The sequence below is a fragment of the Amia ocellicauda genome, chromosome 6 (assembly GCF_036373705.1).
Source record: "Amia ocellicauda isolate fAmiCal2 chromosome 6, fAmiCal2.hap1, whole genome shotgun sequence".
Taxonomy (NCBI): domain Eukaryota; kingdom Metazoa; phylum Chordata; class Actinopteri; order Amiiformes; family Amiidae; genus Amia; species Amia ocellicauda.
The window spans coordinates 49,721,808-49,836,199 of NC_089855.1; the positions used below are offsets into that span (position 1 = coordinate 49,721,808).

General features: G+C 44.2%; 25 non-coding genes across 25 annotated transcripts; 13 read left to right on the top strand and 12 right to left on the bottom strand.

Annotated features, from left to right (window-relative positions):
- Positions 1–10,316: 10,316 nt before the first annotated feature.
- Positions 10,317–10,388, bottom strand: trnaq-cug (transfer RNA glutamine (anticodon CUG)). The gene has a single exon. It is a non-coding gene; the product is annotated as a tRNA-Gln (tRNA).
- A 135-nt stretch (positions 10,389–10,523) lies between these two features.
- trnae-cuc (transfer RNA glutamic acid (anticodon CUC)) lies at positions 10,524–10,595 on the top strand. The gene has a single exon. It is a non-coding gene; the product is annotated as a tRNA-Glu (tRNA).
- Positions 10,596–13,125: 2,530 nt separating this feature from the next.
- On the bottom strand, positions 13,126–13,197 carry trnaq-cug (transfer RNA glutamine (anticodon CUG)). The gene has a single exon. It is a non-coding gene; the product is annotated as a tRNA-Gln (tRNA).
- Positions 13,198–13,332: 135 nt separating this feature from the next.
- Positions 13,333–13,404, top strand: trnae-cuc (transfer RNA glutamic acid (anticodon CUC)). Its single transcript has one exon. It is a non-coding gene; the product is annotated as a tRNA-Glu (tRNA).
- Positions 13,405–31,021: 17,617 nt separating this feature from the next.
- Positions 31,022–31,093, bottom strand: trnaq-cug (transfer RNA glutamine (anticodon CUG)). The gene has a single exon. It is a non-coding gene; the product is annotated as a tRNA-Gln (tRNA).
- Positions 31,094–31,228: 135 nt separating this feature from the next.
- Positions 31,229–31,300, top strand: trnae-cuc (transfer RNA glutamic acid (anticodon CUC)). Its single transcript has one exon. It is a non-coding gene; the product is annotated as a tRNA-Glu (tRNA).
- An 18,940-nt stretch (positions 31,301–50,240) lies between these two features.
- Positions 50,241–50,312, bottom strand: trnaq-cug (transfer RNA glutamine (anticodon CUG)). Its single transcript has one exon. It is a non-coding gene; the product is annotated as a tRNA-Gln (tRNA).
- A 135-nt stretch (positions 50,313–50,447) lies between these two features.
- trnae-cuc (transfer RNA glutamic acid (anticodon CUC)) lies at positions 50,448–50,519 on the top strand. Its single transcript has one exon. It is a non-coding gene; the product is annotated as a tRNA-Glu (tRNA).
- Positions 50,520–52,934: 2,415 nt separating this feature from the next.
- trnaq-cug (transfer RNA glutamine (anticodon CUG)) lies at positions 52,935–53,006 on the bottom strand. Its single transcript has one exon. It is a non-coding gene; the product is annotated as a tRNA-Gln (tRNA).
- Positions 53,007–53,141: 135 nt separating this feature from the next.
- trnae-cuc (transfer RNA glutamic acid (anticodon CUC)) lies at positions 53,142–53,213 on the top strand. Its single transcript has one exon. It is a non-coding gene; the product is annotated as a tRNA-Glu (tRNA).
- A 3,238-nt stretch (positions 53,214–56,451) lies between these two features.
- Positions 56,452–56,523, bottom strand: trnaq-cug (transfer RNA glutamine (anticodon CUG)). The gene has a single exon. It is a non-coding gene; the product is annotated as a tRNA-Gln (tRNA).
- Positions 56,524–56,658: 135 nt separating this feature from the next.
- trnae-cuc (transfer RNA glutamic acid (anticodon CUC)) lies at positions 56,659–56,730 on the top strand. The gene has a single exon. It is a non-coding gene; the product is annotated as a tRNA-Glu (tRNA).
- A 3,248-nt stretch (positions 56,731–59,978) lies between these two features.
- On the bottom strand, positions 59,979–60,050 carry trnaq-cug (transfer RNA glutamine (anticodon CUG)). Its single transcript has one exon. It is a non-coding gene; the product is annotated as a tRNA-Gln (tRNA).
- Positions 60,051–60,185: 135 nt separating this feature from the next.
- trnae-cuc (transfer RNA glutamic acid (anticodon CUC)) lies at positions 60,186–60,257 on the top strand. The gene has a single exon. It is a non-coding gene; the product is annotated as a tRNA-Glu (tRNA).
- Positions 60,258–79,147: 18,890 nt separating this feature from the next.
- On the bottom strand, positions 79,148–79,219 carry trnaq-cug (transfer RNA glutamine (anticodon CUG)). Its single transcript has one exon. It is a non-coding gene; the product is annotated as a tRNA-Gln (tRNA).
- A 135-nt stretch (positions 79,220–79,354) lies between these two features.
- trnae-cuc (transfer RNA glutamic acid (anticodon CUC)) lies at positions 79,355–79,426 on the top strand. The gene has a single exon. It is a non-coding gene; the product is annotated as a tRNA-Glu (tRNA).
- Positions 79,427–82,672: 3,246 nt separating this feature from the next.
- trnaq-cug (transfer RNA glutamine (anticodon CUG)) lies at positions 82,673–82,744 on the bottom strand. Its single transcript has one exon. It is a non-coding gene; the product is annotated as a tRNA-Gln (tRNA).
- Positions 82,745–82,878: 134 nt separating this feature from the next.
- trnae-cuc (transfer RNA glutamic acid (anticodon CUC)) lies at positions 82,879–82,950 on the top strand. The gene has a single exon. It is a non-coding gene; the product is annotated as a tRNA-Glu (tRNA).
- Positions 82,951–86,193: 3,243 nt separating this feature from the next.
- On the bottom strand, positions 86,194–86,265 carry trnaq-cug (transfer RNA glutamine (anticodon CUG)). The gene has a single exon. It is a non-coding gene; the product is annotated as a tRNA-Gln (tRNA).
- A 135-nt stretch (positions 86,266–86,400) lies between these two features.
- On the top strand, positions 86,401–86,472 carry trnae-uuc (transfer RNA glutamic acid (anticodon UUC)). The gene has a single exon. It is a non-coding gene; the product is annotated as a tRNA-Glu (tRNA).
- Positions 86,473–106,247: 19,775 nt separating this feature from the next.
- On the bottom strand, positions 106,248–106,319 carry trnaq-cug (transfer RNA glutamine (anticodon CUG)). Its single transcript has one exon. It is a non-coding gene; the product is annotated as a tRNA-Gln (tRNA).
- A 135-nt stretch (positions 106,320–106,454) lies between these two features.
- Positions 106,455–106,526, top strand: trnae-cuc (transfer RNA glutamic acid (anticodon CUC)). The gene has a single exon. It is a non-coding gene; the product is annotated as a tRNA-Glu (tRNA).
- Positions 106,527–109,760: 3,234 nt separating this feature from the next.
- Positions 109,761–109,832, bottom strand: trnaq-cug (transfer RNA glutamine (anticodon CUG)). The gene has a single exon. It is a non-coding gene; the product is annotated as a tRNA-Gln (tRNA).
- Positions 109,833–109,967: 135 nt separating this feature from the next.
- On the top strand, positions 109,968–110,039 carry trnae-cuc (transfer RNA glutamic acid (anticodon CUC)). The gene has a single exon. It is a non-coding gene; the product is annotated as a tRNA-Glu (tRNA).
- A 3,437-nt stretch (positions 110,040–113,476) lies between these two features.
- Positions 113,477–113,548, top strand: trnae-cuc (transfer RNA glutamic acid (anticodon CUC)). Its single transcript has one exon. It is a non-coding gene; the product is annotated as a tRNA-Glu (tRNA).
- Positions 113,549–114,392: the final 844 nt, after the last annotated feature.

Genomic DNA, 114,392 nt, shown 5'->3' on the forward strand with positions numbered 1-114,392 from the left:
ACCGCTCTTTGGCAGCGGAGTCAACACACCATGAGGGATAGCCCGATGCCTCCTGTTTCCCTTTCAGATGGGTCATAATGTACTCAGCAAAAAGAGTATCAGATTTTTCAGAAAAATGCCAAACCTCATACACCTTACCGACTCTGTAACCTTTCTCCACCGCCTTGTCAAGCTCAATGCTACACCAGACACCCGTCAGCGCTCTCTCGTCATCACTGTGCAGACAAGAGGTATTTTGATTTTCAGTTTCCACACACGTTCTACACAGAGGGAACATCAATTTTCCCGAACACCTGTAAGGCAACACGGGTAGGAACAGCTCACGAGGAGGGTACATGGTGACTTTGATCAAACCAAAGTACTGTCCGATTTCGAGAAAGTCACGATAAACAATGGTTGGATGCCCCACCGGGTACATTTTGGTCTTGTTGACATAAGGGTACAGACTGGTGAAATCATAGTAATCTACTCTCTCACCCTCCTTTACCTCATAATGTAAACAGAGGGCGTTGGTACGACCCCCAAATAACGCATCCCTGGGCTCTAGACGTTCAGGAAAGTCCAAGGTTTCCATAAACCGTTGTACCCCCACATCCTGTTGCTTCAGGGTCGTCCACGCGTGTTCCCAAATCACCAGTACATTCAAACCATAGGTGTTTTTTAAAGTTTCAATTCGTTCCTGGAAATCATAGTACATATCACCGCAGAGTTTTTGTGTTACGGGGTTAAAGGTGTTTGGGTCGAAGCACTGAGGACAGCCATGGTAAATACAACCAGCAAACTCATAAGCGGTACGCCGCCCGGACACGTCGCTAAAACCGTCTAAGTAGTAAGGACCCATTTTGACTTCCCCTTGATTTAAAGCATGTCTGATGAAGATGTTATCCCGGGCACTCAGATATTCCAGCCACTGTATGGAGACAGTCGAAAAGTTCTTTTGTCTAGCACGATAGTTGTCAGAAGTGGTGTCCGCTATAGTGTTTTTCTGCAAGAAATTGGATCGATACATTTTCATGCAGAGAGACGCTATGGTCACACTTTGCAAAGGGTCGAGACCCGACGTGTTGATAACCTCGGTGCGGAAACGCAAACAGGCTTCTATAAGGATCACCACATCATTTTTACAATAAGCGGCCATCTCTTCTCGGAAATCAAAAACACCCCCCTTAACCGTATTGTACCATTTAAAGAATTCCTCCCTCTCATGAGACATCATAGTATCAACCCCATAATAAGAGGCGGGCGGGTAGGACCCTCGATAATTTTGAGTGTCCTTAGTATTAAAAAAATGGCAGAACCAACCTTTCTTCTGAGCCTCAAAACCCAGAGCTTTAGGCAAAGCGCTCAATTTCATGGGGAGGAAATTTAACAAGTCTATGTAACGTTGGTTGAAAGCCTCGTCGGTGAAACACATGATCTTGCTACCCTGAGCTATTATTTTTGGGGTCACCCCATTTTCCACCAGATACTTCATCAATATGTAAGAATCATAACCCTTAGCATTGTGGGCAATAAATGTGTAATTGAGGTATTTTGGACCGCGATACCGCGTAAAGAAATCCCTGACACAACTCTCACCGCTAGCTGACCACTCACAATCCAACATGTCAATACAGTGTATATAATTAGCAACATGGACCCCGTTTTCTTGCCGGCATTCAAAATCAAAAAAGACATACCGGTTGTGCGGCGGCTCCTTTTTAACCGGCTGAATAAAGCACTGGTGTTCAGACCCCGGGGTTAAATCCGCATTACAGATCCTACATCTCGGTTCCAGACATTTGTGTGGTTTAACCTCATGAAAACGGTACTGGAGGCAACACTGCGGGCAATATTTAGTTTGATCACAATAACTCCGTTTTTTAACCCCCTCAGCAGCGGCCCTCTGCACCTTATGTTCGGAAAAACAGAACGCGGAGAGACAAATCCTTAAGCAATCTTTACATCGGATGGTAGGGGCCAAACCCTTACGACATTGCGGATTGAAACAGACGTTACAGTAACCGTCACAGCGGTGCTTAAGCTTATCATTGAAGGCCTTATAACACCAATGACAAACATACGAACAACCCAAAAAAGCCGTCAAACTCTTTATTCCAAAGTAATGACTATCACTTAGGAAGAGAAACAGTGTCTGTGTATGGGTTTCAGGATGTGTCTGAAATTTCACAAATACTTCCTTTACCTCACAACGGTACCACACAACAATTTTTAAAGACAACAACTCCTCAAACATGGCAATGTCTGAAAAGGCAACCATCTGTTGAGAGTTTAAGCCGGCCCTCTGATGAAGCATTAAAGCCTCTTGCATAGCTTGGGGTTCAGGCATGTCGGGGGTGAGTAGTTTTATTAAACTGTAAGCAAAACAGAGCTTATTGTCCCCATTGGAACTCACCACTAATTGCCTGAGCTTGTTCCTAATTATGTCGTTCTTCAAGCATTTCGACAGTCTTCTAAGTGCCCCACCCTCAGGGTTAGGAACCACATTCATTACCAGAGACAGACTTTCATCAGCTAAGATGGATGCGTTACTTTGCAATAACGCTTCGATTTTAGCCAGAAATTCATCAACATCTAAATTATCTCCACTCAGCATTACAGATAGGTTGCTAAACAAATCATCCCCTCTGAGTTCTAACTGTACAACATCTCGAGGTCTGACCCTTTCAGCAACCTGTTCAAGCATGTTTTGCAAGGCCTCGTGTATGTTGACAAATATTTCTGCATAATTGTCACAATTTAAAAGTTCTGCAAAATTAAAACGCTGAATCATTTCAAAATTGTTATAGGCCGGTCTATCTATAATCACGGGATCACTGGTACTTTTGGACACATCATCATTTTGAACAAAGCCTTCAACCCCTACATTCTCACAGAGCATGTCATCCACAGCCTTATCAGTCTCAGAACCCTCCACATTCCGAACACCCCCACCGCTGACATCTACAAAACCCCCTTTTTGAGGAGGCTCATTTAAAGCCTGTAAAAGTCCTTCAAAGATATCCACCCGGTTAATGTCAAGACCCTCCTCTATAGTGACGGCTGCTTCTGCCGCCGTACTGTGTTCTAATTGTCTCAAATCATTTATAATAGGGGCAGAATTTGGTCGGGGTAGCGTCTCCAAAGCCTCCACCATTTCAAACAAATCGGGGTGAACTAGGGGTTGAACCTCTATAAGCGCTACCGTTGGGAGGTGGTTATTTAGATCATTGACCATCTGTAACAGGTCGGGATTCACGGTAAGTCTGGTAATTCACATTCTATCGGTGGTGATTGGGGGTTATTTAAATCATTTATCATTTGTAATAGTTCCTGGTTCATTGGGACATCAGAGGAGTTCACAACAGGGCCGAGGGTGTTCTCTCGGGAAGGTCTTTTTGGGGCCCTAACTTGTTCATAATCCTTTAGTTTGTGAGTTCTTTTACCAAGTCCGGACATTTTTTTTATTTTTTATTTTTCCAACAACCCACAATAGTAAGGCGTTTTGTATCTATTAAAACATTAAATACGGTACAATTCGTTAGTAAGGGTATTAATAAGGGTGTTTTGGCTCTCTATCACAAGGTTTTGCCCCACTAACACAAGTCTTTGATTTAGTAACAAGGTATGTAGCAACTCATGCCGACCTTCAGGAAGTAGCTCCGGGGGATGGTGTCCTGGCTCAGCTGCAAAGGATGGTCGCTCCGGTAAATCTCGGTCGAAGGAGGCAGGGAGCGAGCGTATACTCACGGACGGAGACCAAGAAGGCCTTTGCGGTGACACCCTGGCCAATCGCGGTGTACTGTTCAGCGTTTCTGTAGCCAAGAAACGGGGCTGGGGGGACGATGTTGAAACCAGTCCGTCGTTGGGTGGTGTGTCAACCCTGACTGACGGCGACCCCTGAGGTTGTTGGTTGCCTGTATTTGTTCCGCCCGACAATGCGGCGGGCTGAATCTGGATTGTTGAATTACCCCCAGAAGGCTGTGGCCTGAGTAGATGTTGGGGGGTCTCCAAGACCACCGTGGGGGATCCTCTCGGTGATCTCTCCGGGGAAGATGTTTGATCCCACTTAGACGGGGTAATTGTCCTCAATAGCTCATCCACAGAATGACTATCCCAAGAGTCTTGGGAAGAATAAAAATATACATTACATTTACATCTTTAAACGGCGACAGAAATCAAACTTAAAACAACATGTCCAGGACCTTCAAAACCTTTAGCTTTTTTAGACCTTTGAAAATAGGCTTAGACATTCACTACAACGCCTTATTATTTACAGACAATATATTTATTAGGACTTGATAATAAATGTAAAACAGAGAAGCCTCTGTAAATAAACTGTTTCTTAAATGTAATATTGTTAATAAAACACTTTTTATACACACACACACCACATTTCATTTTTAAACGAACCTTCCAAGTGTAAACGCTTCCTGATCCCGGGACTTCCTGTTTCACAAACGTTTTCACGATCTGTTTAAATATTAAATACAATGAACACCTTCAAGCCTTTTCCTACAGCCACTTTAAAACAGAAGTATAATTGCGGGAGATAAGCCAAACAACTTACTAAAACCTTTCGGACAGCTTTACTTCCTAACCAGACGGTCGGGCAATCGGTCATTTCTAAACACATGCCCCAGAAACAAGCCTAGACCTGTCCGGACTTCTAAAGATCTTTCCCAGAACCCCCAAGACCTACAGGAAATGGGCACCCCTCGCTTAAATATTAGCCCTCAACGGGCAAACAAAACCCTTTTAAAAACATTAAAGTTTGAAAGATCTTACTTACCTCCAAAGAATAATCGTTTCTTATGTTTTTCAGCTGGTTTAGCTTTTTGCACTTCTGTGAAGGTAAGAGACATGTTTAACCTTTAACCACCCCGCTTTATAAAAAGCTTTAACCTCTTACAAGCGGCAGATATATACTCACCGCTATCAGATACAGGGGCTGACGGCCTTTCAGATTCTTGAAAGGTTACGGTTCTCGAAGGTAAAACTAAACAAGCCCTCGCTGTGGAAGGCCTTTCGTTGTCTCGAACCACGTTTCTTAATACTGTTAGAAAGGATATTTTTTTAAATTAACAAGACGGGCCTCAAACATCTTACAGAAACGTTATACAAACAAACAGGGGTTTAGTTCTTACCCGGTCGGCAGACAGCCTGTCTAGGGACAACCACTTCTCTTGGTTGATCCTCGGAGACATTAATCACAGGCCTTTCGATAGTTTCTGTGTAATTAAAGAGACCGCCATTAATATATATTAAAACGTTTTCATAACTCTGAGCCGCTTCAAAACACAACCACACACCCATACATAAGAACCCTTGAGCGCAAACACAAAAATCTTACCGTCGTTGTTCCAGATGATCTCCTCAGCGTTGGGAATTAACTCCTGTTGACTGGCTGAAAAATAATTTTACAGAACCTAAAACAGATGTTATAACCTTATTTACAATACATGCCCACAACCCGCTCTGAGTCAATGAAAATAATCTGAAGACTTACCTAAAAACTCGTTTAAATCGAAGTCGTTGATGTTGTTTCCGGACATTGTTGATCTTTAGGCTTAAATCGAAAGGTCAGTATGAGTCTGTCGAGCTGAAGACCAGACCTTCATACTTATACTGATGGCCGGATGCCGGATCTGCTTGTAAGGCATTGTTCTGGGCTGGCCTTTGTGCCGTCCTGTTACCAATTAACATATCAAAACCAACCAATAAAATGACCCTGCATCAATTTCAAATAGAAACCAAGATGGCGACGATCTCTCTCCTCTCTACTCTAAACTTTTATTAGAACCTTTTGGTCTCTCAAAAAAACATTTTTAAGCATCAAGACCTATAGTCAATAAACACTAAGAATATTTCAGGCCTTTATACGCGCTAAAAAACAACCTGAGCCAAGAAAATAACTATAAAGATCTAAAATAAGTAGCGCTTTTACAGTGATTTTTTTTTTTTTTTTAATAGCGATGCTTTCTTTGGTATTAAACAAGTCACAAACTACTCAGAACAGCGTTTATCCCCACAAAAGAGATATTTGGGTTTATTTTACAAAGCTTATAAATTATATAGTATAAAAGTATTCTGAATGTTTTGAGACCACACGCCATGCCTACGTTTGTCTGAGCCCACCCCCGTCCCCCGTGGTGTGAGTGATTTAGCCTTGAGTGTTGTGATCTATTTAGCATTGAGTGATCAGTTGTTTTTATTTTTTAAATGATTCCTTATCATCAGGGATTGAGCCTGCTAAAATACCTTAAAAACATATCCTTATCTTAAGTCTAACTCTTATGAGCTTTAAGACCCTAGAATGTATTTAAGTAAAACGAATGAACACATTATGTGTGAGATAAAATATAACCACAGCTTTTTTTTTTTTTTTTTTTTTTTTTACAAAAACAATTAACCTATACCCACAAACACCCACACACACACACACCCTCTTTTTTTAAATTTTATTTTTAATTAAATTTGAGGGGAGAGACAGAGCCATATACATTGGGGTTAACATAAGTACCCTATGCAAAACAGGAATTGTTAGGACCTGTGACCATTACAGACAACAGAACTTGTTGATCTTATAAAATGATTGGGCGAGAGAGACAGAGAGAGAGAGACAGACAGAGACAGAGACAGAGACAGTGTGAATATGATAAACGCACTATTCAAAATGGCATTGTTAAGACCTGGGACCATTACAGACAACAGAACTTGTTGATCTTATAAAATGCTTGGGCGAGAGAGACAGAGAGAGAGAGACAGACAGAGACAGAGACAGAGATAGTGTGAATATGATAAACGCACTATTCAAAATGGCATTGTTAAGACCTGGGCCCCTTACATGTATATTTACAAAAGACCCCCAACCACTACAGGAAGAGCCGACCCATTCACACTCTACAGTTGACCAACAAGAACAACAAGAACAACCGGTTATGGGTGGCCTTGTTGATCAGGGTTTTAGGGGTGTACACTTTCTGACGGATATGACGTAGGAATAATTAAGGAAATAACTCTAAAATCACGCCCCCCAATTATGACGTAGGAATATTAATAAGCTTAGGGCATACGTCATAACAAAATAGGCCGCGCCCAAAAAACCCTACTATCTACTCCTGTGTGGTGCATTTTCTCTCTCTCTATCTGTGATTAAATCCTTACTTATATACATATGTCCATGAACGTTTCTGGAGCTCATGTAAATCACATCACATGACGGGCCGTGATCTTTTCGGTCACTTTGAAAGTTTTGCTCATGACAATCCTTTTCTATTGCGGCACGATGGCTGCCACCGAGGAAGGAAAGTCGTCCGCAGTTGGCTGCAAGCTTGCCTGAAGCGCAGGAAAGGACTTACTCGCGACGTGCCACTTAAAGACTGAAGAAGTGGGGGTCGGCCTCACTGAGAGCCCTGAGGATTAGCTCACGTGGTAGAGCGCTCGCTTAGCATTGTAGCATTATGTTGGGTGTATTTGGATAAGAGCATTTGGGCTCTGAGCTGAAGCACTGATCTAAAGAAAACCTCTCCCCCCCAAAGTTATCAGATTCCCTTAGCTCATCAGCTTGGAACTGGTTTGCATCAAAGTGACAGTTTTGGGGAGGATGGCACCAAGAAGAGGCCAAATAGTTTGGAATTCTGCTATGAGATGTCTGGAGAAAGGGGCCTGTAGGTGATAAAAACTCTTTGAAGTGGACAAGAGCCGAAATCCCGACATAGAGCTACGAACCCAGGCCAACCGGCATTTCCAAAAGATGGCATGGATTGACATCAGTCATAAATCAAGCCCCCCTCCAATAGGACACTGGGGGCTGAAACCGAAATCCAATCTCAAAAACTCAAGAACCAATCACCTCTTGATCTGACAGACTATAAGGAACAGCGGACAGTCTTTCTCGCTCTCTCTCACCTGAACCAGTAACTCGCTGCCACAGCTCAACCTGTAGCTCTGTTGCCAGAACCGGAACCAGAAACCAACTAAGTCTTTGCCGGCAACAGAAGAGTTAAACTGGGAGAAGGAGATTGAGCCGTACGAAGAATTCTTTTAAAGGACTTTATTAAATAAAGAACTTTACAGACTGCGCTGCCCGCCTGTGCCCACCTGATCAGTGGAGTTTTACAGCTGGACAATTGACTAAGTCGACTGTATACGAAAGTGTCAGTCATTTAAATAGCTATTTGAGTCTTAAGAAACTTGACCCTTGGAACAAACACGGCCCTGCTTTCCTCAAAGACTTTGTCTTCAAATAAGTACGGTGAGAGACCCTGCTTGCCAAGAAGATTTTGTGCACAACCTTGGAGCCTTCAAACCAGTGGAAAATCTGTTTGGAAACGACTCTACTTTCGCGAAACCCCAACTTCCAGGTGTATCGACTGAGTGGAAGTTCTTGGACAAAGCCGAACCGGACTGCCTTTGTTCCAAACCACACGGACCTCGTGCCGTGTGCTGTTATCTGAGCCCGAAGCCAGAGAGGCCTCTCTGCGACGAAGTTCCGATAAGTTTAACCGTTTGGAGTTCATGATTCATGACATTTGAGAAATCAATTAGAAATGTTAATCTGTGATTCATAACTCTAGAATGTGTAATATCATTTAGTTTTCTTAAATATAAATGTGTGTTGCATTAAACTGTTTTGCTGATAATTTTAGAAATAAAATCTGTCAACGCCGAGAAATATCTTCTCATTCCTGTTTAACTGTTTAGTCTGAAATTGACACAAGTTAATAGACATTAGATTATTGGTGGCCCTGCCTATCCTTAATCATTGAATAATAATCAGTTAAGGGAAATTGTGGTAACAAGTAATGATAGGATCTTTCTCGGCACCTAAACGTGAATGAGACTGATATATATATAACGAGAAGTTACCTGACATAAATACTAACCTGCGTAGTTATTTAATGTCTGACTAATAATACTAACGAGAGACTCACCTTCGTCTTACTAACCGGTATTGTAGTCAATGTGTTTATAACCTTTTTTGTTTAACGATTTGTGTTATCATATGAGATCCCATGGTCTTTGTTTTGGTCACGGAAGTGATTTGTCTTCGATTTGTTGATCTAGAGTTGAATTGTAATTAGTTTTTCCCTTTTGTATAATTAGTGTAGTGCTACATTTAGTCTTTGTTTTGAATACATTTGACAATTTATATCTTTGGAATTGGTGTCTGCGTCCAATTATTACAGAAATTGAGTTCTACAAGATTCCAGGATTCGTGATAAGGTGATACTATAAATTCACTTCTTTAAATGAAATGTATAAGTGTACCTTACGCTACAGCATGCGAGAGGCAGCGGGATCAATGCCCGCATTCTCCAAGGCCTCAGGCGCTCGTGCCCCGGTTTCGGGGGAGAGTGGCTCACTTTTCTTGCCGCAGACACAGGCGCAAGGCATTGCCTGTTTGCCGTAAGGTTATCAGACACAACGCGCCGGCGACGGCTGCAGCATTAGCACGCCGGCTGGCCCTTCCGAAGTTCCCCAAAAACGACCGAGATGCCGCTTCGACGTCGTAACCCCAGGAACGACCGCAAAGGCACTCCAACCCTCAATCTTCCGATCCGAAGTCAGACCGAAGAGACTGTATGATGTTTTAGATTAAAGATAGTATGCAGACCGAGCAAGTTAGATTTATCGGGCTAGCAAACAGCCATTGAGGCACCTGTTCGGGACGTACCCTGTAGAAATTCCTGTCAACGATAAAAGGATCAAACGGTGGAGAAAAAGCCCGCAGGATGTTTGTCAAAACTCTGTTTGTGGACTGAATGGCTTTCCCAGATTGGCAGGGACTGTTTTTGGTATTGACTGAAGGACAGTTGTAAAAGACAACCTCTCACCGGACCTCTGGCATACACCAAAGAAAGCCACCTCACCTCTCCCCCGGATCTCACAAAACACAATCCCCCCCGCCCCCAGGGAAGACAGACCGCAATCGGACTCGGGCTTGCACCTTTTGATTGGATGAACGGCCGCAAACATTCTATGTCATTTTCTTTTAAAGCTTCACTCGTGCTTGTAAAAAACCGAGGTCTCACTGAAAGAATGCCCTGACGTGGTTGCTTCCAAGCTAGCTGGTTTACAAAGTTCCTTTTCGCTTTAACGATGATTTCCAAGAAGGGAAATAATCTATCTGTAATCTGTCAACACAGGCACCTTCTTCTCTATTAAGCCACGCGGTCACCACCAGGAAGATGAACGCACCAGGCCGACCCGGAGTTTTCGCCAATTCGTCTCCAAGCCTCCCAAGAGGGAACATAAACAGGCCTTATTCGCAGACACAGGCCCTCACACAGGGAGACCACCGCTTCACCGCCGCTGCCTCTGCCAAGGGCCCAAGGTCCCACCGAGACTTGAACTCGGATCGCTGGATTCAGAGTCCAGAGTGCTAACCATTACACCATGGAACCAAGCCCGCTGCCCACCTCTTGCCCGTGATGAAGGTTTCTGCTCTACGCACACGTCTCGCTCTGTCGCACGGCCAAGTCCAGAGTGAGCCAAGTTGCGCCCAGAGTGCTGCGTGTGGCGGGTCACTTCCGGAGCCGTCCCTGGTGGTCTAGTGGTCAGGATTCGGCGCTCTCACCGCTGCGGCCCGGCTTCGATTCCCGGTCAGGGAAGGTGGATCTGTTGCTCTTCCCCTAGGACCTGTATGGTGTGTTTTCTCTCTCTCTATCTGTGATTTAATCCTTACTTATATACATATGTCCATGAACGTTTCTGGAGCTCATGTAAATCACATCACACGACGGGCCGTGATCTTTTCGGTCACTTTGAAAGTTTTGCTCATGACAATCCTTTTCTATTGCGGCACGATGGCTGCCACCGAGGAAGGAAAGTCGTCCGCAGTTGGCTGCAAGCTTGCCTGAAGCGCAGGAAAGGACTTACTCGCGACGTGCCACTTAAAGACTGAAGAAGTGGGGGTCGGCCTCACCGAGAGCCCTGAGGATTAGCTCACGTGGTAGAGCGCTCGCTTAGCATTGTAGCGTTATGTTGGGTGTATTTGGATAAGAGCATTTGGGCTCTGAGCTGAAGCACTGATCTAAAGAAAACCTCTCCCCCCCAAAGTTATCAGATTCCCTTAGCTCATCAGCTTGGAAGTGGTTTGCATCAAAGTGACAGTTTTGGGGAGGATGGCACCAAGAAGAGGCCAAATAGTTTGGAATTCTGCTATGAGATGTCTGGAGAAAGGGGCCTGTAGGTGATAAAAACTCTTTGAAGTGGACGAGAGCCGAAATCCCGACATAGAGCTACGAACCCAGGCCAACCGGCATTTCCAAAAGATGGCATGGATTGACATCAGTCATAAATCAAGCCCCCCTCCAATAGGACACTGGGGGCTGAAACCGAAATCCAATCTTAAAAACTCAAGAACCAATCACCTCTTGATCTGACAGACTATAAGGAACAGCGGACAGTCTTTCTCGCTCTCTCTCACCTGAACCAGTAACTCGCTGCCACAGCTCAACCTGTAGCTCTGTTGCCAGAACCGGAACCAGAAACCAACTAAGTCTTTGCCGGCAACAGAAGAGTTAAACTGGGAGAAGGAGATTGAGCTGTACGAAGAATTCTTTTAAAGGACTTTATTAAATAAAGAACTTTACAGACTGCGCTGCCCGCCTGTGCCCACCTGATCAGTGGAGTTTTACAGCTGGACAATTGACTAAGTCGACTGTATACGAAAGTGTCAGTCATTTAAATAGCTATTTGAGTCTTAAGAAACTTGACCCTTGGAACAAACACGGCCCTGCTTTCCTCAAAGACTTTGTCTTCAAATAAGTACGGTGAGAGACCCTGCTTGCCAAGAAGTTTCTGTGCACAACCTTGGAGCCTTCAAACCAGTGGAAAATCTGTTTGGAAACGACTCTACTTTCGCGAAACCCCAACTTCCAGGTGTATCGACTGAGTGGAAGTTCTTGGACAAAGCCGAACCGGACTGCCTTTGTTCCAAACCACACGGACCTCGTGCCGTGTGCTGTTATCTGAGCCCGAAGCCAGAGAGGCCTCTCTGCGACGAAGTTCAGATAAGTTTAACAGTTTGGAGTTCATGATTCATGACATTTGAGAAATCAATTAGAAATGTTAATCTGTGATTTATAACTCTAGAATGTGTAATATCATTTAGTTTTCTTAAATATAAATGTGTGTTGCATTAAACTGTTTTGTTGATAATTTTAGAAATAAAATCTGTCAACGCCGAGAAATATCTTCTCATTCCTGTTTAACTGTTTAGTCTGAAATTGACACAAGTTAATAGACATTAGATTATTGGTGGCCCTGCCTATCCTTAATCATTGAATAATAATCAGTTAAGGGAAATTGTGGTAACAAGTAATGATAGGATCTTTCTCGGCACCTAAACGTGAATGAGACTGATATATATATAACGAGAAGTTACCTGACATAAATACTAACCTGCGTAGTTATTTAATGTCTGACTAATAATACTAACGAGAGACTCACCTTCGTCTTACTAACCGGTATTGTAGTCAATGTGTTTATAACCTTTTTTGTTTAACGATTTGTGTTATCATATGTGATCCCATGGTCTTTGATTTGGTCACGGAAGTGATTTGTCTTCGATTTGTTGATCTAGAGTTGAATTGTAATTCGTTTTTCCCTTTTGTATAATTAGTGTAGTGCTACATTTAGTCTTTGTTTTGAATACATTTGACAATTTATATCTTTGGAATTGGTGTCTGCGTCCAATTATTACAGAAATTGAGTTCTGGGAAGACAGACCGCAATCGGACTCGGGCTTGCACCTTTTGATTGGATGAACGGCCGCAAACATTCTATGTCATTTTCTTTTAAAGCTTCACTCGTGCTTGTAAAAAACCGAGGTCTCACTGAAAGAATGCCCTGACGTGGTTGCTTCCAAGCTAGCTGGTTTACAAAGTTCCTTTTCGCTTTAACGATGATTTCCAAGAAGGGAAATAATCTATCTGTAATCTGTCAACACAGGCACCTTCTTCTCCGTTAAGCCATGCGGTCACCACCAGGAAGATGAACGCACCAGGCCGACCCGGAGTTTTCGCCAATTCGTCTCCAAGCCTCCCAAGAGGGAACATAAACAGGCCTTATTCGCAGACACAGGCCCTCACGCAGGGAGACCACCGCTTCACCGCCGCTGCCCCTGCCAAGGGCCCCAGGTCCCACCGAGACTTGAACTCGGATCGCTGGATTCAGAGTACAGAGTGCTAACCATTACACCATGGAACCAAGCCGGCTGCCCACCGCTTGCCCGTGACGAAGGTTTCTGCTCTACGCACACGTCTCGCTCTGTCGCACGGCCAAGTCCAGAGTGAGCCAAGTTGCGCCCAGAGTGCTGCGTGTGGCGGGTCACTTCCGGAGCCGTCCCTGGTGGTCTAGTGGTCAGGATTCGGCGCTCTCACCGCCGCGGCCAGGGTTCGATTCCCGGTCAGGGAAGGTGGATCTGTTGCTCTTCCCCTGGGACCTGTGAGTAGATAGTAGGGTTTTTTGGGCGCGGCCTATTTTGTTATGACGTATGCCCTAAGCTTATTAATATTCCTACGTCATAATTGGGGGGCGTGATTTTAGAGTTATTTCCTTAATTATTCCTACGTCATATTCGTCAGAAAGTGTACACCCCTAAAACCCTGAACAACAAGGCCACCCATAAAGACCCCCCCCCCCCCTGAAGGCAACGCCCCGAAACTCTCCTCTCTATTTAAGACCCCGCGCTGCTTTTAGGCAATACCTCTTTAATTCTCAGCATCTGAAACATCCCGCTTCTTCAACATGTCCAGCGACATCAACATGAAACCCCGCAAGAAACAATCCCGGGCAAGGGTTCCTGTACTCACCAATTTGAAGATTGAACGCTCCTGGGTGTTGTTCTGGGGGGGTCGACGGGGTTACCGCTTTAAAAGGGATCCCAGCTATGTTGGAGTGGAGCTTTTTGCTTTGGGAGAGAAGGAGGGTACGTTGGAACCTTTTGAGACGGTGATTGAATACTCTTTTGAGGACTGGTTGAAGGTGATGGCATGGAGAGACCTGGGGCTTGTGGATAAGACTCTAGAAGGCTTGCAAGAGGGTCCAAGAGAAGGCGAAACGGAGTCTCCGACTCAGAGTTTTGAAAGGTGTGAATGGGAAAGCTTGCAGAACTACGGTACAGTGGTGAAGAGTCTATCTCTAACTACTGATCGTAAGGTTTTGTTTAGCAGTACCCTGATTACAAACCCTATTGAAGGGGTTGTGGAGGATCCAGAAAAACAGGTTACTGAAATTATGTTTGACGCCGTGGACTGGCCGTTCTTGAAGGAGGTCATAAACTGTATAAATGATGGTTTTGACATCTTGACCAAATGTTCACAACTGGATTCTGTTAGAAGGAGAATATGCTGGATTATGGATTATATATCCCCCTTGAATGACGACGACGATGATAAAACAGACGACCTGTGGGGGGTTGGAGGGGGGTCTGACGGCTCAGGGTCTACTCTCTTCTAAGAGGGCGGTGTGTCGTGACGTAGTGAAGAGATAGGATAAAAGGCGCAACAATTCATTCATGGTTTAAAATTAAAGAGAATGTCTTACCCGAAAGCTGCGGACATCGACAGGCTCTACAGGCCTCTTCAAACCCGGGATCACCCCTGGTTCTATTCCCCAGATTTTGTATACACTCCGGAACCCTCTGACTGCGGTTACCCTCCAAGACCTCAGACCCCGGTCCCTCAGGACGAAACAACATGCGGAGCGATGGATGTCCAAATGAGTCTCGGGGATCCCCAGCCTCTGGAGCTCATGGAGGGCCTCGATTTTGCCGAACTGTCTACCGTCTGTGCGTCTCAGGAGGGGGTCAGTCCAATGGATGTAGAAACACCCCACAAACCACCAGGCGACCCAATGAGCATCGGACGGTCTCGGGGGCGTGATGAAGACGCAGGATTTATGCCCGGGGTAGGTGTCCAAGTAAGCAGAGTGGTTAAAAGCACCCTGGTGTATATTCTGAGTGCTCTCATCGACCGAGCTCTGAAAGAAGTCTGTCGGGGGTGTGAAGTGAATCACCCCAGTCAGTTGAGACACAGTTGTTTGTTTGAACCAGACCGTTACTATTTCCTGTTCTATTTCAACGTGTTTTACAGAAGACTGAACAAACCGTGGCTGAAACCGGCACTAATCAAGGCTCTGTCTTACTCCCACATACATGTCACTGCTGGACAAGTCCAGAAAATCATAGATGAGATTTTGCTGGAGCTGAAAAAGGAGCCGTTTATAATAGAGAAACTTGGGCAGCTGCTCAATGACCTGGATGAGCCAAGTAGAAAAACCGCTGGCAAGCTAAAAGCTTATTTCTTCCGTAAAGAAGTTAAAGCTGGGGGCAGCGACGAAGAATTCGACATCTACGCCACTGATTCAGACTCTGACCTGAACTAAGGGACTTTGAACATGGGGAATGTTCTGGACTGCTGCTGCAACTGGTTCTGTCATCAACACTCTGCAGCTAACCTGAGAGCGCTATTACACCATGTGCTTGACAGAAAAGTAGCCAACGCGAGCCTTTTCTCTACAGATTTAACCATCGATGAGGATCAACTTTCAAACCTGGAAAAGTTAATGGTTGCTGTAACAAAGACCGGGGGGTACGAACACTGGGATGAAGCGCTCAAGGGGGCCAAGAATGATATTAGGCCATTTCATCAACATCTGTATGACCTTTTACTGAGCATGTTTAATACCCCTCTGTTTACTTTTAAAATAGGTCATATTGTTGTTTTATTTACATATGTAACTGAGGTGTGTGCCTACAAGATAAAGAAACAGGTATTTGTTGATATAGATCAAGTAACCAATCATCTGATTTCTTTTTGTCTGGACCGTAGAAAAAATTGTTGTGTATGTTATACTTTTCTCAAATGTCTAAAAAGGGGTATCTGCTCTCCTGAAGTTGAATAAAAAACCTTGTATAAAAACTTTGCGCATAGTGTGGGTCTGTGTGTTTATTTGGCAGAATGACTCGGCAAGCTCCCCAAATGCATGAACTATACTACAACCCAGCCAAGATTGGGGGTTTGGCGGGTAAGAAGGGTTTTCAAAGAGGACTCGCTGAGGCCGGCGTGAAGGTTAATGATGTGGTTGTTTCAGAATGGTTACGGGAACAAGACGCCTATACCTTACATAAACCTCTCAGGATTAACTTTAAAAGAAACCGTGTATATGCAACTGACATAGACTCACAATGGCAAATGGATCTAGTCGATATGTCAAATTTATCAAAACATAACAATGGTCACAAATTTATGTTGATGTGTATCGATGTGTTATCAAAATATGCCTGGGCTCGCATTCTACATAATAAAACAGGTCGGGCGGTGACAAGGGCCTTTGAGGATATATTGTCCCAGGGACGATGTCCTAAAAAACTGCAGACTGATAAAGGAAAAGAGTTTCTCAACAGAGAATTTCAGAATCTACTGAAGAGACACAAAATACATCATTTCACCACCGGTAATGAGCTTAAGGCATCGGTGGTGGAGAGGTTTAACCGCACCATAAAGACCAAAATGTGGAGATATTTTACAGCGGTCAACACGTTCAAGTATTTTGATAAAGTTCAGGATTTTATCGATGCTTACAACCAAGGGTATCACGCCAGTATTAAAATGAAGCCTATAGATGTTGATCAAAGTAATTCTTTTAAGGTCTATAAAAAATTATACGGCCCATTTATTAAGAAGGGGAAAACTACTTATAAGTTCAACATCGGTGATGTGGTTCGCGTTTCAAAGCTAAGGAGTACTTTTGCCAAAGGTTATGAACAAACATTTTCTGACGAATATTTTACAGTTACCGAACAGGTGGCTAGAGACCCCCCCGTGTACCGGTTAAAAGACTATGACGGGGAGGATATAGAAGGAACGTTTTACGAAGCCGAGTTACAAAAAATTATTGTGGGTAAAGACATTGTATACAGAGTTGAAAAGATATTAGCTGAGAAAACCCAGAACCGGAAAAAATATGTGTCGGTGAAATGGCTTGGATGGCCTGAAAAGTTCAATAGTTGGGTCCTGGAACAACAGGTTTGTGATATTCAAGCCTTATAACAACATGCCCGCTGGTGTGATGGGGTCATTACTTTCGATACTCAAGATGGAATCAGGAGGCTTCTACGTGACTCTACCCAGTAACGCCTCTCTCGATATATACCCTAAAAATGAAATATCCAGTTACACGGTACAATTTGGAAAATCTATAGATCTAAGGGGGTCGTGGGAAGTGGGGTTGGCGGAAATACAGTATCCTTACACTTGGGCTGTTTTACAAGATAAGGATGCCACCTTCGCCATTTTTGACGATGTTAAAAAGAGTCAATGGACATTCACGATGCAAGGAGGTTATTATGACAATGTGGATACAATATTAGATGAGATGCATAAACAGTTCTCAGAAGGCACCCCCAACATCAAGCTATATTACAACCCTATTAAAAACAGAGTGTACAAGGTGTCAAAACCTGGTATTAGCATTCAAACCAAAGGACAACTGGGGCGTATATTAGGGTTCTATTCTGACACAGAGAGCAGGTTCTCAGAAGTGGTGGCACCCTTCCCGGCTGACATCAGTGGCGGCTTTTACACTCTTTATGTGTATACGGATATCATAACACACCAGAGGGTCGGGGATAGCTATGTCCCCCTTTTGAGAAATGTACTTATTAAAGGTAAAAGCAATGACATGGTCACAATTACTTATGACAAGCCACACTACGTACCAGTCTCAAAGACCCACTTTGACCATGTTTTCACAGGTGGATGTGACCCTGGGAGATCGGCTCATTAGTCAAAGCAGCAATACTTACCCCTATAGGGCCATGATGGAGTGTATCCTTAATTATAGTGAGGAGACCCTAAGCAAACAGTTCAGCCCCGGCCTTTTCTTCAAAGACACCCCGGAAGCTATGGACGACCAGGATCCAGAGGGACTCAATAAGGGTTTGCAAAAAAGAACGGCCTTTTCAACAGAAGGGAGGACCTTTGAGCTAATGGGACATATTCATGCAGACATATTTTTCCAAGAAAAACTCATGCTCAACGGGGTAGACATTAAAATTAAAATGATCCGTAGTAAAAGTGCTTTTTGTCTGATGACCCCTGATACTGAAAAATATAAACTGACCATATTATCGGCCTCGCTGTTTGTGAAAAAAGTATCCGTCTCCCCGGCGGTTAAACTAGGACATGCGCAGGCTTTAATGACGGCAAACGCCAAGTACCCGATCGAAAGAGTCTATATGAAAGTCCACAGTATCCCCGCAGGGACACGGGTGATGAACCAGGAAAATCTGTTTCTAGGCCAGCTCCCAAAACAGGTTATTATAGGTCTCGTGGATAATGATGCATTTACCGGGGTTTACAACAAGAACCCCTTTAACTTTAAACATTATAACGCGGAATTTATAGCACTGTACGTCGATGGTGTGCAGGTTCCATCCAGACCTTTTCAACCTGACTTTGAAAACGGCAACGCGGTTCGTGAATATTACAGTCTAGTACTGGCTACGGGTCGCCATCTCAAGGATCAACCTCTGCTGATCGATCGCCGGGAATACTGCAGCGGTTACACCCTGTACGGTTTCAACCTGACCCCTGACGAAGAGTGTGGACAACATTTTTCACTGATGAAGACGGGCAATATGCGTTTGGAGATGCGTTTCAAGCAGCCTCTACCACGCACTGTAAATATGGTCGTGTATGCTGTGTTTGACAACATTATTGAGGTGAATCAGAGGAGAAACGTTCTGTATGATTATTATTAAAATGAACACCAGAGAGCTCAACCACATCATGAATGCCCTGGACGGCTCACGGAAAGTGTTTCAAGGAGTCTACGCCTGCGACCAGCTGCCTAAATTTAAGATCAAGAATTTACCTGCAATGTACATAATCAACACACACCCTAAAAATATGCCCGGAGAACATTGGCTGGCTATTTATCTAAGGGAGGACCACCGTCGTGAATTTTTTGATTCCTATGGAAACCCCCCGGATTTCAGACCTTTCCCTCGGAAGATCAATAACTTTCTTCTCAACAACTGTCAAGAAACCATTTACAGCGGTTGTCAAGTAAAAAGTCTACAGACCTTCACTTGTGGTCAACACTGTGTGTTTTTCTTATATCATAGATCTTAAAGAAGGCCATACCCCGATATTATGGCCTTGTACAGTGAGGATTTAGGCCAAAATGATAAAAAAGTGGCAGAGTTTGTCAGGACACTGTGGACCCCCACTTATAACACAATTACTTACGACCCTAGCCAGCCATGTATACAGATGGGGTGTTCTTGTGAGGATTTTAAAAGATGTCATGCGTGTTAAAGTGAAAAAATAATGAAAACAGCCTTTGAATCATTAGTTTTGTTTTTATTCAACACAAATCTTATACAAAGCAGGGTTATGTTATAAATAAATGTACAACATTTGAAAATAAAAATAAAAAATAAAAAAATTGTTTGTCGGTTCCTTATTTACAGGGGAGACAAATAAAAACATGAGATTAATAAGCTTCCCAACGATGGATAGATCCTGAGGAGGGTTGCTCAACACGGTCAGAGTAATGAGATATCGGCGTCAGATCAGTCACCACCTCTTTACACAGACGGATTTTTTGTCGCGTTTCCTGGTTAGGGACTGTTGATTGGGGCATGTTCAGACAGGCCATCGCCTGTAGGAAAGCATTCCAGCCTACAGGTCGGCGACTATCGGGTACCTTATTAGTGCTAGTGACACTCTTCAACAAATCAAACATGTGTGAACCTTTGATCAGTTGTCCTTTAAAAACAAATTCACCCTGTTCATTCCAAGTCGTTACCCGCGGTTTCTGAACCATTTTGTGCAGAATATATTCTGCATGTCTTTTGCTTCTGGCCGGCATGTTTCTCAAAACATCCGTTACAACATCTCCCTCTGAACTCTCAACAGGTTCGGGCACCGCAACATCTTTATCAACCGTACCCCCCGCATCAGTCCCAGAACCATTTTCTTGAGAGGCCATGGTTAAAGTTAAAATGTTTTGATCTTTTTCACCCTGTCTAACCAGACGGAGGTAGCGCTGTAACGTGTTGCTATACATCTGGGCTTTGGAATACTGATTTAAATCGGCCCTGGCCAGTATAGCTTTCATTTCAGAGTCCAGGTTGTTTTCGGCCATTTGTCTAATGGGCTCTGGCCCGACAACATTTTTTCTCAGTTTCTCAAGCTGCTCCTGAGGGATCAAAAACATTTTCTGAGCATATTCCATTATTAACCCACTCTGGAAGCTAGAAGACTGGTTAGGAAAGGCACGGCTATGCTCAACAGCGGTCCTATAAAACCTCCGGTTTGATTAATCTTCTTTCTTTTTCTTTTAATAGAATACTTCTTATTAGCGATGATCTTGATAACCGCTTTTTGTTTTTTGAGTTTAGAATGTTGAGAAGGGGTTAGGGGTATATTACCGCGTAAGATGTTAAAAGCTATTTCACACAGGGTCTCGATCAAATCCGAGGGGGCCCCTGCCAGCACAGCTTTCCTATGGCGCGGGCTCCCCTCAAATAACATTTGCAAAAGCGGCAGATTTCTTTTAATCCGAACAGACATTCTTATTTATTTCCTTTTCTTTAGCACATACACTGCCGGCCAATCGGGCGGGCACAAACCTGTTCTGAGGCGAAAGTCTTCTGGGGTTTGTGCTTTTAAGTCCACAATCAAGTACCCGTAGTGATCTATTTTCCAATGTGTACCCCTTTTTATTGTGATAGATCTGATTTCCGGCTGTAATAATCTCGCGAGGAGGCGCGTCTTTCTCGGTTACAAAACTTTGTACCAGGGTCGTCAGAGACTTGATGTTAATGAGCTTGTTGTTACAATGGTTCAGAGTGAAACCCTTAACTTTCATACAGGTCTTACCCGCAGCCGTTCTGTATGCGTAAGTCTTAGGACCCCCTGAAACAAACTCCACTATGTGGTCCTGAGGATCTAGCTCGCTCGTTAACTCCCCAAGGTAGTCCCCGAGGGGAGGGACCCAATCCCCTGGCCTGGTGACAAAGATTACAGAGTCAGTATCATGATAGAGCGTGCGTTCCTGCAGCTGATCCATTAAGTTGTACAGATCAAGCCGGGCGTAAGCCGTGGTAAAAACCGCTATGAAAACATTAACGTTTCCCTGTTTGGTGGGGAAATCTTTAGGGGCCCTCCACTGGACCTGTGCCACGTGGTCATTTAAGAATTGAAAGTGTGATACTGCATGTTGTTTGGAAAAGATAAATTCTATAAACTGTTCAGGGGTTTTAATCAAGGTTGTGTTTAGACGGTTATTTCTTTCCCCAAACTTACCCCACAGACTGTTTAAAATCAGTTTGGACATTTGTCTCTTGGCGGGGTTTACAGTTATGTTCCCCGGCTCTAGACGGATCCCTTCCTTTTCAAAATATTGCTGAACGTACCGCTCTTTGGCAGCGGAGTCAACACACCATGAGGGATAGCCCGATGCCTCCTGTTTCCCTTTCAGATGGGTCATAATGTACTCAGCAAAAAGAGTATCAGATTTTTCAGAAAAATGCCAAACCTCATACACCTTACCGACTCTGTAACCTTTCTCCACCGCCTTGTCAAGCTCAATGCTACACCAGACACCCGTCAGCGCTCTCTCGTCATCACTGTGCAGACAAGAGGTATTTTGATTTTCAGTTTCCACACACGTTCTACACAGAGGGAACATCAATTTTCCCGAACACCTGTAAGGCAACACGGGTAGGAACAGCTCACGAGGAGGGTACATGGTGACTTTGATCAAACCAAAGTACTGTCCGATTTCGAGAAAGTCACGATAAACAATGGTTGGATGCCCCACCGGGTACATTTTGGTCTTGTTGACATAAGGGTACAGACTGGTGAAATCATAGTAATCTACTCTCTCACCCTCCTTTACCTCATAATGTAAACAGAGGGCGTTGGTACGACCCCCAAATAACGCATCCCTGGGCTCTAGACGTTCAGGAAAGTCCAAGGTTTCCATAAACCGTTGTACCCCCACATCCTGTTGCTTCAGGGTCGTCCACGCGTGTTCCCAAATCACCAGTACATTCAAACCATAGGTGTTTTTTAAAGTTTCAATTCGTTCCTGGAAATCATAGTACATATCACCGCAGAGTTTTTGTGTTACGGGGTTAAAGGTGTTTGGGTCGAAGCACTGAGGACAGCCATGGTAAATACAACCAGCAAACTCATAAGCGGTACGCCGCCCGGACACGTCGCTAAAACCGTCTAAGTAGTAAGGACCCATTTTGACTTCCCCTTGATTTAAAGCATGTCTGATGAAGATGTTATCCCGGGCACTCAGATATTCCAGCCACTGTATGGAGACAGTCGAAAAGTTCTTTTGTCTAGCACGATAGTTGTCAGAAGTGGTGTCCGCTATAGTGTTTTTCTGCAAGAAATTGGATCGATACATTTTCATGCAGAGAGACGCTATGGTCACACTTTGCAAAGGGTCGAGACCCGACGTGTTGATAACCTCGGTGCGGAAACGCAAACAGGCTTCTATAAGGATCACCACATCATTTTTACAATAAGCGGCCATCTCTTCTCGGAAATCAAAAACACCCCCCTTAACCGTATTGTACCATTTAAAGAATTCCTCCCTCTCATGAGACATCATAGTATCAACCCCATAATAAGAGGCGGGCGGGTAGGACCCTCGATAATTTTGAGTGTCCTTAGTATTAAAAAAATGGCAGAACCAACCTTTCTTCTGAGCCTCAAAACCCAGAGCTTTAGGCAAAGCGCTCAATTTCATGGGGAGGAAATTTAACAAGTCTATGTAACGTTGGTTGAAAGCCTCGTCGGTGAAACACATGATCTTGCTACCCTGAGCTATTATTTTTGGGGTCACCCCATTTTCCACCAGATACTTCATCAATATGTAAGAATCATAACCCTTAGCATTGTGGGCAATAAATGTGTAATTGAGGTATTTTGGACCGCGATACCGCGTAAAGAAATCCCTGACACAACTCTCACCGCTAGCTGACCACTCACAATCCAACATGTCAATACAGTGTATATAATTAGCAACATGGACCCCGTTTTCTTGCCGGCATTCAAAATCAAAAAAGACATACCGGTTGTGCGGCGGCTCCTTTTTAACCGGCTGAATAAAGCACTGGTGTTCAGACCCCGGGGTTAAATCCGCATTACAGATCCTACATCTCGGTTCCAGACATTTGTGTGGTTTAACCTCATGAAAACGGTACTGGAGGCAACACTGCGGGCAATATTTAGTTTGATCACAATAACTCCGTTTTTTAACCCCCTCAGCAGCGGCCCTCTGCACCTTATGTTCGGAAAAACAGAACGCGGAGAGACAAATCCTTAAGCAATCTTTACATCGGATGGTAGGGGCCAAACCCTTACGACATTGCGGATTGAAACAGACGTTACAGTAACCGTCACAGCGGTGCTTAAGCTTATCATTGAAGGCCTTATAACACCAATGACAAACATACGAACAACCCAAAAAAGCCGTCAAACTCTTTATTCCAAAGTAATGACTATCACTTAGGAAGAGAAACAGTGTCTGTGTATGGGTTTCAGGATGTGTCTGAAATTTCACAAATACTTCCTTTACCTCACAACGGTACCACACAACAATTTTTAAAGACAACAACTCCTCAAACATGGCAATGTCTGAAAAGGCAACCATCTGTTGAGAGTTTAAGCCGGCCCTCTGATGAAGCATTAAAGCCTCTTGCATAGCTTGGGGTTCAGGCATGTCGGGGGTGAGTAGTTTTATTAAACTGTAAGCAAAACAGAGCTTATTGTCCCCATTGGAACTCACCACTAATTGCCTGAGCTTGTTCCTAATTATGTCGTTCTTCAAGCATTTCGACAGTCTTCTAAGCGCCCCACCCTCAGGGTTAGGAACCACATTCATTACCAGAGACAGACTTTCATCAGCTAAGATGGATGCGTTACTTTGCAATAACGCTTCGATTTTAGCCAGAAATTCATCAACATCTAAATTATCTCCACTCAGCATTACAGATAGGTTGCTAAACAAATCATCCCCTCTGAGTTCTAACTGTACAACATCTCGAGGTCTGACCCTTTCAGCAACCTGTTCAAGCATGTTTTGCAAGGCCTCGTGTATGTTGACAAATATTTCTGCATAATTGTCACAATTTAAAAGTTCTGCAAAATTAAAACGCTGAATCATTTCAAAATTGTTATAGGCCAGTCTATCTATAATCACGGGATCACTGGTACTTTTGGACACATCATCATTTTGAACAAAGCCTTCAACCCCTACATTCTCACAGAGCATGTCATCCACAGCCTTATCAGTCTCAGAACCCTCCACATTCCGAACACCCCCACCGCTGACATCTACAAAACCCCCTTTTTGAGGAGGCTCATTTAAAGCCTGTAAAAGTCCTTCAAAGATATCCACCCGGTTAATGTCAAGACCCTCCTCTATAGTGACGGCTGCTTCTGCCGCCGTACTGTGTTCTAATTGTCTCAAATCATTTATAATAGGGGCAGAATTTGGTCGGGGTAGCGTCTCCAAAGCCTCCACCATTTCAAACAAATCGGGGTGAACTAGGGGTTGAACCTCTATAAGCGCTACCGTTGGGAGGTGGTTATTTAGATCATTGACCATCTGTAACAGGTCGGGGTTCACGGTAAGTCTGGTAATTCACATTCTATCGGTGGTGATTGGGGGTTATTTAAATCATTTATCATTTGTAATAGTTCCTGGTTCATTGGGACATCAGAGGAGTTCACAACAGGGCCGAGGGTGTTCTCTCGGGAAGGTCTTTTTGGGGCCCTAACTTGTTCATAATCCTTTAGTTTGTGAGTTCTTTTACCAAGTCCGGACATTTTTTTTATTTTTTATTTTTCCAACAACCCACAATAGTAAGGCGTTTTGTATCTATTAAAACATTAAATACGGTACAATTCGTTAGTAAGGGTATTAATAAGGGTGTTTTGGCTCTCTATCACAAGGTTTTGCCCCACTAACACAAGTCTTTGATTTAGTAACAAGGTATGTAGCAACTCATGCCGACCTTCAGGAAGTAGCTCCGGGGGATGGTGTCCTGGCTCAGCTGCAAAGGATGGTCGCTCCGGTAAATCTCGGTCGAAGGAGGCAGGGAGCGAGCGTATACTCACGGACGGAGACCAAGAAGGCCTTTGCGGTGACACCCTGGCCAATCGCGGTGTACTGTTCAGCGTTTCTGTAGCCAAGAAACGGGGCTGGGGGGACGATGTTGAAACCAGTCCGTCGTTGGGTGGTGTGTCAACCCTGACTGACGGCGACCCCTGAGGTTGTTGGTTGCCTGTATTTGTTCCACCCGACAATGCGGCGGGCTGAATCTGGATTGTTGAATTACCCCCAGAAGGCTGTGGCCTGAGTAGATGTTGGGGGGTCTCCAAGACCACCGTGGGGGATCCTCTCGGTGATCTCTCCGGGGAAGATGTTTGATCCCACTTAGACGGGGTAATTGTCCTCAATAGCTCATCCACAGAATGACTATCCCAAGAGTCTTGGGAAGAATAAAAATATACATTACATTTACATCTTTAAACGGCGACAGAAATCAAACTTAAAACAACATGTCCAGGACCTTCAAAACCTTTAGCTTTTTTAGACCTTTGAAAATAGGCTTAGACATTCACTACAACGCCTTATTATTTACAGACAATATATTTATTAGGACTTGATAATAAATGTAAAACAGAGAAGCCTCTGTAAATAAACTGTTTCTTAAATGTAATATTGTTAATAAAACACTTTTTATACACACACACACCACATTTCATTTTTAAACGAACCTTCCAAGTGTAAACGCTTCCTGATCCCGGGACTTCCTGTTTCACAAACGTTTTCACGATCTGTTTAAATATTAAATACAATGAACACCTTCAAGCCTTTTCCTACAGCCACTTTAAAACAGAAGTATAATTGCGGGAGATAAGCCAAACAACTTACTAAAACCTTTCGGACAGCTTTACTTCCTAACCAGACGGTCGGGCAATCGGTCATTTCTAAACACATGCCCCAGAAACAAGCCTAGACCTGTCCGGACTTCTAAAGATCTTTCCCAGAACCCCCAAGACCTACAGGAAATGGGCACCCCTCGCTTAAATATTAGCCCTCAACGGGCAAACAAAACCCTTTTAAAAACATTAAAGTTTGAAAGATCTTACTTACCTCCAAAGAATAATCGTTTCTTATGTTTTTCAGCTGGTTTAGCTTTTTGCACTTCTGTGAAGGTAAGAGACATGTTTAACCTTTAACCACCCCGCTTTATAAAAAGCTTTAACCTCTTACAAGCGGCAGATATATACTCACCGCTATCAGATACAGGGGCTGACGGCCTTTCAGATTCTTGAAAGGTTACGGTTCTCGAAGGTAAAACTAAACAAGCCCTCGCTGTGGAAGGCCTTTCGTTGTCTCGAACCACGTTTCTTAATACTGTTAGAAAGGATATTTTTTTAAATTAACAAGACGGGCCTCAAACATCTTACAGAAACGTTATACAAACAAACAGGGGTTTAGTTCTTACCCGGTCGGCAGACAGCCTGTCTAGGGACAACCACTTCTCTTGGTTGATCCTCGGAGACATTAATCACAGGCCTTTCGATAGTTTCTGTGTAATTAAAGAGACCGCCATTAATATATATTAAAACGTTTTCATAACTCTAATGAGCCGCTTCAAAACACAACCACACACCCATACATAAGAACCCTTGAGCGCAAACACAAAAATCTTACCGTCGTTGTTCCAGATGATCTCCTCAGCGTTGGGAATTAACTCCTGTTGACTGGCTGAAAAATAATTTTACAGAACTTAAAACAGATGTTATAACCTTATTTACAATACATGCCCACAACCCGCTCTGAGTCAATGAAAATAATCTGAAGACTTACCTAAAAACTCGTTTAAATCGAAGTCGTTGATGTTGTTTCCGGACATTGTTGATCTTTAGGCTTAAATCGAAAGGTCAGTATGAGTCTGTCGAGCTGAAGACCAGACCTTCATACTTATACTGATGGCCGGATGCCGGATCTGCTTGTAAGGCATTGTTCTGGGCTGGCCTTTGTGCCGTCCTGTTACCAATTAACATATCAAAACCAACCAATAAAATGACCCTGCATCAATTTCAAATAGAAACCAAGATGGCGACGATCTCTCTCCTCTCTACTCTAAACTTTTATTAGAACCTTTTGGTCTCTCAAAAAAACATTTTTAAGCATCAAGACCTATAGTCAATAAACACTAAGAATATTTCAGGCCTTTATACGCGCTAAAAAACAACCTGAGCCAAGAAAATAACTATAAAGATCTAAAATAAGTAGCGCTTTTACAGTGATTTTTTTTTTTTTTTTAATAGCGATGCTTTCTTTGGTATTAAACAAGTCACAAACTACTCAGAACAGCGTTTATCCCCACAAAAGAGATATTTGGGTTTATTTTACAAAGCTTATAAATTATATAGTATAAAAGTATTCTGAATGTTTTGAGACCACACGCCATGCCTACGTTTGTCTGAGCCCACCCCCGTCCCCCGTGGTGTGAGTGATTTAGCCTTGAGTGTTGTGATCTATTTAGCATTGAGTGATCAGTTGTTTTTATTTTTTAAATGATTCCTTATCATCAGGGATTGAGCCTGCTAAAATACCTTAAAAACATATCCTTATCTTAAGTCTAACTCTTATGAGCTTTAAGACCCTAGAATGTATTTAAGTAAAACGAATGAACACATTATGTGTGAGATAAAATATAACCACAGCTTTTTTTTTTTTTTTTTTTTTTTTTACAAAAACAATTAACCTATACCCACAAACACCCACACACACACACACCCTCTTTTTTTAAATTTTATTTTTAATTAAATTTGAGGGGAGAGACAGAGCCATATACATTGGGGTTAACATAAGTACCCTATGCAAAACAGGAATTGTTAGGACCTGTGACCATTACAGACAACAGAACTTGTTGATCTTATAAAATGATTGGGCGAGAGAGACAGAGAGAGAGAGACAGACAGAGACAGAGACAGAGACAGTGTGAATATGATAAACGCACTATTCAAAATGGCATTGTTAAGACCTGGGACCATTACAGACAACAGAACTTGTTGATCTTATAAAATGCTTGGGCGAGAGAGACAGAGAGAGAGAGACAGACAGAGACAGAGACAGAGATAGTGTGAATATGATAAACGCACTATTCAAAATGGCATTGTTAAGACCTGGGCCCCTTACATGTATATTTACAAAAGACCCCCAACCACTACAGGAAGAGCCGACCCATTCACACTCTACAGTTGACCAACAAGAACAACAAGAACAACCGGTTATGGGTGGCCTTGTTGATCAGGGTTTTAGGGGTGTACACTTTCTGACGGATATGACGTAGGAATAATTAAGGAAATAACTCTAAAATCACGCCCCCCAATTATGACGTAGGAATATTAATAAGCTTAGGGCATACGTCATAACAAAATAGGCCGCGCCCAAAAAACCCTACTATCTACTCCTGTGTGGTGCATTTTCTCTCTCTCTATCTGTGATTAAATCCTTACTTATATACATATGTCCATGAACGTTTCTGGAGCTCATGTAAATCTCATCACATGACGGGCCGTGATCTTTTCGGTCACTTTGAAAGTTTTGCTCATGACAATCCTTTTCTATTGCGGCACGATGGCTGCCACCGAGGAAGGAAAGTCGTCCGCAGTTGGCTGCAAGCTTGCCTGAAGCGCAGGAAAGGACTTACTCGCGACGTGCCACTTAAAGACTGAAGAAGTGGGGGTCGGCCTCACTGAGAGCCCTGAGGATTAGCTCACGTGGTAGAGCGCTCGCTTAGCATTGTAGCATTATGTTGGGTGTATTTGGATAAGAGCATTTGGGCTCTGAGCTGAAGCACTGATCTAAAGAAAACCTCTCCCCCCCAAAGTTATCAGATTCCCTTAGCTCATCAGCTTGGAACTGGTTTGCATCAAAGTGACAGTTTTGGGGAGGATGGCACCAAGAAGAGGCCAAATAGTTTGGAATTCTGCTATGAGATGTCTGGAGAAAGGGGCCTGTAGGTGATAAAAACTCTTTGAAGTGGACAAGAGCCGAAATCCCGACATAGAGCTACGAACCCAGGCCAACCGGCATTTCCAAAAGATGGCATGGATTGACATCAGTCATAAATCAAGCCCCCCTCCAATAGGACACTGGGGGCTGAAACCGAAATCCAATCTCAAAAACTCAAGAACCAATCACCTCTTGATCTGACAGACTATAAGGAACAGCGGACAGTCTTTCTCGCTCTCTCTCACCTGAACCAGTAACTCGCTGCCACAGCTCAACCTGTAGCTCTGTTGCCAGAACCGGAACCAGAAACCAACTAAGTCTTTGCCGGCAACAGAAGAGTTAAACTGGGAGAAGGAGATTGAGCCGTACGAAGAATTCTTTTAAAGGACTTTATTAAATAAAGAACTTTACAGACTGCGCTGCCCGCCTGTGCCCACCTGATCAGTGGAGTTTTACAGCTGGACAATTGACTAAGTCGACTGTATACGAAAGTGTCAGTCATTTAAATAGCTATTTGAGTCTTAAGAAACTTGACCCTTGGAACAAACACGGCCCTGCTTTCCTCAAAGACTTTGTCTTCAAATAAGTACGGTGAGAGACCCTGCTTGCCAAGAAGATTTTGTGCACAACCTTGGAGCCTTCAAACCAGTGGAAAATCTGTTTGGAAACGACTCTACTTTCGCGAAACCCCAACTTCCAGGTGTATCGACTGAGTGGAAGTTCTTGGACAAAGCCGAACCGGACTGCCTTTGTTCCAAACCACACGGACCTCGTGCCGTGTGCTGTTATCTGAGCCCGAAGCCAGAGAGGCCTCTCTGCGACGAAGTTCCGATAAGTTTAACCGTTTGGAGTTCATGATTCATGACATTTGAGAAATCAATTAGAAATGTTAATCTGTGATTCATAACTCTAGAATGTGTAATATCATTTAGTTTTCTTAAATATAAATGTGTGTTGCATTAAACTGTTTTGCTGATAATTTTAGAAATAAAATCTGTCAACGCCGAGAAATATCTTCTCATTCCTGTTTAACTGTTTAGTCTGAAATTGACACAAGTTAATAGACATTAGATTATTGGTGGCCCTGCCTATCCTTAATCATTGAATAATAATCAGTTAAGGGAAATTGTGGTAACAAGTAATGATAGGATCTTTCTCGGCACCTAAACGTGAATGAGACTGATATATATATAACGAGAAGTTACCTGACATAAATACTAACCTGCGTAGTTATTTAATGTCTGACTAATAATACTAACGAGAGACTCACCTTCGTCTTACTAACCGGTATTGTAGTCAATGTGTTTATAACCTTTTTTGTTTAACGATTTGTGTTATCATATGAGATCCCATGGTCTTTGTTTTGGTCACGGAAGTGATTTGTCTTCGATTTGTTGATCTAGAGTTGAATTGTAATTAGTTTTTCCCTTTTGTATAATTAGTGTAGTGCTACATTTAGTCTTTGTTTTGAATACATTTGACAATTTATATCTTTGGAATTGGTGTCTGCGTCCAATTATTACAGAAATTGAGTTCTGGGAAGACAGACCGCAATCGGACTCGGGCTTGCACCTTTTGATTGGATGAACGGCCGCAAACATTCTATGTCATTTTCTTTTAAAGCTTCACTCGTGCTTGTAAAAAACCGAGGTCTCACTGAAAGAATGCCCTGACGTGGTTGCTTCCAAGCTAGCTGGTTTACAAAGTTCCTTTTCGCTTTAACGATGATTTCCAAGAAGGGAAATAATCTATCTGTAATCTGTCAACACAGGCACCTTCTTCTCCATTAAGCCATGCGGTCACCACCAGGAAGATGAACGCACCAGGCCGACCCGGAGTTTTCGCCAATTCGTCTCCAAGCCTCCCAAGAGGGAACATAAACAGGCCTTATTCGCAGACACAGGCCCTCACGCAGGGAGACCACCGCTTCACCGCCGCTGCCCCTGCCAAGGGCCCCAGGTCCCACCGCGACTTGAACTCGGATCGCTGGATTCAGAGTCCAGAGTGCTAACCATTACACCATGGAACCAAGCCGGCTGCCCACCGCTTGCCCGTGACGAAGGTTTCTGCTCTACGCACACGTCTCGCTCTGTCGCACGGCCAAGTCCAGAGTGAGCCAAGTTGCGCCCAGAGTGCTGCGTGTGGCGGGTCACTTCCGGAGCCGTCCCTGGTGGTCTAGTGGTCAGGATTCGGCGCTCTCACTGCCGCGGCCAGGGTTCGATTCCCGGTCAGGGAAGGTGGATCTGTTGCTCTTCCCCTGGGACCTGTGAGTAGATAATAGGGTTTTTTGGGCGCGGCCTATTTTGTTATGACGTATGCCCTAAGCTTATTAATATTCCTACGTCATAATTGGGGGGCGTGATTTTAGAGTTATTTCCTTAATTATTCCTACGTCATATTCGTCAGAAAGTGTACACCCCTAAAACCCTGAACAACAAGGCCACCCATAAAGACCCCCCCCCCCCCTGAAGGCAACGCCCCGAAACTCTCCTCTCTATTTAAGACCCCGCGCTGCTTTTAGGCAATACCTCTTTAATTCTCAGCATCTGAAACATCCCGCTTCTTCAACATGTCCAGCGACATCAACATGAAACCCCGCAAGAAACAATCCCGGGCAAGGGTTCCTGTACTCACCAATTTGAAGATTGAACGCTCCTGGGTGTTGTTCTGGGGGGGTCGACGGGGTTACCGCTTTAAAAGGGATCCCAGCTATGTTGGAGTGGAGCTTTTTGCTTTGGGAGAGAAGGAGGGTACGTTGGAACCTTTTGAGACGGTGATTGAATACTCTTTTGAGGACTGGTTGAAGGTGATGGCATGGAGAGACCTGGGGCTTGTGGATAAGACTCTAGAAGGCTTGCAAGAGGGTCCAAGAGAAGGCGAAACGGAGTCTCCGACTCAGAGTTTTGAAAGGTGTGAATGGGAAAGCTTGCAGAACTACGGTACAGTGGTGAAGAGTCTATCTCTAACTACTGATCGTAAGGTTTTGTTTAGCAGTACCCTGATTACAAACCCTATTGAAGGGGTTGTGGAGGATCCAGAAAAACAGGTTACTGAAATTATGTTTGACGCCGTGGACTGGCCGTTCTTGAAGGAGGTCATAAACTGTATAAATGATGGTTTTGACATCTTGACCAAATGTTCACAACTGGATTCTGTTAGAAGGAGAATATGCTGGATTATGGATTATATATCCCCCTTGAATGACGACGACGATGATAAAACAGACGACCTGTGGGGGGTTGGAGGGGGGTCTGACGGCTCAGGGTCTACTCTCTTCTAAGAGGGCGGTGTGTCGTGACGTAGTGAAGAGATAGGATAAAAGGCGCAACAATTCATTCATGGTTTAAAATTAAAGAGAATGTCTTACCCGAAAGCTGCGGACATCGACAGGCTCTACAGGCCTCTTCAAACCCGGGATCACCCCTGGTTCTATTCCCCAGATTTTGTATACACTCCGGAACCCTCTGACTGCGGTTACCCTCCAAGACCTCAGACCCCGGTCCCTCAGGACGAAACAACATGCGGAGCGATGGATGTCCAAATGAGTCTCGGGGATCCCCAGCCTCTGGAGCTCATGGAGGGCCTCGATTTTGCCGAACTGTCTACCGTCTGTGCGTCTCAGGAGGGGGTCAGTCCAATGGATGTAGAAACACCCCACAAACCACCAGGCGACCCAATGAGCATCGGACGGTCTCGGGGGCGTGATGAAGACGCAGGATTTATGCCCGGGGTAGGTGTCCAAGTAAGCAGAGTGGTTAAAAGCACCCTGGTGTATATTCTGAGTGCTCTCATCGACCGAGCTCTGAAAGAAGTCTGTCGGGGGTGTGAAGTGAATCACCCCAGTCAGTTGAGACACAGTTGTTTGTTTGAACCAGACCGTTACTATTTCCTGTTCTATTTCAACGTGTTTTACAGAAGACTGAACAAACCGTGGCTGAAACCGGCACTAATCAAGGCTCTGTCTTACTCCCACATACATGTCACTGCTGGACAAGTCCAGAAAATCATAGATGAGATTTTGCTGGAGCTGAAAAAGGAGCCGTTTATAATAGAGAAACTTGGGCAGCTGCTCAATGACCTGGATGAGCCAAGTAGAAAAACCGCTGGCAAGCTAAAAGCTTATTTCTTCCGTAAAGAAGTTAAAGCTGGGGGCAGCGACGAAGAATTCGACATCTACGCCACTGATTCAGACTCTGACCTGAACTAAGGGACTTTGAACATGGGGAATGTTCTGGACTGCTGCTGCAACTGGTTCTGTCATCAACACTCTGCAGCTAACCTGAGAGCGCTATTACACCATGTGCTTGACAGAAAAGTAGCCAACGCGAGCCTTTTCTCTACAGATTTAACCATCGATGAGGATCAACTTTCAAACCTGGAAAAGTTAATGGTTGCTGTAACAAAGACCGGGGGGTACGAACACTGGGATGAAGCGCTCAAGGGGGCCAAGAATGATATTAGGCCATTTCATCAACATCTGTATGACCTTTTACTGAGCATGTTTAATACCCCTCTGTTTACTTTTAAAATAGGTCATATTGTTGTTTTATTTACATATGTAACTGAGGTGTGTGCCTACAAGATAAAGAAACAGGTATTTGTTGATATAGATCAAGTAACCAATCATCTGATTTCTTTTTGTCTGGACCGTAGAAAAAATTGTTGTGTATGTTATACTTTTCTCAAATGTCTAAAAAGGGGTATCTGCTCTCCTGAAGTTGAATAAAAAACCTTGTATAAAAACTTTGCGCATAGTGTGGGTCTGTGTGTTTATTTGGCAGAATGACTCGGCAAGCTCCCCAAATGCATGAACTATACTACAACCCAGCCAAGATTGGGGGTTTGGCGGGTAAGAAGGGTTTTCAAAGAGGACTCGCTGAGGCCGGCGTGAAGGTTAATGATGTGGTTGTTTCAGAATGGTTACGGGAACAAGACGCCTATACCTTACATAAACCTCTCAGGATTAACTTTAAAAGAAACCGTGTATATGCAACTGACATAGACTCACAATGGCAAATGGATCTAGTCGATATGTCAAATTTATCAAAACATAACAATGGTCACAAATTTATGTTGATGTGTATCGATGTGTTATCAAAATATGCCTGGGCTCGCATTCTACATAATAAAACAGGTCGGGCGGTGACAAGGGCCTTTGAGGATATATTGTCCCAGGGACGATGTCCTAAAAAACTGCAGACTGATAAAGGAAAAGAGTTTCTCAACAGAGAATTTCAGAATCTACTGAAGAGACACAAAATACATCATTTCACCACCGGTAATGAGCTTAAGGCATCGGTGGTGGAGAGGTTTAACCGCACCATAAAGACCAAAATGTGGAGATATTTTACAGCGGTCAACACGTTCAAGTATTTTGATAAAGTTCAGGATTTTATCGATGCTTACAACCAAGGGTATCACGCCAGTATTAAAATGAAGCCTATAGATGTTGATCAAAGTAATTCTTTTAAGGTCTATAAAAAATTATACGGCCCATTTATTAAGAAGGGGAAAACTACTTATAAGTTCAACATCGGTGATGTGGTTCGCGTTTCAAAGCTAAGGAGTACTTTTGCCAAAGGTTATGAACAAACATTTTCTGACGAATATTTTACAGTTACCGAACAGGTGGCTAGAGACCCCCCCGTGTACCGGTTAAAAGACTATGACGGGGAGGATATAGAAGGAACGTTTTACGAAGCCGAGTTACAAAAAATTATTGTGGGTAAAGACATTGTATACAGAGTTGAAAAGATATTAGCTGAGAAAACCCAGAACCGGAAAAAATATGTGTCGGTGAAATGGCTTGGATGGCCTGAAAAGTTCAATAGTTGGGTCCTGGAACAACAGGTTTGTGATATTCAAGCCTTATAACAACATGCCCGCTGGTGTGATGGGGTCATTACTTTCGATACTCAAGATGGAATCAGGAGGCTTCTACGTGACTCTACCCAGTAACGCCTCTCTCGATATATACCCTAAAAATGAAATATCCAGTTATACGGTACAATTTGGAAAATCTATAGATCTAAGGGGGTCGTGGGAAGTGGGGTTGGCGGAAATACAGTATCCTTACACTTGGGCTGTTTTACAAGATAAGGATGCCACCTTCGCCATTTTTGACGATGTTAAAAAGAGTCAATGGACATTCACGATGCAAGGAGGTTATTATGACAATGTGGATACAATATTAGATGAGATGCATAAACAGTTCTCAGAAGGCACCCCCAACATCAAGCTATATTACAACCCTATTAAAAACAGAGTGTACAAGGTGTCAAAACCTGGTATTAGCATTCAAACCAAAGGACAACTGGGGCGTATATTAGGGTTCTATTCTGACACAGAGAGCAGGTTCTCAGAAGTGGTGGCACCCTTCCCGGCTGACATCAGTGGCGGCTTTTACACTCTTTATGTGTATACGGATATCATAACACACCAGAGGGTCGGGGATAGCTATGTCCCCCTTTTGAGAAATGTACTTATTAAAGGTAAAAGCAATGACATGGTCACAATTACTTATGACAAGCCACACTACGTACCAGTCTCAAAGACCCACTTTGACCATGTTTTCACAGGTGGATGTGACCCTGGGAGATCGGCTCATTAGTCAAAGCAGCAATACTTACCCCTATAGGGCCATGATGGAGTGTATCCTTAATTATAGTGAGGAGACCCTAAGCAAACAGTTCAGCCCCGGCCTTTTCTTCAAAGACACCCCGGAAGCTATGGACGACCAGGATCCAGAGGGACTCAATAAGGGTTTGCAAAAAAGAACGGCCTTTTCAACAGAAGGGAGGACCTTTGAGCTAATGGGACATATTCATGCAGACATATTTTTCCAAGAAAAACTCATGCTCAACCGGGTAGACATTAAAATTAAAATGATCCGTAGTAAAAGTGCTTTTTGTCTGATGACCCCTGATACTGAAAAATATAAACTGACCATATTATCGGCCTCGCTGTTTGTGAAAAAAGTATCCGTCTCCCCGGCGGTTAAACTAGGACATGCGCAGGCTTTAATGACGGCAAACGCCAAGTACCCGATCGAAAGAGTCTAAATGAAAGTCCACAGTATCCCCGCAGGGACACGAGTGATGAACCAGGAAAATCTGTTTCTAGGCCAGCTCCCAAAACAGGTTATTATAGGTCTCGTGGATAATGATGCATTTACCGGGGTTTACAACAAGAACCCCTTTAACTTTAAACATTATAACGCGGAATTTATAGCACTGTACGTCGATGGTGTGCAGGTTCCATCCAGACCTTTTCAACCTGACTTTGAAAACGGCAACGCGGTTCGTGAATATTACAGTCTAGTACTGGCTACGGGTCGCCATCTCAAGGATCAACCTCTGCTGATCGATCGCCGGGAATACTGCAGCGGTTACACCCTGTACGGTTTCAACCTGACCCCTGACGAAGAGTGTGGACAACATTTTTCACTGATGAAGACGGGCAATATGCGTTTGGAGATGCGTTTCAAGCAGCCTCTACCACGCACTTTAAATATGGTCGTGTATGCTGTGTTTGACAACATTATTGAGGTGAATCAGAGGAGAAACGTTCTGTATGATTATTATTAAAATGAACACCAGAGAGCTCAACCACATCATGAATGCCCTGGACGGCTCACGGAAAGTGTTTCAAGGAGTCTACGCCTGCGACCAGCTGCCTAAATTTAAGATCAAGAATTTACCTGCAATGTACATAATCAACACACACCCTAAAAATATGCCCGGAGAACATTGGCTGGCTATTTATCTAAGGGAGGACCACCGTCGTGAATTTTTTGATTCCTATGGAAACCCCCCGGATTTCAGACCTTTCCCTCGGAAGATCAATAACTTTCTTCTCAACAACTGTCAAGAAACCATTTACAGCGGTTGTCAAGTAAAAAGTCTACAGACCTTCACTTGTGGTCAACACTGTGTGTTTTTCTTATATCATAGATCTTAAAGAAGGCCATACCCCGATATTATGGCCTTGTACAGTGAGGATTTAGGCCAAAATGATAAAAAAGTGGCAGAGTTTGTCAGGACACTGTGGACCCCCCCTTATAACACAATTACTTACGACCCTAGCCAGCCATGTATACAGATGGGGTGTTCTTGTGAGGATTTTAAAAGATGTCATGCGTGTTAAAGTGAAAAAATAATGAAAACAGCCTTTGAATCATTAGTTTTGTTTTTATTCAACACAAATCTTATACAAAGCAGGGTTATGTTATAAATAAATGTACAACATTTGAAAATAAAAATAAAAAATAAAAAAATTGTTTGTCGGTTCCTTATTTACAGGGGAGACAAATAAAAACATGAGATTAATAAGCTTCCCAACGATGGATAGATCCTGAGGAGGGTTGCTCAACACGGTCAGAGTAATGAGATATCGGCGTCAGATCAGTCACCACCTCTTTACACAGACGGATTTTTTGTCGCGTTTCCTGGTTAGGGACTGTTGATTGGGGCATGTTCAGACAGGCCATCGCCTGTAGGAAAGCATTCCAGCCTACAGGTCGGCGACTATCGGGTACCTTATTAGTGCTAGTGACACTCTTCAACAAATCAAACATGTGTGAACCTTTGATCAGTTGTCCTTTAAAAACAAATTCACCCTGTTCATTCCAAGTCGTTACCCGCGGTTTCTGAACCATTTTGTGCAGAATATATTCTGCATGTCTTTTGCTTCTGGCCGGCATGTTTCTCAAAACATCCGTTACAACATCTCCCTCTGAACTCTCAACAGGTTCGGGCACCGCAACATCTTTATCAACCGTACCCCCCGCATCAGTCCCAGAACCATTTTCTTGAGAGGCCATGGTTAAAGTTAAAATGTTTTGATCTTTTTCACCCTGTCTAACCAGACGGAGGTAGCGCTGTAACGTGTTGCTATACATCTGGGCTTTGGAATACTGATTTAAATCGGCCCTGGCCAGTATAGCTTTCATTTCAGAGTCCAGGTTGTTTTCGGCCATTTGTCTAATGGGCTCTGGCCCGACAACATTTTTTCTCAGTTTCTCAAGCTGCTCCTGAGGGATCAAAAACATTTTCTGAGCATATTCCATTATTAACCCACTCTGGAAGCTAGAAGACTGGTTAGGAAAGGCACGGCTATGCTCAACAGCGGTCCTATAAAACCTCCGGTTTGATTAATCTTCTTTCTTTTTCTTTTAATAGAATACTTCTTATTAGCGATGATCTTGATAACCGCTTTTTGTTTTTTGAGTTTAGAATGTTGAGAAGGGGTTAGGGGTATATTACCGCGTAAGATGTTAAAAGCTATTTCACACAGGGTCTCGATCAAATCCGAGGGGGCCCCTGCCAGCACAGCTTTCCTATGGCGCGGGCTCCCCTCAAATAACATTTGCAAAAGCGGCAGATTTCTTTTAATCCGAACAGACATTCTTATTTATTTCCTTTTCTTTAGCACATACACTGCCGGCCAATCGGGCGGGCACAAACCTGTTCTGAGGCGAAAGTCTTCTGGGGTTTGTGCTTTTAAGTCCACAATCAAGTACCCGTAGGGTTTTTTGGTGGCATCCTCAAATGCCTCCAAAAAGAATTTGGTCTGGTTAGGGTACATTTGACGAGCCAAGACGGTGACCTGTAGTTTATCTCTGGGGTTTTTAAAAAGAATTATATAATTGGCATTTAAATTAATAGTGCGGCTTTTTTTACCTTGAAAAAATAGATTTTGAACTAAATAAATAATACTTAAATTCCTATGATGAGTGTACTTTGTGAAAGCTTTTTCCACTTCACTGTTGTCACCGGCCTGCTCCATCAGGTCATCAAGGATCACTAGATTAGTTTGTCCGGGCGGGAACAGGTCATCGTCACACAACGAGGCGGGGAGACCTTGCACAAATTTCAGATTATTTTTTTTTGATGCCAAATCATCGTAGAGAGGTTGCCAGCAAGAGTAACACCACACTATGTTGTCAAGAGCTTGGGACACGGTTGCGTCCACATCTTCTATGATGTTCTTTATAAGATAGCTCTTACTCGAATTGGAGGGACCGGCTATAATACAGGAGAAAGGGTGTTGAAGTCTGTTATCAAAACCACTGCTAATATCCATAAGGCAGAGTGGTATAATCAGTCTTCAACACTCTTTTATTGTACACCACCCTGAACCGTTTGTTTAGTGATCTATTTTCCAATGTGTACCCCTTTTTATTGTGATAGATCTGATTTCCGGCTGTAATAATCTCGCGAGGAGGCGCGTCTTTCTCGGTTACAAAACTTTGTACCAGGGTCGTCAGAGACTTGATGTTAATGAGCTTGTTGTTACAATGGTTCAGAGTGAAACCCTTAACTTTCATACAGGTCTTACCCGCAGCCGTTCTGTATGCGTAAGTCTTAGGACCCCCTGAAACAAACTCCACTATGTGGTCCTGAGGATCTAGCTCGCTCGTTAACTCCCCAAGGTAGTCCCCGAGGGGAGGGACCCAATCCCCTGGCCTGGTGACAAAGATTACAGAGTCAGTATCATGATAGAGCGTGCGTTCCTGCAGCTGATCCATTAAGTTGTACAGATCAAGCCGGGCGTAAGCCGTGGTAAAAACCGCTATGAAAACATTAACGTTTCCCTGTTTGGTGGGGAAATCTTTAGGGGCCCTCCACTGGACCTGTGCCACGTGGTCATTTAAGAATTGAAAGTGTGATACTGCATGTTGTTTGGAAAAGATAAATTCTATAAACTGTTCAGGGGTTTTAATCAAGGTTGTGTTTAGACGGTTATTTCTTTCCCCAAACTTACCCCACAGACTGTTTAAAATCAGTTTGGACATTTGTCTCTTGGCGGGGTTTACAGTTATGTTCCCCGGCTCTAGACGGATCCCTTCCTTTTCAAAATATTGCTGAACGTACCGCTCTTTGGCAGCGGAGTCAACACACCATGAGGGATAGCCCGATGCCTCCTGTTTCCCTTTCAGATGGGTCATAATGTACTCAGCAAAAAGAGTATCAGATTTTTCAGAAAAATGCCAAACCTCATACACCTTACCGACTCTGTAACCTTTCTCCACCGCCTTGTCAAGCTCAATGCTACACCAGACACCCGTCAGCGCTCTCTCGTCATCACTGTGCAGACAAGAGGTATTTTGATTTTCAGTTTCCACACACGTTCTACACAGAGGGAACATCAATTTTCCCGAACACCTGTAAGGCAACACGGGTAGGAACAGCTCACGAGGAGGGTACATGGTGACTTTGATCAAACCAAAGTACTGTCCGATTTCGAGAAAGTCACGATAAACAATGGTTGGATGCCCCACCGGGTACATTTTGGTCTTGTTGACATAAGGGTACAGACTGGTGAAATCATAGTAATCTACTCTCTCACCCTCCTTTACCTCATAATGTAAACAGAGGGCGTTGGTACGACCCCCAAATAACGCATCCCTGGGCTCTAGACGTTCAGGAAAGTCCAAGGTTTCCATAAGCCGTTGTACCCCCACATCCTGTTGCTTCAGGGTCGTCCACGCGTGTTCCCAAATCACCAGTACATTCAAACCATAGGTGTTTTTTAAAGTTTCAATTCGTTCCTGGAAATCATAGTACATATCACCGCAGAGTTTTTGTGTTACGGGGTTAAAGGTGTTTGGGTCGAAGCACTGAGGACAGCCATGGTAAATACAACCAGCAAACTCATAAGCGGTACGCCGCCCGGACACGTCGCTAAAACCGTCTAAGTAGTAAGGACCCATTTTGACTTCCCCTTGATTTAAAGCATGTCTGATGAAGATGTTATCCCGGGCACTCAGATATTCCAGCCACTGTATGGAGACAGTCGAAAAGTTCTTTTGTCTAGCACGATAGTTGTCCGAAGTGGTGTCCGCTATAGTGTTTTTCTGCAAGAAATTGGATCGATACATTTTCATGCAGAGAGACGCTATGGTCACACTTTGCAAAGGGTCGAGACCCGACGTGTTGATAACCTCGGTGCGGAAACGCAAACAGGCTTCTATAAGGATCACCACATCATTTTTACAATAAGCGGCCATCTCTTCTCGGAAATCAAAAACACCCCCCTTAACCGTATTGTACCATTTAAAGAATTCCTCCCTCTCATGAGACATCATAGTATCAACCCCATAATAAGAGGCGGGCGGGTAGGACCCTCGATAATTTTGAGTGTCCTTAGTATTAAAAAAATGGCAGAACCAACCTTTCTTCTGAGCCTCAAAACCCAGAGCTTTAGGCAAAGCGCTCAATTTCATGGGGAGGAAATTTAACAAGTCTATGTAACGTTGGTTGAAAGCCTCGTCGGTGAAACACATGATCTTGCTACCCTGAGCTATTATTTTTGGGGTCACCCCATTTTCCACCAGATACTTCATCAATATGTAAGAATCATAACCCTTAGCATTGTGGGCAATAAATGTGTAATTGAGGTATTTTGGACCGCGATACCGCGTAAAGAAATCCCTGACACAACTCTCACCGCTAGCTGACCACTCACAATCCAACATGTCAATACAGTGTATATAATTAGCAACATGGACCCCGTTTTCTTGCCGGCATTCAAAATCAAAAAAGACATACCGGTTGTGCGGCGGCTCCTTTTTAACCGGCTGAATAAAGCACTGGTGTTCAGACCCCGGGGTTAAATCCGCATTACAGATCCTACATCTCGGTTCCAGACATTTGTGTGGTTTTACCTCATGAAAACGGTACTGGAGGCAACACTGCGGGCAATATTTAGTTTGATCACAATAACTCCGTTTTTTAACCCCCTCAGCAGCGGCCCTCTGCACCTTATGTTCGGAAAAACAGAACGCGGAGAGACAAATCCTTAAGCAATCTTTACATCGGATGGTAGGGGCCAAACCCTTACGACATTGCGGATTGAAACAGACGTTACAGTAACCGTCACAGCGGTGCTTAAGCTTATCATTGAAGGCCTTATAACACCAATGACAAACATACGAACAACCCAAAAAAGCCGTCAAACTCTTTATTCCAAAGTAATGACTATCACTTAGGAAGAGAAACAGTGTCTGTGTATGGGTTTCAGGATGTGTCTGAAATTTCACAAATACTTCCTTTACCTCACAACGGTACCACACAACAATTTTTAAAGACAACAACTCCTCAAACATGGCAATGTCTGAAAAGGCAACCATCTGTTGAGAGTTTAAGCCGGCCCTCTGATGAAGCATTAAAGCCTCTTGCATAGCTTGGGGTTCAGGCATGTCGGGGGTGAGTAGTTTTATTAAACTGTAAGCAAAACAGAGCTTATTGTCCCCATTGGAACTCACCACTAATTGCCTGAGCTTGTTCCTAATTATGTCGTTCTTCAAGCATTTCGACAGTCTTCTAAGCGCCCCACCCTCAGGGTTAGGAACCACATTCATTACCAGAGACAGACTTTCATCAGCTAAGATGGATGCGTTACTTTGCAATAACGCTTCGATTTTAGCCAGAAATTCATCAACATCTAAATTATCTCCACTCAGCATTACAGATAGGTTGCTAAACAAATCATCCCCTCTGAGTTCTAACTGTACAACATCTCGAGGTCTGACCCTTTCAGCAACCTGTTCAAGCATGTTTTGCAAGGCCTCGTGTATGTTGACAAATATTTCTGCATAATTGTCACAATTTAAAAGTTCTGCAAAATTAAAACGCTGAATCATTTCAAAATTGTTATAGGCCGGTCTATCTATAATCACGGGATCACTGGTACTTTTGGACACATCATCATTTTGAACAAAGCCTTCAACCCCTACATTCTCACAGAGCATGTCATCCACAGCCTTATCAGTCTCAGAACCCTCCACATTCCGAACACCCCCACCGCTGACATCTACAAAACCCCCTTTTTGAGGAGGCTCATTTAAAGCCTGTAAAAGTCCTTCAAAGATATCCACCCGGTTAATGTCAAGACCCTCCTCTATAGTGACGGCTGCTTCTGCCGCCGTACTGTGTTCTAATTGTCTCAAATCATTTATAATAGGGGCAGAATTTGGTCGGGGTAGCGTCTCCAAAGCCTCCACCATTTCAAACAAATCGGGGTGAACTAGGGGTTGAACCTCTATAAGCGCTACCGTTGGGAGGTGGTTATTTAGATCATTGACCATCTGTAACAGGTCGGGGTTCACGGTAAGTCTGGTAATTCACATTCTATCGGTGGTGATTGGGGGTTATTTAAATCATTTATCATTTGTAATAGTTCCTGGTTCATTGGGACATCAGAGGAGTTCACAACAGGGCCGAGGGTGTTCTCTCGGGAAGGTCTTTTTGGGGCCCTAACTTGTTCATAATCCTTTAGTTTGTGAGTTCTTTTACCAAGTCCGGACATTTTTTTTATTTTTTATTTTTCCAACAACCCACAATAGTAAGGCGTTTTGTATCTATTAAAACATTAAATACGGTACAATTCGTTAGTAAGGGTATTAATAAGGGTGTTTTGGCTCTCTATCACAAGGTTTTGCCCCACTAACACAAGTCTTTGATTTAGTAACAAGGTATGTAGCAACTCATGCCGACCTTCAGGAAGTAGCTCCGGGGGATGGTGTCCTGGCTCAGCTGCAAAGGATGGTCGCTCCGGTAAATCTCGGTCGAAGGAGGCAGGGAGCGAGCGTATACTCACGGACGGAGACCAAGAAGGCCTTTGCGGTGACACCCTGGCCAATCGCGGTGTACTGTTCAGCGTTTCTGTAGCCAAGAAACGGGGCTGGGGGGACGATGTTGAAACCAGTCCGTCGTTGGGTGGTGTGTCAACCCTGACTGATGGCGACCCCTGAGGTTGTTGGTTGCCTGTATTTGTTCCGCCCGACAATGCGGCGGGCTGAATCTGGATTGTTGAATTACCCCCAGAAGGCTGTGGCCTGAGTAGATGTTGGGGGGTCTCCAAGACCACCGTGGGGGATCCTCTCGGTGATCTCTCCGGGGAAGATGTTTGATCCCACTTAGACGGGGTAATTGTCCTCAATAGCTCATCCACAGAATGACTATCCCAAGAGTCTTGGGAAGAATAAAAATATACATTACATTTACATCTTTAAACGGCGACAGAAATCAAACTTAAAACAACATGCCCAGGACCTTCAAAACCTTTAGCTTTTTTAGACCTTTGAAAATAGGCTTAGACATTCACTACAACGCCTTATTATTTACAGACAATATATTTATTAGGACTTGATAATAAATGTAAAACAGAGAAGCCTCTGTAAATAAACTGTTTCTTAAATGTAATATTGTTAATAAAACACTTTTTATACACACACACACCACATTTCATTTTTAAACGAACCTTCCAAGTGTAAACGCTTCCTGATCCCGGGACTTCCTGTTTCACAAACGTTTTCACGATCTGTTTAAATATTAAATACAATGAACACCTTCAAGCCTTTTCCTACAGCCACTTTAAAACAGAAGTATAATTGCGGGAGATAAGCCAAACAACTTACTAAAACCTTTCGGACAGCTTTACTTCCTAACCAGACGGTCGGGCAATCGGTCATTTCTAAACACATGCCCCAGAAACAAGCCTAGACCTGTCCGGACTTCTAAAGATCTTTCCCAGAACCCCCAAGACCTACAGGAAATGGGCACCCCTCGCTTAAATATTAGCCCTCAACGGGCAAACAAAACCCTTTTAAAAACATTAAAGTTTGAAAGATCTTACTTACCTCCAAAGAATAATCGTTTCTTATGTTTTTCAGCTGGTTTAGCTTTTTGCACTTCTGTGAAGGTAAGAGACATGTTTAACCTTTAACCACCCCGCTTTATAAAAAGCTTTAACCTCTTACAAGCGGCAGATATATACTCACCGCTATCAGATACAGGGGCTGACGGCCTTTCAGATTCTTGAAAGGTTACGGTTCTCGAAGGTAAAACTAAACAAGCCCTCGATGTGGAAGGCCTTTCGTTGTCTCGAACCACGTTTCTTAATACTGTTAGAAAGGATATTTTTTTAAATTAACAAAACGGGCCTCAAACATCTTACAGAAACGTTATACAAACAAACAGGGGTTTAGTTCTTACCCGGTCGGCAGACAGCCTGTCTAGGGACAACCACTTCTCTTGGTTGATCCTCGGAGACATTAATCACAGGCCTTTCGATAGTTTCTGTGTAATTAAAGAGACCGCCATTAATATATATTAAAACGTTTTCATAACTCTAATGAGCCGCTTCAAAACACAACCACACACCCATACATAAGAACCCTTGAGCGCAAACACAAAAATCTTACCGTCGTTGTTCCAGATGATCTCCTCAGCGTTGGGAATTAACTCCTGTTGACTGGCTGAAAAATAATTTTACAGAACTTAAAACAGATGTTATAACCTTATTTACAATACATGCCCACAACCCGCTCTGAGTCAATGAAAATAATCTGAAGACTTACCTAAAAACTCGTTTAAATCGAAGTCGTTGATGTTGTTTCCGGACATTGTTGATCTTTAGGCTTAAATCGAAAGGTCAGTATGAGTCTGTCGAGCTGAAGACCAGACCTTCATACTTATACTGATGGCCGGATGCCGGATCTGCTTGTAAGGCATTGTTCTGGGCTGGCCTTTGTGCCGTCCTGTTACCAATTAACATATCAAAACCAACCAATAAAATGACCCTGCATCAATTTCAAATAGAAACCAAGATGGCGACGATCTCTCTCCTCTCTACTCTAAACTTTTATTAGAACCTTTTGGTCTCTCAAAAAAACATTTTTAAGCATCAAGACCTATAGTCAATAAACACTAAGAATATTTCAGGCCTTTATACGCGCTAAAAAACAACCTGAGCCAAGAAAATAACTATAAAGATCTAAAATAAGTAGCGCTTTTACAGTGATTTTTTTTTTTTTTTTAATAGCGATGCTTTCTTTGGTATTAAACAAGTCACAAACTACTCAGAACAGCGTTTATCCCCACAAAAGAGATATTTGGGTTTATTTTACAAAGCTTATAAATTATATAGTTTAAAAGTATTCTGAATGTTTTGAGACCACACGCCATGCCTACGTTTGTCTGAGCCCACCCCCGTCCCCCGTGGTGTGAGTGATTTAGCCTTGAGTGTTGTGATCTATTTAGCATTGAGTGATCAGTTGTTTTTATTTTTTAAATGATTCCTTATCATCAGGGATTGAGCCTGCTAAAATACCTTAAAAACATATCCTTATCTTAAGTCTAACTCTTATGAGCTTTAAGACCCTAGAATGTATTTAAGTAAAACGAATGAACACATTATGTGTGAGATAAAATATAACCACAGCTTTTTTTTTTTTTTTTTTTTTTTACAAAAACAATTAACCTATACCGACAAACACCCACACACACACACACCCTCTTTTTTTAAATTTTATTTTTAATTAAATTTGAGGGGAGAGACAGAGCCATATACATTGGGGTTAACATAAGTACCCTATGCAAAACAGGAATTGTTAGGACCTGTGACCATTACAGACAACAGAACTTGTTGATCTTATAAAATGATTGGGCGAGAGAGAGAGAGATATAGAGACAGACAGAGACAGAGCCAGTGTGAATATGATAAACGCACTATTCAAAATGGCATTGTTAAGACCTGGGACCATTACAGACAACAGAACTTGTTGATCTTATAAAATGCTTGGGCGAGAGAGACAGAGAGAGAGAGACAGACAGAGACAGAGACAGAGACAGTGTGAATATGATAAACGCACTATTCAAAATGGCATTGTTAAGACCTGGGCCCCTTACATGTATATTTAAAAAAGACCCCCAACCACTACAGGAAGAGCCGACCCATTCACACTCTACAGTTGACCAACAAGAACAACAAGAACAACCGGTTATGGGTGGCCTTGTTGTTCAGGGTTTTAGGGGTGTACACTTTCTGACGGATATGACGTAGGAATAATTAAGGAAATAACTCTAAAATCACGCCCCCCAATTATGACGTAGGAATATTAATAAGCTTAGGGCATACGTCATAACAAAATAGGCCGCGCCCAAAAAACCCTACTATCTACTCCTGTGTGGTGCATTTTCTCTCTCTCTATCTGTGATTAAATCCTTACTTATATACATATGTCCAAGAACGTTTCTAAAGCTCATGTAAATCACATCACACGACGGGCCATCATCTTTTCGGTCACTTTGAAAGTTTTGCTCATGACAATCCTTTTCTATTGCGGCACGATGGCTGCCACCGAGGAAGGAAAGTCGTCCGCAGTTGGCTGCAAGCTTGCCTGAAGCGCAGGAAAGGACTTACTCGCGACGTGCCACTTAAAGACTGAAGAAGTGGGGGTCGGCCTCACCGAGAGCCCTGAGGATTATCTCACGTGGTAGAGCGCTCGCTTAGCATTGTAGTGTTATGTTGGGTGTATATGGATAAGAGCATTTGGGCTCTGAGCTGATGCACTGATCTAAAGAAAACCTCTCCCCCCCAAAGTTATCAGATTCCCTTAGCTCATCAGCTTGGAACTGGTTTGCATCAAAGTGACAGTTTTGGGGAGGATGGCACCAAGAAGAGGCCACATAGTTTGGAATTCTGCTATGAGATGTCTGGAGAAAGGGGCCTGTAGGTGATAAAAACTCTTTGAAGTGGACGAGAGCCAAAATCCCGACATAGAGCTATGAACCCAGGCCAACCGGCATTTCCAAAAGATGGCATGGATTGACATCAGTCATAAATCAAGCCCCCCTCCAATAGGACACTGGGGGCTGAAACCGAAATCCAATCTCAAAAACTCAAGAACCAATCACCTCTTGATCTGACAGACTATAAGGAACAGCGGGCAGTCTTTCTCGCTCTCTCTCACCTGAACCAGTAACTCGCTGCCACAGCTCAACCTGTAGCTCTGTTGCCAGAACCGGAACCAGAAACCAACTAAGTCTTTGCCGGCAACAGAAGAGTTAAACTGGGAGAAGGAGATTGAGCCGTACGAAGAATTCTTTTAAAGGACTTTATTAAATAAAGAACTTTACAGACTGCGCTGCCCGCCTGTGCCCACCTGATCAGTGGAGTTTTACAGCTGGACAATTGACTAAGTCGACTGTATACGAAAGTGTCAGTCATTTAAATAGCTATTTGAGTCTTAAGAAACTTGACCCTTGGAACAAACACGGCCCTGCTTTCCTCAAAGACTTTGTCTTCAAATAAGTACGGTGAGAGACCCTGCTTGCCAAGAAGATTTTGTGCACAACCTTGGAGCCTTCAAACCAGTGGAAAATCTGTTTGGAAACGACTCTACTTTCGCGAAACCCCAACTTCCAGGTGTATCGACTGAGTGGAAGTTCTTGGACAAAGCCGAACCGGACTGCCTTTGTTCCAAACCACACGGACCTCGTGCCGTGTGCTGTTATCTGAGCCCGAAGCCAGAGAGGCCTCTCTGCGACGAAGTTCAGATAAGTTTAACAGTTTGGAGTTCATGATTCATGACATTTGAGAAATCAATTAGAAATGTTAATCTGTGATTCATAACTCTAGAATGTGTAATATCATTTAGTTTTCTTAAATATAAATGTGTGTTGCATTAAACTGTTTTGTTGATAATTTTAGAAATAAAATCTGTCAACGCCGAGAAATATCTTCTCATTCCTGTTTAACTGTTTAGTCTGAAATTGACACAAGTTAATAGACATTAGATTATTGGTGGCCCTGCCTATCCTTTATCATTGAATAATAATCAGTTAAGGGAAATTGTGGTAACAAGTAATGATAGGATCTTTCTCGGCACCTAAACGTGAATGAGACTGATATATATATATAACGTGAAGTTACCTGACATAAATACTAACCTGCGTAGTTATTTAATGTCTGACTAATAATACTAACGAGAGACTCACCTTCGTCTTACTAACCGGTATTGTAGTCAATGTGTTTATAACCTTTTTTGTTTAACGATTTGTGTTATCATATGTGATCCCATGGTCTTTGATTTTGTCACGGAAGTGATTTGTCTTCGATTTGTTGATCTAGAGTTGAATTGTAATTAGTTTTTCCCTTTTGTATAATTAGTGTAGTGCTACATTTAGTCTTTGTTTTGAATACATTTGACAATTTATATCTTTGGAATTGGTGTCTGCGTCCAATTATTACAGAAATTGAGTTCTACAAGATTCCAGGATTCGTGATAAGGTGATACTATGAATTCACTTCTTTAATTGAAATGTATAAGTGTACCTTACGCTACAGCATGCGAGAGGCAGCGGGATCGATGCCCGCATTCTCCAAGGCCTCAGGCGCTCGTGCCCCGGTATCGGGGGAGAGTCGCTCACTTTTCTTGCCGCAGACACAGGCGCAAGGCATTGCCTGTTTGCCGTAAGGTTATCAGACACAACGCGCCGGCGACGGCTGCAGCATTAGCACGCCGGCTGGCCCTTCCGAAGTTCCCCAAAAACGACCGAGATGCCGCTTCGACGTCGTAACCCCAGGAACGACCGCAAAGGCACTCCAACCCTCAATCTTCCGATCCGAAGTCAGACCGAAGAGACTGTATGATGTTTTAGATTAAAGATAGTATGCAGACCGAGCAAGTTAGATTTATCGAGCTAGCAAACAGCAATTGAGGCACCTGTTCGGGACGTACCCTGTTGAAATTCCTGTCAACGATAAAAGGATCAAACGGTGGAGAAAAAGCCCGCAGGATGTTTGTCAAAACTCTGTTTGTGGACTGAATGGCTTTCCCAGATTGGCAGGGACTGTTTTTGGTATTGACTGAGGGACAGTTGTAAAAGACAACCTCTCACCAGACCTCAGGCATACACCAAAGAAAGCCACCTCACCTCTCCCCCGGATCTCACAAAACACAATCCCCCCCGCCCCCAGGGAAGACAGACCGCAATCGGACTCGGGCTTGATTGGATGAACGGCCGCAAACATTCTATGTCATTTTCTTTTAAAGCTTCACTCGTGCTTGTAAAAAACCGAGGTCTCACTGAAAGAATGCCCTGACGTGGTTGCTTCCAAGCTAGCTGGTTTACAAAGTTCCTTTTCGCTTTAACGATGATTTCCAAGAAGGGAAATAATCTATCTGTAATCTGTCAACACAGGCACCTTCTTCTCCGTTAAGCCACGCGGTCACCACCAGGAAGGTTAACGCACCAGGCCGACCCGGAGTTTTCGCCAATTCGTCTCCAAGCCTCCCAAGAGGGAACATAAACAGGCCTTATTCGCAGACACAGGCCCTCACGCAGGGAGACCACCGCTTCACCGCCGCTGCCCCTGCCAAGGGCCCCAGGTCCCACCGAGACTTGAACTCGGATCGCTGGATTCAGAGTCCAGAGTGCTAACCATTACACCATGGAACCAAGCCCGCTGCCCACCTCTTGCCCGTGACAAAAGTTTCTGCTCTACGCACACGTCTCGCTCTGTCGCACGGCCAAGTCCAGAGTGAGCCAAGTTGCACCCAGAGTGCTGCGTGTGGCGGGTCACTTCCGGAGCCGTCCCTGGTGGTCTAGTGGTCAGGATTCGGCGCTCTCACCGCCGCGGCCCGGGTTCGATTCCCGGTCAGGGAAGGTGGATTTGTTGCTCTTCCCCTAGGACCTGTGTGGTGCATTTTCTCTCTCTCCATCTGTGATTAAATCCTTACTTATATACATATGTCCATGAACGTTTCTGGAGCTCATTGTACATCACATCACACGACGGCCCGTGATCTTTTCGGTCACTTTGAAAGTTTTGCTCATGACAATCCTTTTCTATTGCGGCACGATGGCTGCCACCGAGGAAGGAAAGTCGTCCGCAGTTGCCTGCAAGCTTGCCTGAAGCGCAGGAAAGGACTTACTCGCGACGTGCCACTTAAAGACTGAAGAAGTGGGGGTCGGCCTCACCGAGAGCCCTGAGGATTAGCTCACGTGGTAGAGCGCTCGCTTAGCATTATAGCGTTATGTTGGGTGTATTTGGATAAGAGCATTTGGGCTCTGAGCTGAAGCACTGATCTAAAGAAAACCTCTCCCCCCCGAAGTTATCAGATTCCCTTAGCTCATCAGCTTGGAAGTGGTTTGCATCAAAGTGACAGTTTTGGGGAGGATGGAACCAAGAAGAGGCCAAATAGTTTGGAATTCTGCTATGAGATGTCTGGAGAAAGGGGCCTGTAGGTGATAAAAACTCTTTGAAGTGGACGAGAGCCGAAATCCCGACATAGAGCTACGAACCCAGGCCAACCGGCATTTCCAAAAGATGGCATGGATTGACATCAGTCATAAATCAAGCCCCCCTCCAATAGGACACTGGGGGCTGAAACCGAAATCCAATCTCAAAAACTCAAGAACCAATCACCTCTTGATCTGACAGACTATAAGGAACAGCGGACAGTCTTTCTCGCTCTCTCTCACCTGAACCAGTAACTCGCTGCCACAGCTCAACCTGTAGCTCTGTTGCCAGAACCGGAACCAGAAACCAACTAAGTCTTTGCCGGCAACAGAAGAGTTAAACTGGGAGAAGGAGATTGAGCCGTACGAAGAATTCTTTTAAAGGACTTTATTAAATAAAGAACTTTACAGACTGCGCTGCCCGCCTGTGCCCACCTGATCAGTGGAGTTTTACAGCTGGACAATTGACTAAGTCGACTGTATACGAAAGTGTCAGTCATTTAAATAGCTATTTGAGTCTTAAGAAACTTGACCCTTGGAACAAACACGGCCCTGCTTTCCTCAAAGACTTTGTCTCCAAATAAGTATGGTGAGAGACCCTGCTTGCCAAGAAGATTTTGTGCACAACCTTGGAGCCTTCAAACCAGTGGAAAATCTGTTTGGAAACGACTCTACTTTCGCGAAACCCCAACTTCCAGGTGTATCGACTGAGTGGAAGTTCTTGGACAAAGCCGAACCGGACTGCCTTTGTTCCAAACCACACGGACCTCGTGCCGTGTGCTGTTATCTGAGCCCGAAGCCAGAGAGGCCTCTCTGCGACGAAGTTCAGATAAGTTTAACAGTTTGGAGTTCATGATTCATGACATTTGAGAAATCAATTAGAAATGTTAATCTGTGATTCATAACTCTAGAATGTGTAATATCATTTAGTTTTCTTAAATATAAATGTGTGTTGCATTAAACTGTTTTGTTGATAATTTTAGAAATAAAATCTGTCAACGCCGAGAAATATCTTCTCATTCCTGTTTAACTGTTTAGTCTGAAATTGACACAAGTTAATAGACATTAGATTATTGGTGGCCCTGCCTATCCTTAATCATTGAATAATAATCAGTTAAGGGAAATGTGGTAACAAGTAATGATAGGATCTTTCTCGGCACCTAAACGTGAATGAGACTGATATATATATTTTACGAGAAGTTACCTGACATAAATACTAACCTGCGTAGTTATTTAATGTCTGACTAATAATACTAACGAGAGACTCACCTTCGTCTTACTAACCGGTATTGTAGTCAATGTGTTTATAACCTTTTTTGTTTAACGATTTGTGTTATCATATGTGATCCCATGGTCTTTGATTTGGTCACGGAAGTGATTTGTCTTCGATTTGTTGATCTAGAGTTGAATTGTAATTAGTTTTTCCCTTTTGTATAATTAGTGTAGTGCTACATTTAGTCTTTGTTTTGAATACATTTGACAATTTATATCTTTGGAATTGGTGTCTGCGTCCAATTATTACAGAAATTGAGTTCTACAAGATTCCAGGATTCGTGATAAGGTGATACTATAAATTCACTTCTTTAATTGAAATGTATAAGTGTACCTTACGCTACAGCATGCGAGAGGCAGCGGGATCGATGCCTGCATTCTCCAAGGCCTCAGGCGCTCGTGCCCCGGTTTCGGGGGAGAGTCGCTCACTTTTCTTGCCGCAGACACAGGCGCAAGGCATTGCCTGTTTGCCGTAAGGTTATCAGACACAACGCGCCGGCGACGGCTGCAGCATTAGCACGCCGGCTGGCCCTTCCGAAGTTCACTGCTGCCCCTGCCAAGGGCCCCAGGTCCCACCGAGACTTGAACTCGGATCGCTGGATTCAGAGTCCAGTGTGCTAACCATTACACCATGGAACCAAGCCCACTGCCCACATCTTGCCCGTGACGAAGGTTTCTGCTCTACGCACACGTCTCGCTCTGTCGCACGGCCAAGTCCAGAGTGAGCCAAGTTGCGCCCAGAGTGCTGCGTGTGGCGGGTCACTTCCGGAGCCGTCCCTGGTGGTCTAGTGGTCAGGATTCGGCGCTCTCACCGCCACGGCCCGGGTTCGATTCCCGGTCAGGGAAGGTGGATCTGTTGCTCTTCCCCTAGGACCTGTATGGTGCATTTTTTCTCTCTCTCTATCTGTGATTAAATCCTTACTTATATACATATGTCCATGAACGTTTCTGGAGCTCATGTAAATCACATCACACGACGGGCCGTGATCTTTTCGGTCACTTTGTAAGTTTTGCTCATGACAATCCTTTTCTATTGCGGCACGATGGCTGCCACCGAGGAAGGAAAGTCGTCCGCAGTTGGCTGCAAGCTTGCCTGAAGCACAGGAAAGGACTTACTCGCGACGTGCCACTTAAAGACTGAAGAAGTGGGGGTCGGCCTCACCGAGAGCCCTGAGGATTAGCTCACGTGGTAGAGCGCTCGCTTAGCATTGTAGCGTTATGTTGGGTGTATTTGGATAAGAGCATTTGGGTTCTGAGCTGAAGCACTGATCTAAAGAAAACCTCTCCCCCCCAAAGTTATCAGATTCCCTTAGCTCATCAGCTTGGAACTGGTTTGCATCAAAGTGACAGTTTTGGGGAGGATGGCACCAAGAAGAGGCCAAATAGTTTGGAATTCTGCTATGAGATGTCTGGAGAAAGGGGCCTGTAGGTGATAAAAACTCTTTGAAGTGGACGAGAGCCGAAATCCCGACATAGAGCTACGAACCCAGGCCAACCGGCATTTCCAAAAGATGGCATGGATTGACATCAGTCATAAATCAAGCCCCCCTCCAATAGGACACTGGGGGCTGAAACCGAAATCCAATCTCAAAAACTCAAGAACCAATCACCTCTTGATCTGACAGACTATAAGGAACAGCGGACAGTCTTTCTCGCTCTCTCTCACCTGAACCAGTAACTCGCTGCCACAGCTCAACCTGTAGCTCTGTTGCCAGAACCGGAACCAGAAACCAACTAAGTCTTTGCCGGCAACAGAAGAGTTAAACTGGGAGAAGGAGATTGAGCCGTACGAAGAATTCTTTTAAAGGACTTTATTAAATAAAGAACTTTACAGACTGCGCTGCCCGCCTGTGCCCACCTGATCAGTGGAGTTTTACAGCTGGACAATTGACTAAGTCGACTGTATACAAAAATGTCAGTCATTTAAATAGCTATTTGAGTCTTAAGAAACTTGACCCTTGGAACAAACACGGCCCTGCTTTCCTCAAAGACTTTGTCTCCAAATAAGTACGGTGAGAGACCCTGCTTGCCAAGAAGATTTTGTGCACAACCTTGGAGCCTTCAAACCAGTGGAAAATCTGTTTGGAAACGACTCTACTTTCGCGAAACCCCAACTTCCAGGTGTATCGACTGAGTGGAAGTTCTTGGACAAAGCCGAACCGGACTGCCTTTGTTCCAAACCACACGGACCTCGTGCCGTGTGCTGTTATCTGAGCCCGAAGCCACAGAGGCCTCTCTGCGACGAAGTTCAGATAAGTTTAACAGTTTGGAGTTCATGATTCATGACATTTGAGAAATCAATTAGAAATGTTAATCTGTGATTCATAACTCTAGAATGTGTAATATCATTTAGTTTTCTTAAATATAAATGTGTGTTGCATTAAACTGTTTTGTTGATAATTTTAGAAATAAAATCTGTCAACGCCGAGAAATATCTTCTCATTCCTGTTTAACTGTTTAGTCTGAAATTGACACAAGTTAATAGACATTAGATTATTGGTGGCCCTGCCTATCCTTAATCATTGAATAATAATCAGTTAAGGGAAATTGTGGTAACAAGTAATGATAGGATCTTTCTCGGCACCTAAACGTGAATGAGACTGATATATATATATAACGAGAAGTTACCTGACATAAATACTAACCTGCGTAGTTATTTAATGTCTGACTAATAATACTAACGAGAGACTCACCTTCGTCTTACTAACCGGTATTGTAGTCAATGTGTTTATAACCTTTTTTGTTTAACGATTTGTGTTATCATATGTGATCCCAAGGTCTTTGATTTGGTCACGGAAGTGATTTGTCATCGATTTGTTGATCTAGAGTTGAATTGTAATTAATTTCCCTTTTGTATAATTAGTGTAGTGCTACATTTAGTCTTTGTTTTGAATACATTTGACAATTTATATCTTTGGAATTGGTGTCTGCGTCCAATTATTACAGAAATTGAGTTCTACAAGATTCCAGGATTCGTGATAAGGTGATACTATGAATTCACGTCTTTAATTGAAATGTATAAGTGTACCTTACGCTACAGCATGCGAGAGGCAGCGGGATCGATGCCCGCATTCTCCAAGGCCTCAGGCGCTCGTGCCCCGGTTTCGGGGGAGAGTCGCTCACTTTTCTTGCCGCAGACACAGGCGCAAGGCATTGCCTGTTTGCCGTAAGGTTATCAGACACAACGCGCCGGCGACGGCTGCAGCATTAGCACGCCGGCTGGCCCTTCCGAAGTTCCCCAAAAACAACCGAGATGCCGCTTCGACGTCGTAACCCCAGGAACGACCGCAAAGGCACTCCAACCCTCAATCTTCCGATCCGAAGTCAGACCGAAGAGACTGTATGATGTTTTAGATTAAAGATAGTATGCAGACCGAGCAAGTTAGATTTATCGAGCTAGCAAACAGCCATTGAGGCACCTGTTCGGGACGTACCCTGTAGAAATTCCTGTCAACGATAAAAGGATCAAACGGTGGAGAAAAAGCCCGCAGGATGTTTGTCAAAACTCTGTTTGTGGACTGAATGGCTTTCCCAGATTGGCAGGGACTGTTTTTGGTATTGACTGAGGGACAGTTGTAAAAGACAACCTCTCACCGGACCTCTGGCATACACCAAAGAAAGCCACCTCACCTCTCCCCCGGATCTCACAAAACACAATCCCCCCCGCCCCCAAGGAAGACAGACCGCAATCGGACTCGGGCTTGCACCTTTTGATTGGATGAACGGCCGCAAACATTCTATGTCATTTTCTTTAAAAGCTTCACTCGTGCTTGTAAGAAACCGAGGTCTCACTGAAAGAATGCCCTGACGTGGTTGCTTCCAAGCTAGCTGGTTTACAAAGTCCCTTCACGCTTTAAGGGAAATAGGGGAATAATCTATCTGTAATCTGTCAACACAGGCACCTTCTTCTCCGTTAAGCCACGCGGTCACCACCAGGAAGGTGAACGCACCAGGCCGACCCGGAGTTTTCGCCAATTCGTCTCCAAGCCTCCCAAGAGGGAACATAAACAGGCCTTATTCGCAGACACAGGCCCTCACGCAGGGAGACCACCGCTTCACTGCTGCTGCCCCTGCCAAGGGCCCCAGGTCCCACCGAGACTTAAACTCGGATCGCTGGATTCAGAGTCCAGAGTGCTAACCATTACACCATGGAACCAAGCCCGCAGCCCTACTCTTGCCCGTGACGAAGGTTTCTTCTCTACGCACACGTCTCGCTCTGTCGCACGGCCAATTCCAGAGTGAGCCAAGTTGTGCCCAGAGTGCTGCGTGTGGCGGGTCACTTCCGGAGCCGTCCCTGGTGGTCTAGTGGTCAGGATTCGGCGCTCTCACCGCCGCGGCCTGGGTTCGATTCCCGGTCAGGGAAAGTGGATGTGTTGCTCTTCCCCTAGGACCTGTATGGTGCATTTTTTCTCTCTCTCTATCTGTGATTAAATCCTTACTTATATACATATGTCCATGAACGTTTCTGGAGCTCATGTAAATCACATCACACGACGGGCCGTGATCTTTTCGGTCACTTTGAAAGTTTTGCTCATGACATTCCTTTTCTATTGTGGCACGATGGCTGCCACCGAGGAAGGAAAGTCGTCCGCAGTTGGCTTCAAGCTTGCCTGAAGCGCAGGAAAGGACTTACTCGCGACGTGCCACTTAAAGACTGAAGAAGTGGGGGTCGGCCTCACCGAGAGCCCTGAGGATTAGCTCACGTGGTAGAGCGCTCGCTTAGCATTGTAGCGTTATGTTGGGTGTATTTGGATAAGAGCATTTGGGCTCTGAGCTGAAGCACTGATCTAAAGAAAACCTCTCCCCCCCAAAGTTATCAGATTCCCTTAGCTCATCAGCTTCGAACTGGTTTGCATCAAAGTGACAGTTTTGGTGAGGATGGCACCAAGAAGAGGCCAAATAGTTTGGAATTCTGCTATGAGATGTCTGGAGAAAGGGGCCTGTAGGTGATAAAAACTCTTTGAAGTGGACGAGAGCCGAAATCCCGACATAGAGCTACGAACCCAGGCCAACCGGCATTTCCAAAAGATGGCATGGATTGACATCAGTCATAAATCAAGCCCCCCTCCAATAGGACACTGGGGGCTGAAACCGAAATCCAATCTCAAAAACTCAAGAACCAATCACCTCTTGATCTGACAGACTATAAGGAACAGCGGACAGTCTTTCTCGCTCTCTCTCACCTGAACCAGTAACTCGCTGCCACAGCTCAACCTGTAGCTCTGTTGCCAGAACCGGAACCAGAAACCAACTAAGTCTTTGCCGGCAACAGAAGAGTTAAACTGGGAGAAGGAGATTGAGCCGTACGAAGAATTCTTTTAAAGGACTTTATTAAATAAAGAACTTTACAGACTGCGCTGCCCGCCTGTGCCCACCTGATCAGTGGAGTTTTACAGCTGGACAATTGACTAAGTCGACTGTATACGAAAGTGTCAGTCATTTAAATAGCTATTTGAGTCTTAAGAAACTTGACCCTTGGAACAAACACGGCCCTGCTTTCCTCAAATACTTTGTCTTCAAATAAGTACGGTGAGAGACCCTGCTTGCCAAGAAGATTTTGTGCACAACCTTGGAGCCTTCAAACCAGTGGAAAATCTGTTTGGAAACGACTCTACTTTCGCGAAACCCCAACTTCCAGGTGTATCGACTGAGTGGAAGTTCTTGGACAAAGCCGAACCGGACTGCCTTTGTTCCAAACCACACGGACCTCGTGCCGTGTGCTGTTATCTGAGCCCGAAGCCAGAGAGGCCTCTCTGCGACGAAGTTCAGATAAGTTTAACCGTTTGGAGTTCATGATTCATGACATTTGAGAAATCAATTAGAAATGTTAATCTGTGATTCATAACTCTAGAATGTGTAATATCATTTAGTTTTCTTAAATATAAATGTGTGTTGCATTAAACTGTTTTGTTGATCATTTTAGAAATAAAATCTGTCAACGCCGAGAAATATCTTCTCATTCCTGTTTAACTGTTTAGTCTGAAATTGACACAAGTTAATAGACATTAGATTATTGGTGGCCCTGCCTATCCTTAATCATTGAATAATAATCATTTAAGGGAAATTGTGGTAACAAGTAATGATAGGATCTTTCTCGGCACCTAAACGTGAATGAGACTGATATATATATATAACGAGAAGTTACCTGACATAAATACTAACCTGCGTAGTTATTTAATGTCTGACTAATAATACTAACGAGAGACTCACCTTCGTCTTACTAACCGGTATTGTAGTCAATGTGTTTATAACCTTTCTTGTTTAACGATTTGTGTTATCATATGTGATCCCATGGTCTTTGTTTTGGTCACGGAAGTGATTTGTCTTCGATTTGTTGATCTAGAGTTGAATTGTAATTAGTTTTTCCCTTTTGTATAATTAGTGTAGTGCTACATTTAGTCTTTGTTTTGAATACATTTGACAATTTATATCTTTGGAATTGGTGTCTGCGTCCAATTATTACAGAAATTGAGTTCTACAAGATTCCAGGATTCGTGATAAGGTGATACTATAAATTCACTTCTTTAATTGAAATGTATAAGTGTACCTTACGCTACAGCATGCGAGAGGCAGCGGGATCGATGCCCGCATTCTCCAAGGCCTCAGGCGCTCGTGCCCCGGTTGCGGGGGAGAGTCGCTCACTTTTCTTGCCGCAGACACAGGCGCAAGGCATTGCCTGTTTGCCGTAAGGTTATCAGACACAACGCGCCGGCGACGGCTGCAGCATTAGCACGCCGGCTGGCCCTTCCGAAGTTCCCCAAAAACGACCGAGATGCCGCTTCGACGTCGTAACCCCAGGAACGACCGCAAAGGCACTCCAACCCTCAATCTTCCGATCCGAAGTCAGACCGAAGAGACTGTATGATGTTTTAGATTAAAGATAGTATGCAGACCAAGCAAGTTAGATTTATCGAGCTAGCAAACAGCCATTGAGGCACCTGTTCGGGACGTACCCTGTAGAAATTCCTGTCAACGATAAAAGGATCAAACGGTGGAGAAAAAGCCCGCAGGATGTTTGTCAAAACTCTGTTTGTGGACTGAATGGCTTTCCCAGATTGGCAGGGACTGTTTTTGGTATTGACTGAGGGACAGTTGTAAAAGACAACCTCTCACCGGACCTCTGGCATACACCAAAGAAAGCCACCTCACCTCTCCCCCGGATCTCACAAAACACAATCCCCCCCGCCCCCAGGGAAGACAGACCGCAATCGGACTCGGGCTTGCACCTTTTGATTGGATGAACGGCCGCAAACATTCTATGTCATTTTCTTTTAAAGCTTCATTCGTGCTTGTAAAAAACCGAGGTCTCACTGAAAGAATGCCCTGACGTGGTTGCTTCCAAGCTAGCTGGTTTACAAAGTTCCTTTTCGCTTTAACGATGATTTCCAAGAAGGGAAATAATCTATCTGTAATCTGTCAACACAGGCACCTTCTTCTCCGTTAAGCCACGCGGTCACCACCAGGAAGATGAACGCACCAGGCCGACCCGGAGTTTTCGCCAATTCGTCTCCAAGCCTCCCAAGAGGGAACATAAACAGGCCTTATTCGCAGACACAGGCCCTCACGCAGGGAGACCACCGCTTCACCGCCGCTGCCCCTGCCAAGGGCCCCAGGTCCCACCGAGACTTGAACTCGGATCGCTGGATTCAGAGTCCAGAGTGCTAACCATTACACCATGGAACCAAGCCCGCTGCCCACCTCTTGCCCGTGACAAAAGTTTCTGCTCTACGCACACGTCTCGCTCTGTCGCACGGCCAAGTCCAGAGTGAGCCAAGTTGCACCCAGAGTGCTGCGTGTGGCGGGTCACTTCCGGAGCCGTCCCTGGTGGTCTAGTGGTCAGGATTCGGCGCTCTCACCGCCGCGGCCCGGGTTCGATTCCCGGTCAGGGGAGGTGGATTTGTTGCTCTTCCCCTAGGACCTGTGAGTAGATAGTAGGGTTTTTTGGGCGCGGCCTATTTTGTTATGACGTATGCCCTAAGGGTCTACTCTCTTCTAAGAGGGCGGTGTGTCGTGACGTAGTGAAGAGATAGGATAAAAGGCACAACAATTCATTCATGGTTTAAAATTTAAGAGAATGTCTTACCCGAAAGCTGCGGACGTCGACAGGCTCTACAGGCCTCTTCAAACCCGGGATCACCCCTGGTTCTATTCCCCAGATTTTGTATACACTCCGGAACCCTCTGACTGCGGTTACCCTCCAAGACCTCAGACCCCGGTCCCTCAGGACGAAACAACATGCGGAGCGATGGATGTCCAAATGAGTCTCGGGGATCCCCAGCCTCTGGAGCTCATGGAGGGCCTCGATTTTGCCGAACTGTCTACCGTCTGTGCGTCTCAGGAGGGGGTCAGTCCAATGGATGTAGAAACACCCCACAAACCACCAGGCGACCCAATGAGCATCGGACGGTCTCGGGGGCGTGATGAAGACGCAGGATTTATGCCCGGGGTAGGTGTCCAAGTAAGCAGAGTGGTTAAAAGCACCCTGGTGTATATTCTGAGTGCTCTCATCGACCGAGCTCTGAAAGAAGTCTGTCGGGGGTGTGAAGTGAATCACCCCAGTCAGTTGAGACACAGTTGTTTGTTTGAACCAGACCGTTACTATTTCCTGTTCTATTTCAACGTGTTTTACAGAAGACTGAACAAACCGTGGCTGAAACCGGCACTAATCAAGGCTCTGTCTTACTCCCACATACATGTCACTGCTGGACAAGTCCAGAAAATCATAGATGAGATTTTGCTGGAGCTGAAAAAGGAGCCGTTTATAATAGAGAAACTTGGGCAGCTGCTCAATGACCTGGATGAGCCAAGTAGAAAAACCGCTGGCAAGCTAAAAGCTTATTTCTTCCGTAAAGAAGTTAAAGCTGGGGGCAGCGACGAAGAATTCGACATCTACGCCACTGATTCAGACTCTGACCTGAACTAAGGGACTTTGAACATGGGGAATGTTCTGGACTGCTGCTGCAACTGGTTCTGTCATCAACACTCTGCAGCTAACCTGAGAGCGCTATTACACCATGTGCTTGACAGAAAAGTAGCCAACGCGAGCCTTTTCTCTACAGATTTAACCATCGATGAGGATCAACTTTCAAACCTGGAAAAGTTAATGGTTGCTGTAACAAAGACCGGGGGGTACGAACACTGGGATGAAGCGCTCAAGGGGGCCAAGAATGATATTAGGCCATTTCATCAACATCTGTATGACCTTTTACTGAGCATGTTTAATACCCCTCTGTTTACTTTTAAAATAGGTCATATTGTTGTTTTATTTACATATGTAACTGAGGTGTGTGCCTACAAGATAAAGAAACAGGTATTTGTTGATATAGATCAAGTAACCAATCATCTGATTTCTTTTTGTCTGGACCGTAGAAAAAATTGTTGTGTATGTTATACTTTTCTCAAATGTCTAAAAAGGGGTATCTGCTCTCCTGAAGTTGAATAAAAAACCTTGTATAAAAACTTTGCGCATAGTGTGGGTCTGTGTGTTTATTTGGCAGAATGACTCGGCAAGCTCCCCAAATGCATGAACTATACTACAACCCAGCCAAGATTGGGGGTTTGGCGGGTAAGAAGGGTTTTCAAAGAGGACTCGCTGAGGCCGGCGTGAAGGTTAATGATGTGGTTGTTTCAGAATGGTTACGGGAACAAGACGCCTATACCTTACATAAACCTCTCAGGATTAACTTTAAAAGAAACCGTGTATATGCAACTGACATAGACTCACAATGGCAAATGGATCTAGTCGATATGTCAAATTTATCATAACATAACAATGGTCACAAATTTATGTTGATGTGTATCGATGTGTTATCAAAATATGCCTGGGCTCGCATTCTACATAACAAAACAGGTCGGGCGGTGACAAGGGCCTTTGAGGATATATTGTCCCAGGGACGATGTCCTAAAAAACTGCAGACTGATAAAGGAAAAGAGTTTCTCAACAGAGAATTTCAGAATCTACTGAAGAGACACAAAATACATCATTTCACCACCGGTAATGAGCTTAAGGCATCGGTGGTGGAGAGGTTTAACCGCACCATAAAGACCAAAATGTGGAGATATTTTACAGCGGTCAACACGTTCAAGTATTTTGATAAAGTTCAGGATTTTATCGATGCTTACAACCAAGGGTATCACGCCAGTATTAAAATGAAGCCTATAGATGTTGATCAAAGTAATTCTTTTAAGGTCTATAAAAAATTATACGGCCCATTTATTAAGAAGGGGAAAACTACTTATAAGTTCAACATCGGTGATGTGGTTCGCATTTCAAAGCTAAGGAGTACTTTTGCCAAAGGTTATGAACAAACATTTTCTGACGAATATTTTACAGTTACCGAACAGGTGGCTAGAGACCCCCCCGTGTACCCGTTAAAAGACTATGACGGGGAGGATATAGAAGGAACGTTTTATGAAGCCGAGTTACAAAAAATTATTGTGGGTAAAGACATTGTATACAGAGTTGAAAAGATATTAGCTGAGAAAACCCAGAACCGGAAAAAATATGTGTTGGTGAAATGGCTTGGATGGCCTGAAAAGTTCAATAGTTGGGTCCCGGAACAACAGGTTTGTGATATTCAAGCCTTATAACAACATGCCCGCTGGTGTGATGGGGTCATTACTTTCGATACTCAAGATGGAATCAGGAGGCTTCTACGTGACTCTACCCAGTAACGCCTCTCTCGATATATACCCTAAAAATGAAATATCCAGTTACACGGTACAATTTGGAAAATCTATAGATCTAAGGGGGTCGTGGAAAGTGGGGTTGGCGGAAATACAGTATCCTTACACTTGGGCTGTTTTACAAGATAAGGATGCCACCTTCGCCATTTTTGACGATGTTAAAAAGAGTCAATGGACATTCACGATGCAAGGAGGTTATTATGACAATGTGGATACAATATTAGATGAGATGCATAAACAGTTCTCAGAAGGCACCCCCAACATCAAGCTATATTACAACCCTATTAAAAACAGAGTGTACAAGGTGTCAAAACCTGGTATTAGCATTCAAACCAAAGGACAACTGGGGCGTATATTAGGGTTCTATTCTGACACAGAGAGCAGGTTCTCAGAAGTGGTGGCACCCTTCCCGGCTGACATCAGTGGCGGCTTTTACACTCTTTATGTGTATACGGATATCATAACACACCAGAGGGTCGGGGATAGCTATGTCCCCCTTTTGAGAAATGTACTTATTAAAGGTAAAAGCAATGACATGGTCACAATTACTTATGACAAGCCACACTACGTACCAGTCTCAAAGACCCACTTTGACAACATCACGATCGAAGTAAAATCGGATCAGAATATCAACGTACCCTTCCGCTTCGGTAAAGTTATTGTCAAACTACATTTTCGACCCCTGAAACAGTGTGTACATTATTAAAATGGCTACCTCGAGGGGTTATGTAGATCCTAGCGCCTATGTGGATTATTACAAGATGCAAGCCGTGAACGGCTTGCCCGGTTTTGTAGGAGCCCCCACAATGTATGGAGCCGGTCTAGGAGGACTCTTTCGTGGTCTCTTTAGAATGGCCGTACCCCTGCTTAAGAGAGGCTCTGCTATAGCCAGACCCCACTTGAAATCAGCGGCTAAAAATATTGTTAGTGACGTGTTCACCAATGTTATGAACCGGGCAGCTAGCCATGAGCAGCAGGAGGGTTCGGGTCTCATGGTAATGGCGAGGAGGGGGGGTAAAAGAAGAAACAGTATGTGTCCACCAGGGCGACGAAGATCCGTGGCTAACAAAAAACGAAGAAGCTCTCATTCTCCAACATATCGTGGAAACACTCGGAGAAGGAAGCAGCACAAGAAAAAACCTGCAAAAAGAAAGTCTCAAAGAAAGACAAATAGAGCCTCAGGATACATCTTTTAAAAATGTCTTTTGTCCACAGTCTATCGGAAGAATGCGTCAAATCAGAACTGGATCTGTTTACAGTTCCATACACTCAAACGAGTATAGATAAGAGCATATATGTAGAGATACCCCCTCTTTCCGCAATTTCAGATACGGCCCCTCTGGAGTTTTTTATTGCTGGCAATGGCGAGGATTATATTGATTTGAATAACACATTTATTTTAATGAACTGTAAAGTGACTGATGAGGATGGCGATGCAATCGAGAAGACGGCCAACGCTGGGGTCATCAATTACCCGGTGGCCACCATGTTTTCACAGGTGGATGTGACCCTGGGAGATCGGCTCATTAGTCAAAGCAGCAATACTTACCCCTATAGGGCCATGATGGAGTGTATCCTTAATTATAGTGAGGAGACCCTAAGCAAACAGTTCAGCCCCGGCCTTTTCTTCAAAGACACCCCGGAAGCTATGGACGACCAGGATCCAGAGGGACTCAATAAGGGTTTGCAAAAAAGAACGGCCTTTTCAACAGAAGGGAGGACCTTTGAGCTAATGGGACATATTCATGCAGACATATTTTTCCAAGAAAAACTCATGCTCAACGGGGTAGACATTAAAATTAAAATGATCCGTAGTAAAAGTGCTTTTTGTCTGATGACCCCTGATACTGAAAAATATAAACTGACCATATTATCGGCCTCGCTGTTTGTGAAAAAAGTATCCGTCTCCCCGGCGGTTAAACTAGGACATGCGCAGGCTTTAATGACGGCAAACGCCAAGTACCCGATCGAAAGAGTCTATATGAAAGTCCACAGTATCCCCGCAGGGACACGGGTGATGAACCAGGAAAATCTGTTTCTAGGCCAGCTCCCAAAACAGGTTATTATAGGTCTCGTGGATAATGATGCATTTACCGGGGTTTACAACAAGAACCCCTTTAACTTTAAACATTATAACGCGGAATTTATAGCACTGTACGTCGATGGTGTGCAGGTTCCATCCAGACCTTTTCAACCTGACTTTGAAAACGGCAACGCGGTTCGTGAATATTACAGTCTAGTACTGGCTACGGGTCGCCATCTCAAGGATCAACCTCTGCTGATCGATCGCCGGGAATACTGCAGCGGTTACACCCTGTACGGTTTCAACCTGACCCCTGACGAAGAGTGTGGACAACATTTTTCACTGATGAAGACGGGCAATATGCGTTTGGAGATGCGTTTCAAGCAGCCTCTACCACGCACTGTAAATATGGTCGTGTATGCTGTGTTTGACAACATTATTGAGGTGAATCAGAGGAGAAACGTTCTGTATGATTATTATTAAAATGAACACCAGAGAGCTCAACCACATCATGAATGCCCTGGACGGCTCACGGAAAGTGTTTCAAGGAGTCTACGCCTGCGACCAGCTGCCTAAATTTAAGATCAAGAATTTACCTGCAATGTACATAATCAACACACACCCTAAAAATATGCCCGGAGAACATTGGCTGGCTATTTATCTAAGGGAGGACCGCCGTGGGGAATTTTTTGATTCCTATGGAAACCCCCCGGATTTCAGACCTTTCCCTCGGAAGATCAATAACTTTCTGCTCAACAACTGTCAAGAAACCATTTACAGCGGTCGTCAAGTACAAAGTCTTCAGACCTTCACTTGTGGTCAACACTGTGTGTTTTTCTTATATCATAGATCTAAAGGAAGGTCATACCCCGATATTATGTCCTTGTACAGTGAGGATTTAGGCCAAAATGATAAAAAAGTGGCAGAGTTTGTCAGGACACTGTGGACCCCCCCTTATAACACAATTACTTACGACCCTAGCCAGCCATGTATACAGATGGGGTGTTCTTGTGAGGATTTTAAAAGATGTCATGCGTGTTAAAGTGAAAAAATAATGAAAACAGCCTTTGAATCATTAGTTTTGTTTTTATTCAACACAAATCTTATACAAAGCAGGGTTATGTTATAAATAAATGTACAACATTTGAAAATAAAAATAAAAAATAAAAAAATTGTTTGTCGGTTCCTTATTTACAGGGGAGACAAATAAAAACATGAGATTAATAAGCTTCCCAACGATGGATAGATCCTGAGGAGGGTTGCTCAACACGGTCAGAGTAATGAGATATCGGCGTCAGATCAGTCACCACCTCTTTACACAGACGGATTTTTTGTCGCGTTTCCTGGTTAGGGACTGTTGATTGGGGCATGTTCAGACAGGCCATCGCCTGTAGGAAAGCATTCCAGCCTACAGGTCGGCGACTATCGGGTACCTTATTAGTGCTAGTGACACTCTTCAACAAATCAAACATGTGTGAACCTTTGATCAGTTGTCCTTTAAAAACAAATTCACCCTGTTCATTCCAAGTCGTTACCCGCGGTTTCTGAACCATTTTGTGCAGAATATATTCTGCATGTCTTTTGCTTCTGGCCGGCATGTTTCTCAAAACATCCGTTACAACATCTCCCTCTGAACTCTCAACAGGTTCGGGCACCGCAACATCTTTATCAACCGTACCCCCCGCATCAGTCCCAGAACCATTTTCTTGAGAGGCCATGGTTAAAGTTAAAATGTTTTGATCTTTTTCACCCTGTCTAACCAGACGGAGGTAGCGCTGTAACGTGTTGCTATACATCTGGGCTTTGGAATACTGATTTAAATCGGCCCTGGCCAGTATAGCTTTCATTTCAGAGTCCAGGTTGTTTTCGGCCGTTTGTCTAATGGGCTCTGGCCCGACAACATTTTTTCTCAGTTTCTCAAGCTGCTCCTGAGGGATCAAAAACATTTTCTGAGCATATTCCATTATTAACCCACTCTGGAAGCTAGAAGACTGGTTAGGAAAGGCACGGCTATGCTCAACAGCGGTCCTATAAAACCTCCGGTTTGATTAATCTTCTTTCTTTTTCTTTTAATAGAATACTTCTTATTAGCGATGATCTTGATAACCGCTTTTTGTTTTTTGAGTTTAGAATGTTGAGAAGGGGTTAGGGGTATATTACCGCGTAAGATGTTAAAAGCTATTTCACACAGGGTCTCGATCAAATCCGAGGGGGCCCCTGCCAGCACAGCTTTCCTATGGTGCGGGCTCCCCTCAAATAACATTTGCAAAAGCGGCAGATTTCTTTTAATCCGAACAGACATTCTTATTTATTTCCTTTTCTTTAGCACATACACTGCCGGCCAATCGGGCGGGCACAAACCTGTTCTGAGGCGAAAGTCTTCTGGGGTTTGTGCTTTTAAGTCCACAATCAAGTACCCGTAGGGTTTTTTGGTGGCATCCTCAAATGCCTCCAAAAAGAATTTGGTCTGGTTAGGGTACATTTGACGAGCCAAGACGGTGACCTGTAGTTTATCTCTGGGGTTTTTAAAAAGAATTATATAATTGGCATTTAAATTAATAGTGCGGCTTTTTTTACCTTGAAAAAATAGATTTTGAACTAAATAAATAATACTTAAATTCCTATGATGAGTGTACTTTGTGAAAGCTTTTTCCACTTCACTGTTGTCACCGGCCTGCTCCATCAGGTCATCAAGGATCACTAGATTAGTTTGTCCGGGCGGGAACAGGTCATCGTCACACAACGAGGCGGGGAGACCTTGCACAAATTTCAGATTATTTTTTTTTGATGCCAAATCATCGTAGAGAGGTTGCCAGCAAGAGTAACACCACACTATGTTGTCAAGAGCTTGGGACACGGTTGCGTCCACATCTTCTATGATGTTCTTTATAAGATAGCTCTTACCCGAATTGGAGGGACCGGCTATAATACAGGAGAAAGGGTGTTGAAGTCTGTTATCAAAACCACTGCTAATATCCATAAGGCAGAGTGGTATAATCAGTCTTCAACACTCTTTTATTGTACACCACCCTGAACCGTTTGTTTAGTGATCTATTTTCCAATGTGTACCCCTTTTTATTGTGATAGATCTGATTTCCGGCTGTAATAATCTCGCGAGGAGGCGCGTCTTTCTCGGTTACAAAACTTTGTACCAGGGTCGTCAGAGACTTGATGTTAATGAGCTTGTTGTTACAATGGTTCAGAGTGAAACCCTTAACTTTCATACAGGTCTTACCCGCAGCCGTTCTGTATGCGTAAGTCTTAGGACCCCCTGAAACAAACTCCACTATGTGGTCCTGAGGATCTAGCTCGCTCGTTAACTCCCCAAGGTAGTCCCCGAGGGGAGGGACCCAATCCCCTGGCCTGGTGACAAAGATTACAGAGTCAGTATCATGATAGAGCGTGCGTTCCTGCAGCTGATCCATTAAGTTGTACAGTTCAAGCCGGGCGTAAGCCGTGGTAAAAACCGCTATGAAAACATTAACGTTTCCCTGTTTGGTGGGGAAATCTTTAGGGGCCCTCCACTGGACCTGTGCCACGTGGTCATTTAAGAATTGAAAGTGTGATACTGCATGTTGTTTGGAAAAGATAAATTCTATAAACTGTTCAGGGGTTTTAATCAAGGTTGTGTTTAGACGGTTATTTCTTTCCCCAAACTTACCCCACAGACTGTTTAAAATCAGTTTGGACATTTGTCTCTTGGCGGGGTTTACAGTTATGTTCCCCGGCTCTAGACGGATCCCTTCCTTTTCAAAATATTGCTGAACGTACCGCTCTTTGGCAGCGGAGTCAACACACCATGAGGGATAGCCCGATGCCTCCTGTTTCCCTTTCAGATGGGTCATAATGTACTCAGCAAAAAGAGTATCAGATTTTTCAGAAAAATGCCAAACCTCATACACCTTACCGACTCTGTAACCTTTCTCCACCGCCTTGTCAAGCTCAATGCTACACCAGACACCCGTCAGCGCTCTCTCGTCATCACTGTGCAGACAAGAGGTATTTTGATTTTCAGTTTCCACACACGTTCTACACAGAGGGAACATCAATTTTCCCGAACACCTGTAAGGCAACACGGGTAGGAACAGCTCACGAGGAGGGTACATGGTGACTTTGATCAAACCAAAGTACTGTCCGATTTCGAGAAAGTCACGATAAACAATGGTTGGATGCCCCACCGGGTACATTTTGGTCTTGTTGACATAAGGGTACAGACTGGTGAAATCATAGTAATCTACTCTCTCACCCTCCTTTACCTCATAATGTAAACAGAGGGCGTTGGTACGACCCCCAAATAACGCATCCCTGGGCTCTAGACGTTCAGGAAAGTCCAAGGTTTCCATAAACCGTTGTACCCCCACATCCTGTTGCTTCAGGGTCGTCCACGCGTGTTCCCAAATCACCAGTACATTCAAACCATAGGTGTTATTTAAAGTTTCAATTCGTTCCTGGAAATCATAGTACATATCACCGCAGAGTTTTTGTGTTACGGGGTTAAAGGTGTTTGGGTCGAAGCACTGAGGACAGCCATGGTAAATACAACCAGCAAACTCATAAGCGGTACGCCGCCCGGACACGTCGCTAAAACCGTCTAAGTAGTAAGGACCCATTTTGACTTCCCCTTGATTTAAAGCATGTCTGATGAAGATGTTATCCCGGGCACTCAGATATTCCAGCCACTGTATGGAGACAGTCGAAAAGTTCTTTTGTCTAGCACGATAGTTGTCAGAAGTGGTGTCCGCTATAGTGTTTTTCTGCAAGAAATTGGATCGATACTTTTTCATGCAGAGAGACGCTATGGTCACACTTTGCAAAGGGTCGAGACCCGACGTGTTGATAACCTCGGTGCGGAAACGCAAACAGGCTTCTTTAAGGATCACCACATCATTTTTACAATAAGCGGCCATCTCTTCTTGGAAATCAAAAACACCCCCCTTAACCGTATTGTACCATTTAAAGAATTCCTCCCTCTCATGAGACATCATAGTATCAACCCCATAATAAGAGGCGGGCGGGTAGGACCCTCGATAATTTTGAGTGTCCTTAGTATTAAAAAAATGGCAGAACCAACCTTTCTTCTGAGCCTCAAAACCCAGAGCTTTAGGCAAAGCGCTCAATTTCATGGGGAGGAAATTTAACGAGTCTATGTAACGTTGGTTGAAAGCCTCGTCGGTGAAACACATGATCTTGCTACCCTGAGCTATTATTTTTGGGGTCACCCCATTTTCCACCAGATACTTCATCAATATGTAAGAATCATAACCCTTAGCATTGTGGGCAATAAATGTGTAATTGAGGTATTTTGGACCGCGATACCGCGTAAAGAAATCCCTGACACAACTCTCACCGCTAGCTGACCACTCACAATCCAACATGTCAATACAGTGTATATAATTAGCAACATGGACCCCGTTTTCTTGCCGGCATTCAAAATCAAAAAAGACATACCGGTTGTGCGGCGGCTCCTTTTTAACCGGCTGAATAAAGCACTGGTGTTCAGACGCCGGGGTTAAATCCGCATTACAGATCCTACATCTCGGTTCCAGACATTTGTGTGGTTTAACCTCATGAAAACGGTACTGGAGGCAACACTGCGGGCAATATTTAGTTTGATCACAATAACTCCGTTTTTTAACCCCCTCAGCAGCGGCCCTCTGCACCTTATGTTCGGAAAAACAGAACGCGGAGAGACAAATCCTTAAGCAATCTTTACATCGGATGGTAGGGGCCAAACCCTTACGACATTGCGGATTGAAACAGACGTTACAGTAACCGTCACAGCGGTGCTTAAGCTTATCATTGAAGGCCTTATAACACCAATGACAAACATACGAACAACCCAAAAAAGCCGTCAAACTCTTTATTCCAAAGTAATGACTATCACTTAGGAAGAGAAACAGTGTCTGTGTATGGGTTTCAGGATGTGTCTGAAATTTCACAAATACTTCCTTTACCTCACAACGGTACCACACAACAATTTTTAAAGACAACAACTCCTCAAACATGGCAATGTCTGAAAAGGCAACCATCTGTTGAGAGTTTAAGCCGGCCCTCTGATGAAGCATTAAAGCCTCTTGCATAGCTTGGGGTTCAGGCATGTCGGGGGTGAGTAGTTTTATTAAACTGTAAGCAAAACAGAGCTTATTGTCCCCATTGGAACTCACCACTAATTGCCTGAGCTTGTTCCTAATTATGTCGTTCTTCAAGCATTTCGACAGTCTTCTAAGCGCCCCACCCTCAGGGTTAGGAACCACATTCATTACCAGAGACAGACTTTCATCAGCTAAGATGGATGCGTTACTTTGCAATAACGCTTCGATTTTAGCCAGAAATTCATCAACATCTAAATTATCTCCACTCAGCATTACAGATAGGTTGCTAAACAAATCATCCCCTCTGAGTTCTAACTGTACAACATCTCGAGGTCTGACCCTTTCAGCAACCTGTTCAAGCATGTTTTGCAAGGCCTCGTGTATGTTGACAAATATTTCTGCATAATTGTCACAATTTAAAAGTTCTGCAAAATTAAAACGCTGAATCATTTCAAAATTGTTATAGGCCGGTCTATCTATAATCACGGGATCACTGGTACTTTTGGACACATCATCATTTTGAACAAAGCCTTCAACCCCTACATTCTCACAGAGCATGTCATCCACAGCCTTATCAGTCTCAGAACCCTCCACATTCCGAACACCCCCACCGCTGACATCTACAAAACCCCCTTTTTGAGGAGGCTCATTTAAAGCCTGTAAAAGTCCTTCAAAGATATCCACCCGGTTAATGTCAAGACCCTCCTCTATAGTGACGGCTGCTTCTGCCGCCGTACTGTGTTCTAATTGTCTCAAATCATTTATAATAGGGGCAGAATTTGGTCGGGGTAGCGTCTCCAAAGCCTCCACCATTTCAAACAAATCGGGGTGAACTAGGGGTTGAACCTCTATAAGCGCTACCGTTGGGAGGTGGTTATTTAGATCATTGACCATCTGTAACAGGTCGGGGTTCACGGTAAGTCTGGTAATTCACATTCTATCGGTGGTGATTGGGGGTTATTTAAATCATTTATCATTTGTAATAGTTCCTGGTTCATTGGGACATCAGAGGAGTTCACAACAGGGCCGAGGGTGTTCTCTCGGGAAGGTCTTTTTGGGGCCCTAACTTGTTCATAATCCTTTAGTTTGTGAGTTCTTTTACCAAGTCCGGACATTTTTTTTATTTTTTATTTTTCCAACAACCCACAATAGTAAGGCGTTTTGTATCTATTAAAACATTAAATACGGTACAATTCGTTAGTAAGGGTATTAATAAGGGTGTTTTGGCTCTCTATCACAAGGTTTTGCCCCACTAACACAAGTCTTTGATTTAGTAACAAGGTATGTAGCAACTCATGCCGACCTTCAGGAAGTAGCTCCGGGGGATGGTGTCCTGGCTCAGCTGCAAAGGATGGTCGCTCCGGTAAATCTCGGTCGAAGGAGGCAGGGAGCGAGCGTATACTCACGGACGGAGACCAAGAAGGCCTTTGCGGTGACACCCTGGCCAATCGCGGTGTACTGTTCAGCGTTTCTGTAGCCAAGAAACGGGGCTGGGGGGACGATGTTGAAACCAGTCCGTCGTTGGGTGGTGTGTCAACCCTGACTGACGGCGACCCCTGAGGTTGTTGGTTGCCTGTATTTGTTCCGCCCGACAATGCGGCGGGCTGAATCTGGATTGTTGAATTACCCCCAGAAGGCTGTGGCCTGAGTAGATGTTGGGGGATCTCCAAGACCACCGTGGGGGATCCTCTCGGTGATCTCTCCGGGGAAGATGTTTGATCCCACTTAGACGGGGTAATTGTCCTCAATAGCTCATCCACAGAATGACTATCCCAAGAGTCTTGGGAAGAATAAAAATATACATTACATTTACATCTTTAAACGGCGACAGAAATCAAACTTAAAACAACATGTCCAGGACCTTCAAAACCTTTAGCTTTTTTAGACCTTTGAAAATAGGCTTAGACATTCACTACAACGCCTTATTATTTACAGACAATATATTTATTAGGACTTGATAATAAATGTAAAACAGAGAAGCCTCTGTAAATAAACTGTTTCTTAAATGTAATATTGTTAATAAAACACTTTTTATACACACACACACCACATTTCATTTTTAAACGAACCTTCCAAGTGTAAACGCTTCCTGATCCCGGGACTTCCTGTTTCACAAACGTTTTCACGATCTGTTTAAATATTAAATACAATGAACACCTTCAAGCCTTTTCCTACAGCCACTTTAAAACAGAAGTATAATTGCGGGAGATAAGCCAAACAACTTACTAAAACCTTTCGGACAGCTTTACTTCCTAACCAGACGGTCGGGCAATCGGTCATTTCTAAACACATGCCCCAGAAACAAGCCTAGACCTGTCCGGACTTCTAAAGATCTTTCCCAGAACCCCCAAGACCTACAGGAAATGGGCACCCCTCGCTTAAATATTAGCCCTCAACGGGCAAACAAAACCCTTTTAAAAACATTAAAGTTTGAAAGATCTTACTTACCTCCAAAGAATATTCGTTTCTTATGTTTTTCAGCTGGTTTAGCTTTTTGCACTTCTGTGAAGGTAAGAGACATGTTTAACCTTTAACCACCCCGCTTTATAAAAAGCTTTAACCTCTTACAAGCGGCAGATATATACTCACCGCTATCAGATACAGGGGCTGACGGCCTTTCAGATTCTTGAAAGGTTACGGTTCTCGAAGGTAAAACTAAACAAGCCCTCGCTGTGGAAGGCCTTTCGTTGTCTCGAACCACGTTTCTTAATACTGTTAGAAAGGATATTTTTTTAAATTAACAAGACGGGCCTCAAACATCTTACAGAAACGTTATACAAACAAACAGGGGTTTAGTTCTTACCCGGTCGGCAGACAGCCTGTCTAGGGACAACCACTTCTCTTGGTTGATCCTCGGAGACATTAATCACAGGCCTTTCGATAGTTTCTGTGTAATTAAAGAGACCGCCATTAATATATATTAAAACGTTTTCATAACTCTAATGAGCCGCTTCAAAACACAACCACACACCCATACATAAGAACCCTTGAGCGCAAACACAAAAATCTTACCGTCGTTGTTCCAGATGATCTCCTCAGCGTTGGGAATTAACTCCTGTTGACTGGCTGAAAAATAATTTTACAGAACTTAAAACAGATGTTATAACCTTATTTACAATACATGCCCACAACCCGCTCTGAGTTAATGAAAATAATCTGAAGACTTACCTAAAAACTCGTTTAAATCGAAGTCGTTGATGTTGTTTCCGGACATTGTTGATCTTTAGGCTTAAATCGAAAGGTCAGTATGAGTCTGTCGAGCTGAAGACCAGACCTTCATACTTATACTGATGGCCGGATGCCGGATCTGCTTGTAAGGCATTGCTCTGGGCTGGCCTTTGTGCCGTCCTGTTACCAATTAACATATCAAAACCAACCAATAAAATGACCCTGCATCAATTTCAAATAGAAACCAAGATGGCGACGATCTCTCTCCTCTCTACTCTAAACTTTTATTAGAACCTTTTGGTCTCTCAAAAAAACATTTTTAAGCATCAAGACCTATAGTCAATAAACACTAAGAATATTTCAGGCCTTTATACGCGCTAAAAAACAACCTGAGCCAAGAAAATAACTATAAAGATCTAAAATAAGTAGCGCTTTTCCAGTGATTTTTTTTTTTTTTTAATAGCGATGCTTTGTTTGGTATTAAACAAGTCACAAACTACTCAGAACAGCGTTTATCCCCACAAAAGAGATATTTGGGTTTATTTTACAAAGCTTATAGATTATATAGTTTAAAAGTATTCTGAATGTTTTGAGACCACACGCCATGCCTACGTTTGTCTGAGCCCACCCCCGTCCCCCGTGGTGTGAGTGATTTAGCCTTGAGTGTTGTGATCTATTTAGCATTGAGTGATCAGTTGTTTTTATTTTTTAAATGATTCCTTATCATCAGGGATTGAGCCTGCTAAAATACCTTAAAAACATATCCTTATCTTAAGTCTAACTCTTATGAGCTTTAAGACCCTAGAATGTATTTAAGTAAAACGAATGAACACATTATGTGTGAGATAAAATATAACCACAGCTTTTTTTTTTTTTTTTTTTTTTTTACAAAAACAATTAACCTATACCGACAAACACCCACACACACACACACTCTCTTTTTTTAAATTTTATTTTTAATTAAATTTGAGGGGAGAGACAGAGCCATATACATTGGGGTTAACATAAGTACCCTATGCAAAACAGGAATTGTTAGGACCTGTGACCATTACAGACAACAGAACTTGTTGATCTTATAAAATGATTGGGCGAGAGAGAGAGATATAGAGACAGACAGAGACAGAGCCAGTGTGAATATGATAAACGCACTATTCAAAATGGCATTGTTAAGACCTGGGACCATTACAGACAACAGAACTTGTTGATCTTATAAAATGCTTGGGCGAGAGAGACAGAGAGAGAGAGACAGACAGAGACAGAGACAGAGACAGTGTGAATATGATAAACGCACTATTCAAAATGGCATTGTTAAGACCTGGGCCCCTTACATGTATATTTAAAAAAGACCCCCAACCACTACAGGAAGACCCGACCCATTCACACTCTACAGTTGACCAACAAGAACAACAAGAACAACCGATTATGGGTGGCCTTGTTGTTCAGGGTTTTAGGGGTGTACACTTTCTGACGGATATGACGTAGGAATAATTAAGGAAATAACTCTAAAATCACGCCCCCCAATAATGACGTAGGAATATTAATAAGCTTAGGGCATACGTCATAACAAAATAGGCCGCGCCCAAAAAACCCTACTATCTACTCCTGTGTGGTGCATTTTCTCTCTCTCTATCTGTGATTAAATCCTTACTTATATACATATGTCCATGAACGTTTCTGGAGCTCATGTACATCACATCACACGACGGGCCGTGATCTTTTCGGTCACTTTGAAAGTTTTGCTCATGACAATCCTTTTCTATTGCGGCACGATGGCTGCCACCGAGGAAGGAAAGTCGTCCGCAGTTGGTTGCAAGCTTGCCTGAAGCGCAGGAAAGGACTTACTCGCGACGTGCCACTTAAAGACTGAAGAAGTGGGGGTCGGCCTCACCGAGAGCCCTGAGGATTAGCTCACGTGGTAGAGCGCTCGCTTAGCATTGTAGCGTTATGTTGGGTGTATTTGGATAAGAGCATTTGGGCTCTGAGCTGAAGCACTGATCTAAAGAAAACCTCTCCCCCCCAAAGTTATCAGATTCCCTTAGCTCATCAGCTTGGAACTGGTTTGCATCAAAGTGACAGTTTTGGGGAGGATGGCACCAAGAAGAGGCCAAATAGTTTGGAATTCTGCTATGAGATGTTTGGAGAAAGGGGCCTGTAGGTGATAAAAACTCTTTGAAGTGGACGAGAGCCGAAATCCCGACATAGAGCTACGAACCCAGGCCAACCGGCATTTCCAAAAGATGGCATGGATTGACATCAGTCATAAATCAAGCCCCCCTCCAATAGGACACTGGGGGCTGAAACCGAAATCCAATCTCAAAAACTCAAGAACCAATCACCTCTTGATCTTACAGACTATAAGGAACAGCGGACAGTGTTTCTCGCTCTCTCTCACCTGAACCAGTAACTCGCTGCCACAGCTCAACCTGTAGCTCTGTAGCCAGAACCGGAACCAGAAACCAACTAAGTCTTTGCCGGCAACAGAAGAGTTAAACTGGGAGAAGGAGATTGAGCCGTACGAAGAATTCTTTTAAAGGACTTTATTAAATAAAGAACTTTACAGACTGCGCTGCCCGCCTGTGCCCACCTGATCAGTGGAGTTTAACAGCTGGACAATTGACTAAGTCGACTGTATACGAAAGTGTCAGTCATTTAAATAGCTATTTGAGTCTTAAGAAACTTGACCCTTGGAACAAACACGGCCCTGCTTTCCTCAAAGACTTTGTCTTCAAATAAGTACGGTGAGAGACCCTGCTTGCCAAGAAGATTTTGTGCACAACCTTGGAGCCTTCAAACCAGTGGAAAATCTGTTTGGAAACGACTCTACTTTCGCGAAACCCCAACTTCCAGGTGTATCGACTGAGTGGAAGTTCTTGGACAAAGCCGAACCGGACTGCCTTTGTTCCAAACCACACGGACCTCGTGCCGTGTGCTGTTATCTGAGCCCGAAGCCAGAGAGGCCTCTCTGCGACGAAGTTCAGATAAGTTTAACAGTTTGGAGTTCATGATTCATGACATTTGAGAAATCAATTAGAAATGTTAATCTGTGATTCATAACTCTAGAATGTGTAATATCATTTAGTTTTCTTAAATATAAATGTGTGTTGCATTAAACTGTTTTGTTGATAATTTTAGAAATAAAATCTGTCAACGCCGAGAAATATCTTCTCATTCCTGTTTAACTGTTTAGTCTGAAATTGACACAAGTTAATAGACATAAGATTATTGGTGGCCCTGCCTATCCTTAATCATTGAATAATAATCAGTTAAGGGAAATTGTGGTAACAAGTAATGATAGGATCTTTCTCGGCACCAAAACGTGAATGAGACTGATATATATATAACGAGAAGTTACCTGACATAAATACTAACCTGCGTAGTTATTTAATGTCTGACTAATAATACTAACGAGAGACTCACCTTCGTCTTACTAACCGGTATTGTAGTCAATGTGTTTATAACCTTTTTTGTTTAACGATTTGTGTTATCATATGTGATCCCATGGTCTTTGATTTGGTCACGGAAGTGATTTGTCTTCGATTTGTTGATCTAGAGTTGAATTGTAATTAGTTTTTCCCTTTTGTATAATTAGTGTAGTGCTACATTTAGTCTTTGTTTTGAATACATTTGACAATTTATATCTTTGGAATTGGTGTCTGCGTCCAATTATTACAGAAATTGAGTTCTACAAGATTCCAGGATTCGTGATAAGGTGATACTATAAATTCACTTCTTTAATTGAAATGTATAAATGTACCTTACGCTACAGCATGCGAGAGGCGGCGGGATCGATGCCCGCATTCTCCAAGGCCTCAGGCGCTCGTGCCCCGGTTTCGGGGGAGAGTCGCTCACTTTTCTTGCCGCAGACACAGGCGCAAGGCATTGCCTGTTTGCCGTAAGGTTATCAGACACAACGCGCCGGCGACGGCTGCAGCATTAGCACGCCGGCTGGCCCTTCCGAAGTTCCCCAAAAACGACCGAGATGCCGCTTCGACGTCGTAACCCCAGGAACGACCGCAAAGGCACTCCAACCCTCAATCTTCCGATCCGAAGTCAGACCGAAGAGACTGTATGATGTTTTAGATTAAAGATAGTATGCAGACCGAGCAAGTTAGATTTATCGAGCTAGCAAACAGCCATTGAGGCACCTGTTCGGGACGTACCCTGTAGAAATTCCTGTCAACGATAAAAGGATCAAACGGTGGAGAAAAAGCCCGCAGGATGTTTGTCAAAACTCTGTTTGTGGACTGAATGGCTTTCCCAGATTGGCAGGGACTGTTTTTGGTATTGACTGAGGGACAGTTGTAAAAGACAACCTCTCACCGGACCTCTGGCATACACCAAAGAAAGCCACCTCACCTCTCCCCCGGATCTCACAAAACACAATCCCCCCCGCCCCCAGGGAAGACAGACCGCAATCGGACTCGGGCTTGCACCTTTTGATTGGATGAACGGCCGCAAACATTCTATGTCATTTTCTTTTAAAGCTTCACTCGTGCTTGTAAAAAACCGAGGTCTCACTGAAAGAATGCCCTGACGTGGTTGCTTCCAAGCTAGCTGGTTTACAAAGTTCCTTTAACAATGATTTCCAAGAAGGGAAATAATCTATCTGTAATCTGTCAACACAGGCACCTTCTTCTCCGTTAAGCCACGCGGTCACCACCAGGAAGGTGAACGCACCAGGCCGACCCAGAGTTTTCGCCAATTCGTCTCCAAGCCTCCCAAGAGGGAACATAAACAGGCCTTATTCGCAGACACAGGCCCTCACGCAGGGAGTCCACCGCTTCACCGCCGCTGCCCCTGCCAAGGGCCCCAGGTCCCACCGAGACTTGAACTCGGATCGCTGGATTCAGAGTCCAGAGTGCTAACCATTACACCATGGAACCAAGCCCGCTGCCCACCTCTTGCCCGTGACGAAGGTTTCTGCTCTACGCACACGTCTCGCTCTGTCGCACGGCCAAGTCCAGAGTGAGCCAAGTTGCGCCCAGAGTGCTGCGTGTGGCGCGTCACTTCCGGAGCCGTCCCTGGTGGTCTAGTGGTCAGGATTCGGCGCTCTCACCGCCGCGGCCCGGGTTCGATTCCCGGTCAGGGAAAGTGGATCTGTTGCTCTTCCCCTAGGACCTGTGTGGTGCATTTTCTCTCTCTCTATCTGTGATTAAATCCTTACTCATATACATATGTCCATGAACGTTTCTGGAGCTCATGTAAATCACATCACACGACGGGCCGTGATCTTTTCGGTCACTTTGAAAGTTTTGCTCATGACAATCCTTTTCTATTGCGGCACGATGGCTGCCACCGAGGAAGGAAAGTCGTCCGCAGTTGGCTGCAAGCTTGCCTGAAGCGCAGGAAAGGACTTACTCGCGACGTGCCACTTAAAGACTGAAGAAGTGGGGGTCGGCCTCACCGAGAGCCCTGAGGATTAGCTCACGTGGTAGAGTGCTCGCTTAGCATTGTAGCGTTATGTTGGGTGTATTTGGATAAGAGCATTTGGGCTCTGAGCTGAAGCACTGATCTAAAGAAAACCTCTCCCCCCCAAAGTTATCAGATTCCCTTAGCTCATCAGCTTGGAACTGGTTTGCATCAAAGTGACAGTTTTGGGGAGGATGGCACCAAGAAGAGGCCAAATAGTTTGGAATTCTGCTATGAGATGTCTGGAGAAAGGGGCCTGTAGGTGATAAAAACTCTTTGAAGTGGACGAGAGCCGAAATCCCGACATAGAGCTACGAACCCAGGCCAACCGGCATTTCCAAAAGATGGCATGGATTGACATCAGTCATAAATCAAGCCCCCCTCCAATAGGACACTGGGGGCTGAAACCGAAATCCAATCTCAAAAACTCAAGAACCAATCACCTCTTGATCTGACAGACTATAAGGAACAGCGGACAGTCTTTCTCGCTATCTCTCACCTGAACCAGTAACTCGCTGCCACAGCTCAACCTGTAGCTCTGTTGCCAGAACCGGAACCAGAAACCAACTAAGTCTTTGCCGGCAACAGAAGAGTTAAACTGGGAGATGGAGATTGAGCCGTACGAAGAATTCTTTTAAAGGACTTTATTAAATAAAGAACTTTACAGACTGCGCTGCCCGCCTGTGCCCACCTGATCAGTGGAGTTTTACAGCTGGACAATTGACTAAGTCGACTGTATACGAAAGTGTCAGTCATTTAAATAGCTATTTGAGTCTTAAGAAACTTGACCCTTGGAACAAACACGGCCCTGCTTTCCCCAAAGTCTTTGTCTTCAAATAAGTACGGTGAGAGACCCTGCTTGCCAAGAAGATTTTGTGCACAACCTTGGAGCCTTCAAACCAGTGGAAAATCTGTTTGGAAACGACTCTACTTTCGCGAAACCCCAACTTCCAGGTGTATCGACTGAGTGGAAGTTCTTTGACAAAGCCGAACCAGACTGCCTTTGTTCCAAACCACACGGACCTCGTGCCGTGTGCTGTTATCTGAGCCCGAAGCCAGAGAGGCCTCTCTGCGACGAAGTTCAGATAAGTTTAACAGTTAGGAGTTCATGATTCATGACATTTGAGAAATCAATTAGAAATGTTAATCTGTGATTCATAACTCTAGAATGTGTAATATCATTTAGTTTTCTTAAATATAAATGTGTGTTGTATTAAACTGTTTTGTTGATAATTTTAGAAATAAAATCTGTCAACGCCGAGAAATATCTTCTCATTCCTGTTTAACTGTTTAGTCTGAAATTGACACAAGTTAATAGACATTAGATTATTGGTGGCCTTGCCTATCCTTAATCATTGAATAATAATCAGTTAAGGGAAATTGTGGTAACAAGTAATGATAGGATCTTTCTCGGCACCTAAACGTGAATGAGACTGATATATATATATAACGAGAAGTTACCTGACATAAATACTAACCTGCGTAGTTATTTAATGTCTGACTAATAATACTAACGAGAGACTCACCTTCGTCTTACTAACCGGTATTGTAGTCAATGTGTTTATAACCTTTTTTGTTTAACGATTTGTGTTATCATATGTGATCCCATGGTCTTTGATTTGGTCACGGAAGTGATTTGTCTTCGATTTGTTGATCTAGAGTTGAATTGTAATTAGTTTTTCCCTTTTGTATAATTAGTGTAGTGCTACATTTAGTTTTTGTTTTGAATACATTTGACAATTTATATCTTTGGAATTGGTGTCTGCGTCCAATTATTACAGAAATTGAGTTCTACAAGATTCCAGGATTCGTGATAAGGTGATACTATAAATTCACTTCTTTAATTGAAATGTATAAGTGTACCTTACGCTACAGCATGCGAGAGGCAGCGGGATCGATGCCCGCATTCTCCAAGGCCTCAGGCGCTCGTGCCCCGGTTTCGGGGGAGAGTCGCTCACTTTTCTTGCCGCAGACACAGGCGCAAGGCATTGCCTGTTTGCCGTAAGGTTATCAGACACAACGCGCCGGCGACGGCTGCAGCATTAGCACGCCGGCTGGCCCTTCCGAAGTTCCCCAAAAACGACCGAAATGCCGCTTCGACGTCGTAACCCCAGGAACGACCGCAAAGGCACTCCAACCCTCAATCTTCCGATCCGAAGTCAGACCGAAGAGACTGTATGATGTTTTAGATTAAAGATAGTATGCAGACCGAGCAAGTTAGATTTATCGAGCTAGCAAACAGCCATTGAGGCACCTGTTCGGGACGTACCCTGTAGAAATTCCTGTCAACGATAAAAGGATCAAACGGTGGAGAAAAAGCCCGCAGGATGTTTGTCAAAACTCTGTTTGTGGACTGAATGGCTTTCCCAGATTGGCAGGGACTGTTTTTGGTATTGACTGAGGGACAGTTGTAAAAGACAACCTCTCACCGGACCTCTGGCATACACCAAAGAAAGCCACCTCACCTCTCCCCCGGATCTCACAAAACACAATCCCCCCCGCCCCCAGGGAAGACAGACCGCAATCGGACTCGGGCTTGCACCTTTTGATTGGATGAACGGCCGCAAACATTCTATGTCATTTTCTTTTAAAGCTTCACTCGTGCTTGTAAAAAACCGAGGTCTCACTGAAAGAATGCCCTGACGTGGTTGCTTCCAAGCTAGCTGGTTTACAAAGTTCCTTTTCGCTTTAACGATGATTTCCAAGAAGGGAAATAATCTATCTGTAATCTGTCAACACAGGCACCTTCTTCTACGTTAAGCCACGCGGTCACCACCAGGAAGATGAACGCACCAGGCCGACCCGGAGTTCTCGCCAATTCGTCTCCAAGCCTCCCAAGAGGGAACATAAATAGGCCTTATTCGCAGACACAGGCCCTCACGCAGGGAGACCACAGCTTCACCGCCGCTGCCCCTGCCAAGGGCCCCAGGTCCCACCGAGACTTGAACTCGGATCGCTGGATTCAGAGTCCAGAGTGCTAACCATTACTCCATGGGACCAAGCCCGCTGCCCTCCTCTTGCCCGTGACGAAGGTTTCTGCTCTACGCACACGTCTCATCTGTTGCACGGCCAAGTCCATATTTAGCCAAGTTGCGCCCAGAGTGCTGCGTGTGGCGGGTCACTTCCGGAGCTGTCCCTGGTGGTCTAGTGGTCAGGATTCGGCGCTCTCACCGCCGCGGCCCGGGTTCGATTTCCGGCCAGGGAAGGTGGATCTGTTGCTCTTCCCATAGGACCTGTGTGGTGCATTTTCTCTCTCTCTATCTGTGATTAAATCCTTACTTATATACATATGTCCATGAACGTTTCTGGAGCTCATGTAAATCACATCACACGACGGGCCGTGATCTTTTCGGTCACTTTGAAAGTTTTGCTCATGACAATCCTTTTCTATTGCGGCACGATGGCTGCCACCGAGGAAGGAAAGTCGTCCGCAGTTGGCTGCAAGCTTGCCTGAAGCGCAGGAAAGGACTTACTCGCGACGTGCCACTTAAAGACTGAAGAAGTGGGGGTCGGCCTCACCGAGAGCCCTGAGGATCAGCTCACGTGGTAGAGTGCTCGCTTAGCATTGTAGCGTTATGTTGGGTGTATTTGGATAAGAGCATTTGGGCTCTGAGCTGAAGCACTGATCTAAAGAAAACCTCTCCCCCCCAAAGTTATCAGATTCCCTTAGCTCATCCGCTTGGAACTGGTTTGCATCAAAGTGACAGTTTTGGGGAGCATGGCACCAAGAAGAGGCCAAATAGTTTGGAATTCTGCTATGAGATGTCTGGAGAAAGGGGCCTGTAGGTGATAAAAACTCTTTGAAGTGGACGAGAGCCGAAATCCCGACATAGAGCTACGAACCCAGGCCAACCGGCATTTCCAAAAGATGGCATGGATTGACATCAGTCATAAATCAAGCCCCCCCCAATAGGACACTGGGGGCTGAAACCGAAATCCAATCTCAAAAACTCAAGAACCAATCACCTCTTGATCTGACAGACTATAAGGAACAGCGGACAGTCTTTCTCGCTCTCTCTCACCTGAACCAGTAACTCGCTGCCACAGCTCAACCTGTAGCTCTGTTGCCAGAACCGGAACCAGAAACCAACTAAGTCTTTGCCGGCAACAGAAGAGTTAAACTGGGAGAAGGAGATTGAGCCGTACGAAGAATTCTTTTAAAGGACTTTATTAAATAAAGAACTTTACAGACTGCGCTGCCCGCCTGTGCCCACCTGATCAGTGGAGTTTTACAGCTGGACAATTGACTAAGTCGACTGTATACGAAAGTGTCAGTCATTTAAATAGCTATTTGAGTCTTAAGAAACTTGACCCTTGGAACAAACACGGCCCTGCTTTCCCCAAAGACTTTGTCTTCAAATAAGTACGGTGAGAGACCCTGCTTGCCAAGAAGATTTTGTGCACAACCTTGGAGCCTTCAAGCCAGTGGAAAATCTGTTTGGAAACGACTCTACTTTCGCGAAACCCCAACTTCCAGGTGTATCGACAGAGTGGAAGTTCTTTGACAAAGCCGAACCAGACTGCCTTTGTTCCAAACCACACGGACCTCGTGCCGTGTACTGTTATCTGAGCCCGAAGCCAGAGAGGCCTCTCTGCGACGAAGTTCAGATAAGTTTAACAGTTTGGAGTTCATGATTCATGACATTTGAGAAATCAATTAGAAATGTTAATCTGTGATTCATAACTCTAGAATGTGTAATATCATTTAGTTTTCTTAAATATAAATGTGTGTTGTATTAAACTGTTTTGTTGATAATTTTAGAAATAAAATCTGTCAACGCCGAGAAATATCTTCTCATTCCTGTTTAACTGTTTAGTCTGAAATTGACACAAGTTAATAGACATTAGATTATTGGTGGCCTTGCCTATCCTTAATCATTGAATAATAATCAGTTAAGGGAAATTGTGGTAACAAGTAATGATAGGATCTTTCTCGGCACCTAAACGTGAATGAGACTGATATATATATAACGAGAAGTTACCTGACATAAATACTAACCTGCGTAGTTATTTAATGTCTGACTAATAATACTAACGAGAGACTCACCTTCGTCTTACTAACCGGTATTGTAGTCAATGTGTTTATAACCTTTTTTGTTTAACGATTTGTGTTATCATATGTGATCCCATGGTCTTTGATTTGGTCACGGAAGTGATTTGTCTTCGATTTGTTGATCTAGAGTTGAATTGTAATTAGTTTTTCCCTTTTGTATAATTAGTGTAGTGCTACATTTAGTTTTTGTTTTGAATACATTTGACAATTTATATCTTTGGAATTGGTGTCTGCGTCCAATTATTACAGAAATTGAGTTCTACAAGATTCCAGGATTCGTGATAAGGTGATACTATAAATTCACTTCTTTAATTGAAATGTATAAGTGTACCTTACGCTACAGCATGCGAGAGGCAGCGGGATCGATGCCCGCATTCTCCAAGGCCTCAGGCGCTCGTGCCCCGGTTTCGGGGGAGAGTCGCTCACTTTTCTTGCCGCAGACACAGGCGCAAGGCATTGCCTGTTTGCCGTAAGGTTATCAGACACAACGCGCCGGCGACGGCTGCAGCATTAGCACGCCGGCTGGCCCTTCCGAAGTTCCCCAAAAACGACCGAGATGCCGCTTCGACGTCGTAACCCCAGGAACGACCGCAAAGGCACTCCAACCCTCAATCTTCCGATCCGAAGTCAGACCGAAGAGACTGTATGATGTTTTAGATTAAAGATAGTATGCAGACCGAGCAAGTTAGATTTATCGAGCTAGCAAACAGCCATTGAGGCACCTGTTCGGGACGTACCCTGTAGAAATTCCTGTCAACGATAAAAGGATCAAACGGTGGAGAAAAAGCCCGCAGGATGTTTGTCAAAACTCTGTTTGTGGACTGAATGGCTTTCCCAGATTGGCAGGGACTGTTTTTGGTATTGACTGAGGGACAGTTGTAAAAGACAACCTCTCACCGGACCTCTGGCATACACCAAAGAAAGCCACCTCACCTCTCCCCCGGATCTCACAAAACACAATCCCCCCCGCCCCCAGGGAAGACAGACCGCAATCGGACTCGGGCTTGCACCTTTTGATTGGATGAACGGCCGCAAACATTCTATGTCATTTTCTTTTAAAGCTTCACTCGTGCTTGTAAAAAACCGAGGTCTCACTGAAAGAATGCCCTGACGTGGTTGCTTCCAAGCTAGCTGGTTTACAAAGTTCCTTTTCGCTTTAACGATGATTTCCAAGAAGGGAAATAATCTATCTGTAATCTGTCAACACAGGCACCTTCTTCTCCGTTAAGCCACGCGGTCACCACCAGGAAGATGAACGCACCAGGCCGACCCGGAGTTTTCGCCAATTCGTCTCCAAGTCTCCCAAGAGGGAACATAAACAGGCCTTATTCGCAGACACAGGCCCTCACGCAGGGAGACCACCGCTTCACCACCGATGCCCCTGCCAAGGGCCCCAGGTCCCATCGAGACTTGAACTCGGATCGCTGGATTCAGAGTCCAGAGTGCTAACCATTACACCATGGAACCAAGCCGGCTACCCACCTCTTGCCCGTGATGAAGGTTTCTGCTCTACGCACACGTCTCGCTCTGTCGCACGGCCAAGTCCAGAGTGAGCCAAGTTGCGCCCAGAGTGCTGCGTGTGGCGGGTCACTTCGGGAGCCGTCCCTGGTGGTCTAGTGGTCAGGATTCGGCGCTTTCACCACCGTGGCCCGTGTTCGATTCCCGGTCAGGGAAGGTGGATCTGTTGCTCTTCCACTAGGACCTGTGAGTAGATAGTAGGGTTTTTTGGGCGCGGCCTATTTTGTTATGACGTATGCCCTAAGCTTATTAATATTCCTACGTCATAATTGGGGGGCGTGATTTTAGAGTTATTTCCTTAATTATTCCTACGTCATATCCGTCAGAAAGTGTACACCCCTAAAACCCTGAACAACAAGGCCACCCATAAAGACCCCCCCCCCCTGAAGGCAACGCCCCGAAACTCTCCTCTCTATTTAAGACCCCGCGCTGCTTTTAGGCAATACCTCTTTAATTCTCAGCATCTGAAACATCCCGCTTCTTCAACATGTCCAGCGACATCAACATGAAGCCCCGCAAGAAACAATCCCGGGCAAGGGTTCCTGTACTCACCAATTTGAAGATTGAACGCTCCTGGGTGTTGTTCTGGGGGGGTCGACGGGGTTACCGCTTTAAAAGGGATCCCAGCTATGTTGGAGTGGAGATTTTTGCTTTGGGAGAGAAGGAGGGTACGTTGGAACCTTTTGAGACGGTGATTGAATACTCTTTTGAGGACTGGTTGAAGGTGATGGCATGGAGAGACCTGGGGCTTGTGGATAAGACTCTAGAAGGCTTGCAAGAGGGTCCAAGAGAAGGCGAAACGGAGTCTCCGACTCAGAGTTTTGAAAGGTGTGAATGGGAAAGCTTGCAGAACTACGGTACAGTGGTGAAGAGTCTATCTCTAACTACTGATCGTAAGGTTTTGTTTAGCAGTACCCTGATTACAAACCCTATTGAAGGGGTTGTGGAGGATCCAGAAAAACAGGTTACTGAAATTATGTTTGACGCCGTGGACTGGCCGTTCTTGAAAGAGGTCATAAACTGTATAAATGATGGTTTTGACATCTTGACCAAATGTTCACAACTGGATTCTGTTAGAAGGAGAATATGCTGGATTATGGATTATATATCCCCCTTGAATGACGACGACGATGATAAAACAGACGACCTGTGGGGGGTTGGAGGGGGGTCTGACGGCTCAGGGTCTACTCTCTTCTAAGAGGGCGGTGTGTCGTGACGTAGTGAAGAGATAGGATAAAAGGCGCAACAATTCATTCATGGTTTAAAATTAAAGAGAATGTCTTACCCGAAAGCTGCGGACGTCGACAGGCTCTACAGGCCTCTTCAAACCCGGGATCACCCCTGGTTCTATTCCCCAGATTTTGTATACACTCCGGAACCCTCTGACTGCGGTTACCCTCCAAGACCTCAGACCCCGGTCCCTCAGGACGAAACAACATGCGGAGCGATGGATGTCCAAATGAGTCTCGGGGATCCCCAGCCTCTGGAGCTCATGGAGGGCCTCGATTTTGCCGAACTGTCTACCGTCTGTGCGTCTCAGGAGGGGGTCAGTCCAATGGATGTAGAAACACCCCACAAACCACCAGGCGACCCAATGAGCATCGGACGGTCTCGGGGGCGTGATGAAGACGCAGGATTTATGCCCGGGGTAGGTGTCCAAGTAAGCAGAGTGGTTAAAAGCACCCTGGTGTATATTCTGAGTGCTCTCATCGACCGAGCTCTGAAAGAAGTCTGTCGGGGGTGTGAAGTGAATCACCCCAGTCAGTTGAGATACAGTTGTTTGTTTGAACCAGACCGTTACTATTTCCTGTTCTATTTCAACGTGTTTTACAGAAGACTGAACAAACCGTGGCTGAAACCGGCACTAATCAAGGCTCTGTCTTACTCCCACATACATGTCATTGCTGGACAAGTCCAGAAAATCATAGATGAGATTTTGCTGGAGCTGAAAAAGGAGCCGTTTATAATAGAGAAACTTGGGCAGCTGCTCAATGACCTGGATGAGCCAAGTAGAAAAACCGCTGGCAAGCTAAAAGCTTATTTCTTCCGTAAAGAAGTTAAAGCTGGGGGCAGCGACGAAGAATTCGACATCTACGCCACTGATTCAGACTCTGACCTGAACTAAGGGACTTTGAACATGGGGAATGTTCTGGACTGCTGCTGCAACTGGTTCTGTCATCAACACTCTGCAGCTAACCTGAGAGCGCTATTACACCATGTGCTTGACAGAAAAGTAGCCAACGCGAGCCTTTTCTCTACAGATTTAACCATCGATGAGGATCAACTTTCAAACCTGGAAAAGTTAATGGTTGCTGTAACAAAGACCGGGGGGTACGAACACTGGGATGAAGCGCTCAAGGGGGCCAAGAATGATATTAGGCCATTTCATCAACATCTGTATGACCTTTTACTGAGCATGTTTAATACCCCTCTGTTTACTTTTAAAATAGGTCATATTGTTGTTTTATTTACATATGTAACTGAGGTGTGTGCCTACAAGATAAAGAAACAGGTATTTGTTGATATAGATCAAGTAACCAATCATCTGATTTCTTTTTGTCTGGACCGTAGAAAAAATTGTTGTGTATGTTATACTTTTCTCAAATGTCTAAAAAGGGGTATCTGCTCTCCTGAAGTTGAATAAAAAACCTTGTATAAAAACTTTGCGCATAGTGTGGGTCTGTGTGTTTATTTGGCAGAATGACTCGGCAAGCTCCCCAAATGCATGAACTATACTACAACCCAGCCAAGATTGGGGGTTTGGCGGGTAAGAAGGGTTTTCAAAGAGGACTCGCTGAGGCCGGCGTGAAGGTTAATGATGTGGTTGTTTCAGAATGGTTACGGGAACAAGACGCCTATACCTTACATAAACCTCTCAGGATTAACTTTAAAAGAAACCGTGTATATGCAACTGACATAGACTCACAATGGCAAATGGATCTAGTCGATATGTCAAATTTATCAAAACATAACAATGGTCACAAATTTATGTTGATGTGTATCGATGTGTTATCAAAATATGCCTGGGCTCGCATTCTACATAACAAAACAGGTCGGGCGGTGACAAGGGCCTTTGAGGATATATTGTCCCAGGGACGATGTCCTAAAAAACTGCAGACTGATAAAGGAAAAGAGTTTCTCAACAGAGAATTTCAGAATCTACTGAAGAGACACAAAATACATCATTTCACCACCGGTAATGAGCTTAAGGCATCGGTGGTGGAGAGGTTTAACCGCACCATAAAGACCAAAATGTGGAGATATTTTACAGCGGTCAACACGTTCAAGTATTTTGATAAAGTTCAGGATTTTATCGATGCTTACAACCAAGGGTATCACGCCAGTATTAAAATGAAGCCTATAGATGTTGATCAAAGTAATTCTTTTAAGGTCTATAAAAAATTATACGGCCCATTTATTAAGAAGGGGAAAACTACTTATAAGTTCAACATCGGTGATGTGGTTCGCGTTTCAAAGCTAAGGAGTACTTTTGCCAAAGGTTATGAACAAACATTTTCTGACGAATATTTTACAGTTACCGAACAGGTGGCTAGAGACCCCCCCGTGTACCGGTTAAAAGACTATGACGGGGAGGATATAGAAGGAACGTTTTACGAAGCCGAGTTACAAAAAATTATTGTGGGTAAAGACATTGTATACAGAGTTGAAAAGATATTAGCTGAGAAAACCCAGAACCGGAAAAAATATGTGTTGGTGAAATGGCTTGGATGGCCTGAAAAGTTCAATAGTTGGGTCCCGGAACAACAGGTTTGTGATATTCAAGCCTTATAACAACATGCCCGCTGGTGTGATGGGGTCATTACTTTCGATACTCAAGATGGAATCAGGAGGCTTCTACGTGACTCTACCCAGTAACGCCTCTCTCGATATATACCCTAAAAATGAAATATCCAGTTACACGGTACAATTTGGAAAATCTATAGATCTAAGGGGGTCGTGGGAAGTGGGGTTGGCGGAAATACAGTATCCTTACACTTGGGCTGTTTTACAAGATAAGGATGCCACCTTCGCCATTTTTGACGATGTTAAAAAGAGTCAATGGACATTCACGATGCAAGGAGGTTATTATGACAATGTGGATACAATATTAGATGAGATGCATAAACAGTTCTCAGAAGGCACCCCCAACATCAAGCTATATTACAACCCTATTAAAAACAGAGTGTACAAGGTGTCAAAACCTGGTATTAGCATTCAAACCAAAGGACAACTGGGGCGTATATTAGGGTTCTATTCTGACACAGAGAGCAGGTTCTCAGAAGTGGTGGCACCCTTCCCGGCTGACATCAGTGGCGGCTTTTACACTCTTTATGTGTATACGGATATCATAACACACCAGAGGGTCGGGGATAGCTATGTCCCCCTTTTGAGAAATGTACTTATTAAAGGTAAAAGCAATGACATGGTCACAATTACTTATGACAAGCCACACTACGTACCAGTCTCAAAGACCCACTTTGACAACATCACGATCGAAGTAAAATCGGATCAGAATATCAACGTACCCTTCCGCTTCGGTAAAGTTATTGTCAAACTACATTTTCGACCCCTGAAACAGTGTGTACATTATTAAAATGGCTACCTCGAGGGGTTATGTAGATCCTAGCGCCTATGTGGATTATTACAAGATGCAAGCCGTGAACGGCTTGCCCGGTTTTGTAGGAGCCCCCACAATGTATGGAGCCGGTCTAGGAGGACTCTTTCGTGGTCTCTTTAGAATGGCCGTACCCCTGCTTAAGAGAGGCTCTGCTATAGCCAGACCCCACTTGAAAACAGCGGCTAAAAATATTGTTAGTGACGTGTTCACCAATGTTATGAACCGGGCAGCTAGCCATGAGCAGCAGGAGGGTTCGGGTCTCATGGTAATGGCGAGGAGGGGGGGTAAAAGAAGAAACAGTATGTGTCCACCAGGGCGACGAAGATCCGTGGCTAACAAAAAACGAAGAAGCTCTCATTCTCCAACATATCGTGGAAACACTCGGAGAAGGAAGCAGCACAAGAAAAAACCTGCAAAAAGAAAGTCTCAAAGAAAGACAAATAGAGCCTCAGGATACATCTTTTAAAAATGTCTTTTGTCCACAGTCTATCGGAAGAATGCGTCAAATCAGAACTGGATCTGTTTACAGTTCCATACACTCAAACGAGTATAGATAAGAGCATATATGTAGAGATACCCCCTCTTTCCGCAATTTCAGATACGGCCCCTCTGGAGTTTTTTATTGCTGGCAATGGCGAGGATTATATTGATTTGAATAACACATTTATTTTAATGAACTGTAAAGTGACTGATGAGGATGACGATGCAATCGAGAAGACGGCCAACGCTGGGGTCATCAATTACCCGGTGGCCACCATGTTTTCACAGGTGGATGTGACCCTGGGAGATCGGCTCATTAGTCAAAGCAGCAATACTTACCCCTATAGGGCCATGATGGAGTGTATCCTTAATTATAGTGAGGAGACCCTAAGCAAACAGTTCAGCCCCGGCCTTTTCTTCAAAGACACCCCGGAAGCTATGGACGACCAGGATCCAGAGGGACTCAATAAGGGTTTGCAAAAAAGAACGGCCTTTTCAACAGAAGGGAGGACCTTTGAGCTAATGGGACATATTCATGCAGACATATTTTTCCAAGAAAAACTCATGCTCAACGGGGTAGACATTAAAATTAAAATGATCCGTAGTAAAAGTGCTTTTTGTCTGATGACCCCTGATACTGAAAAATATAAACTGACCATATTATCGGCCTCGCTGTTTGTGAAAAAAGTATCCGTCTCCCCGGCGGTTAAACTAGGACATGCGCAGGCTTTAATGACGGCAAACGCCAAGTACCCGATCGAAAGAGTCTATATGAAAGTCCACAGTATCCCCGCAGGGACACGGGTGATGAACCAGGAAAATCTGTTTCTAGGCCAGCTCCCAAAACAGGTTATTATAGGTCTCGTGGATAATGATGCATTTACCGGGGTTTACAACAAGAACCCCTTTAACTTTAAACATTATAACGCGGAATTTATAGCACTGTACGTCGATGGTGTGCAGGTTCCATCCAGACCTTTTCAACCTGACTTTGAAAACGGCAACGCGGTTCGTGAATATTACAGTCTAGTACTGGCTACGGGTCGCCATCTCAAGGATCAACCTCTGCTGATCGATCGCCGGGAATACTGCAGCGGTTACACCCTGTACGGTTTCAACCTGACCCCTGACGAAGAGTGTGGACAACATTTTTCACTGATGAAGACGGGCAATATGCGTTTGGAGATGCGTTTCAAGCAGCCTCTACCACGCACTGTAAATATGGTCGTGTATGCTGTGTTTGACAACATTATTGAGGTGAATCAGAGGAGAAACGTTCTGTATGATTATTATTAAAATGAACACCAGAGAGCTCAACCACATCATGAATGCCCTGGACGGCTCACGGAAAGTGTTTCAAGGAGTCTACGCCTGCGACCAGCTGCCTAAATTTAAGATCAAGAATTTACCTGCAATGTACATAATCAACACACACCCTAAAAATATGCCCGGAGAACATTGGCTGGCTATTTATCTAAGGGAGGACCGCCGTGGGGAATTTTTTGATTCCTATGGAAACCCCCCGGATTTCAGACCTTTCCCTCGGAAGATCAATAACTTTCTGCTCAACAACTGTCAAGAAACCATTTACAGCGGTCGTCAAGTACAAAGTCTTCAGACCTTCACTTGTGGTCAACACTGTGTGTTTTTCTTATATCATAGATCTAAAGGAAGGTCATACCCCGATATTATGTCCTTGTACAGTGAGGATTTAGGCCAAAATGATAAAAAAGTGGCAGAGTTTGTCAGGACACTGTGGACCCCCCCTTATAACACAATTACTTACGACCCTAGCCAGCCATGTATACAGATGGGGTGTTCTTGTGAGGATTTTAAAAGATGTCATGCGTGTTAAAGTGAAAAAATAATGAAAACAGCCTTTGAATCATTAGTTTTGTTTTTATTCAACACAAATCTTATACAAAGCAGGGTTATGTTATAAATAAATGTACAACATTTGAAAATAAAAATAAAAAATAAAAAAATTGTTTGTCGGTTCCTTATTTACAGGGGAGACAAATAAAAACATGAGATTAATAAGCTTCCCAACGATGGATAGATCCTGAGGAGGGTTGCTCAACACGGTCAGAGTAATGAGATATCGGCGTCAGATCAGTCACCACCTCTTTACACAGACGGATTTTTTGTCGCGTTTCCTGGTTAGGGACTGTTGATTGGGGCATGTTCAGACAGGCCATCGCCTGTAGGAAAGCATTCCAGCCTACAGGTCGGCGACTATCGGGTACCTTATTAGTCGTTACCCGCGGTTTCTGAACCATTTTGTGCAGAATATATTCTGCATGTCTTTTGCTTCTGGCCGGCATGTTTCTCAAAACATCCGTTACAACATCTCCCTCTGAACTCTCAACAGGTTCGGGCACCGCAACATCTTTATCAACCGTACCCCCCGCATCAGTCCCAGAACCATTTTCTTGAGAGGCCATGGTTAAAGTTAAAATGTTTTGATCTTTTTCACCCTGTCTAACCAGACGGAGGTAGCGCTGTAACGTGTTGCTATACATCTGGGCTTTGGAATACTGATTTAAATCGGCCCTGGCCAGTATAGCTTTCATTTCAGAGTCCAGGTTGTTTTCGGCCGTTTGTCTAATGGGCTCTGGCCCGACAACATTTTTTCTCAGTTTCTCAAGCTGCTCCTGAGGGATCAAAAACATTTTCTGAGCATATTCCATTATTAACCCACTCTGGAAGCTAGAAGACTGGTTAGGAAAGGCACGGCTATGCTCAACAGCGGTCCTATAAAACCTCCGGTTTGATTAATCTTCTTTCTTTTTCTTTTAATAGAATACTTCTTATTAGCGATGATCTTGATAACCGCTTTTTGTTTTTTGAGTTTAGAATGTTGAGAAGGGGTTAGGGGTATATTACCGCGTAAGATGTTAAAAGCTATTTCACACAGGGTCTCGATCAAATCCGAGGGGGCCCCTGCCAGCACAGCTTTCCTATGGCGCGGGCTCCCCTCAAATAACATTTGCAAAAGCGGCAGATTTCTTTTAATCCGAACAGACATTCTTATTTATTTCCTTTTCTTTAGCACATACACTGCCGGCCAATCGGGCGGGCACAAACCTGTTCTGAGGCGAAAGTCTTCTGGGGTTTGTGCTTTTAAGTCCACAATCAAGTACCCGTAGGGTTTTTTGGTGGCATCCTCAAATGCCTCCAAAAAGAATTTGGTCTGGTTAGGGTACATTTGACGAGCCAAGACGGTGACCTGTAGTTTATCTCTGGGGTTTTTAAAAAGAATTATATAATTGGCATTTAAATTAATAGTGCGGCTTTTTTTACCTTGAAAAAATAGATTTTGAACTAAATAAATAATACTTAAATTCCTATGATGAGTGTACTTTGTGAAAGCTTTTTCCACTTCACTGTTGTCACCGGCCTGCTCCATCAGGTCATCAAGGATCACTAGATTAGTTTGTCCGGGCGGGAACAGGTCATCGTCACACAACGAGGCGGGGAGGCCTTGCACAAATTTCAGATTATTTTTTTTTGATGCCAAATCATCGTAGAGAGGTTGCCAGCAAGAGTAACACCACACTATGTTGTCAAGAGCTTGGGACACGGTTGCGTCCACATCTTCTATGATGTTCTTTATAAGATAGCTCTTACCCGAATTGGAGGGACCGGCTATAATACAGGAGAAAGGGTGTTGAAGTCTGTTATCAAAACCACTGCTAATATCCATAAGGCAGAGTGGTATAATCAGTCTTCAACACTCTTTTATTGTACACCACCCTTAACCGTTTGTTTAGTGATCTATTTTCCAATGTGTACCCCTTTTTATTGTGATAGATCTGATTTCCGGCTGTAATAATCTCGCGAGGAGGCGCGTCTTTCTCGGTTACAAAACTTTGTACCAGGGTCGTCAGAGACTTGATGTTAATGAGCTTGTTGTTACAATGGTTCAGAGTGAAACCCTTAACTTTCATACAGGTCTTACCCGCAGCCGTTCTGTATGCGTAAGTCTTAGGACCCCCTGAAACAAACTCCACTATGTGGTCCTGAGGATCTAGCTCGCTCGTTAACTCCCCAAGGTAGTCCCCGAGGGGAGGGACCCAATCCCCTGGCCTGGTGACAAAGATTACAGAGTCAGTATCATGATAGAGCGTGCGTTCCTGCAGCTGATCCATTAAGTTGTACAGTTCAAGCCGGGCGTAAGCCGTGGTAAAAACCGCTATGAAAACATTAACGTTTCCCTGTTTGGTGGGGAAATCTTTAGGGGCCCTCCACTGGACCTGTGCCACGTGGTCATTTAAGAATTGAAAGTGTGATACTGCATGTTGTTTGGAAAAGATAAATTCTATAAACTGTTCAGGGGTTTTAATCAAGGTTGTGTTTAGACGGTTATTTCTTTCCCCAAACTTACCCCACAGACTGTTTAAAATCAGTTTGGACATTTGTCTCTTGGCGGGGTTTACAGTTATGTTCCCCGGCTCTAGACGGATCCCTTCCTTTTCAAAATATTGCTGAACGTACCGCTCTTTGGCAGCGGAGTCAACACACCATGAGGGATAGCCCGATGCCTCCTGTTTCCCTTTCAGATGGGTCATAATGTACTCAGCAAAAAGAGTATCAGATTTTTCAGAAAAATGCCAAACCTCATACACCTTACCGACTCTGTAACCTTTCTCCACCGCCTTGTCAAGCTCAATGCTACACCAGACACCCGTCAGCGCTCTCTCGTCATCACTGTGCAGACAAGAGGTATTTTGATTTTCAGTTTCCACACACGTTCTACACAGAGGGAACATCAATTTTCCCGAACACCTGTAAGGCAACACGGGTAGGAACAGCTCACGAGGAGGGTACATGGTGACTTTGATCAAACCAAAGTACTGTCCGATTTCGAGAAAGTCACGATAAACAATGGTTGGATGCCCCACCGGGTACATTTTGGTCTTGTTGACATAAGGGTACAGACTGGTGAAATCATAGTAATCTACTCTCTCACCCTCCTTTACCTCATAATGTAAACAGAGGGCGTTGGTACGACCCCCAAATAACGCATCCCTGGGCTCTAGACGTTCAGGAAAGTCCAAGGTTTCCATAAACCGTTGTACCTCCACATCCTGTTGCTTCAGGGTCGTCCACGCGTGTTCCCAAATCACCAGTACATTCAAACCATAGGTGTTTTTTAAAGTTTCAATTCGTTCCTGGAAATCATAGTACATATCACCGCAGAGTTTTTGTGTTACGGGGTTAAAGGTGTTTGGGTCGAAGCACTGAGGACAGCCATGGTAAATACAACCAGCAAACTCATAAGCGGTACGCCGCCCGGACACGTCGCTAAAACCGTCTAAGTAGTAAGGACCCATTTTGACTTCCCCTTGATTTAAAGCATGTCTGATGAAGATGTTATCCCGGGCACTCAGATATTCCAGCCACTGTATGGAGACAGTCGAAAAGTTCTTTTGTCTAGCACGATAGTTGTCAGAAGTGGTGTCCGCTATAGTGTTTTTCTGCAAGAAATTGGATCGATACATTTTCATGCAGAGAGACGCTATGGTCACACTTTGCAAAGGGTCGAGACCCGACGTGTTGATAACCTCGGTGCGGAAACGCAAACAGGCTTCTTTAAGGATCTCCACATCATTTTTACAATAAGCGGCCATCTCTTCTCGGAAATCAAAAACACCCCCCTTAACCGTATTGTACCATTTAAAGAATTCCTCCCTCTCATGAGACATCATAGTATCAACCCCATAATAAGAGGCGGGCGGGTAGGACCCTCGATAATTTTGAGTGTCCTTAGTATTAAAAAAATGGCAGAACCAACCTTTCTTCTGAGCCTCAAAACCCAGAGCTTTAGGCAAAGCGCTCAATTTCATGGGGAGGAAATTTAACGAGTCTATGTAACGTTGGTTGAAAGCCTCGTTGGTGAAACACATGATCTTGCTACCCTGAGCTATTATTTTTGGGGTCACCCCATTTTCCACCAGATACTTCATCAATATGTAAGAATCATAACCCTTAGCATTGTGGGCAATAAATGTGTAATTGAGGTATTTTGGACCGCGATACCGCGTAAAGAAATCCCTGACACAACTCTCACCGCTAGCTGACCACTCACAATCCAACATGTCAATACAGTGTATATAATTAGCAACATGGACCCCGTTTTCTTGCCGGCATTCAAAATCAAAAAAGACATACCGGTTGTGCGGCGGCTCCTTTTTAACCGGCTGAATAAAGCACTGGTGTTCAGACCCCGGGGTTAAATCCGCATTACAGATCCTACATCTCGGTTCCAGACATTTGTGTGGTTTAACCTCATGAAAACGGTACTGGAGGCAACACTGCGGGCAATATTTAGTTTGATCACAATAACTCCGTTTTTTAACCCCCTCAGCAGCGGCCCTCTGCACCTTATGTTCGGAAAAACAGAACGCGGAGAGACAAATCCTTAAGCAATCTTTACATCGGATGGTAGGGGCCAAACCCTTACGACATTGCGGATTGAAACAGACGTTACAGTAACCGTCACAGCGGTGCTTAAGCTTATCATTGAAGGCCTTATAACACCAATGACAAACATACGAACAACCCAAAAAAGCCGTCAAACTCTTTATTCCAAAGTAATGACTATCACTTAGGAAGAGAAACAGTGTCTGTGTATGGGTTTCAGGATGTGTCTGAAATTTCACAAATACTTCCTTTACCTCACAACGGTACCACACAACAATTTTTAAAGACAACAACTCCTCAAACATGGCAATGTCTGAAAAGGCAACCATCTGTTGAGAGTTTAAGCCGGCCCTCTGATGAAGCATTAAAGCCTCTTGCATAGCTTGGGGTTCAGGCATGTCGGGGGTGAGTAGTTTTATTAAACTGTAAGCAAAACAGAGCTTATTGTCCCCATTGGAACTCACCACTAATTGCCTGAGCTTGTTCCTAATTATGTCGTTCTTCAAGCATTTCGACAGTCTTCTAAGCGCCCCACCCTCAGGGTTAGGAACCACATTCATTACCAGAGACAGACTTTCATCAGCTAAGATGGATGCGTTACTTTGCAATAACGCTTCGATTTTAGCCAGAAATTCATCAACATCTAAATTATCTCCACTCAGCATTACAGATAGGTTGCTAAACAAATCATCCCCTCTGAGTTCTAACTGTACAACATCTCGAGGTCTGACCCTTTCAGCAACCTGTTCAAGCATGTTTTGCAAGGCCTCGTGTATGTTGACAAATATTTCTGCATAATTGTCACAATTTAAAAGTTCTGCAAAATTAAAACGCTGAATCATTTCAAAATTGTTATAGGCCGGTCTATCTATAATCACGGGATCACTGGTACTTTTGGACACATCATCATTTTGAACAAAGCCTTCAACCCCTACATTCTCACAGAGCATGTTATCCACAGCCTTATCAGTCTCAGAACCCTCCACATTCCGAACACCCCCACCGCTGACATCTACAAAACCCCCTTTTTGAGGAGGCTCATTTAAAGCCTGTAAAAGTCCTTCAAAGATATCCACCCGGTTAATGTCAAGACCCTCCTCTATAGTGACGGCTGCTTCTGCCGCCGTACTGTGTTCTAATTGTCTCAAATCATTTATAATAGGGGCAGAATTTGGTCGGGGTAGCGTCTCCAAAGCCTCCACCATTTCAAACAAATCGGGGTGAACTAGGGGTTGAACCTCTATAAGCGCTACCGTTGGGAGGTGGTTATTTAGATCATTGACCATCTGTAACAGGTCGGGGTTCACGGTAAGTCTGGTAATTCACATTCTATCGGTGGTGATTGGGGGTTATTTAAATCATTTATCATTTGTAATAGTTCCTGGTTCATTGGGACATCAGAGGAGTTCACAACAGGGCCGAGGGTGTTCTCTCGGGAAGGTCTTTTTGGGGCCCTAACTTGTTCATAATCCTTTAGTTTGTGAGTTCTTTTACCAAGTCCGGACATTTTTTTTATTTTTTATTTTTCCAACAACCCACAATAGTAAGGCGTTTTGTATCTATTAAAACATTAAATACGGTACAATTCGTTAGTAAGGGTATTAATAAGGGTGTTTTGGCTCTCTATCACAAGGTTTTGCCCCACTAACACAAGTCTTTGATTTAGTAACAAGGTATGTAGCAACTCATGCCGACCTTCAGGAAGTAGCTCCGGGGGATGGTGTCCTGGCTCAGCTGCAAAGGATGGTCGCTCCGGTAAATCTCGGTCGAAGGAGGCAGGGAGCGAGCGTATACTCACGGACGGAGACCAAGAAGGCCTTTGCGGTGACACCCTGGCCAATCGCGGTGTACTGTTCAGCGTTTCTGTAGCCAAGAAACGGGGCTGGGGGGACGATGTTGAAACCAGTCCGTCGTTGGGTGGTGTGTCAACCCTGACTGACGGCGACCCCTGAGGTTGTTGGTTGCCTGTATTTGTTCCGCCCGACAATGCGGCGGGCTGAATCTGGATTGTTGAATTACCCCCAGAAGGCTGTGGCCTGAGTAGATGTTGGGGGGTCTCCAAGACCACCGTGGGGGATCCTCTCGGTGATCTCTCCGGGGAAGATGTTTGATCCCACTTAGACGGGGTAATTGTCCTCAATAGCTCATCCACAGAATGACTATCCCAAGAGTCTTGGGAAGAATAAAAATATACATTACATTTACATCTTTAAACGGCGACAGAAATCAAACTTAAAACAACATGTCCAGGACCTTCAAAACCTTTAGCTTTTTTAGACCTTTGAAAATAGGCTTAGACATTCACTACAACGCCTTATTATTTACAGACAATATATTTATTAGGACTTGATAATAAATGTAAAACAGAGAAGCCTCTGTAAATAAACTGTTTCTTAAATGTAATATTGTTAATAAAACACTTTTTATACACACACACACCACATTTCATTTTTAAATGAACCTTCCAAGTGTAAACGCTTCCTGATCCCGGGACTTCCTGTTTCACAAACGTTTTCACGATCTGTTTAAATATTAAATACAATGAACACCTTCAAGCCTTTTCCTACAGCCACTTTAAAACAGAAGTATAATTGCGGGAGATAAGCCAAACAACTTACTAAAACCTTTCGGACAGCTTTACTTCCTAACCAGACGGTCGGGCAATCGGTCATTTCTAAACACATGCCCCAGAAACAAGCCTAAACCTGTCCGGACTTCTAAAGATCTTTCCCAGAACCCCCAAGACCTACAGGAAATGGGCACCCCTCGCTTAAATATTAGCCCTCAACGGGCAAACAAAACCCTTTTAAAAACATTAAAGTTTGAAAGATCTTACTTACCTCCAAAGAATAATCGTTTCTTATGTTTTTCAGCTGGTTTAGCTTTTTGCACTTCTGTGAAGGTAAGAGACATGTTTAACCTTTAACCACCCCGCTTTATAAAAAGCTTTAACCTCTTACAAGCGGCAGATATATACTCACCGCTATCAGATACAGGGGCTGACGGCCTTTCAGATTCTTGAAAGGTTACGGTTCTCGAAGGTAAAACTAAACAAGCCCTCGATGTGGAAGGCCTTTCGTTGTCTCGAACCACGTTTCTTAATACTGTTAGAAAGGATATTTTTTTAAATTAACAAAACGGGCCTCAAACATCTTACAGAAACGTTATACAAACAAACAGGGGTTTAGTTCTTACCCGGTCGGCAGACAGCCTGTCTAGGGACAACCACTTCTCTTGGTTGATCCTCGGAGACATTAATCACAGGCCTTTCGATAGTTTCTGTGTAATTAAAGAGACCGCCATTAATATATATTAAAACGTTTTCATAACTCTAATGAGCCGCTTCAAAACACAACCACACACCCATACATAAGAACCCTTGAGCGCAAACACAAAAATCTTACCGTCGTTGTTCCAGATGATCTCCTCAGCGTTGGGAATTAACTCCTGTTGACTGGCTGAAAAATAATTTTACAGAACTTAAAACAGATGTTATAACCTTATTTACAATACATGCCCACAACCCGCTCTGAGTCAATGAAAATAATCTGAAGACTTACCTAAAAACTCGTTTAAATCGAAGTCGTTGATGTTGTTTCCGGACATTGTTGATCTTTAGGCTTAAATCGAAAGGTCAGTATGAGTCTGTCGAGCTGAAGACCAGACCTTCATACTTATACTGATGGCCGGATGCCGGATCTGCTTGTAAGGCATTGTTCTGGGCTGGCCTTTGTGCCGTCCTGTTACCAATTAACATATCAAAACCAACCAATAAAATGACCCTGCATCAATTTCAAATAGAAACCAAGATGGCGACGATCTCTCTCCTCTCTACTCTAAACTTTTATTAGAACCTTTTGGTCTCTCAAAAAAACATTTTTAAGCATCAAGACCTATAGTCAATAAACACTAAGAATATTTCAGGCCTTTATACGCGCTAAAAAACAACCTGAGCCAAGAAAATAACTATAAAGATCTAAAATAAGTAGCGCTTTTCCAGTGATTTTTTTTTTTTTTTAATAGCGATGCTTTGTTTGGTATTAAACAAGTCACAAACTACTCAGAACAGCGTTTATCCCCACAAAAGAGATATTTGGGTTTATTTTACAAAGCTTATAAATTATATAGTTTAAAAGTATTCTGAATGTTTTGAGACCACACGCCATGCCTACGTTTGTCTGAGCCCACCCCCGTCCCCCGTGGTGTGAGTGATTTAGCCTTGAGTGTTGTGATCTATTTAGCATTGAGTGATCAGTTGTTTTTATTTTTTAAATGATTCCTTATCATCAGGGATTGAGCCTGCTAAAATACCTTAAAAACATATCCTTATCTTAAGTCTAACTCTTATGAGCTTTAAGACCCTAGAATGTATTTAAGTAAAACGAATGAACACATTATGTGTGAGATAAAATATAACCACAGCTTTTTTTTTTTTTTTTTTTTTTTTACAAAAACAATTAACCTATACCGACAAACACCCACACACACACACACTCTCTTTTTTTAAATTTTATTTTTAATTAAATTTGAGGGGAGAGACAGAGCCATATACATTGGGGTTAACATAAGTACCCTATGCAAAACAGGAATTGTTAGGACCTGTGACCATTACAGACAACAGAACTTGTTGATCTTATAAAATGATTGGGCGAGAGAGAGAGATATAGAGACAGACAGAGACAGAGCCAGTGTGAATATGATAAACGCACTATTCAAAATGGCATTGTTAAGACCTGGGACCATTACAGACAACAGAACTTGTTGATCTTATAAAATGCTTGGGCGAGAGAGACAGAGAGAGAGAGACAGACAGAGACAGAGACAGAGACAGTGTGAATATGATAAACGCACTATTCAAAATGGCATTGTTAAGACCTGGGCCCCTTACATGTATATTTAAAAAAGACCCCCAACCACTACAGGAAGAGCCGACCCATTCACACTCTACAGTTGACCAACAAGAACAACAAGAACAACCGGTTATGGGTGGCCTTGTTGTTCAGGGTTTTAGGGGTGTACACTTTCTGACGGATATGACGTAGGAATAATTAAGGAAATAACTCTAAAATCACGCCCCCCAATTATGACGTAGGAATATTAATAAGCTTAGGGCATACGTCATAACAAAATAGGCCGCGCCCAAAAAACCCTACTATCTACTCCTGTATGGTGCATTTTCTCTCTCTCTATCTGTGATTAAATCCTTACTTATATACATATGTCCATGAACGTTTCTGGTAACTCATGTAAATCACATCACACGACGGGCAGTGATCTTTTCGGTCACTTTGAAAGTTTTGCTCATGACAATCCTTTTCTATTGCGGCACGATGGCTGCCACCGATGAAGGAAAGTCGTCCGCAGTTGGCTGCAAGCTTGCCTGAAGCGCAGGAAAGGACTTACTCGCGACGTGCCACTTAAAGACTGAAGAAGTGGGGGTCGGCCTCACCGAGAGCCCTGAGGATTAGCTCACGTGGTAGAGCGCTCGCTTAGCATTGTAGCGTTATGTTGGGTGTATTTGGATAAGAGTATTTGGGCTCTGAGCTGAAGCACTGATCTAAAGAAAACCTCTCCCCCCGAAAGTTATCAGATTCCCTTAGCTCATCAGCTTGGAAGTGGTTTGCATCAAAGTGACAGTTTTGGGGAGGATGGCACCAAGAAGAGGCCAAATAGTTTGGAATTCTGCTATGAGATGTCTGGAGAAAGGGGCCTGTAGGTGATAAAAACTCTTTGAAGTGGACGAGAGCCGAAATCCCGACATAGAGCTACGAACCCAGGCCAACCGGCATTTCCAAAAGATGGCATGGATTGACATCAGTCATAAATCAAGCCCCCCTCCAATAGGACACTGGGGGCTGAAACCGAAATCCAATCTCAAAAACTCAAGAACCAATCACCTCTTGATCTGACAGACTATAAGGAACAGCGGACAGTCTTTCTCGCTCTCTCTCACCTGAACCAGTAACTCGCTGCCACAGCTCAACCTGTAGCTCTGTTGCCAGAACCGGAACCAGAAACCAACTAAGTCTTTGCCGGCAACAGAAGAGTTAAACTGGGAGAAGGAGATTGAGCCGTACGAAGAATTCTTTTAAAGGACTTTATTAAATAAAGAACTTTACAGACTGCGCTGCCCACCTGTGCCCACCTGATCAGTGGAGTTTTACAGCTGGACAATTGACTAAGTCGACTGTATACGAAAGTGTCAGTCATTTAAATAGCTATTTGAGTCTTAAGAAACTTGACCCTTGGAACAAACACGGCCCTGCTTTCCTCAAAGACTTTGTCTTCAAATAAGTACGGTGAGAGACCCTGCTTGCCAAGAAGATTTTGTGCACAACCTTGGAGCCTTCAAACCAGTGGAAAATCTGTTTGGAAACGACTCTACTTTCGCAAAACCCCAACTTCCAGGTGTATCGACTGAGTGGAAGTTCTTGGACAAAGCCGAACCGGACTGCCTTTGTTCCAAACCACACGGACCTCATGCCGTGTGCTGTTATCTGAGCCCGAAGCCAGAGAGGCCTCTCTGCGACGAAGTTCAGATAAGTTTAACAGTTTGGAGTTCATGATTCATGACATTTGAGAAATCAATTAGAAATGTTAATCTGTGATTCATAACTCTAGAATGTGTAATATCATTTAGTTTTCTGAAATATAAATGTGTGTTGCATTAAACTGTTTTGTTGATAATTTTAGAAATAAAATCTGTCAACGCCGAGAAATATCTTCTCATTCCTGTTTAACTGTTTAGTCTGAAATTGACACAAGTTAATAGACATTAGATTATTGGTGGCCCTGCCTATCCTTAACCATTGAATAATAATCAGTTAAGGGAAATTGTGGTAACAAGTAATGATAGGATCTTTCTCGGCACCTAAACGTGAATGAGACTGATATATATATAACGAGAAGTTACCTGACATAAATACTAACCTGCGTAGTTATTTAATGTCTGACTAATAATACTAACGAGAGACTCACCTTCGTCTTACTAACCGGTATTGTAGTCAATGTGTTTATAACCTTTTTTGTTTAACGATTTGTGTTATCATATGTGATCCCACGGTCTTTGATTTGGTCACGGAAGTGATTTGTCTTCGATTTGGTCACGGAAGTGATTTGTCTTCGATTTGTTGATCTAGAGTTTAATTGTAATTAGTTTTTCCCTTTTGTATAATTAGTGTAGTGCTACATTTAGTCTTTGTTTTGAATACATTTGACAATTTATATCTTTGGAATTGGTGTCTGCGTCCAATTATTACAGAAATTGAGTTCTACAAGATTCCAGGATTCGTGATAAGGTGATACTATAAATTCACTTCTTTAATTGAAATGTATAAGTGTACCTTACGCTACAGCATGCGAGAGGCGGCGGGATCGATGCCCGCATTCTCCAAGGCCTCAGGTGCTCGTGCCCCGGTTTCGGGGGAGAGTCGCTCACTTTTCTTGCCGCAGACACAGGCGCAAGGCATTGCCTGTTTGCCGTAAGGTTATCAGACACAACGCGCCGGCGACGGCTGCAGCATTAGCACGCCGGCTGGCCCTTCCGAAGTTCCCCAAAAACGACCGAGATGCCGCTTCGACGTCGTAACCCCAGGAACGACCGCAAAGGCACTCCAACCCTCAATCTTCCGATCCGAAGTCAGACCGAAGAGACTGTATGATGTTTTAGATTAAAGATAGTATGCAGACCGAGCAAGTTAGATTTATCGAGCTAGCAAACAGCCATTGAGGCACCTGTTCGGGACGTACCCTGTAGAAATTCCTGTCAACGATAAAAGGATCAAACGGTGGAGAAAAAGCCCGCAGGATGTTTGTCAAAACTCTGTTTGTGGACTGAATGGCTTTCCCAGATTGGCAGGGACTGTTTTTGGTATTGACTGAGGGACAGTTGTAAAAGACAACCTCTCACCGGACCTCTGGCATACACCAAAGAAAGCCACCTCACCTCTCCCCCGGATCTCACAAAACACAATCCCCCCCGCCCCCAGGGAAGACAGACCGCAATCGGACTCGGGCTTGCACCTTTTGATTGGATGAACGGCCGCAAACATTCTATGTCATTTTCTTTTAAAGCTTCACTCGTGCTTGTAAAAAACCGAGGTCTCACTGAAAGAATGCCCTGACGTGGTTGCTTCCAAGCTAGCTGGTTTACAAAGTTCCTTTTCGCTTTAACGATGATTTCCAAGAAGGGAAATAATCTATCTGTAATCTGTCAACACAGGCACCTTCTTCTCCGTTAAGCCACGCGGTCACCACCAGGAAGATGAACGCACCAGGCCGACCCGGAGTTTTCGCCAATTCGTCTCCAAGCCTCCCAAGAGGGAACATAAACAGGCCTTATTCACAGACACAGGCCCTCACGCAGGGAGACCACCGCTTCACCGCCGCTGCCCCTGCCAAGGGCCCCAGGTCCCATCGAGACTTGAACTCGGATCGCTGGATTCAGAGTCCAGAGTGCTAACCATTACACCATGGAACCAAGCCCGCTGCCCGACTCTTGCCCGTGACGAAGGTTTCTGCTCTACGCACACGTCTCGCTCTGTCGCACGGCCAAGTCCAGAGTGAGCCAAGTTGCGCCCAGAGTGCTGCGTGTGGGGGGTCACTTCGGCAGCCGTCCCTGGTGGTCTAGTGGTCAGGATTCGGCGCTCTCACCGCCGCGGCCCGGGTTCGATTCCCGGTCAGGGAAGGTGGATCTGTTGCTCTTCCCCTAGGACCTGTGTGGTGCATTTTCTCTCTCTCTATCTGTGATTAAATCCTTACTTATATACATATGTCCATGAACGTTTCTGGAGCTCATGTACATCACAATACACGACGGGCCGTGATCTTTTCGGTCACTTTGAAAGTTTTGCTCATGACATTCCTTTTCTATTGTGGCACGATGGCTGCCACCGAGGAAGGAAAGTCGTCCGCAGTTGGCTGCAAGCTTGCCTGAAGCGCAGGAAAGGACTTACTCGCGACGTGCCACTTAAAGACTGAAGAAGTGGGGGTCGGCCTCACCGAGAGCCCTGAGGATTAGCTCACGTGGTAGAGCGCTCGCTTAGCATTGTAGCGTTATGTTGGGTGTATTTGGATAAGAGCATTTGGGCTCTGAGCTGAAGCACTGATCTAAAGAAAACCTCTCCCCCCGAAAGTTATCAGATTCCCTTAGCTCATCAGCTTGGAAGTGGTTTGCATCAAAGTGACAGTTTTGGGGAGGATGGCACCAAGAAGAGGCCAAATAGTTTGGAATTCTGCTATGAGATGTCTGGAGAAAGGGGCCTGTAGGTGATAAAAACTCTTTGAAGTGGACGAGAGCCGAAATCCCGACATAGAGCTACGAACCCAGGCCAACCGGCATTTCCAAAAGATGGCATGGATTGACATCAGTCATAAATCAAGCCCCCCTCCAATAGGACACTGGGGGCTGAAACCGAAATCCAATCTCAAAAACTCAAGAACCAATCACCTCTTGATCTGACAGACTATAAGGAACAGCGGACAGTCTTTCTCACTCTCTCTCACCTGAACCAGTAACTCACTGCCACAGCTCAACCTGTAGCTCTGTTGCCAGAACCGGAACCAGAAACCAACTAAGTCTTTGCCGGCAACAGAAGAGTTAAACTGGGAGAAGGAGATTGAGCCGTACGAAGAATTCTTTTAAAGGACTTTATTAAATAAAGAACTTTACAGACTGCGCTGCCCGCCTGTGCCCACCTGATCAGTGGAGTTTTACAGCTGGACAATTGACTAAGTCGACTGTATACGAAAGTGTCAGTCATTTAAATAGCTATTTGAGTCTTAAGAAACTTGACCCTTGGAACAAACACGGCCCTGCTTTCCTCAAAGACTTTGTCTTCAAATAAGTACGGTGAGAGACCCTGCTTGCCAAGAAGATTTTGTGCACAACCTTGGAGCCTTCAAACCAGTGGAAAATCTGTTTGGAAACGACTCTACTTTCGCGAAACCCCAACTTCCAGATGTATCGACTGAGTGGAAGTTCTTGGACAAAGCCGAACCGGACTGCCTTTGTTCCAAACCACACGGACCTCGTGCCGTGTGCTGTTATCTGAGCCCGAAGCCAGAGAGGCCTCTCTGCGACGAAGTTCAGATAAGTTTAACAGTTTGGAGTTCATGATTCATGACATTTGAGAAATCAATTAGAAATGTTAATCTGTGATTCATAACTCTAGAATGTGTAATATCATTTAGTTTTCTTAAATATAAATGTGTGTTGCATTAAACTGTTTTGTTGATCATTTTAGAAATAAAATCTGTCAACGCCGAGAAATATCGTCTCATTCCTGTTTAACTGTTTAGTCTGAAATTGACACAAGTTAATTGACATTAGATTATTGGTGGCCCTGCCTATCCTTAATCATTGAATAATAATCAGTTAAGGGAAATTGTGGTAACAAGTAATGATAGGATCTTTCTCGGCACCTAAACGTGAATGAGACTGATATATATATAACGAGAAGTTACCTGACATAAATACTAACCTGCGTAGTTATTTAATGTCTGACTAATAATACTAACGAGAGACTCACCTTCGTCTTACTAACCGGTATTGTAGTCAATGTGTTTATAACCTTTTTTGTTTAACGATTTGTGTTATCATATGTGATCCCATGGTCTTTGATTTGGTCACGGAAGTGATTTGTCTTCGATTTGTTGATCTAGAGTTGAATTGTAATTAGTTTTTCCCTTTTGTATAATTAGTGTAGTGCTACATTTAGTCTTTGTTTTGAATACATTTGACAATTTATATCTTTGGAATTGGTGTCTGCGTCCAATTATTACAGAAATTGAGTTCTACAAGATTCCAGGATTCGTGATAAGATGATACTTTAAATTCACTTCTTTAATTGAAATGTATAAGTGTACCTTACGCTACAGCATGCGAGAGGCAGCGGGATCGATGCCCGCATTCTCCAAGGCCTCAGGCGCTCGTGCCCCGGTTTCGGGGGAGAGTCGCTCACTTTTCTTGCCGCAGACACAGGCGCAAGGCATTGCCTGTTTGCCGTAAGGATATCAGACACAACGCGCCGGCGACGGCTGCAGCATTAGCACGCCGGCTGGCCCTTCCGAAGTTCCGGAAAAACGACCGAGATGCCGCTTCGACGTCGTAACCCCAGGAACGACCGCAAAGGCACTCCAACCCTCATTCTTCCGATCCGAAATCAGACCGAAGAGACTGTATGATGTTTTAGATTAAAGATAGTATGCAGACCGAGCAAGTTAGATTTATCGAGCTAGCAAACAGCCATTGAGGCACCTGTTCGGGACGTACCCTGTAGAAATTCCTGTCAACGATAAAAGGATCAAACGGTGGAGAAAAAGCCCGCAGGATGTTTGTCAAAACTCTGTTTGTGGACTGAATGGCTTTCCCAGATTGGCAGGGACTGTTTTTGGTATTGACTGAGGGACAGTTGTAAAAGACAACCTCTCACCGGACCTCTGGCATACACCAAAGAAAGCCACCTCACCTCTCCCCCGGATCTCACAAAACACAATCCCCCCCGCCCCCAGGGAAGACAGACCGCAATCGGACTCGGGCTTGATTGGATGAACGGCCGCAAACATTCCATGTCATTTTCTTTTAAAGCTTCACTCGTGCTTGTAAAAAACCGAGGTCTCACTGAAAGAATGCCCTGACGTGGTTGCTTCCAAGCTAGCTGGTTTACAAAGTTCCTTTTCGCTTTAACGATGATTTCCAAGAAGGGAAATAATCTATCTGTAATCTGTCAACACAGGCACCTTCTTCTCCGTTAAGCCACGCGGTCACCACCAGGAAGGTGAACGCACCAGGCCGACCCGGAGTTTTCGCCAATTCGTCTCCAAGCCTCCCAAGAGGGAACATAAAAAGCCTTATTCGCAGACACAGGCCCTCACGCAGGGAGACGACCGCTTCACCGCAGCTGCCCCTGCCAAGGGCCCCAGGTCCCACCGAGACTTGAACTCAGATCGCTGGATTCAGAGTCCAGAGTGCTAACCATTACTCCATGGAACCAAGCCCGCTGCACACCTCTTGCCCATGATGAAGGTTTCTGCTCTACGCACACGTCTCGCTCTGTCGCACGGCCAAGTCCAGAGTGAGCCAAGTTGCGCCCAGAGTGCTGCATGTGGCGGGTCACTTTCGGAGCCGTCCCTGGTGGTCTAGTGTTCAGGATTCGGCGCTCTCACCGCCGCGGCCCGGGTTCGATTCCCGGTCAGGGAAGGTGGATCTGTTGCTCTTCCCCTAGGACCTGTATGGTGCGTTTTCTCTCTCTCTATCTGTGATTAAATCCTTACTTATATACATATTTCCATGAACGTTTCTGCAGCTCATGTAAATCACATCACACGACGGGCCGTGATCTTTTCGGTCACTTTGAAAGTTTTGCTCATGACAATCCTTTTCTATTGCGGGGCGATGGCTGCCACCGAGGATGTAAAGTCGTCCGCAGTTGGCTGCAAGCTTGCCTGAAGCGCAGGAAAGGACTTACTCGCGACGTGCCACTTAAAGACTGAAGAAGTGGGGGTCGGCCTCACCGAGAGCCCTGAGGATTAGCTCACGTGGTAGAGCGCTTGCTTAGCATTGTAGCGTTATGTTGGGTGTATTTGGATAAGAGCATTTGGACTCTGAGCTGAAGCACTGATCTAAAGAAAACCTCTCCCCCCCAAAGTTATCAGATTCCCTTAGCTCATCAGCTTGGAACTGGTTTGCATCAAAGTGACAGTTTTGGGGAGGATGGCACCAAGAAGAGGCCAAATAGTTTGGAATTCTGCTATGAGATGTCTGGAGAAAGGGGCCTGTAGGTGATAAAAACTCTTTGAAGTGGACGAGAGCCGAAATCCCGACATAGAGCTACGAACCAAGGCCAACCGGCATTTCCAAAAGATGGCATGGATTGACATCAGTCATAAATCAAGCCCCCATCCAATAGGACACTGGGGGCTGAAACCGAAATCCAATCTCAAAAACTCAAGAACCAATCACCTCTTGATCTGACAGACTATAAGGAAGAGCGGACAGTCTTTCTCGCTCTCTCTCACCTGAACCAGTAACTCGCTGCCACAGCTCAACCTGTAGCTCTGTTGCCAGAACCGGAACCAGAAACCAACTAAGTCTTTGCCGGCAACAGAAGAGTTAAACTGGGAGAAGGAGATTGAGCCGTACGAAGAATTCTTTTAAAGGACTTTATTAAATAAAGAACTTTACAAACTGCGCTGCCCGCCTGTGCCCACCTGATCAGTGGAGTTTTACAGCTGGACAATTGACTAAGTCGACTGTATACGAAAGTGTCAGTCATTTAAATAGCTATTTGAGTCTTAAGAAACTTGACCCTTGGAACAAACACGGCCCTGCTTTCCTCAAAGACTTTGTCTTCAAATAAGTACGGTGAGAGACCCTGCTTGCCAAGAAGATTTTGTGCACAACCTTGGAGCCTTCAAACCAGTGGAAAATCTGTTTGGAAACGACTCTACTTTCGCGAAACCCCAACTTCCAGGTGTATCGACTGAGTGGAAGTTCTTGGACAAAGCCGAACCAGACTGCCTTTGTTCCAAACCACACGGACCTCGTGCCGTGTGCTGTTATCTGAGCCCGAAGCCAGAGAGGCCTCTCTGCGACGAAGTTCAGATAAGTTTAACAGTTTGGAGTTCATGATTCATGACATTTGAGAAATCAATTAGAAATGTTAATCTGTGATTCATAATTTTAGAATGTGTAATATCATTTAGTTTTCTTAAATATAAATGTGTGTTGCATTAAACTGTTTTGTTGATCATTTTAGAAATAAAATCTGTCAACGCCGAGAAATATCGTCTCATTCCTGTTTAACTGTTTAGTCTGAAATTGACACAAGTTAATTGACATTAGATTATTGGTGGCCCTGCCTATCCTTAATCATTGAATAATAATCAGTTAAGGGAAATTGTGGTAACAACTAATGATAGGATCTTTCTCGGCACCTAAACGTGAATGAGACTGATATATATATAACAAGAAGTTACCTGACATAAATACTAACCTGCGTAGTTATTTAATGTCTGACTAATAATACTAACGAGAGACTCACCTTCGTCTTACTAACCGGTATTGTAGTCAATGTGTTTATAACCTTTTTTGTTTAACGATTTGTGTTATCATATGTGATCCCATGGTCTTTGATTTGGTCACGGAAGTGATTTGTCTTCGATTTGTTGATCTAGAGTTGAATTGTAATTAGTTTTTCCCTTTTGTATAATTAGTGTAGTGCTACATTTAGTCTTTGTTTTGAATACATTTGACAATTTATATCTTTGGAATTGGTGTCTGCGTCCAATTATTACAGAAATTGAGTTCTACAAGATTCCAGGATTCGTGATAAGGTGATACTTTAAATTCACTTCTTTAATTGAAATGTATAAGTGTACCTTACGCTACAGCATGCGAGAGGCAGCGGGATCGATGCCCGCATTCTCCAAGGCCTCAGGCGCTCGTGCCCCGGTTTCGGGGGAGAGTCGCTCACTTTTCTTGCCGCAGACACAGACGCAAGGCATTGCCTGTTTGCCGTAAGGTTATCAGACACAACGCGCCGGCGACGGCTGCAGCATTAGCACGCCGGCTGGCCCTTCCGAAGTTCCCCAAAAACGACCGAGATGCCGCTTCGACGTCGTAACCCCAGGAACGACCGCAAAGGCACTCCAACCCTCAATCTTCCGATCCGAAGTCAGACCGAAGAGACTGTATGATGTTTTAGATTAAAGATAGTATGCAGACCGAGCAAGTTAGATTTATCGAGCTAGCAAACAGCCATTGAGGCACCTGTTCGGGACGTACCCTGTAGAAATTCCTGTCAACGATAAAAGGATCAAACGGTGGAGAAAAAGCCCGCAGGATGTTTGTCAAAACTCTGTTTGTGGACTGAATGGCTTTCCCAGATTGGCAGGGACTGTTTTTGGTATTGACTGAGGGACAGTTGTAAAAGACAACCTCTCACCGGACCTCTGGCATACACCAAAGAAAGCCACCTCACCTCTCCCCCGGATCTCACAAAACACAATCCACCCCGCCCCCAGGGAAGACAGACCGCAATCGGACTCGGGCTTGCACCTTTTGATTGGATGAACGGCCGCAAACATTCTATGTCATTTTCTTTTAAAGCTTCACTCGTGCTTGTAAAAAACTGAGGTCTCACTGAAAGAATGCCCTGACGTGGTTGCTTCCAAGCTAGCTGGTTTACAAAGTTCCTTTTCGCTTTAACGATGATTTCCAAGAAGGGAAATAATCTATCTGTAATCTGTCAACACAGGCACCTTCTTCTCCGTTAAGCCACGCGGTCACCACCAGGAAGATGAACGCACCAGGCCGACCCAGAGTTTTCCAAGCCTCCCAAGAGGGAACATAAACAGGCCTTATTCGCAGACACAGGCCCTCACGCAGGGAGACCACCGCTTCACCGCCGCTGCCCTTGCCAAGGGCCCCAGGTCCCATCGAGACTTGAACTCGGATCGCTGGATTCAGAGTCCAGAGTGCTAACCATTACTCCATGGGACCAAGCCCGCTGCCCTCCTCTTACCCGTGACGAAGGTTTCTGCTCTACGCACACGTCTCATCTGTCGCACGGCCAAGTCCAGATTGAGCCAAGTTGCGCCCAGAGTGCTGCGTGTGGCGGGTCACTTCCGGAGCCGTCCCTGGTGGTCTAGTGGTCAGGATTCGGCGCTCTCACCGCCGCGGCCCGGGTTCGATTCCCGGCCAGGGAAGGTGGATCTGATGCTCTTCCCCTAGGACCTGTGTGGTGCATTTTCTCTCTCTCTATCTGTGATTAAATCCTTACTTATATACATATGTCCATGAACGTTTCTGGAGCTCATGTACATCACATCACACGACGGGCCGTGATCTTTTCGGTCACTTTGAAAGTTTTGCTCATGACAATCCTTTTCTATTGCGGCACGATGGCTGCCACCGAGGAAGGAAAGTCGTCCGCAGTTGGCTGCAAGCTTGCCTGAAGCGCAGGAAAGGACTTACTCGCGACGTGCCACTTAAAGACTGAAGAAGTGGGGGTCGGCCTCACCGAGAGCCCTGAGGATCAGCTCACGTGGTAGAGTGCTCGCTTAGCATTGTAGCGTTATGTTGGGTGTATTTGGATAAGAGCATTTGGGCTCTGAGCTGAAGCACTGATCTAAAGAAAACCTCTCCCCCCCAAAGTTATCAGATTCCCTTAGCTCATCAGCTTGGAACTGGTTTGCATCAAAGTGACAGTTTTGGGGAGGATGGCACCAAGAAGAGGCCAAATAGTTTGGAATTCTGCTATGAGATGTCTAGAGAAAGGGGCCTGTAGGTGATAAAAACTCTTTGAAGTGGACGAGAGCCGAAATCCCGACATAGAGCTACGAACCCAGGCCAACCGGCATTTCCAAAAGATGGCATGGATTGACATCAGTCATAAATCAAGCCCCCCTCCAATAGGACACTGGGGGCTGAAACCGAAATCCAATCTCAAAAACTCAAGAACCAATCACCTCTTGATCTGACAGACTATAAGGAACAGCGGACAGTCTTTCTCGCTCTCTCTCACCTGAACCAGTAACTCGCTGCCACAGC